Source organism: Benincasa hispida, chromosome 1, assembly GCF_009727055.1.
Source record: "Benincasa hispida cultivar B227 chromosome 1, ASM972705v1, whole genome shotgun sequence".
NCBI lineage: Eukaryota > Viridiplantae > Streptophyta > Magnoliopsida > Cucurbitales > Cucurbitaceae > Benincasa > Benincasa hispida.
This window is the reverse complement of record NC_052349.1, coordinates 43,626,062-43,728,961: the sequence shown is the minus strand read 5'-3', so window position 1 is coordinate 43,728,961 and position 102,900 is coordinate 43,626,062. Positions and strand designations below refer to the sequence as shown.

General features: G+C 35.6%; 3 protein-coding genes across 4 annotated transcripts; 1 reads left to right on the top strand and 2 right to left on the bottom strand.

Annotated features, from left to right (window-relative positions):
* The first annotated feature begins 6,943 nt into the window (after positions 1-6,943).
* Positions 6,944-8,915, top strand: LOC120070261. Its single transcript, XM_039022155.1, has one exon. The coding sequence runs from the start codon at positions 7,355-7,357 to the stop codon at positions 8,447-8,449; it is 1,095 nt and encodes a 364-aa protein (XP_038878083.1). The 5' UTR covers positions 6,944-7,354; the 3' UTR covers positions 8,450-8,915.
* A 2,573-nt stretch (positions 8,916-11,488) lies between these two features.
* LOC120084215 (protein SET DOMAIN GROUP 40) lies at positions 11,489-16,371 on the bottom strand. The gene is made up of 6 exons (XM_039040119.1): positions 16,135-16,371; positions 15,893-16,043; positions 15,011-15,142; positions 14,731-14,871; positions 12,981-13,256; positions 11,489-12,229 (listed from the first exon to the last, which is right to left on the bottom strand). Exons 1-6 carry the CDS (start codon positions 16,269-16,271, stop codon positions 11,606-11,608), a joined length of 1,461 nt encoding a protein of 486 aa, XP_038896047.1. The 5' UTR covers positions 16,272-16,371; the 3' UTR covers positions 11,489-11,605.
* A 4,805-nt stretch (positions 16,372-21,176) lies between these two features.
* LOC120086889 (TATA-binding protein-associated factor BTAF1) lies at positions 21,177-62,684 on the bottom strand. Of its 2 annotated transcripts, XR_005484368.1 has the most exons (30): positions 62,524-62,684; positions 62,099-62,251; positions 61,896-61,990; positions 61,538-61,737; positions 61,395-61,449; positions 60,362-60,443; positions 57,255-57,592; positions 49,862-49,970; positions 49,154-49,754; positions 48,857-48,989; positions 48,651-48,719; positions 41,796-42,007; positions 40,316-40,556; positions 39,993-40,163; positions 38,137-38,562; positions 37,609-38,052; positions 37,144-37,263; positions 36,573-37,055; positions 35,780-36,318; positions 34,872-35,364; positions 34,710-34,778; positions 26,550-26,654; positions 26,208-26,435; positions 25,874-26,137; positions 25,735-25,784; positions 25,269-25,378; positions 25,106-25,188; positions 21,820-22,032; positions 21,448-21,680; positions 21,177-21,360 (listed from the first exon to the last, which is right to left on the bottom strand). XR_005484368.1 is itself a non-coding variant. In XM_039043707.1 (29 exons), exons 2-29 carry the CDS (start codon positions 62,145-62,147, stop codon positions 21,504-21,506), a joined length of 6,159 nt encoding a protein of 2,052 aa, XP_038899635.1. In that variant the 5' UTR covers positions 62,148-62,251; positions 62,524-62,684; the 3' UTR covers positions 21,177-21,503. The 2 variants fall into 2 exon arrangements, 1 of the variants encoding a protein (XP_038899635.1); XM_039043707.1 differs by having other exon boundaries at positions 21,177-21,680.
* Positions 62,685-102,900: the final 40,216 nt, after the last annotated feature.

The following is a 102,900-nucleotide window of genomic DNA, read 5'->3' as shown; positions in this document are numbered from 1 at the left end:
ATCAACAAGCCCAAAAGTCGATTGTCCAAGAAGATCAACAAGCCCAAAAGTCGATCATCCAAGAAGATCAACAAGCCCAAAGGTCGATCATCCAAGGAGATCAACAAGCCCAAAGGCCGATCACCCAAGGAGATCAACAAGTCCAAAAGCTGATCGTTCACGAAGATCAACCACTTAAAGATTATAATTTATTTTGAAAGCACCAAAATACTATGTATTAGAGATTATACTCACTTTCCACAAGATTAATGCAAATACAAAATTCAAGTTCCATGAAATAAATTTCTCTTGAAATCTCATGCGAACAACTACGATGTTTGAGGAGATGCAAAGTTGCAATGCTACAAGCAACGTAGCCTTACCCTACGACAACAAAAAGCCAGCATCGCAACGTTGTATCACAATATTGCAATACTACCTTTCTATAAATAAAAAATCCTACATTTTAGGAAAGATTTTGGGTTCCAATTTTGCTTCCTCTATATAGTTTGTACGATTTTCAGCATTTGGGGACATTAAAAATCAATCACAAAGGACATCAAAGACCTAATTTCTAATCTAAAGAGAGAGTTTATGCTAAAAAGTTAGAGAATTTGAGGGATATTTTGAAGGTCGTTTGAGTTCCTGAGGTGACGATGAAAGTGAGTTTGGAGGACTCAAGCGATCAAAGAAGTCTTCGAGAGGATTCTTCTTCAATTCCTTTTTCTTTCTCTAAATCTTATGCTTGAATTGATGTATGAAAATATATTTGTGCAAGCTATGACTAAACTTATTCGTTTTAGGGTATTGATGAAGTTGTTATGAATTTAGATTGAATCTAGTTCTTTTCATGGACGTAGTTGAACTTTTTGCTTTTTAACGATATCGTATTTCATTCTTATTGATTGGCCATCGATGATTGCTAGGTTGAATGCTTAATTGAGAGATTAAATGTTTTACCTGATCTATATCATTAAATCATTATTAATCTTTCATAATCATAGTTAGGTTAATAGTGAAAGTTGTTGATGACAATTCTTTAATGTCATGTTTCTTAATACGATTTCATGAAATTTAGTTATCAATTAAGTTGCATGAGAATATGTTATTTTTTTTTATAGAAAGTAATCTTGAGTTAAGTTTTTAGACTTAGGCATAATGTTCCTACATGATTCCATGAATTGACTAGAGTAGATCTAATGAAGTGATTAACGGATTCAATACCCAAGAACACTCTTATTCTCATATTTTCAAAACACCTTAGTTGCTTTCTATTATTGCTTTATAAAACCACAAATTCAATCTCGATATTGATTTCTTAGCTAAAATTGACACAATTCTAAGATTGCTAAACAATAATTGTTAGTTTGATCCTAGAGAACGATACTCGACCTTACAAACCATTCTAATATTATAATTTGACCATGTACACTTTCGTGCAACACAAAATCACCACATCAAGTTTTTGACGTCATTGTCAGGATCAAAATAATGGTTTTTTATTTAATATTTTAAGAGGTGGAGATATTCTAGACTAAGGGTTATTTTTGTTACAACTTTGTTTGGTTTTCTCTTGTGCATGCCCCGTGATAAAGACACCCATCTTTTGCCTTTTGACCCCGAGATTGAACGTACCTTGAGGAGAAATCTTAGGAATAAGAAAGAAGTAGAAGAAGAGACGGCTGAGGAATAGGAGAAAGAAATTAGAAATTATTTCCAAACATCTCTCCCTAGTGCTCAACCCGAAATTGTGGAGGCACCAATTAATGCAAATAACTTTGAGCTAAAATCGGGGCTGATTCAAATGGTTATGGATATTGCGTTTAGAGGATGCTCCATTGAAGATCCTCATAAGCACTTGAGATCCTTTCTTGAAATTTGTCGAACATTTAAGATTAATGGAGTTACGAATGATGTAATTAGACTAAGACTGTTTCCTTTTTCATTACAGGATAGGGCTAAGGATTGACTAGAGACCCATTGGAAAGCATAACCACTTGGGAGGAGCTAGCTCAAATATTCTTGAGTAAATATTTTCCTCCTACCAAGTCTTCTAAATTGAGGTCTAAAATTGTTTCTTTTTCTCAACAAATGGATGAAAAATTATTTGAATGTTGGAAAAGGTACAAGGATCTCCTTAGGAAGTGCCCACAACATGGATACCCTAGTTGGTTGCAAATATAATTTTACTATGATGGGTTGAATGGCAACACCAAACCGACCAATGGATCAAAAGGAAAGAAGAAAAGAAAGAAGAAAATATAAAGATGTGAAAATCTTTCAAACGTCATCTTTTTTCTGTCATAAAAAGACAGTGTAATGCTCAGGCTAGCTACGTTGCCCCATTACATTGAAAGACAGTAGCTACCTTAATTGAAGCGTCACGATGTTAGGGCGTAGCATTGCAACACTACAACATTTGACAGGATGCAGAGTCGCAATGCTACAAGCAGTGTAGCCTTACACTACGATGGCAAAAACCCAGCGTCGCAATGCTGCATCACAATGTTGCAACTCTACCTTTCCATAAATAAAAAATCTTGCATCTTAGGAAAGATCTTGGACTCCAAGTTTGCTTCCTCTATATATTTTGGACGATTTTCAGCATTTGACTAGACTTAGGCATAATGTTCGTACATGATTCCATAAATTGACTAGAGTAGATCTAATGAAATGATTAATGTATTCAATACCCTAAAACGCTCTTATTCTCAAATTTTCAAAACACCTTTATTGCTTTCTTTTATTATTTTATAAAACCACAATTCAAACTCGATTTCGATTACTTAGCTAAAATTGACACAATTATGAGATAGCTAAACAATAACTGTTAATTTGATCCCAGAGAACGATACTCGACTTTACAAGATGTTTTAATACTATAACTTCACCACGTACATTTGCGTGCAACACAAAATCACCACATCATGGATAAATGCTATAGAAGAGGAAATAAAATCCATGAAAGAAAATGACGTTTGGGAACTTATCGAATAGCCATCAAGAGTGAACCCATAGGTTATAAATGGATATGTAAATCCAAAAGGATTCACATGGAAATATCGAAAGATATAAGACTCGTCTTGCTGCAAAGAGTTTTACTCAAAAGGAAGGCATCGATCACAAAGAGATTTTCTCTATGATTTCATCGAAAGACTCTTTTAGGGTAATCATGACACTGGTAGCTCACTTTGATTTAGAGCTACACCAGATGGATGTAAAAACTACGTTTCTCAATGGGAACGTTGATGAAATGGTTTATATGGTCCAACCAAAAACTTTGTGTTTGGTAGTTCAAAATCTATGGTGTGCAATTTGAAGAAATCCATCTATGGTCTCAAGCAAGTCTCTCATCAATGGTATCACAAATTCCATAAAGTAATAACCTCCTTTGGTTTTAAGGTGATATAGTAGAAGATTGTGTATATCAAAAGTTCAGTGGGAGTAAATCAATCTTCCTGGTATTATATATCAATGGCATACTCATAGCAAGTAATGATGTAGGTTTATTGTATGACACTAAGAGATTTCTCAAAAGGAATTTTGAGATGAAGGATCTTTGATGCTTCTTTTGTAGTAGGAATAGAAGTACTGCGATATCGTTCTCAAGGTATTTTGAGATTGCCACAAAAAAACTATATTGAAAAGATTTTGAGTAGATTTGGCATGAAAGATTGTGCACCAGGAGATACCCATGTCGCTAAAGGTGTCATTTAGGTCAATGCTCCAAGATTATACTCAAGACTAAGGAGATGCAGAAGGTCCCCTATGCATTGGTTGTTGGAAGTCTAACGTACGCTCAAGTATGTACGCATTCAGATATTGTGTTCATAGTTATATTGTTAGGCAAATATTTGAGCAACCCGGTAATGGATCATTGGAAAGTAGCCAAACGGGTTACGAGGTATTTATAGAGAACAAAAGATTATATGCTCACTTATCAGAAATCAGAAGTTTTGGAGATTTTTGCTATCTGATTCTGATTATGCTGGATGCCAAGATACTTTGCGATCCACTTCAGGCTATATCTTCATGTTGGTTGGAGGAGTTGTATCCTGAAAAAGTGTTAAACAAACACTGATGGCTTCTTCTACCATGGTTGTGAAATTTATACCATGTTATGAGGCATCCAGTCATGGAGTATGGTTGTGAAATTTTGTCATAAGGTTGGGATAGTAGTTGGTATAGAAAGACCACTAAAATTATTTTGTGAAAATAAGTCGGTCGTGATGTAACAACACAAAATCAATACAAAGTCAAAGCATATAGCCGTGAAGTTTATGGTTGTTAAAGAAAGAGTTCAGAATGGTCAAATTTCGATAGAACACATAGGAACAAACTCTATGGTGGCAGATCCATTGACTAAAAGTCTACCACCTAAAGTTTTTCATGAGCATGTTGCTCACATGAGTGTTAGTCACTTTTCTGATTCCATGGTTTAATGGGAGTTTTTTTTTTTTTATTATTATTATTATTATTAAGGATGTTCTTTGACCTTAACTTATTTTCTATTAGAATAAAGTTGATGGTTTATATTCTATTATCTGAACTTGTTTATCATGCATGCAGTTTAGCATAAAGTTTTTAAAAATGATCTCACTAAGGAATTTGGAGCAGTTGAAAATAGACATGATCTAGATCACTTTGCATGTAGTTTCCATACTATCCATCCATATTTGATCTATGTCATTGAATGTATTGGAATTGGTGATCAAGGATGGTTTAGTTACAAGGTAGTGACACAAGTCGTCTTGATTCCATGCAAATACAGAAGATGGACCAGATTGAACTAAAGGGGAATTCTATTATTGAAATAACTTGTTTATGCGTGCTTAAGTTTTATGTGATTTAATTATATTAGGTACAGTCATAGCCCAAGTAGGAGATTGTTAAACGTATTTAAATAATAATACATATAATTAAAGTATGAGTTATGTACATGGATTAATATTTTATCATATTGAGTTGTTTATTAGATTGGACCCTATTATGTGACCTAATTAATTAAGACCCTAGATTCCTAATTGAATATGGATTTAATGGGTAGAAACCCATTCCTAGTTAATTATGGTTTAATGGAAACCCTAATTGAGCTAGTATATAAAGAGACTTTAGGGCTTTGGTCCCCACTATACCAAAACAATAAGTACTCAGTCTTTCTTGAATTTGATAGAGAGATCCCATTAAGGTCATTCGGAGTTTTGATTGAGGAAGACTATAGTCATCTTAAAGTCATCATCATCTTGAAGTTGTCATCAATCTCTCAATGGAATCTGGTGTATTAATTATTCTTGGCAATTTGGCATGAAATATCCTAGAGTTAATCTATTTATTATAGATTTAAAGTAATTATGCTAATCGTTAATACTTATGGTCGATCATTTTTTTTTTTTGTTACACCTGTTACTTCTTTATATTAGTTTTATTTTTAAATGAAGTAATATATTCACATACATCTATAAATAGGAGTACACTTGAATACTTTAATAAGAATCATATCACCCATTTGGTAATCATCATCACTCTCTAGTAATGTTTAGGATAGTAGTTACGCAAAGACACCAAAAAGGAAAAGAAAAAAAAAAACAATATCCTTTTTCTATTGTCCATAACTCACCCATTCAACATCAGTTATTTATGAACTTTGGACCATATACTTAATTAAAACTAGTAAAACTTTGCTAAGGCCCTAGTTGTGATTATGAAAATCTAGCTAAGGGATAAATTTGAAAAGTAAAAAACAATAATATGTTCAATTGAAAGGTTAGTACTTAAATTTATAGACTTGTACTTAATAAAGATTCATGGCAAAATAAAAAATATATATATTCTTTTTGTCAGGAAGATGAAATAAAAAATAATAAATATATTCTTTAAACTCCTTATCTTGAGTGACTAAGTCGACATGTCTAATGATGTAATATTATAATTCATGTGGTGGTCTGTATAATTGTTTTGTTCTAAAAAAAAAAAAAGATAATAAATATGCAAAGATCGGATCAAATATATTTAGTACAATCATTGGTTATCAAAAAGGAAAAAAATTATCTAATAGATCTCGAATTCATTAAATACACATTAAAAGAAATCTATGGATTTATTGAAAAAAATTTCTAATATTCATAGATTATGTATGTACACCCTCACCGACACTATCGTGATAAGGACAGAACTTATTAGATATTGAAGATGTATATAGACTCCGTTTGGAATGCTGTGCTTTTAAAAAGATCAATAATGAAAAGAAGTAAAATATTGTTTGGTAAATTCCAGATCAAACTTGTAAGTTAGAGTGTTTGGTAAATAAATTTAAAAATATTTTCTATTTTAGATATAATAACTAAAATAGATTTATAATCATTTTTTTTTTTTGTAATTTAAAATTTTACATAATTATTTAGTAGGATAAATTTTGTTTGTTATAGTTTAACTTTTAAATATTAAGGAAAATAGTTTTATTTAGAAAAGAAATATGATATACTTTTTTTAAAACAAAAATGATGCATTTAACCTATGAAAAATAGAAAATTGGTTTGATTAGGTAAGAAATAGATAAATATATAAAATAAATCTTCTTTTAAATATAAAATTGAAAACCAAATATTGATTAAAAAATTTACTTGATTTAGAAGAATCTAAAAATTAGTAGGATAAAATTAACGGATTTTTAAAAGTGATTTTAACCTATTTAATTTTAAATTGTTTTACTAAAGGCAATGCCAAACGTAGACACTGTAAGATTTGTTTTTTAAAAACAAAAAACTTTGAATTCAACAACCTAGTTTTAAAACGAAAATCAGGATCTTTATGTAGCAAACTATAATTTATAGTTTGGCTAAATTTATAATTTAACCAAAGTAAGGGGGCTAAAGGGTAAAGTTGAAACAAAAACAAAACTTTGAATGGGGCAAAACAAAAAAGAATACCAAAAATGAAATAAATAAATAGCCAATTTAATGCAAGAAGTAACCCTCTTTTAACTTCCCTTCGTATTGAAGGTTAACATATTGAAATCCCCAACACCGGCGTTTCTAAGCTGCCACTAGCTTCTGGCGAGACCACCGGCCACCGACGAACATTCTCAATAAACCCCTCTTTGGATCAGAATTGACGGTACGTAATTTTTTGTTCTCCTAAATTGACAGGTTCCTTATTTTTCAAGCCAAAAACCCCCCCACCAACCTCTCTCAATCTCTCGACCTATTTTATGGATCTCCCTAACAAAGAAATCGAGGATTCTTAATGAACACAACAAACCCAGAAATATCCACATCCCGAAACTTCGTTTTTTCATCGAAATCATTCTCTGAAATCGGGTCATTTGGTTCTGTCGAGGGGATTTTTGTAGAGGGGAAGTTGGAAGTGGGGTTTTATTATGTTAGGCGGTGTTCAATTGGGTATTTTAGCTGCGTGTATTGTGTTGTTTGTGCCGATGGGAATGGCCGGATGGCATTTAAGCCGTAATAAAATGCTGTTCTTCAGCGGTGCCCTTTTTATTACACTCGCAATCGGTGTTCATCTCACGCCTTACATTCCTTCAGTTTCTGATTTCGTTACTACTGTTTCTTCTGTCGTTGTTTTCGATAGTCGAGCCTCGTGTGTTTCTCAGTTACATGAAATTGTTTGGGAGGTCAAACAGAGCGATGGATTTAACCCTTTGAGTAATAACACTGTTAATTATGAGAAATCGTGGAAATGGGGGAGATCTGCTCCTGTTATTGCCTGTGATTTTCAGAAATTGGCTCCTATGGATGTTGCTGATTTGCTTAATGGATCGTGGGTTGTTGTCGCCGGTGACTCTCAGGCGAGACTGATGGCTCTGTCACTGCTGGATTTGACGTTGAATTCACAAAGAATGGAATCCATTAGAGGTGATCTGTTCAAACGGCATAGTAATTACCAAATTCTGATTAGTGAAACTGGGATGAAATTGGATTTCATTTGGGCTCCTTATGCTTCTAATTTGACTGATTTAATGGGGGAATTCAAGCAAAATCGTAGCTACCCTGATGTTATAATCATGGGGTCTGGACTATGGCATATGCTTCATTTTACTAATGCATCAGACTTTGGATTTTCTTTGGAATCACTTAGAAGTTCTGTTGTTTCACTGATTCCATTGACTCCAGAACTTGGTTCTGAAGGGCCATTGACGGGCTCTGTATCCATTAGAACCCCACATTTGTTCTGGATTGGAATGCCGACGTTGATTAACTCCATGTTGAACACTGAGGAGAAGAGGAAGAAGATGACTGATACAATGAGGGCAGCTTATGATGATGCTCTTCACGGGAGCAAGCTTCTGCGCTCCTCTGGTGGCCCTCTCTTGTTGCTGGACATTGAAACTTTGAGTTGGAATTGTGGTGTTCGATGTACAGTGGATGGAATGCACTATGATGGTGTTGTATATGAAGCGGCCATTCATATTATGCTTAATGCTTTGCTTATTGAATCCCATCAGAAGCTGTGAAGGAGGTTGAGATTCCATTGATGCTTGTAGAAGTGTTCGTTTTTCAGGATTCTCTAACACTAAGTTCATAAGATGAGAGGGGAATTCAATCATAAGATGAGAGGTGAATTCTACCCTTTTTTTGCTTTTCTCGGTTTTCTTAGTTGATATGATGAGATTAGGAGTTCCATTATTCTTTGTTTTTTCCCCCTCCGGTTAATGTAATAACTCATAGAAACTCATTTCATAAATGACAGGCCACAACAATTATATTGTATAGCTTTGGAATTGGTTCATCATTCATAAATTCTTTAGGAATGTTTGATTGATAATCCCTTGAAAATATAGCCTGCCAAAGTCATGGTGGTTTCTATTTCTTAGAGAATTGTATATATCTGTACAAGATGTGACATTTTAGTGACATTTTTTTTTCTTCAATCAATAAACAACACTTCTTTGTATAGATTTCATGTTTTATGCTGATGAAGATGAAGACTGTTATCTATCTTATGGGGGCTCACGGGCTGCTCAATTATGGTGACTTAAGTTTAGTTGAGGGCCTTTTTCTAGGCTCATAGGCACATGGTAGGTGGTAGGTAGCCAAGCAAAGCCAACAGTGACAATAACCACATTAGTGTCAGCCCAAGACCATATTCATCGTGTACCTGGCGATCATCTCATGGGATAACAAATTGATTTCGTGATTAGATCAAATTTGAAACTCTTCGAAACTCTTTGAACCCTACGATGTATGTATTCATAGAGATTGAGAGGATATCCCTGCTGTTAGTGAACAAGAATGGAGGTGAATAGACTGTCATAGGAGTTGCCATTGAAAAAGGAGTCTAAGAAGGATTGAAACTGAGTTAATATCCTACGAGTTTCCTTGACACTCAAGTGTTGTATGGCTAGATAGGTTGTCCAGTGAGATTAGTCAAGTTGTATATAAGTGTCACCCAACACTCATAGAAAACTCAGAATATGAGATAGGACATGTGAGAGAGGATAGGAAATGAAGAACCATAACGAGATGTTAACAAGGTAATAATACGAATTGTGTCTGATATATATCATGTCTTTCCAATCTGTGTTTGTTTTTATTTACAGGAGTGTTTAAATCTTATTTTAATTTTTGTACTTCCATAGTAATTCTAGCTTAATCATCGTACTTCTAAATATTTTGTTGACTGCTAAACTTCACATAAAAATTCATTTTAGCTACCATATTTAGATTTTTCTATTGAATTAAGCAAAGTGCTTTTTGCTTGCCATAGCATGCCCTCATGAGTTTGTGTTCTAAGCTATGGTTTGTTATTGAATTAGGAAATAAATAGCTTAATGTTAAATACTATAAGAAAAATGGATGTGATATGGGCAAAAATAAATATTCATGAAAACTTCAGAGAGCAAAATAAAATGTTTGCCAGTGTTAAATAAATATGAATGCACAGGACTGAAAATTTAATTATTTATTATTATTATTATTATTATTATTATTATTATTATTATTATTATTTTGAAATAGAATGAAGAGGATTTACAACTACTTGAGTTTGAATGGCTTATGTTGAGGCCTAAGCTAAATCATACAATACAAATTTCTTTTAGTTATTGGCATTGGTTCTCTTTTCTTTCCTTGTTTGCGGTTTGCAAATTTTTAAGTTAACAATATCTTCTTTTTCTTTTCAATTTTAACTTAACTTTTAAGTTTAAGTGGTTGATTCGAATCTCAAACTTTTGGTCAAGAATATATATTTTATGTCAGTTGAATTATATTATACTTTGAAAAATTAAAAAAATATTTGTGAACATATTTTAAATGATTAATAACTTATGGATGTGTGTATTATATCACGAGAGAGCAAAGTAAGATCGGTTATAGGTATATTATGAATTGACCACTTATAAAATTTAGAGTTCGACATCACTACACCAATACCTTAATTTTAACATTCATCATGACATTGATCTCTCAACTAATGGAAGGGAGAAGAGAAAAAGGCAGCTATAGAAGCAACGAAGAGGAGAGCTTCTCAAGAATGAGAGAAAGATTAAAGTTGAACATGTACCTACTTCACTATTTCTTACCAAAAATAAGGTTAAAGTTGAGCATGTACCAACTTCACTATTTCTTACCAAAAGTTATGGTTGATGAGTTGTTTTACAACCCATAATTCATAAAGATTATCAATCAAATTAATATATGGGTATGGGTAGTGAATTAGTAGCCTAGACTATACCTTACCATATGCATCCTCTTCTTTAGACACTAAATAAATAAATAACAATTCATTTAAAAAAATTGGGAGGACATCTCTTAACATATTTAGATATCAATGTATTTTTTCAACTTTTCTCTTATGTCATATTTTATTTTGTTTTGCTTCCTTAAAGAATCATTCTCGTTTTAGGAAAATAAGCTCATCATTTCTCTTGAGAGATAAAGAGTTGTTAACTTTTCATTTTAAGAGAATATAATTGTTATACCTCGTTTGAATTCACAAAACTCCATATCTAGCACAGACGAATCATGTTAAAGACATTCTTGCGTATAGAGTTTGATAAGGTATTCTCACTGAGTTATAAATAGATGCTATCAACCAAAAAGCTTAAAACATACTATTATCACAAATACAACTTCTCCCAACACCATTCTTATCAGGATCAAAATATAGGTTAAAATAGCTAATGTGCTTTCACCATTTTCCTTTCACCTAAGGTCTCACATGAAGTACATATATAATAATTTGAGTGCATGTTTCAAAGTGATTTTGAAATTGTTAAATCACTTTTGTCAAGTTTAAAATCACTCCAAAACACACCTTTAATCATTCAAAATCAATTCACTATTTAATTTACGTGCAATAAAATTGATTTTGAAATATTATTACCACTTAAAATGATTTTGAAAATGACAAGTGATTTTAACCATTTTAAAATCACTTACAAACCTGCCATGAAGTGCCTACAACATAAACTCTAGCATCAAAGCCCATCTAGAAGATAATTCTCATAACATAATTTTATTGACAAATCAGGGGCATAAAGCAAGTGCAAACAGAAGAAGATGATTCGATGCTATCATATTCATACCATTCTATAATCTCATGATACCCATAAAATTCATTTAATAGGAAAAGTTTAAGTTAGAACCTGGTAATCACAACCTGAACCAGATTAAGAAGATAGAGAACAAATAGTTCTGGTGCAGTAACTTATGCAATCAACCAACGCCTTCTTGTACAAAAGCCTCCACTGGACTGCTAGTTTCCATCTCTCCAGAGAACGTTTTATTTTCCCAGATAAATGTAACTCGGCTTCATCTCTATTCACTACACCATTGGTCTCCAAGAAAGCAGAAAACTCGCCTCCATAAGTCAACAGCATCTTCCTGAGCTCCCTTGGTACTTGTAGATCCTGGATTTTGCAGATGTTGCACAGAAGCTGATTGTCTTCTTCAACTGATGTTGGCAAATTGTTTAAAACAGTAAGGCAGTTCTTTGATAACAACTGCATGACTAATATTTCATTCTTGACGGAGAGTTGTGACCCGGAATAAGCAAGATGCCCGACACCTCTACGCTTGTTCGGGTGGGTTGCCCATAATCGCAGAGCGGAAAGTAGAGAAAAAGATGGGTTTCCATTTTGATGAATATAAAGAGATTCCTTGGGCCAAGAACTGGAATTATAAATGTCATGTTCCAAAGGAATGAAAACTTTGTCATTTGGATTTTCCTGAAGAAGAAACCCATAATATTCAAGAAGCTCTAAGTTTGAGTATGTACCATAGCTTAAAAGAACCTGCAGCAAAGAATAAAAAGGTTTCAATTGTTATTCACACATTCTTTTTTGAGAGAGAAAGACTCGTGCAAAACAATTATTTTTTAGAGAAAGACCATTTTTTTTCTTTTCAAATTAAAAATGGACTTATTGATATTCATGTCTCAAATATTTTGTATTTAATTATTACAGACAATTTTTTTTCACCCACAATATTTATTTATTAATTTATAAAGTAAGGTTGTTTTGAAAATATTGCTACCCACCAAAACATCAAATCAAATCCTTTTAATTTGGAGTGAAGAGCCCACCTCTCAACAAGATCCCAAAGACGGGTAGAACTAAAGGTGAGGTATAGAGTCACGTTTGATGGAACTGTTAGTATCACAAAGAATTGGAAAGATGGATAAGACCCAAAAAGCAACTAACCTGGGAACTCTAACGAGAATAAAATACATTTGGGGCAAAAAAAATAACAGAAATAACAGTAAATAAAAAGATGAAAAAGGAAAATGTTAAACATCAGTGTAATAACAGTCTATGACATAAAGAAACAATCTCTAGTTTTATTATGGAAATCTCAAGGTGCAGATCAACAAGAATGCATCAGAGAGCAAATAAAAAAGTTAAATGTAAATTTCAACCTTCTTAATAGTAGGAAATCAAACTCAATCATTAAAATGTTAAAATTCCAATTGATGTACTTTGCATCAACTCCACTTTTCATACGAGTACAAAATATTAAATGACACCAAAAAAAAACATAAAATACCTGCTCTCCCTTCTTATAACTTTCCCGAGCATAGAAGCAGTAGGCAGAAACATCTTCCTCAAATCCACCATCTGTCAAAGCCCATTGAGTATCTCTTTGCTCTTCATGTAACTCATCAGTAGTTATGTCTCCATTCAAAGAAGCGTGTGGTGAAAAAAATGAAACATCCGTACCATCAATGGACTCCCCTTCAGGTGCAGCATAATTAAACAAGTCACCAACTGGACATAAACATCCGGCCTCATCCCATGGTACATACAATGCCCTAGATGATATCTCTCAAAGGGCAACATATAATTTTAGTTTTTAACTACTCAATGTAGAAAGAAGTTTAACAATCTGAGATAAAAATTGAAAAACAAATTCATCGGGCTAAACTATGCTCACATTTAGAGCGTCATCATACAATGCATAAGACAAATAAAGAAACACTTATTTTTCACAAGAAACAAATAATTGTATTAACATTAAAATATATGCGAGGACAATAATATATCCTCCAAAAGAAGGGCCAAGAAAAAATTACAATACAAGCTCTCAACCTCGAGTCTCGAAAATTCACATTCATAAAAAATAGGATGAATTCTATTCTATGGCAACAAAAAACTATGGGGAATATAAATGGTTGAGTACTAAATTCAATTGTACTTGAACAAACATCCTAGCATCCTTGTTTGGGCTGATCCAAAAGCTTTTGCGCAAGCAACTTCCACTTCACAAGTCAGAAGAAAAACAGTGAACTATCAGAGGCAGGGTGGCACAAAGGTTTCATGAGGACTGACCGGAGCAATTCTCACCTACATGGAATATAATGTGTCTTTTTGAGTTCAGCTTAATGATATCAACAAGAATCTCTTTCCTATAGGAGATCTGTTCAATGTAAACACATAATCCTCACCAGAGTTCTTAGGGGAAAAAAACTTAAGAGGGAAAGGAGCAGGCCTACATAGCAATTTTGGATCCACGAGAGCACCCCATTGACAAGAGATGGAGAAAACGATTTCCTTTCCAATCTAGATCACTTTGGCTTGCTTCATCTATAGACATCCACCATCAACTTCAATAATACAGGTTCCTTTTTATACCACCAAGGTTCATGACAGTAGTTACAGACCTTTACAGTTTGAAGGTAGACAAAAAATACCCAGGTTAAGGGGGGCCTTAAATGAGGGGGTCAGGACTATAGGAGAAGAGCAAGGTGGGATGGGAGAGAGCACATTAGATAGAATGGAAGTTTTAATTATGCTTACTGGCCGGTAATGGGTAATGTGTACAGGACTACAAGGTAATGGATAATGGAAGGATGATAATCAGCAAATGGGTGTCACTTGGTTGCTTTTTCTTCTATAAGAAAAGCATAATGGCAGTTACCTTGGACAGTTGTCTTGCATAAATTACCCACACGAGACCTCCAGCTAAACCTCCTTCAAATGATGCATAAATTTTTCACCAAATAAATAAATAAATTAATTATTAAAAAGATAGAAACCTAAACGCAGGTTTTTTGTAATAAGACAATGTCTATTGATACTCTTTTGTAATTATGAATTTGGCAGTTGTTAGATTGGAGTCCTTTTCGTAGTTAGTTGGGGATTCTCCCTTTTTTTGTAGGTTCTTTTTCTTATTCCCTCTTTCTCTCATGTTTTCTCAGTGAAAGTTTGCTATCTTACCCAAAAAATAATATTAATGATAATAGTAATAATAATAATAAATCCAGATCTAGTCTCTAGCATGAATCCAGTGTGCTCACAGTTGCAGAGGCCCAAAGCCATGCCTTGAATGTTTGGAGTTGGTTTTTAATATTGAATTCTTCCATTAGTCCTTTAACTCCTCTCCACTCCATGAGAGACTTCAAAGCAGCCTTCTCTGTTGCCCAGATACCATAATCAACCTGTTAATGACTTTAACTATTTTATTATAAAACAAATGTGAAAAACACATGTAAAAATCCACATTGAATATGGTTCACTGAATAGGAATATAATCCTAAGAAATAAATAAAAAGAAATGCCACAAATAGAAATTTGAACCTGCAGGGCTTGCTTTTCAAATTCTCCAAAAGTTGCCAGTATGTCGTAACTCTGGGGCAAATGCTTCAAGTAAGGCAACCACCAAGAACTAGTTCCTTTACCAATCTCATAGAGTAAACAAAAGGTCAACTTCTGCATTTGAGTGGGGAGAGGGATTGTGAAATTAATATTAGTACACCTTTAGAACTAACAAGGGAAAATGGGTAATGCCTTAGATAAACACACAAGAAATTTGTTAGATAATCAATCTTAAATATATAAAAGAATTAAAATCAGTTAAGTCTCAAAGATCTTTGCCGCAGTTGCACTGAGGACAATTAAACCTTGTTACCTTAACATAGAATGGAATATGAAACATCTTTAAGCATACCTATGGTCATTCATGTATAAAGATCCCTTCTCTTTTTCCATTCAAGTGACAGCATGCTTGTAATTCTTACAGCTTCTTCCTAGGTCTATCCTACTTTGAGATGTAATCACTTTTTGGACTGTAATCACTGTTCAAAACCTACCACATTAGGCACATGAAGGTGACTCATGTATCTGAGAGGTGTTTGGCCCACCAACTTCATAAGTTGGTATTAAATAACTTAACTTCAACAGTGTTTACCATTGAAGATTGAAATTTGCATATTTATCGAAAAACTCCATCTTCCACTCCTTCTCTATTTTTCAGATTTGTAGAAGAACTCTATCTTACACACTCTAAAACGCAGTCTTTCTAACTCAACACATATTAACTCCAAACTGCATTACTCAAAACACCCTCTCGTAGTTTTTCCCCCTAAAGACCAACTTACACCGCATACAAAAAAAACCAAATCTAGAGAGCATCCTTTTTCTCAGAAAAGTTCGCGCTAATTACGTTAGCAAAGGAAGAACCTGAGTAGAAGAAAGAGATGGGTATCTCTTCAGAGCCCTGGCGAGCTTCTCATCTTCCAACGACAAACTTTGGGTCGTGAACAAGACAGATTTTGGAACTCTCAGCACTAACTCTCCTTTGTTAAGCTGACGAACAGCCCCTAGACCTCTCCTGAAGCAAAATTTCCCCCAAATGAACAACTTACAAGCGGGGAAAGAAAGAAAAGAGTGATGTAACTAGAAAACAAGAAATCAGAGCATACCCGCCGGCATCAGGGAAGAAACAGACGCACAAAGAATCGCCCAAACAAGAATGTGAAGTCTGTTGATCGACAGAATCTGAAATTCCATGATCCGCCGCCCATCTCAGCAGACTTCCAAAACTTTCTTCAGTTCCCATCTTCACAAACCCTCCATCAAACCCTCCGCTCCTCCGCCATTTTTGTGAGCTCTCAATTTTGCGATAACATCATGGAACAAACCGAAAAAATACTTTTTGGTAGGATTTGGTAGGTAAGTTCTAGCTCACTTTTAGTAATTATTTTATTTTGTTTTTTTTTTAAATAAAAAATAAAATAAGTCTACATGTAAATTCAACCAAAAAGTATTTTCTCATTTTTCGTAGGTAGTTTTTAGGTTTCAAATTTACCATTTTAATTTGATTTAAGTTTCCGACCAATTTGGACAATAATCTTTATTAAATACTCACTTTTTGATTTTAGTGTTTATATTTATTAATTAATTTAAAATAATTGCAAAGTGAAATTTTAATTTTAGTGGGATGGATAATAATGAAACTTAATTAATTATAAATTTTTTAAATTAATAAATAGACATTAACATTAAGGGAGGAAAATGATTCTTTAATAAAAAATCAAAGTTAAGAATATCTCAAAATTTAGAGACTAAATTAAAATAAATAAATTTAAAAAAAAACTCAAATCTCAAGTATTATATTATAACCATTTTGAAATCTAAAAACTTAATTGAAATTAAATCTAAAATTTAAAAATTAAATGTGAAACATTTTGAAATTTAGTGGATCAAATGAAAATTAGATCCAAAATTTAAGGATAAAAAATAAATTAAAATTTTCAAAATATATATTTATTAAATTAATAAATAAATATTTTAACTTTGTTAATTAAGTTACAAGCTTTATTAATTATAATCAACTCAGAGATATGATATTGTATTGTGTTATATTCAATTGTTTTGAATCATATCATAGAAATGGAGATTTACACTTTAAGTCTATATTAAATCCATGATAAATAAAAATATTGACGAAAATATTGACATGTGACCTAAATTGGATACTCACCTCAAACATTAGAGGAATTTTGTAAAAAGAATATTCTAATGATTATTATTTTTCTAATCACAAAAAAGAAGAAAAATTACAATTTTAATACATAAATTTTTTATCTCTTTCAAGTATAATAATTGTGGGATAAGAGAATATATGCTTTGTTCATTGAATTCTGTTTGGATTAATTAGTCTCATAATTCTTAGACGTATATCTATTTGGTGTTTAAATTTTAAAATGTATCATCTATTTCTCACATAGTTGTTTCAGATAAAATTGCAAATCTGATCTCATACATTTTTTAAGTCCAACAATTGTGGGGGTTAAGAACTAAATCATTGACTTTTGAAATAATAATTTATGTTTTATTTAGGTATATTCAGATCGGCTAGTCCTAAAATTTTTAGAATTACAAATAATTATATCAACTAGATGCTATATGCTTTTTAGATATCAAATCATCTCTAGTAATCTAATAATATAGACAAAATTCTTATATCATTGGTCGTTCCATTTTAATATCTCATAAGTTATATATCTAGTTGATGTTTAAATTTTCAAGGTCATATTATTTAATCTATACACTTTACAAAAAATTCTAAATCGTTATGAAGTTTCAATTTTTGTTCAAGTAGTTATGAGATATATATGATTTGTTCTCTATTTTTCCTAATACCATATTTTCTATGATTAATTAACTTTGCTTTATATATTTATTTACATTAACCTGTTATTATTACCACTTTGGAATTTTAGATACTCAGTGGCTCAATATTTTAATACTTATTATCAAAGTAGAATAATTGATTACTGTGAAAGTATATGCGGCTGGTTTTGAGAATTTATTTGACTTTCATACATTTTCCAATTCGAAAGATTTATGAAAAATTTAGGGTCTCTCATTTTTCTAATTAGATAGTTGATGTAACCACTTGTTTCTTTTCCTTTTTTTTTTTTTTTTTTTTAGAAGTTTAAATTCTCTATTTCAATTATCTCTTTTATTTTCTATAAGAAGATATCAACTCTCTTTTTTTTTTTTTTGTCCCACGGTGCTTTTGAAGTTATTTATTAAAAAGAAAGGAAAAAAACCCTAATATGAGAGAATGAATAATTTGTTCACTAGAATTGATCATCTCACTACTCTAGTGTTGAAAGTCCCTTAATTATATAGTAAAAATATATTTTATTGGGATTCTAAACTCATTGAATACCTTCCTTTCTCTTTATATTTTACTTCATTACTTCCAAAACCTCCCCATTGTATATTTTATTTTTTTTAATCAATGAACAAAGCTAGTATTTATGATTCGACTCTACTTGCTATTATTACAACCTAAGCATAATTTTTTTTTCTTTTGAGAAAAAGTATCAAATTGTTTAGTCCTTGGATTCAACTCTCTTAAATTTTTAATCTTCCAAATGAATAATTTAGGGAGAAACGGGTCTTCTTAGTAGATGTAAACAGAGGACCACATAGCGGTCATCTTGCACTCATGGAAAAATGTCAACTTTGAGAATCGAATATCTCCATATTCCGAAAGAATGTAAATGAGTTTTGAGCCTCGCTATTAAAATTTACACTTACATATTTAAAGATTAAAAACAAGATAATATATAGGTTAAATTACAAATTTAATAGTTATCATTTGTATAAAGTTTTATTTTGGTCTCTATGATATAAAGATTTTCACTTTCTTCTCTTGTATGTGAATTTAGTTTCAATTGTCCTCATCTTTGGAGGTTTTTCGTTGATCGACTTTCTTGTTTAAAAAATGTTTTCAAAGTATAAAACATGTTAAGCATCTAGAAAGTCAATCCAAACATGCACTTAATCTCTATGCCTTTATAGCCTTTATAGATTTTAATTCTTTAGAAATTATCTGTTATAATATTGAAAAAAGAAGAAGCAAAAAAAGAGTCATAGTTAGTATTCATCGACCCTTTTTTGATTGTTTGAGCGAGATGCAATTTTATTAGTTAACTCAAGTCATGAAACTATTTTTAGTTGTTTTGAATTAGGCCAGTGGAATTAGTCGTTGATTTTAAGTTGTCAAATAAGTTATTTTTAGCATGTATAATTAGTATTTGTGAGAAGTGATTGAATAAAAATACACACTTCCTCAATTCTTTTCTTTCTCTTCCATAAGAATAGATTCACCAAGTTGTGACAAACAAAGTTGTGCATCTTTAACTGCAGTTCTGTCGATTCTGGAGTTGATCTTCTTAGGCTCTAATTGAAGGATCATACTTATCGGCTACTACATGTACAAGTTAGAGATATCCACCTTATCGCTATATCATTTCTCATCCCCATGAAATTTCCTAAGGGAAAAGGGAGAGAGCATGGATTCCCCACAAAGAATTTGCGAGGATCCCTCATGGGAAAGTTTTCTTCATTTGGTTCTAAAAAAGATCAATTAACTTAAATCATCAATAAGGCCAAGTTCTTGTTAAATATTCAAATTTCTTACTAACTTTTTCTATGATTAGTTCCACATGAACAATTTGAATTTAAAGAGAAATTACTCTAATTTTCTAGTTAAAAAAAATAATTACTAATAAAATTACATATATATAATTTAAATTTGATGGTTCAATTCAAACATATTCATTATCATTAAACAATAAAATTATATTTATATAATAATAATAATAATAATAACAACATAACATATTCACTATCCAAACAAGGTGGGGACAGGGATTCGAGGCGGGAGTAGGGATGCATTCCCCATCCCTGTCCCGATTTAGCTTATGGAATTTTTTTTCCTCACTCCCTCCCCATTTCCCATGGAGTGATTCCGGTGGGAAAATGGACATCTCTAACACCAGTAGAACATATATCTTGTGCAAAGAGCAAGAGCTTTGTTCTTAGATTTGCTATCGCCCTTGATGGTCGATCCAAAAAGGATAGGGTCAACCCAAAAGGCATAATGAAGTTGGATGATTGTCAAAGGATTTTGTGTTTGGACGAAGTAAAATATAAATGAAGCTTTCTCTAGGTAAAACACAATTAGATTTTACTCAAACCATTGAAACTGAAATTAAATCGAGGTTTCTATATCTAATGAAATCACATTAAAACTTCACCTAACCTATTAGGATCAGATATGTAATTTGAATCTAAAAAATTAGAAGTTCTCTCTTTTAATTAAGAGTTTGTATACAATTATAGATGTTTTATTTCTTTTAAGAAAGAAAACTACCAAAAATAAGAAATAGTTCTCAAATAAATTTTCAAACAACTAAAAGTGAGAAAAATAAATGAAATTAAGAAAATTGCAAAATTCGTCCTTCAACTATAAACATTGTTGCAATCAAATACTCAAACTTTCAATTTGATCAATCACTTCTTTCAAAGTTTAAGTATTTCAAAACGTATAAACCACCTTTGAGCTACAAGTGTTGCTTCATTTAAATCATTGAACTATATGATTGTAACAGTTAGATCTAAGTTCTATATATCAATTTTTTGTTTTCTTAAATAAATGGGTTTTTTTTCCTGAATGAATTTTAACAGTTAATGGTTAATAATATAGTTTTCAAACTTTATAGTTGACCAGGTTTAGATTAAATTGTAAAAGTTATATATTTCAAAGATTTGATCCTAACGTTGCAAAATGAATTGATCCTAATATTCCATTGAATTCATTTAGCAAAATTTAAGTAACAAATCGTAACATAGCAAGGTGATTGATCTAATTAAGGTGTACAAGTGTGATAATAACCACCTTAGAAGAGCGATTTTTTGCAATTTAAAAAATGAAATATCTATGCAAAATAAAAATAAAAACAAAACAAAACAACCAATTCTGGTTGCCAAAAGCCAATTCAAATGCCATCTTAGTTGTTACTGAAAGATATGGTGGGTGATAAGTAGCATTAGAAAATATCTTCATTGCATGTAAAAGGTAAATTAAGAAGATTGCTGTTGGCATCCAATATTGTAACCTTACAATTGCAGTCAAAAGCTTCACTATGTTCCATTGAAAATATGCTATATGGAAGAATGAATTTCATTTAAAAGATGAAATGAATTGTATATACAATATCCGCCATATACAAATTCTCTTTCCTTCCCATTCCTGAAAGTGCATAAATCTTGAGACCTTATGTTACACCTCTTGTCAATCGTTGTCCTATACTCTCCGACCATTCGTGTAAAAGCTGCACGAGCCCCTGGGGAAAAAGGGGGAGTAATTGGAATGGAAGAGTCTTAGAGAAGACTGAAACCTATTGGTTAAACTATCAAAATTTGGGCCTTACAATCATCTCCCACTTTATATACACTTTGTACATGACATGGTGTGTGCACAAGGACTTCAGCCATTAAGCTTTGCTAAGAACTGGTTAAGATTGTACTCTTCAGTGTATTGGGATTGGTCCCAAAGTTCCTCCAGTCCTCCAAGGATGGCTTTCAGACCCTTCTTTCCACCCATTGCTTTTACCTCCCCATCAAAGTTTCCATCTGACTGCTTAGATGACACTGACGCCGCTCCCTACATTTTATGAACCGAGTTAATCAACCATTATCGATACCAGAGAGAAAGATAGTGAGAAATTAGAACCATCCTATCTGCTTTCAATAGATTGAAATCCAATTGTTGCTAACATTAGCTACGAACAAATTAGTAATACCTTTTTGGAGGCTTCAGCAGATGTGAAAAGATCAAGCAATTGATCAGTATTCATTGTTTTCATACTGGCATTCTCGGAATTGATGACAGCATTAGCAATTGAAACTTTAAACTTTTGAAGGTTCATAACTTTTTCTTCTAATGTTCCACGCATTATAAGTCGATGGACATTTACAACCTTCCGCTGGCCTAACCTGTGGGCTCTGTCCATTGCCTGCAAAAATAATTACATCAATGAAGACAAATATTTTTAATACTTAGATTAGAATCCTGCAAAACAATTCAGTATATTGTTTAAATTCAGTTTATTTAATCTGCCTGTTCCCTGATTTTAAGAAGTTTCTAAAAACTGTAATGATGCTTCTAAAAAAATGTGATATGAGAACACAACTCATTTTGTAATTTTCTCCTATATATTACAAAATTTTGAAACTATAACCAAAAACGTTACCACAATCTTCATTAGGGGTAGATGGAGACTTAGCACTGTAATAAAAAAAAAAGGGGTCCCTACACCAAGACCTCCACGGAAAACATGGTATTGGGGGCATTAGCACTGCCCCTATCCACTAATTTGACATCTCTTTTCCATAAATTTCATTTTAACCTCTTCCAAGTTATCTCAAGTTTAACTTAAATAACAAAGCATTTCTAGCCAACCAGAACACTAACAAAAATAAAACTCCATCCTTTTTATCCATGTAAGAAAGAGATGTCCTGGAGCAGTTAGGGAGGTTAGAATGTGTAATTCACTCGGTACTGATAGTTGATTAAGATAGCTCATTGGCTGTATGCATCAGAAAGTGAGGGGGAGAGGAAAAGGATAGGCTACGCAAGTACAACTACAACGGAGAGCCCAAGTTTCACAAAGCTCGGAACAGAATAAAACACAAACTGATTCTCAAGTGGTTTTGTTAATTTTTGAGACAGAATTCCCAACACTCGAGTAACCAAGTTTGATGCAAACAATCTCAGGTGAAAAGTTAATTTGGAAGAAGCATTGGCACTGTAAGGGTGGATGGGATAAGCCCTGAGCAGGATTGTCCATTTGCATATTTGTTTCCAAAGTTAATTGTGTTGGATAGGGTTAAAGATATTTTGGATATCGTATTTGCATAAGTTCTTTAAGTGGGAAGGGGACTTTCAGAATGGTGTTCAGCCAATCAGCGCTAGATAGACGGCCAGTCAGAATTGGTCAATGCAGCTTTCAAATCTAATCTCTGTTCTTTTGCTTCACCATGTCCTAAAAATTCAAGCTTTTCTTCTTTTTTTGAAACTTTTCTTCTCTCTAACACTTGTTATATACTTCTTTATCTTGGTGTAAATTCACTCTTTTTTTTTTTTTGTGACTACAATCTAAATTAAATACCCTTACTTTCCAATGGAATTGCTTCCCATATCCTTCATGGCTAGTCCAACCCTTTTGTAATTTCATACTATCAATGAAATTCTAATGGACCATCTCATCAAAAGAAATGAAAACCCTGTCCTAAAAGATAAGATCAGGGTGAAATGGATGCCCTAGAAAGAGTATCAGTAGACTACAAATTTCTACACTATATATAAAGCATAACCGATCCTTAATATTGTAAGGTACATGACCCCTCCTTAGCTCAGGTATGGTGGTAAACAATGTCGTTACCGAATTTGACTTCCAACAAATAAAAGGGATCTTTTTTCTTGTTCTTTTCTTTTTCTTTTCTTTTTTGAAGCATGATGCTGGCCGACAATGTCTGGGGTTCAATTAGCTGCCGGGCCTACACCACATTCTTAAGCACCAAGCACAACGAGAAACTAGCCGCAAGATATTGCAGCCCCTTTCCTACAAGAGAGGGTGTTGTTACTTGTTGCCATGTACTCTCTCCTGAAATGGATAAGTAAGAACCACATAAAATCACCACGTGGTAGCAACCTCAGCAACTGCATCTAGCCGTGGATTCATGCATTGAACCTTTTGAAGTTTTTTTAAATTCTGGAAGCTATACTCCAATAGGTTTCTTTTCAACCTACTGTCGCTACTTTTTGAAGGTTCTTTTTTTAAGTCACTGACTAACCAAAAGTTTAAGCTGGGTGAAGGTAATTTTAATATTATATCAACACCTTGATAGTCACTCTCACTTGTGGGTTTGGAAATTTTTAGGAGATCCAACAAGTCATGAAAGAAAAATAGGTTACTTCCCTCCTATCCAAGAAAAAACCCCTAATAAAGTGTTCAGACTCGAAAGTTCCTTTGTGGCCTAAAACAATCCCCCAAAGTCTGGTTTTGAAAAATTTTCAAAAATTGTAAAAAGCAACGGATTCTCGTAATGTTCATCTAGTCACTCTTTTTATCAATATTAATTGAGGAAATAACATTGCAAGAGTTTGAACACAAAATCCTATAGACCTCCTGCTCAAATGCCATGTTAAATCACCATTTGACCCAAAAGCATAAGTTGGTGGATGAAGGTAAATTTAATATTTTATCAACAATTCAACAACTTTAACAATTTTAATCCCTTGGGAACGTCAAACGCTGTATGATAATACTTCTAGGATATTGTTTGTTGGCTATTCATAACTCATATCCAAGCTTTTACCTCGAAGACAATGTGAAAGAACGAGTAGAAAATGTTTGTTGGCTAAGACCCCTGTGCATCATTTCACCAGTCTTTTTCTTTTTTAATTCATGAGTGTTTGAACCAACTTGCAAACACTTCGACTAATCTCATGAGACAACCCGCTGGCGTTTGACCATATAATATTTGGATATCAAGGAAACTCATAGAATAGTAAATCTTAGGTAGGTAGCCAACAAAGATCAAACACATTTCCACTAAGTCCTTCATTAAACTCATGACCCTTATTGAGCACTAAGTTAACATAATATCATTTCACCTAAAATTGTTTACACCACTTTAATACTATTCATATTTTTCTACTTCCTAATTCTATCAACACCAAGCACCACGACACAAATTTTTTTTTTATGGGAACAAATATACGAGCATGACGACACAATCGAAAACTATGATTCCCTCCATTTGAGCCTACCAGCATTCGGAACAGTAATTTTAGCAGAAGACCAAAGAATGTCAAATATACCAAATCAAATTAAGGAGTGTTCATTTAGCAAACTAACTATAAAATAATGATCTGACAAATCGCAATCAGTAGCAATCAGTAATCATACTAATCACTAAGTAAATGTGATAAATCAAAATTAATCTTCTTGAAGCTACTACCGAAAGAAATACTTGATGTCAGCAACTGTAATATCTAAAATTCATGCTTTCCTTTCAGATTACCTGATGATCTCGCATTGGATTCCAATCATGCTCCATGAAAACAAGGGTGTCTGCAGATGTCAGATTCAAGCCGAGACCACCAACTGTAATTGTGATTTTGTTAGCATATAAAATCAGATAAACTAAGCTGTGAAAAGATAAAACGAGGAGAATAAGAACCAACCATGTGTTGTAAGGAGCAATGCATCGATTGTAGGATCAGAATTGAAGGCCTTGACAATGTCGAAACGTTTCTCCGGCTCAACAGATCCATCCAACCGCAAGTACGTAACACTGCTTTCAAAAGAGAAGTAAGAAGGAATTGAAGGTGAAAACTCCAAGAAAAATTGTTGGGATGCAAACGGAACTAGTCCGAGCTATAATAATACTATTTGAAGAGGTAATGGCCAAGAGACTGCCGAGTCAGAATTGCGAGAAAATATTAATTCTTAAGAGAAGACAACCGTGGGTTATGTTTCAGTGTGTTAGATGACCAAAGTAGGCACAGAGATGAATAAAATAGCTCAAACGAAACAAAATCCAGCTATTGTTATAATTTAATGCATCCGATTACTATAGAGAACACAAAACTTAACCACACAGTCGCATGCTAATTTCTTTGATGAATCCAAAAAAGATGATATACTAACTTCTTCATGTGAGCATGGAACAAATCTTTTTCAATAATGTCCAATAAGGCCTGCAGAAAAACCTCAGATATTAAATTATCGCCCAGTAAAAAACAGAGGCTCAAATTCATGAATAAATAATCAATATCGATCAATTTACTTTATGCTGTGCAAATATTAAGACTCTGTGCTGGCCAAAGCTGACAGCTCCATCAGAACCCAAAGTATCAACACCAATTCCACACTCCTCAAGAATTTCCCGGAGAGCAACTAATTTAGGAGAGTGGTGCAGTTTATGAAGTTCGGAAATAATATCAGAACTGTCAGGTAAGAGTTCCGTCAGGATGCACTTCATTGAATCTGACATTTTTTCTCCCGAGACAAGCAAAGGATGACTACAAAGTTTAAGCAAATACTGAAGTGCCTGAGACGGGAAAACAACATATGCATTAGGGATACAGTGTTGAAAACAAGAATAGAAATAGAAAGCATACCTGAAAAATATGTGAAGATGCCTTTGTTGAACCACTGCTTTCCTGCGGTACTTCTGATTCATTTGATTTGACTATACTTGATATTTCCTGTCTAACATGAGAACCAGAGAACCTTTCATATAATTTTAGCTGTACAGGGCTCAAGTCACAGTATCTATCTTGAATAATTTTTTCTGGCAGATCAGACAGAACTTCATCTTTAGTTCGCCGAAGAAGAAAAGGCATGACCTAGAGAAAAATATATAGAAATCAAAAGGCAATTATCTAACATGTGTGTAACACAAAAAAAAGAAACAGACATACTTAAAAAAACAATAATAATAAAAAAGGTAATAGACAAACCTGCTTGTGCAATGCTTCCATGGCGAGTGCCCCAGCTTCTGCATCCCTAGCAGAACATTTAGAATCTCTAGCTGCTAGTAGTGGTTTTCCATAAGTTGATTGGAACTGCATACGGAAACAAAATTACCAACTTTTACACAAATGGTAGCGGCAAAAATCAACTAGAATAAGAGTGCATTTGACATTTCAGTAAGTGAAAGGTCCTTTTTCTTTCTTGAAGGAGTGAGGTTACTTCACTCCCATCCAAGAAAAAACCCCTAATAAAGTGTTCAGACTCGAAAGTTCCTTTGTGGCCTAAAACAATCTCCCAAAGTCTGGTTTTGAAAAATTTTCAAAAATTGTAAAAAGCAACGGATTCTCGTAATGTTCATCTAGTCACTCTTTTTATCAAACATTCCTAAAGATAGCACTTATTACCTATGCGGATGACACGTTATTCCTACATGAGATGCCATGGAGAAGAAGAAACCTAAAGTTACATTTAGTCTTAGCTAAAGAGTTCGACATAAAAGATTTGGGCAACCTCAATATTTTCTAGAAATGGGAGCGGACAAGGTTTGTATCTCTCAAAGAAAATTGGGAAAAAATACTTTTTTAATTCCTAAGTTTTAAGGAATAGGTGCATTTAGTTCTTATGTTTTCAATTTGGTCATTTTAGTCCCACAGTTTTGAATAATAGGTATACAGCTCCATCTTCCCATTAATTAGATATTTTTTATTAGTTTAAATGAAACCAAATGTCTGTGCATTTTCAGTATTTCAATTTCACCGTTCTCTCTAATTTCACCTGCAAAATAAATGTCATTCATCGGCTGTTGGATGCGATGATCTCATCAAATATTGGAGCAACTGTTGTTGTGGGGAGGTGGTCGTGTCGATGACTTGACCTAATAGAGAAGGGGAGGAAGAAAAGGTGTCGACACTGCAGGATGGGGGCTGAGTGTGGAAAAGGAAGGAAAAATGTTTTTTTTATTAATTATTATTTTAAATCATTGTTACTTCATTTGAAATAATTAAAATATATATATATTAATGGAAAGAGGGACCTTCTAAAAAGGCATTTTTCCCAAGAAGATATTTCATCCAATTCCTTAAAACTCAGGACTAAGAAAATATTTCATCGACCTTCTAAAGGAAACAAGTATGCTTGGATGTTTTTTTTTTTTAAACAGAGACAAGACTTTTCATTGAAATAATGAAATGAGTATAATGCTCAAAGTACAAAAGGATACAACAAATGAAAATACAAATACAAAGTCATAGATAGACCAATGATACAGTAAATAAAACAAACATAGCTAAGAGGAAATAAATGCACTCCAATCTAAACTAATATCTTGAATAGAATATTCAGCAAATAATTTAGAAAGAAAACACCATGAAGAAGCTTTGATTCGAGCAATCTCATAATGGTCAAACCAAGGGAGGGATTTGTCTTGAAAAATATGTTGGTTCCTTTCAAACCAGATTTCTGAGAGAATCGTTTTAACTCCGTTCACCCATAAGAGTTGTGGGATACTTTTTACCGGAAGCCCCACTAAAAGTTGAATAACATTGGCCTTGAAGTCAATGCTCCACACCCATTGTAGATTAAACATAGCAAACAATTTCCTCCAAAAAAAATTTGAGATGCTACAATAAAAATAAAAATTTTAAAAATAAAAATAAAAAAATAAAAATAAAAAAGTGCTGGCAGTCTTCAATATTTTCAATACACTGGGAAAACTGAGGGCATTAGCGAATGGCTTGGGAACTTTCTCTGAAGACATTTAGAGCAATTAAGAGCTCCATAAATCATTACCCAAATTATGATGTTAACTCTTCGAGGGCAGTTTGACTTCCACAAAGTTTTGTATAATTTTGAATCCATGGGAGAAGACGCAGCCAGGTTTAATAGAAAACTGATCTGAAGCTTCCAACTTCCAACTTCTAGTATCTTGCCTTTCAACCACTTTTTTACTTTCTAATGTAGCAAATAAATCCTGGAATTCCAGCAACTCTTCATCCTTCAAGAACCTTCTAAAAGTGATAGGACAGGAAAGAGTATTCGAGTCCCAATGGTCAGAAACTGATCCTTTGGGAAATGAGGCAATACGGGCTAAATTTGGGTACAAGGAACTCAGTGAAGATCTCAGCCATAAGTCCTACCAAAAAGAGATTCTTGAACCACTACCAAGTTTGAAGGAAGCAAGATTTTTAACTTGCACCCATGCTCAAGGAATATTTATCCAAGGCTTCTAAGGCTTCTACCAACTTTACCTAACGTGTGCCAATTATGAGAACCACTTCCATGAATGCTTTTCACCACTTTGCACCAAATCGCCTCTGATTCGAGCATATATCTCCAACCCCACATTGCTAACAAAGATAAATTCTGGTTCTTAAATTGCCAAAGCTAAGCCCCCCATGTTGTAAGCGCCTCGAAACCAAATCCCACTTAACAGAGTGATTAACTTTGCTGCCATTTACTCTTCCCAAAAGAAATTTCTCATAATCTTCTCAATTTCCTCAATTACCTTCATAGGCATAGCAAAGGACATATATATATTGGGAGGTTAGACAACACCGCCTTATTCAAAGTTAGCCTTCCTCCTCGAGACAAATTAAATCTCTTCTACCTGTCCAATTTCTTTTGATTTTTATCAATTGGCTGCCAAAAGGACATCTTTCTTGGATATCCTCCAAGAGGGAGACCAAGATACAAAAATGGTAAAGATTCGACCTTGCAATTCATTGATCCTAATTAACACTCGAGCAAAGAAAAAGATTGGTTAATAAGGAACAATATCAAAGACTAGGTAGAAAATTGATTTACCTAACTCACACTAAACCTGATATCTATTTTGCAGTGAGTTTTGTAAATCAATTTATGAACAACTCTAACAAGGAAAATATACAAACAATTTACAAGATACTAAAATTCTTAAAAGGAAATCTGGAGGGGGTTGCACTTCAATAAATCCAGGAAAGCAACGTTGAAGTCTTCACAAATGCTGATGGGCAAGCTAAAAAATTGACAAAAAAAATCAACGGCTGAATATTGTACCTTTGTCTAGATTGTACCTTTGTCTAGAAAACTTAGTCACTTGACAAAAGGAAAAAGCAATCGGTTGTGTCTAGCAATAGCACTGAAGAAGAATTGAGAGTCCTTGTTCAAAGAATACATGAAGAAATAAGTTCGAAAGCATCCTATCGGAACTGAGAATCACTTCAAAAGAACCAATAGAGATCCACTTTGACAACCAAGCTACTATAAGCATTGCCAAAAACCCGATCAATCATGACCACATATAGCATGCATAAATTGGTCCTCACTTTATCAAAGAGAAAATTGAAAACAAAAGCATCTCACTTGACTAGATACCTATCAAGATGTAGATCACAGACGTTCTCATAGAGACCTTATTCAAGAATGCTCTTGACGTCGTAAAGGCCAACTGAACTTGATCAACATAAATAGTCCAACCAGCTCGAAGGGGAGTGTTGGGAATAGAAAAGTTCTCAACTTTTTATCTCCGTGGAATTTACTCTTTTCAACATTTTTTTCCTTTACATCCTTTTTTTCCTTTTTTTTATAACAACTTTCTTTGAGAAAATTTGAAAGAATACAAGGGGATACAAAAAACAAACCCGCAAAACATCCCTTCTACAGAAAATAATTCTAACTAAGTAAGATGTTTCTTTTTTTGAAACAGAAACAAAGCTTTTCAAGAAATGAAAAGAGGCTAATGCTTGAAACCGAAGCCCACAAGGAAACATATAAGTAAGATGTTTCCTAGAGAATAATTATAAAAAAGCTTCGAAACTGAAGCTCACAAAGAAACATGAAACCTCATAAGGACCAAACTTCACTAGGGCCCCTATCCATGCCTCTGAACATTCTATTGTTCCTTTCCCCCCAAATATCCCACAACACAACACACATCCCAGCTCACCACAAAAAACGACTTCCCTCTGAAAGGCAGATGGAGGAGAAACTCTTTGATCATCGTACTAATGTCCCTCTGTCAAGCTATCCGAACATCAAACTCCTATAGGGAGAGACTCCACACAGACCTCACATACTGACAACTCCAAAGAAGGTGATCCAGGTTTTCCTCTGCCTTCCGACAAAGAATACAGCAGAAAAAGGACTCTTTCTTTTCCTTCTCTTTGTTACCATTGGTGTGGTCCATTATTTGGAAAATTCTCCCCCTTTAAATTTAAGGTTCGTTTTGTCATATAATTGACAAAATTCAATTTCAAGGTCTGTTTGGAGGTTTTTCTGTGGGCAAAGAGAACATTCATGTTTCCATATCATTCACTTTAGCTAACGACTACTTACTAGTTGGCAACTTTGATGATGTAATGCTTGACAATTTAATCCATCCCCACAATGTCAAAATTAAAGATGAACCCCAAATAGCATGTTGTTGTACTCCGTGCTTGGGTGTAGTTAGAAGGCACCTCGCACCATTGAACATGCAAGGTACTAAGAGATAATAATATATGAGACGATGAAAAATCAGACCAAAAAAAGTAGGTGGAGATTCTTTTTCTTCCTTTTTTTTTCTTTTTTTTATAAGAAATGAGCTTGGATTAAAAAGAGAGAGAAAAAAAGCCTAGGGCTACCGAATAGAAAGAACCTCCCCTCCAAAAGAACTATACACTTCAAAAAAGGGGGAAAATAGGACTTATCTTTGAAGTCTCTCTTATGGTTGGTTCTGTGTGGAGTCAAAAATAATACTACACCCTTCACCTAGAAAAGAAGTCACGTGCCCAAGTTTTCAACGAAAATAATCCTTTTGAATTTTAGGCCCATGTGACTTACAAGGCCCATTTGTCTTGTTTGGGTTACGGCATGATATATGCCAGTGTTTAGTTCGTGGGTGCCTAGCTGACTGTAGCCACAAAATTGAAGATTGCAAAGTTTTTCTTTGTTTTCGTGTACATATAGCCAACGGGAAAAAGTAGTTTGGTAGGTGGCCGTGAGTGATTTGTGAAATACTACAGTGAGGGTTCTCTTGGGGAGTTGGTTGTTTCTCTTTGTTGTTATCTATTAATCCTAAGCTACCAGGTTATGGTACTAGCAAGTCAATAGTACGAGTAAGCCTATTTGAGAGAAATATTTAGAGCAAGTTTGAGGGTTCTTTTGCAATCTCTATCATAGTAAAACCTATAGTTGCAATCTTGGGACTGTACATAGTCCCAAGATTGAGAAACACCACTATAAACTTTTGGTGTAATCTCTATCGTTGTTTCTCTTTTTTGTTATTTGTTAATTCTAAGCTACTAGGTTATGATACTGAAAGCCAATAGTACAAGGAAGCCTATTTGAGAGAAATTTGTAGCACAAGTTTGAGGGTTCTTTTGTAATCTCTGTCATAGTAGAACATGTAGTTGCAAAAGATTGTACGTAATCCCAAGATTGGGAACACTAGTATAAACTTTCTATATCATTCTCTCTTTATCCCTTATCTTTGCGCATTTTTTTTCTTTTTAAAAAGGAAACAACACTTTACGTTGATGAAATGAAAAGAGATTAATGCTCAAAGTACTTAAATCCCAAAGGAAGAAAAGAAAAGAAAATCAATAGAACATCGATATAATGAAAAAAAAAAAAAAAAAACCCAAATATTACATAAAACATGAATGAAGGAGCCTGCAAAAATGAAAAAGGGCGCAATAGGATGAGGCTTCGAGACGAGCTGACTTCAGAGAGCAAAACACGTGAGATCATGAGAAAAGTTCCAGGCAACCAAAAACAAGGCCTGTGAAACCAAATTACCATGAACAAGACCTACAACTCATAATCCCAAGAGAAAATGTCATTCGCCCAACAACTTTGCAACAAGACCAAAAAAACAACTTTTCTAACTGCGGTAAATGCTATACTGCTACATGAATGAAAGCAACTTTGAGACCATAAGGATTGGATCAGTTATTTGCCTCCCCTCAATAAAAGTACTTTGAAAAGAAGAGGTGATACTTGGCATGACTTTTTCAATAAAAGTTACTATTGGTGATACATGCATATCTATTGGGAGTAACACAAAGAATAGTAGCCACCTATCTTAATGGAGAATTGATAGGATAGTTTCGATACACATAGCTTCATATAGAAGTTTGTTCACATCACTCACAACAAGACATCATGGTCCATTAAGGAGGGAGAACGGAAGAGTCTTGAAGACCATTGAAATTGAGAATATTAATTTGAAGACGAAGAGTGGAAGAAAGTTAGTGCTACACAGTGTATGGTCAGTGCCTAAGATGAAGATGGATCTCATCTCTACTGACAAGTTCGATGAAGAGAGTTGCAGTTGTGAGTTTGGTAGTTGCCAGTGTGAACTCAAATTAGGATCCCAAGTAGTAGCAATTGACCACAAAAATTCCATTAGATACAGATGTCAATTTAATGTTACCAAAGGATCAAAGAGACAATCGATGTCAGTTTAAGCTACAGATGGCAGGCGTAGAGGTACAATTGAGCTAGCAACATTGATTGGTCAATTTCAATTAGTTAGATCAAGATTCATCCATTCGTAATAATTGGAAAGTTTGATGGAGAAAGTTGATGGCTATCATGAACTCCAAATTGTCAGACATTTAATGATTGATGAAGTCGCGTACATGAGTAAGGTCATCAAATTGAAAGGCCAAGGCAGTTGTTAAGGTTAAAGATAGAATCTCCAGTTTGATAGCAGGCTTGAAGGAAGGCAATGTACTTGCAAAATGTACCTTCTTCAGAAACGTTCAAAATTGAAGATGTCAGTTGTAACCACATAATTGAAGTGAGAGTATGTAACTATCTTTTATGTTTGAGGGACAACTACGATCATACCTCGAGGCAAGCACAAATATGCTAAATTTATTTTCTAATAGTTGCCTATTTGACAGTTTGTTGTTTTACAAATTTTTTTGTTGAGCCTTGTAGTTTGCCAGAAAGATAAAAAATAACAGTTGGAGTGGAAGTAATATTCTTGAAGTTTGAAAAGATCATTAGTTTTGGCACAATGGGAGGCAAGATCGTTATTTTAACTCCACGTGGGAGATTGTTAGGTATGTGTGGAGCCCAAAATAACACTGCACCCTTCACCCTAAAAAAGAGTGTGCCTCATGTTTCTAAGAATTTTGGGCCCATATGAGTTACAAGGGCCATTCTTTTGAATTTTGAGAGCCATTCTTTTCAATTTTGGGCCCATTTGCCTTGCTTGGGATAGGGCGTGGGCATATATACATATAGGTATGCTAAGTGTTCAGTTCGTGGGTGCCTAAGTGGGTGCCTAAGTGACTGCAGAAAATAATTTTGTGGGTAACTCAATGATTCTTTATTTACATGTAGCTGAAGCTAACTGAAAATTGAAGATTATTAAGCAAACAAAAATTTTCTTTATTTACATGTAGCTGAAGCTAACTGAAGAAAATAATTTTGTGGGTAACTCAATGATTCTAAGAGAATAGTGTGAGCATTCTCTTGGAGTTGGGTGTTTCTCTTTGTTGTTCATCTATGGTACCGTGAAGTCAAAAGTTCGAATTCAACTATTTGGGAGAGATTTGTAGCATGAGTTTGAGGGCTCTTTTTAATAGAAGATGTAGTTGTAGAAGATTAGACGTAGTCCCAAGATTGGAGCGAACCAATATAAACTTTCGGTGTCGTTCTCTCTCTTTTTTTCCTTTTTTTTTTTTTTTTTTTTTTTTTTTTTTTTTTGTGATTATTAACTTATTTGGATCTGACTTGTAAAATGGGAGTTTAAGATATAATTTAGTTTATTCCTCATTTATTTATATCTCGTATAAATTCCCAGCAATTATAAGTTGGTCACATAAGAGATCCTCAAGTGGAAGATCAAACATGGGGTTGAAGAAATATATTTCATTTCGCTATAGTTTTTTTCTCTGGTGTGGTGTTTGTACTTCTAGAACATTAGTCTCTTTTTATCTTCTTATGAAAACTTTCTTCTTGTTAAAAAAGAGAGAAATATATTTCATTCTTGGATTTTTTTGGGGTAAGTTTGGAATTTTGTTCTTTATTTGGGTGCATGGTTCTATTTTCAAAGCCAGTTTGTATTCTCCATTGACATGAGAAGTGAACATCTAAAACCAGCATTTAAATGGTAATAATAACAAAAGTAAACAAAACTTAATTGATCAGAAAACATATATATATGAAGCCATTACCTGTCTCTCTGTTCCAAGAAAACCGGGCATTAGAAAATCAAAAAGTGACCACAAATCCATGACATTATTCTGCAACAAAAGGTTGAGAATTTTATCAGACAAAGAACAACAAACCACTATTTCAATTATTGTAAACTAATAATTCTGATAGGACAAACTAACCTGAATGGGGGTTCCACTTAGTACCAGACGATTTTGGGATCTCAACTGCTTTACAGCAAGGGTTATTTTGGATTTTGCATTCCTAATAATATGTCCTTCATCTAAGATGCAATAATTCCAGTGAAATTGTGAAAGATACTCAACATCCTTACGCACTACATCATATGATGTTATGATGACATTATATTTGTTGAAACACTCTCGAAGAGATATCCGCTCCTGTACTGAACCAACATATTGGAGAGTTGAAAGAATGGAAACATCAACATACTTCTCTATTTCGAAGGCCCAGTGTCCAACTAGTGTTGATGGACAAATTATTAAAGATGGTGGAATATCTCCTCTCTTATTTAAGGTGAGGCGTTCAACTACGTCACATGCCACAATTGCTGATGCTTGAAGTGTTTTACCAAGACCCATATCATCACACAAGATTCCATGAAGTTTGAAACGTTTTAAGAATGCCAACCAATTTATCCCTTCTTGCTGATACCTAAAAAGGAGCCATAAGGTGAGGAGAAATAAAAAACAGAAAGTATATCCACAGTCCTAACTTCATAAATTGACAACATTAATCACCTTGAAAAGGATTAAAAAGTGAAAGTCAGAAAAAACTATTAGAAACCCATCACAGAACAAACTGTAGTAAACTACTGTAAGAAATCTACATCATTGTAATGAGGGGAAAGTTGACAGTTTATCAACTAATCAATTTGTGAAAATGTTACAATCAAACATTTAGATCCAGAAAAGTTGACGGTGGACTTTAATGTCGATTGCTGAGGGTAGTATAATAACAGAAGGGTTAGAAGTCAAACACATTAGGGTGTATGAGTAATTTTGCTCAGTGAAACATTGCAAAATGCAATAGTTACTTTGCTTTTGGAAATAAGAAATTTTAATGTTACCTTCTCAATGTCATCTTAAGTTCAGTACAGAGCTTGTAATCTTCAATGTGGGAGTTATCAAGTAGTTGTTCCAGAAATTGCGCATCTTCCTTATTTTTATCAAAAACTTCACCGAGTCCAGCAGGTGGTGGAAGACCACGTGCTAATGGAAGAAGAGGCACAAGAGCTGCAAAACTGTGAGTCACAGACCGTCTAACAGACTGATCACAATCACTCATACACCTTAAAAGTGGAACCACCAATAAAGGAGCATAAGGCACCAGCTCTACACCCATTCCCTGAACAAGCAAGCTAATAAGCATGCCAGCACCTTGTCTAGAATTTACGGAACTCATATCTTCTAACATAGGAATGGCGTTTACAATCACAGCTCCCATGACATCTGTGGTCAATGACTTGGCCATGGAAGTGATGCATCTACAAGCGGCTAATCTAACAGCAACATGAGAGTGTCGAATACATCTAAAAATGCAGGGAAGCAGGGTAAGTAGTCTTGGTTTCAACATCTCATTGAGCATTGGAGCAATAGATCGTACCACCTGCAAATCCAAAATAATATGCTCACTGAGATAATTCAGAAACGGTGGTATGAGCAATTCTTAACCTTAGCATCCTTCAGAAAAAACAGAAGTTATCTCCTGCCTTAACACACTCAGACAATGTAAACAATTACTGTAAGTTGTAAGAAAATGGTTAAATAATGAGAATACCTAGACAAGTACAACAATATTCATTCTAAGGCAAAGTAGACTTTCCTCAATCATTAGGGAATCAGTTAAGTTTTAAGAGTAACCTGGATATTATTTATCAAGGTCTGAGGATCCTTCACAGATTCAATGATGTGCATTATTTTCTGTTCGTCTTCAGCAGTGACATTTTCAACAGTAGTAGGCAACAATATTTCTGTAAGATAATCCCAAAGCTTAGGAAGCTTCTCAAATAATGCATCCCTAAGCTTCTCACAGAGACGCCTTAAAACAAATTCAGAACCACGTCTGCTAATGAAGCCCTCAATTCTTGATCGATCATCAGTACCAGACGGCGTATGAACCTTTGTTCTTGATTTTCTCGTACTAGTCCCAGAAGAAAGAAGATCTTGTTCATCGATTACCTCCATGGAGCAAATAACTGCAGCTTGAGGTGTTTCAGAAACGTCCATGCAGGTCAAAGTACAAATATTTTTTATCAACTTATCATTTGGCCCAGGTTTACGTAGAACACACTGACAAATTAGCTCTGCTAGTGCATCTGCTGCTTTCTGTTGTAGTATTTCCTCCTTCAAATAATTCCAAATGTTATATTATGATTACCATATCATAATACATGTCTCTGAGTGCTATGTTCATACATGAGGAAATATTTACCTGCTCTCTTTTTATAGAAGCCATCAAAGGCAAAATGATTGGATTGAGCCTGGCTGGAAGTTCAGACATCCAAACAACTGCAGCAGCAACCATTGCAGAGACCGAGATATGCAAATTACTCTGGGAATTTTCCAAGACAGGAAAATGGAATGTTGAGAAAGATTAAAATACAATAATCTATCAAGCCATAATCTTGAAGTGGCATGATGAACACCAATAGCTAAAGATCATAGAACAGTTAGGAAAACCCCTCCAATAATGATGGAAACGATTTAATTCAAACACAAAAATTCAATGTGGTGCACTTGTTCATACAATATCATATTTTGATTACCCATGTTTATGATGGAAAATTCACCTACAATCATTGCATAAAATGTGTAATGTGTAAAATGGAGGGAAAAGCAACATCATGCAACTTCCAAGATCAGTGGAAGGAAATACAGCTATAAAATCTCTAAATACCTGAACACACTTCAAATACCCTGAAGTTGTCAAAAGGCGTTGTTTCAATGACTCTATATCATCAATAGCCTGCCTTCCCTCCAACCCATTTTCATCAATATCTCCAATGGGTGTTGGAAGTTTTGACGCAAAATTAATTGCATCATCAGCAGTCAAGTTCTCAAAGTCAATCTGGGTACCTGAAAAGAAATCCTTCAGCATCCCAGATGCCTCAATAGCCTGTACTAGTTGTGTAGCCTCGCCACGCATCTTAGAATATGTTCTTGAAAGTTCAGTGTAAGGAAGTGGTGAATCCTTTGTAGGAAATGCAGGATCAGAGCACGTTAACAGATCCAACAACCATTCTCTTAAATAATTGGGCAGGCAAGAAATAACTCCATGATCTATAGAGTTCTCTTTGTTCCTTATCTCCTTGAACCAAGAAATAAGGACAATGGAGGCTACCTAATGGGATGTGAGCAATCAGATAATTTTTTTGTGCGGAAGGCAGAAACAGCAAGAAAGAACTGAGATAAAACTCTAAAGTACCTGCCGCCGGACTCCAGATGAGGATTTAAAAGCATTCCATAATGGACCGATTACATCTTGTAAAGATCCTTCATTCAGCTTGGAAGCAAAAATTCCCAAGGCTGTTGCAGTGACAACTCGGGTATGAGTCACTGAGATATCCGCATCAGCACCAACAATGATCTTAGAAAAACTGGACGAAGAATCTCCATTTCTTTCATGTGAAATAGTTACCTTTGCCAACTCCATGCCAACTCTGCTGGAAGACTCATTTTCAAGTTTTACAGCTCTCATTTTAGCAGCAGCCCTAAAATGACTTTTTCTAGGAAGCGCTACAGGCCAAAAGAATTTTGAACTGTCGAATGGGGAACCATATGAAGTTGTTGCAAGCTCCATCCAGGATGAAGCATATGATCTTGCCACAAGTTCCAATTCCTTCACTTGAGACTAATACCAGAAAAATGAAAATATTTTCAGCAGTTCTAATCTAACTTTTGTACAATCAAGGATCAAAAACACATATACACAGGAGGAACAAGCAAGAGACAAAAAGGATGAGAAATTGCCTTCATACAAATAAGAAAGGAAAAATAATGGAAAGCTACAAAAGATCTATCATCTATACAAGGAAGCCAAGGTAATACCAAAATCTATGAACTAAAACATTTTTAGACCCACAAAAAGGTATGAAAAAGAAGATACACGAGTAACTAAGGGCCACAGCAAATTACAAATGCACCCTCCAATTAACCATATACACAAAGAGAGCAAAAAATAACCAAAATTCAGTCTAAAACACTCCGATGGAGGACAGAATCCCAATAATTTCACAAGACTGAAATAAATTCCTGTAACAGTTGTTCTTGGGAGCAACATTGATAATATCGGCGAAACCCACTAAAGAACTGTTTCTAGGGAACTAGATGTGTGTGTGTGTGTGTTCCTTTTCTTTTTTTTTTTCTTTTTTTTTTCTTTTTTTTTTTTTTTTTTTTGTTGGGGGGTGGGGGCAAAGGTAGATGGTGTTTGTTTGATTGGAGGAAGTATACGCCAAGAATTAAGAAAGGATAACATTTCATTAGCTTGCTTTAGGGTTATATACCAACAATTACAACTGGCTTTACTTTTTTGTAGACTTGATAAACACACATACAAAAAAGTTCTGCATAGACACACAAACAAAAGCAAAAATCACGAAACCATACAAAATATAGAGCCATTTCCATTAATTAGGGATGTGAAGATCAATTGGATACAAATGCAAAGATAAAACGTAAGACATGATTACTAAGGTACAACCCAGTCCAGCCAGCAATTAAACCACGATGATGTTTATTACATTCATAAAACTTAAATAATTTTTCCACTGAAGAGACTATGCTATCCTTCATTTGCATTATAGACTACATAAGGATATAGAAAACAAGAAATATGCAGTAAATTATTATGTAATTAGTAATTTAGGTTACCGTAACCATTTCGTTTTTTGTTTTTGGTTTTTGAAAATTAAGCCTATTTCTTCCCCATTTCTTACCATGATTTGCATCTTTCTTAAATACAATGGTTGAATTCTTAGCCAAATTCCAAAAACAAAGGCAAGTTTCTAAAAGCTACATTTTTTAGTTTCCAAAATTTGACTTAGTTTTTTAAACCATTGGTAAAAGCTAGATAACAAATGAAGAAATTTGGAGGTGAAAGTAGTGTCTATAGGCTTAATTTTCAAAAACAAAAACAAAAACCAAATAGTTACCAAACGGGGCCTTAATAATTCATGATTAGAGTGAAATTATAATTAAATCATTATAAAACGAAAAACCAGGGAGGAAGAAAAGAACAATAAACAATAATCAATAAACATGAGCTAAAGCAAAAACAAAAACCTGGAGGAGGAGCCTCCAAACCCGCTCTGAACACTCCAAAATATCATCATTTGATTCTAGAAGCAAATTCTGAAACACAATCCTCAGAGTGTCACCCAAAATAGTAGTCGGCCAAATGGCAGTAGAAGGCACAGAAATATTTTGTTTCAATCCTGCTTGTAGCAACCGTTCCTGTAAAAGTGAATAATTATTGATGAGAGAAATGAAATAATCATTATAAAATATAAATTTAGCACGGAACGTGTAAAAGAATCAATGTTGTAACAAACTGTTAACAATTCTTCCATGGAAAATAATTAGAGTAAACATAGGAGATATTCTACCAAAGTACGGATGGCTGAATAACGAACTGATGTGATACTGTGCCTCATAAATGGCCATAACCTCGGGGCCAATGATGTTAATGCATATGGATTTTCCTGCGAACGTATGCCCTCTGGGGTATCATGCACCTGAATAGCTTCATTTAGATCATATTCTTGGGTCTCTCTTAAGGTTAACGCCTCAAACATCTTTGGAATCATCTCTTTCTGGGAATAGATTTCCGCCAATAGATTCATTACACTGCATAATAAATGGAAAGCCATAAGAGAATTAGTGATGAGAATGACAAGGATAAATTAGGACATATAAGTTTATAAACGGATCTTCAAGAAGAGATTGAGTTGAGTCATATCAGAACTAATCATTTCAATTTGACATTTTTAACTTGCAGCGTCAACCACTATTATAATAACCCCAGCCAACAACCAAATTAACGATAGTGACAGTCTCTTTCTAAGAAACAAAACATGAAAATGATTTGTGCAGGTTCTTCAAGAAGAAGGGGTATATGCAACTCAAAGCAATGAATATCGAATGTAGCAAGTACGGCACATGATGAGAAAGCAAAGACCAAGAAGTTAAAACTTAAAAGTTGGAGGGGTCATGATTCTATTGTAATGTGTCGTGAAACTTGGAAATAATTCATTAAAAGGATTAGAAAGAGGATTGCTCAAGAAGCTGACTCATTTCCACAATGAAAAAGAATCTTCATAACATGGCTTCAAAAGTTATCTTATGTTCTTCATCCACAATATAGCCGGTATGCCATGCACCCGCAAAGATCCTTAGCTTATTCTAAATAATCCAATCCATAACCAACAAGTAACATCATCGTGTATCCAGTGACCCAAACTTTCAAGTCTTTTCCCTTGTATCTCACTGTTACGACCCTGTGACACTCACCATAGTGACCTAAACTCTCAATTTTGAAACAAGATGAACAATTATCAAACAACTAAAGAAACTATTCGCGAATGGACTTTTTTGAAACAAGATGAACGAGTAATACAATACAAAAGGAAAACCAGTAATTTCTTTTTTTCAAATAAAATCATATTAATCAAGAAGTACAAAAGCTGGCAGAGAGGATGAGATAACCCCCCCCCCACCCCCAAAAAAAAACGCTCAAATGCAGGAAAGTGAAGAAGTAAACTTCTAATTGCACTATTGGTCAACAAATTTTTTTCACCCTATATTTTGCCTCTTGGACAAAATCAAGACATGGAGAATTTATTAATGAGACTAACAATTGGGGAAACGTGCCTATTTATAGGAAAACCACAAAACTTGCAACTTAGAAATAAACTATAGCCATTACATGAGAACTTAAAATAAATCCTCACTAAAGACATAAACCCAAAGACAGTAAACAAACAGAAAAACATTCTAGTAATTCCTAAATAATCCCTACATCAAATATCTTCTTTTTACTCGCATGAAGTCCACCAAGACAGACATGGGGTTTATATCAAATGTTACCTGCTGGTGGATGGACTTAGATCATCCAAGTCAAGCAGGATATCCCAGAGCAGCATCACAATTGAATGCAACGTCGGACCCTTCAAAGAAACAATAGAAGCAGCGGCCGGTATTAAAGCATCAGCTGCAACAGCCTGGACATCATCATCTGGGTCCTCGAGCCCTGCTTTACACGCAGGGAAAATCCGTGAAAGCAAATCATGAAGAAGTTCCTGGAACAAACAGAAAAGCGGTAAGATGATAGATATTTGAAGCATAAAAAACAATACTATAGCTCAAAGTATTGCAATGAAACATCCTTCATTAATAAAAAGAAAAGATAGAAAAGGACAAAAAAAAGTCCTCATAAAGCCATCAAGATTACAAGAGATTCATTTTTTGTCACCCAATCCTTCAAAAGGGTTTTCTTGTCATTCTTTCTTTCTCTATTTCGGCAACTACCATACAACTAAAGATCCTATTCTCCTTCATGCTGAAGGTAAATATTCCCAAGATCACATGGCAGATCCAAAACTATAGACTGTATTTGAAGGCTCTCATCATTCTTGTCGGGGCTGCACTAGTGCTTTCTTTGCAAGGAAGCATATGAGGATTTTAGTCATAGCCTTTTGGGGATGCAAGGTTGCTCTCTCGATTTGGAATGTCTTTCTAAGATGCATGGACACAAACATGCGACACAACACGACATGGCGACACGTCGATTCCTAGAAATGTAGGACGGGACACGTTGAGGACACATTATTTTTTATTTTTTTAAAAAAATAATATATGTGAGAAAATTTCTAAATGAATTAATCATATATATTGAACATAACAATACTTCTTTAATACATAAATAACTAGTACATAGTTGTCTAAGTTCAATAAAAAGTTACAATACCAATACAAAATCCTAAATAGAGATTACATCTTTCATGTAAAACAAAAACTAGAAGCTTAAAACACTATCTCTCAACTTGATAATTGTCAACCCCATTGTCACTACCATCATCAATGAAAACTACTGCCTCTAAATCTAGTTCATCTAATGATAAATTAGCTAATTCAAGCATCCCAACTTCTTCAAAAGAATTAAAAGAATCCCCAACAATATCCCATGTAGCTTTAGTGGGCTATAATAATCTTTCAATATTCGCTTTTTCCCTTTGAAGAAGAGTTGTTCTCAACAAATTAAATCTAGGATACTTCCTGACAATAAATTATTTGCAGCATAAGTGAATGCATCTATAAATTATTTGCAGTATAAGTGAACTCACACCATATAAGTGAATGCACTATATAGTGTGAATTTCTTGCTAAATGAAAAGGCAATCCTAAAGAATAAAACATTCGTGCCATGTTAAATGATCTTTCTATTGCACTTGGAGCACTTTTCCTTTTCTTTTGCTCAAAAGTAGAAGGAGAGGAAGAATTGCTCACATTAGTTCCACCAATAGATACGAATGAAGGTGGTAAAGGAATGTTTAGGACCCTTTTAATCATACGATCTTTCGCCTCATCTTCTAATCGTTGCATGTCGGCCTTATCTTGAGGGTAACTTTAGGACGCACTCCAATTCCATAACCACCTAATCCTAATAAAAGAGCTCTAACCCTTATATAAGAATTCTTTTTTAAGCAATGACAAAAATTACATTGCCAAGAAATGTTTCCACCTCCTTCAATCAATCTTTGATTCTTGGTCACATATTGCCAAAGTGGTTTTGACTCATCTTCAACACTAGAAGGATGAGAATGTAGTAGTTATTGCAAGAACCATTGATGATTGACCACTATTGCTAGATGTAGATGGAAGATGTCATTTAATATAGAAAATTGAATGGATGGGTTAAAAAAATATAACTAAAACTAGTTATTTTTCATTCTTACCGAGCGTATCCTGCATGTGTCCTAGTGTGTTGGATTTTAAGAAAAGAAAAGACACGCAAAATCGTGTGTCTGACACATGTCATGCACGTGTTGGAGCGTGACAGTGTTGGAAACATGTCCACTTCATCCAAAATGAAGTGTATGTGCTTCCTAGATGTCTTCAGACAAAGTGTGTGTGGCTTGAAACAGAAATTGTCATCATATTTTTTATTCCATCCACCCTTTCAAGATAAGAAACATATTCTCTGACATGCTAATTTTTCGTTTTTTTAAAGGAAATAAATGAGAGAATTTGTACCACTAGAGAAGTCAAGTTAAAAGGCCCAGGCTCCTGCCATGTTTAATGCATTCCTTTGTGCATCTATTTCTAAGGATTTTTTTAATGAAAACAGCAACTTTCATAAAAGTAAAATGGAAAAAAAAAAATATATGAGGGCATACAAAAAAAAAAGAAAAAAAAAAAAAAGACAAGCCCACAAAAAAAGGAAGCCCATCTAAAGGAAGGGACTCTAGCTGTACAAGATAGTGTCTATAGAATAATATCAACAAGTCCTCAAAATCAAAGCTCAAAGAAACATGAAATCTAACAAGGAACCAAACATCACTAGGATCCCTCTCCAACCCGCTAAACAATCTATTATTCCCCTCACCCAAAGACTCTATAATATAGCACACACCCTGACAAGCCTTTAGAAAACCACCCTTCCTCTCTAAGTGAGAGAGAGCGAGGATTTTTTTAATGAACAACCAAACTTTTATTAAGGAAAAAATTAAGAATACTAGAGGATACAAAAAAGAGAAAAAAGAGCACAAAAGGACAAGGCAAACTAAAAAGAAAGATCTCAATCAAGCAAAAAATGGGTAACTATAAAACAGCTTAGCCAGCGAGCCCAAAAAGAGACATTGAGACACTGAATCTAATAAGAGCTCAATGTCATTCAAAGACCTCTCGATTCCTCTAAAGACTTTGTTATTTCTCTTCCCCAAAAATTCAACAAAATAGCACACACCCCGACTTACTACAAAAATCTTACCCTCTCAAAAAAAAGGAGTGGAGAAAGAACTCCTTGATCATCTTTGTAACCCCTATGTTCAGCCAAACTCCAAGAAGGAAACAAGTCCAAAAAATATGTGCCAAGTCACAGCTACATAGGATATGATCAAGTACTTCAGTCATCTACTAACAAAATGGTTAGGAACACACGATTTTGGATTCTCGAAAGCTTGAAGGTGTTCACAAGCAAGTCACATCCACTCTACTCCATGGAAGTTCTCCTTACCTTAATCAAACCATCCAAAATGATTTGGGAAAAAAAAATATCCAAAGAAAGTCAAGTTTTTCATAAGGTCCTAAGCACATGGAAATTTAACACCTCGGATAGGGCTCAAAGAAGTCCATTCATGACGCGCATTTATAATTCTTTCTCCAAACATTTGTCTCCTTTGTCGCAAAGACTCTACATCTGCAATCATCTTTTCATTCACTATGAGTTCGCCTACAATGGATGTTCCTTCGCTAGCTTGATGCACTCCAAAAAATGTGCAAGACAGTTTGTTGGAGTTATTGTCACGTGGGTAGTTTAAAAGGAAAGAAAATGCTTTATGGAAGAAATAGTGCTAGCAGAGCAGTAAAGCACTTCTCTAGTCTAGCAGTAAAGCACTTCTCTAGTAAATTTGGAAAGGAACAACGGACTATTCTTCGATAAGACTTCTTTAACCGAAGACAACTTTCCATTGCTAGATAAAAAGATACAAAATGAACAAGGAAGCAACCCCACAAAGGGGGAAAACAAAAAGCAACATCCATCCAAAAATAAAAATAGGCCAACCCAAAATAAGAATGCAAAATAATAGCCTACGGAAAGAAAAACCAGTATTTTTTAATAGTAACTCTTGTTGCACTGGTTCCTCTATAGGAACTTCTACTTCTTCACTGCTCACTCTTACAATTGATTCCTCATCATCATTGAAAAAAGATAAAACTTCATTTGGGAGAAGGGGGATTGGATACCCCTTTAATAAACTGAACATCTGATCCAAGAAAAGAGATCATAGATTGTTTAAAGAACTTGTCAGGATCTAAAGACTAACAGGTTTTTTCTAGAACATAGCACAGGGCACAAAAGAAAAGGCATTTTTCTAAGGCGCACTATATATAAGCATATTTTTTAGTTATAAAAGAAGAAAAAACCTTAAACACGTGAGTTTTTGCATTTAGGGATAGTAACTATTATTATTTTTTAAATAATAGGAAATAACCTAAACACAAGGTTTTTGCATTTAGGATTAGTAATTTTTTAAAATTAATGAAGAAGGCCCAAGGCGCAAGCCAATGCCTTTGGGACCCACAGGAAAGGGTGTGTGTACATGCGCCTCATCTCAGTTCAAGGCGAGGCGCAGACTTGCCTATGCGTGCACCTCAAGGCACCTTTTAAAACATGGAGGAAAACAACTTAAAAACCCAACAAAACAGCCAACAAAACTTCTTTTGATATCTTTGTGAAAAATGTGCCACTTACAGCATCATCTTGAAGTGATTTACCCACTACTTTTGGTAACACTCGACACATGCACATCCATTTTGATTGGAGGCCCTTAATTTTAAACCCTCCAAATTAGTCTTAGGGACCTCTCGTCCCTAAGGTCATTAGGTCGTGTGTTCTTCTTTTGTTGACAATGTTCTTGTCCCTTGTCCCAAAAAAAAACGAAGAAGAAGAAGAGGAGACACAGCAGCCCATCCAAGGATTTTTTTGGAAGTGCTAGCAGAGCACTCTCTGGTTGATTTTGAAGGAAAGGAACAGCAGATTATTTTTAGATAAGGTTCTTCTCTTGATCTTTTTTGTGAAATTGCACCGTTCACAGCCCCATTTTGGGGTGCTTTACACACTTCCTTTTGAAATGTTTGATGCATGCTCGTGCATTTAGATTGGAGGCCCTTTATTTTAGACCCTCCAATTAGGCTTTAGGGACCTCTCATCCCTAAAGTCATTAGGTTGTGTGTTCTTTCGTTGATAATGAAGTTCTTGTCTCTTTTCTAATTCTCCACCCATTCTTGTGTTTTTATATTGGAACCTTTGTCTGATTTTCTTAGGTCTTTGGTTGTTTCTTTGGTTACTTTTTCTTTTCTTTTCTTTTTAAAAGGAAACAAGATCTTGCATTAATATAATGACAAGAGCCTACTACTCAAAAATACAGGAAACATATATAAAAGAAAAATACACCAAAGGATAAAACATGATTAAATAGAGAAAATAAAGGTACTCCAATTCAAACTAATATCCTGAATAGAATAATGAGAAAAAATCTTAGAGAGAAAACACCAAGAAGAGGCAAGAAGACGAGTTGAATCCAGGCAAGCAATCTAAGGGAGAGATTTATCATGAAAAACTCACTAATTACGCTCAAACCAAATCTTGGGTCCTTTGGTTACTCGTTCTGGGTAGTGGCCTTAGTAAGCTCCTTCCCATTTTATAACTTTGCTCATTTTCCTTAACAAGCTTTCGAACGTGTCTAGTTCTTATGTTGATTTTATTTTGTCCCTATGTATTTGTGTCAAGTCTCATTTTCTTTGTATTGCATTGTATTCAGCATGATTATTGCGTTGTAGCTCTTGCCTTACTTTTTATGATATGATGAGAGTGTTAAGGAGGTGTCAACTTAGTTGAGATGTCCGGGTGCACTTGCTGATCCTTGTGTCTTGTTTTAGTATCTTCACAAATATCTTGTATCGTCTTTCATTATCTTAATGAAAAGGCTCGTTTCCTTTTTCAAAAAAACTTTGCTCAGCAAAAGCTTGGTTTCTATAATATTAATAATTTAATCAAATAAATAAATAATTAAAAGAAACTGCTATAAAGATTCTTGATATCCCTTGAAGAGCACTATGGCATATCGACGGTTCAAAACAAAAAATGTCACCATTTAACAGTGGCTTCACAACGGAGGAAAAGGTCACCATTTCCAGCTTTCATTTTTGTAAAATACACTAATTGGGGGATATGTAGATGTTAGGATAGGCTCCTTGTACCTTGTCGTTGCTGTTGATTCCCATCCACCAAATGGACCGATGAACAAATTTTATGCGGAACTTTTACTACTCAAGACCTCTTTGCAAAGCTTTGTGGGAAAATCCCTGCTCATTTTGACCAAAGATTTTATTGCTGATCTGCTAAAGAATAACCCTGAGTTTTCCAGCTTCAAAGACCAATCTAAGAAGAAGACAGAAAGCTCCCGCAAGAGAGGTACAATATAAACCTTTGTGTTATGATTGGGGATGCATTAAATACAAAGGACCAAAGATCATCCAGCAAGAGCTGGTCTTGGGAGATGACTCCAATTATTCAAAGAAAGAACAAAGACAACAAGCTCCAATAACTGGGCATGGGAGGGTGCAAATTGTGAACTTAATCTCAACAGATTAGACGTGGAAAAATATCTAGATCAGATAATGAATGTATACGACCCGTTTGATTACATGGGACCGCATAAAAGAAAGAAAGTTGGCCGTTTTAAAGCCCAAAAGTGTGTAAGCCACACCTCATAGACATGGGACCATAAAGGAATGAAAAATAAGTTGGCAGTTTTGAAGCTTAAAAGTGTAGACATCAACTTGGTGAGACCAACTACAATCCAAACAAGGAGATTTGTCATTGGAACTCCTACAAAGGAAGCATTCTTATTATTATGAGCTGCTCATGATGCAATTGGAAATAATACTAGTCCCATACTGTCTCTCCCTACAAGTTCACCAAATCTACATTAATGATTTTCTTAGTTGTCTTTCCAATACTTAAGTCCCTCTTAACTATTTTTAGCCTTTAGGTCTAACGTCACACCAAATATGAAATAACTAACCTTTATCTGACCTTTACCCTTGAGGCCCTCCTCGTGAAGGGATTCCATTTAGATACAATGATCGATGCTAAATCATGAAATCCAACATAATACAAAAAAGCTACTAGACGTACAAGTAGCAACAGAAATATACCTTCCTTACGGCAACCAAATACTTTATGCCTAAAAGACTCCCATGACGAATTTCCCATTCCTGTCTGAACTGAAGGGAGGAATAAAAAAGTAACGTTAAAAACAACAGACAGATGCTTTAGAGTTGGATTGCTTTACAAAATCGAGCATACTCCTGAACAACAATACTATATTTACCAATTGAAGATTTACTTACTTGAAACTTACCTGCATTTGCAGCAAGATATTTAGTGTTTCATTAACTAGTGAAGGATGCATGTACTTGAACACTGCACCCAATGCTTGTGCGCAGGTTTCACGCACTGGGGCAACAACCTGATCGGATACATAATCTCCAAACCTGCAAGAAATATGGGAGAGAGAGAGAGAGAGAGGAGACAAAACAGCATCCCTCAGCAAATGGAAAATACTTTTGACTCTAATCTCCAAAAATGCAAAGGACCCACAAGAAAGTGATAAGATAAACCTAGAAAATTACAGTCTAAGTAAGCAATAAAATTATACCTATCTAGAAGTAAAATACACAACAGGCGAATCGCACAATCTTGAAGAAATTCAAAATTTTTCAGCCAAGAATGCCTAGCCAATTTAACCAAATTCCTCAACTCGCGGTTTTCAGAGAAGTTTGTCAGCATAGTGCTATCCTCAGAAGGTAATTTACTATCAGGGCACACCTCGGCTGCTGCCGCAGATGTATCTATATGTGAATAACATGAACCATTGGGATGATCCTCCACCTTTACAGAGCAATTTTTAAATTGAACTCCAGATTGATCATCAGGCAAAAGCCTATCATCATTTTCAACTTTCAGATTGACCCCCAATTTAATGTCCTCGTGTGCACTGACCAACATATTGACATGGGGACATGAGGCATCTTCAAACTTTGGTCTTTTCAGTTTAAACTCAAATTCATCCTCCATCAACTGTGTATTTAAATCAATATCCCTTTCTCGCTTTAGCTTATTTGGCACACTTTCATCTTCTAACGTGGAAAATGGAGCACTGTCTACGCTAAAGTCAGGCAACAGTACTCCAGCACAACCTCCTTGATGAGTTAAAATTTCTCTCAGGGCCATGACACTACCATGACGGACTTCCCAATCTGATATTTTGTAAGTAAAAGGTCAAAAATAAATATGGTAACTCAGGAAAAAAGAAATTACTATGTCAGTATATCCAACATTTAAAGAGTAATATGAAAATTCTTACTAGAATCAAACATATCAAGAAGAAGTTGTTCAACAAAATTATGGAAAGGCCATTGTCCGTCACCATCATGATCACCAGAATCATCATCATTATTTACACTCATGGCTGCCTGCAGATGGATCACCAACATTTACTTCACTTTCAATTTGTGTATAAGTTAAAATATAATAGGCAGAGGAATGGAAAAGTTGATGAACAAAAAGAGAACTCCAGGTAAGAAAGTATATTAAACAATTACAACTCCAGGTAAGAAAGTAGAAATTAATTAATTCAGCAGAACAACCAAGAATCCATCATATATTAAGAATTTTATAGCCCTTTTTTTTTATAGAATCAATGACTTTCATTAAGAAAAAAATGAAAGAATACAATGGCATACATAAAAACAAGCCCACAAAAGCACCCCCTCTAAAGAAAGAGTATCCTAATCCAACTGAGTAAGATCTTACCTAGGGAACAATTATAAAAAAGTTCTAAAACCGAAGCCCTGAGCGAAACATGAATCCTCACTAGTGTCCTTTTCCAATCCTCTAAACACCCAATTGTTCCTTTCACCCCAAACATCCCACTGTAAAGCACACATCCAACAAACTACAAAATATGACCTTTCTCACCGAAAGATGGATGGAGGAACTCCCCAATTGTCGCACGAACGTCCCTCGGCCAGCTATCTGAATGTCAAACTCCTACAAGAAACAAATCTACATAGACCTCACAAATTGACAACCCTAAAGAAGGTGATCCAGGTCTTCCTCCACCTTCCGACAAAGAATAGAGCAAAAAGGACCCATTAACGAGGTCATCTTTCTAGCAATCCTATCCAAAATGTTCATTCGACTTGCCATGTAAAGAACTTGATTTTCTTTGGCTTAATCCTCCAAACCACATCAAAGACCAACTCATTAACAAGAGTGGGATCCAACAGCAACCTAAAGAACTTACAAGAAAATCCATCAATAGGATTAGGACTCCAAACCCAAACATCCCTTCTCCCCTCCTAAAATTGCACTCTTCCAACAAAAAAAGGAGAAAGGCATCCTCTGTCGTCTCCCTATTGGATAAATGACAATGGAACCTAAAAGAAAAGGACACAAAGCTCCCGACCAAACCAAAAAATCTGAGACCAGACAATTTTTAGAGGAAGACACGTGATAAAGATGAGGAAACGCGAAACATGAGGGACTATCCCCCACCCACCTATCTTCCCAAAAGTAAGTATCCTTACCATCCCCCGCAATGCAACAGACCAAAAGAGAAAAAGAGGGAAGCTCAAAAGAAATATCTTTCCAAGGATTTCGGAGTGTGCTTTTGATCTCCTTCACCACCCCTTTCCTTCATCCACCCCATTCCAATGAAAGCTTTTCATGTACTTCTCAAGGCTTTTGCAAATTGAACTGGGAACCTGAAACAGGGAAAAGTAGTAAACAAGAATGCGACTCAGCACTGATCTGACTAGAGATAGTCTACCAGCCTTGGGAAAAAAGCCTTTCTTCCAATAACATATCTTTTATGTCATACAAGCCAGATGTCTCTTTTATTTTCACTCAGATAGCTTCTATACAGAAGGGGAACAAAATAGAAGAAAATGGAGAGTGATAAACAAAAGAAAATATGACACGATTACGCAAAATCATGTCTCTAAGTATTTTTACATCACGTATTTTCACTCAGATAGCTTCTACACAGAAGGGAAACAAAATAGAAGAAAATGGAGAGTGATAAACAAAAGAAAATATGACACGATTACGCAAAATCATGTCTCTAAGTATTTTTACATCACGTCCCATTTTTCATAGAAAATGCTCAAGCTCATTTACAATCATTACGTTGAGCATTTTCTACCCTTATTCCATCCATAAAAAGACTTTGAGGTTTTCCCAAAAAGTGCTTCAACTTTAAAAGCTTGCTCTCATCCCACAAAACTAAACAAAGCCTTCTAAATTAACAAAAAAATCAACAATCAACAATAGACCATCCACCCTCCTTTGAAAGCCAAATAGTTTTGATGAGAAAATAAACCACATCCTCTGTCTTTGATTCTTGGGTAAAGACAACTAGAAGATGTTGATTTTAGAGACAGCTTTTTAGAGCAATCTGTCTTGATCTATCACCAGGTCTCTAATAATCCAATCGATACTTTTCATCACTTCTCAAAGCAAAACAGTCAACATTGCTACTTAGAATTATGAGTGGCTTTTCCAAACTTCAAACCACAATCCTTAATTAAGGATGAGAATTTAGAAAGAATTAGAGATGGGTCAATCAGAGACAACTAGCATGATTGAGACTTAATAGACTTTTTCCCATACGAGTTTTGATATAGCCTAGCAATATCTTCTTCATTGAAATCATCCACCTCTTCTGGAACAGAGTTCAAAGCCAAGATATCAGGTTCTTAACTGCATATACTTACTGAAGAATCATCATCCAATTCGTCTTTAAGCAAATGGTGCTCTGAATTTGAGTGCCTAGGCACCTCCTTGATGAACTTGTGCTTTAAATTAGGCAATGAAATAACAGAGGCATTGAGAGCTTGAGGTGGTCGAAGTCTTGAAGAATTTTTCTTAGATTTTTCCAAAAGCAAAATCGAAATCTGTGCAAAAACACGACATTCTTCTATAAGGGCTATAAAGATTCATTCACATCAACCATCCCCTAAAATATCCCATTTTCATGAAAACATTTCATTGATGTATGAAATTCATAAAGGAAGGGCAAGCCCAAACCAAAGTGGTTACAAAAGATTTCTCTAGTAGTTCAAAAGTGTAGAGATACAGACTATAACGGCTATAAAAAGATGTGCATTTAAACTAAGACATCAGGAATATAATTTGATCAAAATAACTATCAATAGAACTTTCTTTTTCTTTAAAGAGGCAGCTGTTACGTTTTTTCCAGTTGTCTACCAAAAAAGTCCGAATAAGATCCATCAAAAGATCCTTCTTCCCAGCAGAAAACAGATGTCCATTGAGAACGTAAATAAGAAGGCTACTGTGGCCATTAGGTAAAGTTGTGAACCACTGAACACAGTAGTTATCTCCATCCAAAATCTGACTGCATATACAGGTGATGAACAAACGACTCTTGGTCTCATTGGTTGTTTTAAAAATTGTGGCAATGAGGAGAAAATGCCATGTAAGGTAAGCAGCACTGAATTTTGTCAAAAGTATTGACAGTGTTGTGGCTAAGCTTCCAAAGAAAAATGATGAACTTTTCTTGGGTTAAAACCTGTCCATATCGCTTCTTGATATGGGTGCAGAGTTGCTGATACATTATCGTCAAGATCAAGCAGCAGTGACTTTGTAGAGAAAGAAACTTTTGTGTGCCCAGTTTCCACGCCCATTGGTGCCTGGAATGTGTTAATTGAACATTATGAAATTATTAATCTTCATGAGCCAATCCCATTCGTCTATTCCATCATCCGTGAGGATTTTTCTCAATCCAAGATTCCACCCTCCATGTTGTTCATTCCATGTGCCCTATATGGAGATGTGCACAGACAAAAAAGAAAAGGAAAAAAAAAGGCTAAGGTCTCTTCTTTCAACCAAGGATCCATGCCAAAATGATGTATTAGCCCCAGTTCTCCAAAGCCCCCTCGTATAAGCGGGAAATCTGTCATTTGGCCACAAATTCCATAGGGTTTTCCATACCTTGCATCAATCACTTGACGCCATAGGGCACTATCTTCCTAATAGTATCACTATACCCACTTAACTAATAGAGGTTTGTTCTTTTCAACCAAGCCCTGTAACCCGAAGCCTCCATGAGTGATAGATTAGTTGATCTTATCCCATCGCACAAGGTGTGCTCTGGTTTAGTTAGAATCGTCCCCAAAGGAACTTTTGATATAATCTTTCAACACTCAATGCAACCTTCAAAGGGATCTTGAGGAGGTAACAAAAACATGTGAGAAGGTTCGATAATGTGGCTTGTAAAAAGTAAGGCCATGATCTTTGATATGTGTGAGTGTATCTATGGGTGGAGCCTTCTTTCAATTTTCCCAACAATTGGAGTCTAAAAGGATGTAGATCTAGGTTTATCGTATAGTGCAAGACCAAGGTAGATGCAAGGGCATTGCCCTTGTATACAATCAAGCTTTTTGGATACCAAGTCAACAACCTCCATTTGATCTATGTTTATCCCAATGATTTCTGATTTATGGTGATTTATATTCCAAATGGAGGCCCTCCCAATTCAAAAAGGCCGAAAGGGTTTTCAAGTACCAAAAAATCCATGGATGAAAAAAGAATGGTGTCATCAACCAATTGAACGTGGTGAATCCATAATGAATCCTTTCCAATCTCAATGCCTCTATTAATATTATTCAAACTTGCTTTAATCATCATTCTACAAAAAACCATGACAACGACAAACAAGAAGGTTTAGATGGGATCACCTTCTCGATGGCCCCTCGAGGCATGTATCTTTCCTCTAAGACAACCATGGATAATGATGAAAAAGTTCAGTAAGACCAGTTTTTTGAGTTTATTGTAGGTGATGGGAAAGCGATCAGATTTTGGGTGGACAGTTGGTGTGATCCTCAACCCCTTGTGCAAAAATTCCCCAATATCTTTACTTTATCCTTAAAAAAAGATGTTGTTGATTGCGGACTGCTGGTGTGCTTCCCGTCAATCTTGGAATCTAGGCCTTAGAAGAAATGTGTTTGATAGAGAATTGGGTGATATGGTGGCTGTTTTGGAAGTTTTAAACTCCTGGCACCTCAAGGTGTTCGTGATTGCCTCAAGTGGAAGCTTGACTCCTCGGGGAAGTTTACTACCACATCTACCTCTGTGAACATCACCAAAAGAACCTCCTCCCCCATCTTCCCTTTGGTGAATCTTGTTTGGAAGCTTAAATGCCTTCCCCCCCCCCCAAAAAAAAAAGTCAAATTCTTCCTTTGGTCCCTTGCTTATAGAGGCTTAAATACTCATGATAAGCTTCAAAGGAAATTTAACATGGGCCCTTCTATCTGCTGCCTTTGTTTGAAAGACGAGGAATCTCTTGATCACTTATTTCTCCTTTGTGATTTTGCTACTAAGGGGTGGACTCTTTTGTTTAGAACTTTTGGCTTGGAGTGCTGCCTCCCAAACAAAGTTGATGGGCTTGACTGTGCTGCCTTCATGGGTAAAGGGAAAGTTCTTTGGAGATGTGCTTCTCGGTCACTTTTGTGGTGTCTCTGAAAGGAAAGAAATCGTAGAGTTTTTGAAGATAAGTATGCTTCTTTTGATTCTTTTTGGACTGTTATTCAACACATGGCCTCTTGGTGGTGCACTAACCATACCAAATTCTTTTATAATTATAGCCTCTCGATGATTCATAATAATTAGAAGGCTCTTCTTAACTAGTGCTTTGGGGAGGGGTCTTCTCAACCCCTTACCCTTAAGTTGTTCTCTTTTGCTCCCAAAAAAAAAAAAAAAAATCCCTTCCTCCATGTTGTTCCAAAACCCTCCACAATAAAGATTAAATGAAGAAATTTCCAATCTAACTTTGTCAAATATCTTCTCCATGTCAAGCGTTACCAAAATGCCCTTCTTCTTGTTGGCACATTCCTCCACCACCTCAATAGCTATCAACAATGCATCAAGAATTTGTCTACCCACTACACAAAGGCAGATTGATACTTGGTTTCCATTAAAATACTATGAACAACCTACCTTTTCCTATCTGAAATACATTTTTTTTTTCATTACAATAGGGAAGGAACGTGAATCCTTAATAAAGACCTAGAAGTTCATTGAAAAGAGACAAATAACAGGAGATCAGAAAACTAGTTTTCGGCTTTTATGGAATAAAACCCCAGCCTCGAATGGTTTTGTTGTAGCTTTCTTCCGAGTTAATTGAGAGTGAGACTCATAAAAGAAGAAGAAGATGATCAGAAAAGAGGCTAATGCTCAAAGTACATGGAAACAAAAAGAATAACCATTATTACCAAAACGTATACAAAGAAAAGAAAATGAGAAAATGACTAAGCAGGAGAAATAAAATCAATCCAGATTCAACGTGAACATGTTTGAACATATTCTGAAACAAAACGAGCAACCTAATGAAGAGGCTTATGTTGTAGAGACTATTGAACTCTATCAAACCAAAGCTTTAACAGAAAAATTTGAACGCCAACTAAGTTTGAGAAAAAACACACAAAAAGATAGGCTGCAAGACTATGCAGACAACCAAACAAAGAGGGCAGGACACTGGAAGAAGAAAAACCAAACAGATGCATCAATGACCATCCTTAAAAGGATATAATCCTAAAGAGAGTAGCTTCAACGCAAAGGACTACAACTGAAACAAAGTGCAAAGGAGCAATTTGAACCCTAAAATTCACTTCTTATTCCATTAGGATCTGAACCTACTCAAGGCCAGATAATTTTGCACAACAAAGAGGTGGTTATAGTCTTCCAAGGAGCTTTCACCAACAAGAGTACAAACCAAGATAATGCAAGGTTAAGGAATTTTTTTACACTTTATGTGTGTCCAACCGCTCTTTGGAAAATATCTACAAGAGATTCACTTATTTAAGAATATTATTGCAAGTAAAAGATCCACCACAATAAGAGATGTTCAACCCAACCTGTCTCTTATACACATCTAGATGTGTATAAGAGACAGCTCTAAGCCACCAATGATTCAATCCATGGTGGCCACCTACCTAAGAATTAATTTCCGAGTTTCCTTGAAACCCAAATGTTGTAGGGTTAGACGGGTTGTCCCGTGAAATTGGTCAAGGTGCACATAAGTTAGCTCAGACACTCACGAATATATGTTTAAATAGATCATTTCCAATACAATTTACATTTAAAGAATATAAAACTCCTAATAAAACAATAATATTTCATGTACAAAAATATAATTAATGTTCAATGCCCATAATTTCTAAAACTTAAATTTTAAATATACAACATAGTTTTCAACACAAATATCACAAAAAAATTTAAGTAAAAAAAGTCTATCAACTTAAATATTAAAACATCCGGTCTTAAAAGCACAAAAGTACTTTGTTATGGGGATGGGGGATCAAGGTGGTGTCAGGGTCGAGGATGGGTCCCCATCCCTGTTTAGCCAACGGGGAGAAATCTCTTCTTGCTCCCTCCCCCATTCACCATGTAATCGAGGATTACCCTCCTCGTTTGGGGCGGTTCCCAACGAGTTAAATTGACATCTCTAACTACAGTCCAACATCCTCTTGTAATAGTAATGACTCCAACAAATTACATAACCACATCCAGACACCAGAATAAGCATAGAGATCAAAGAATACCGATACATGCATTTGACACAAAGAAAAAATACCAAGAAAAATACGAGAAGCCTCATAGAACCAAAAAAGACAAAAGTATTTGTCCACCAGATTAGGTAGCCATTCAAAGAGATGATAGAACTAGAAGGATAGTACCTTTTGTGAACTAAATAAGTCTGGACCTGAGCCCCTGGGTGTTTCCACTAGTTGAGTGCCTGCTACATCTGTCTCTCCTTCCTCAGACCAGTGTTTTGTTTGGTCCTTGGAGTTTATTTTCGCTTTTCGTTTCAGAAGGTTCATTTCCCGAGCACTAGGCCTTTTGGATACAATATACGGGACCATATTAGCAACAAACTGTTGGATATTGTGTATTGATTTCGATGGAAACATCTGCTTGTCTCCACCATTACCATGCATGTTAACTTTGTCCAAAATAAGGTCCTCATCTCTTATCATGTCATTGACATCCATGAACTGCTCATACACATCCAAACCTGTGCAAAAGGGACAGAGATGATTTGCCAAGAAAACATAATAAATGATTTGTACCTAGAAAAACAAATGCTGATATGGAAACAAAATACAAGTGGTGGAAGAAGATGTGAAGGTACAAAATTCAAAAATGTTTAAAGCATGTAACAATTCATCTTTGTGGATCATTGATTCTAGAGCCACTTATCACATAACCAATTCATCTCATCTATTTAATCCGTATTCTATCTTTATGAAAATAAAGAAAATGTTATTAAAAAATTAAAAGTAGAAATGCGAATAGTAGTTTCTCCTCTATGACAGGAAAATGAACTATTAAATTGACTAACACACCTTTCTTTTGCAATCTATTCTTGATATTCCTAAATTAGCCTGAAACCTCATATCCACCTGTAAACTTTGTCGGGATTCTATTCGTCATGTCACCTTTGAATCTCTGTATATCCTTCACCATCAGAGCTTAGGAAAGAAATTGGGAGTACTAGGATGCTTGATGGTAACTATTACTTAGATGAAGGTTCTTTTACTAATAAAATAACATAGGGTCTCAGTAGTATCATTTCTCTTTCCAATTTGTGAACAAATCAGGCTTTGGCATCTACATCTAGGACATCCCAGTTTTCATTATTTTAAACATTTGCTTACAAATTTGTTCAAAAATGCTGATTGATCTTCGTTACACTGAAAGTTGCATTTTTTAACAAGAGACATCTATCAAAACCTTACAAAGCCTCCAAAATCCAAACCATTTTATTTAATCTTGCTCCTTGGCTTCCCCACTTATAATGATAAAGAAATTGTATTTGAGGGCAGGCCCTACCGGCAATTTAGTAAAATCCCATTTCTATAAATATTATGGAAGGGGTAATCTCATACATCATCACTTTTGAAAAATCCCCATGGATTACTATTTCTCCAAGCTTCTGCCACTTATGTATGAACAATCAAGAGATTCAGATTCAATTGTTCAGCCAATGTACCTTTGCCATAACATTCTGGGCTTTCTTACAAGCTGCCTTTGCTTGGTGTTTTACAAGACCTGGTGAAATATTCACCCTCCTCGACATGTCCCTCATCTGTTTAAGAAGGAGAACAAGATCCTATGGCGAAACTTCAGCAGTGTTTTTTTGGGATCTATGGCTGAGAAAAATGTTTCTACATTTACAGACATGCAACAAAGAATTTGAACTTTTATTCATTCTATATCTTTTCTTGCTTTAACTTGGAGTAAACTATCCCCTCCCTTTTGTTATTATAGCCTATCAACCCTTTTGACACATTGAATTTTTATAACTACAAAACTATCTCCTCTATTTTGTAATTATTGATGTCAATAAGGATGTGTTATACCTAGCAACTTGATAAGTCTCATTTTGGGGCTTATCAAGCTACTAAACCTAAGTTATTAATGAATTTTCACATGCTTTTGCCTTTAATTATTAGCAAATTTTAGTTAAGTTAAGCAAATATCATTTGAGCATGTTAGAATGTCCTTAATTGTAGAAATTGGTGTTAATCCTTGTGCTTTTATGGTTTTATGTAGAAATAGGCAGAAATCAGCATAATTGCAATGAAATTGTAATCTTGTCCAGCAGTGCAAAAATTCTACAATGTGCGTGGATCTGCTTATTTTTAGAAAGATTGCCACTATGTCAGCCTAAATGAACGACGGTTTGCTGACCCATTGAGTCATGAAGAAATCCTAGCCCTTAGAGGCTGTAAAAAGGGAAGCCAACACTGAGAGAATTAAATTAAAACTTGGTTCTCATAAAAGCAACCTAGGAAAAGAGCTTAGAAATAGGACTTGGTTTTTACCCTAGACATAAAGATAAAACCTTTTGAATCATTAAATTGTGTTTTAATTAGCCAAGTTCACACTGGCCATGGAAATATAAGTTTAAAAGTTTAGGCTCCTAAAGATACTTCATAGAAGGTCAAATAAGTGTTGAATCTGATTCACCTTCGATTTGTGTCAAAGTTACAATTGCATGATAGGCTACATCTCATTTCTAACGAGCATAATTATATTTGAACCCCTCTTCATTGTCATTATTTTTTCATCCAAAACACAAACACCCTTACAAAATTATTTTCATGCCAGTTACTAAATTGCTTTCTTAAGGAAAATCTTTGCTTTACTAGAGAATTTTGTTATATTCGTTCCTTTTGGACACGATACTCAGAACATTATTCAATTACTACCTGTTGACAGTGTACACTTAAACTAGACTATGGACTTTTTATTTTAAAGGTTTTCATTTTTTGGGCAACATTATTTCACTCCATCACAATCTCTCAAAGCCTCCTCCAAGATCTCTCAACCTCCCTAAAAATTCAGTTATCTCTCTCAAGTCAAATCTCCCACGACATTGCAGGGGAAAAAGACTACCAAAAACTCTTCCTTTATCCCGAAATTAGGGATTCAAGAGCACCTCCTCAACCACGGTGCCACACTTTCTACAACAAGCCGGACATATTGCACACAATGCTTACTTTTTTCCTTTTTCTCTTTTTAGTTCGATAAATGTGGGATGGGAGACTAAACATGTCCCTTAAGGAAAATAATAAGCTTCTTATCTACAACAAAATAGGCTCAAACTAACCCCAATTCTTTCTGAGGACAAGTAGTCAGACCAAAAACTAACTGCAATTGTCAGAAATATAGTAAATAAATGAGACAAATCTATAAATATATTATAATACAGATTGCATACAATGCTTACTTCAATATCTTATATCATTTTCAAATACATGCATGTGTGTATGCTAACCTAAACGACGACGAAGATTTTGTTTTTGACGAGCCAAACGCTCCTTTGGGCTCTTGATGTTTTCACTGGTGACATCAAACTCCTGCAAGGTTATACTTTAAAATTAATCGATAGACCCATCAAAATCGTGAGTCATTCCTGCTTCATTAAAACACATTATTTAGAAATTTAAATTTGCAAAACTTTCAACTTTTAATTTATTTGCACAATTAGGTTTTTATTGATAAAATATATACAGAAAATATTTTAGGTATCTTCTTCTTGCACTCAGAAAAATCCAACAGAAATACGAAAATGAGAGAAAACGATCCATGTTGCAATATCTTTTCAAAATGAAAAATTTACCAAGTCCTTACAGGCCAAACAACGTTAAGATAACAATTAAAGAAAATACGAAAAACAAAGATAACTTCCACTCATTCAAAAGGTTAAGGGGAATCTCAAACCAGCCTCACCACCCATTTCTACACTCCATTTTCTCCTTCACAAATACCCTACATAAACCCCTTCCAGACTCCACACAACCATACCACAACTTTTTATGCTCCATTAAACTAAGCTACTAACCAACTGGCGACGATGAATTCACATTTTTTCCTTTCCTTTCGCACATATGTATAATGGGAGGTCTCACATAATACTTTACAACTTATAGGATGATCAGGCTAATCAATGAAAAATCTCTATCTTCAAGTATTTATTTTTATATATTGTGGGGAAAATGAATAAAAAATGAAATAACCATATCCTAGTACAGCTCCAAGGATCAACAGAAATAGCAACTCATATAAAGATATATAAGATAGTAACTGGGATGCTGAAACCAACAAGTTATAAATAGAAATAGACAGAGCAGAAATAAATAAGCAGAAGATTTAAGGGGTAGTTTAGATCATGTTAAAGTTAAGAGTCGGGAGCTTGTTTAACAAAGAAAGGATATTGGTGGGGATACTCTTTTGTAACTCTCTAGCTTCTAAAAGAAAAATAGAAATATATATTTGCACAAAATAAGCTACTAACATAGATGGATTACCTGTCCTCCAGATGCCACCAAGGCGCCAAATTCAAGCACATTATTCATATCAAAACTGTTGTGGAGAAAATGCAGCATTCAGCAACTAAACTACTGACATGATGCATCTGCATAAATTAGAAACTCTGAAAATAAAGAAAAACCTTCTAAACGCAGACTGAACATCAGGCATTGCCAGGACATCCTCGATACTACCAGACAAGCCAGCCTCAGAAATCTTTAATCCAACGCAGTCGATGAGCTCAGACACAGATGTGTGCTTAACATTCTGTGCAATAGCCCCAATAGCATGTGCAGCCGCAACCCGTGTATCCCAATTCTTACTACGTAAATACTGAGATACCTGTTAACATAAAGTTACGGTTAAAGATGGATTCAACGTAATAAACAAATTCCATTGCCCCCGATTCTTCAAACGGAAATAAAAAGTAAGCAACCCAAATAAAAAACAATAATAACGTAAATATACAAAAGTGAAATGAAACCTCCAAAATTTATGACCTTTTTCAAAAGAGATGTCAAGTCCTGAGGATGGGATTTTGCAATTTCCCCCAACTGACGAGCTGCAGTAAATCTCGTTGCTTGTGTTGAACCAGCTATTAGGATTCCGTTAAGAAAAAACCCAACTCAAATGTGAAGTTTAATGGAGATATAACAATTAGCATACAGTTCCATTACAAGAATATCAGAAAAAAGAAGGATACTATCCAAGAGAGTTAGAAGACGATGAAGTCGGGACGACTGCTGTGCCATGATAAAACATTCCTAGCACGCCGCTGGACTTCTCCTAAGAACAATTAATAATATTTGTGTCGCAACCGCACGACACCATCAAGTCCCGTTCACTCCGCTAACGCCTACACTCCATGAAAAGAACAAAAAGCTAAACATCCATGAGAGAATTGAGACTTCAAAAAACCAATCAGATAGGAAACACTTCAATTATAAGCGAGCAATCAAATGTCTGAGGACGAATTGCTTCTGGGCTAATGACATTTCGTCAAGAAATTGGAGATTTCGATTACCCTTTAACGAATTCGAGTTCTAAGCCCCTAAGATCTACGAAATGTTGGAAATATTGAAGGATTTGAGATGGTAGAGCGAAGGAGTTAAGGGTGATTAGGGTTACCTTGAAAGAGATGAAGAGATATGAAATGGGATTGAACAAAATGTCCTTGAATGTTTCTTCGTTCTCCAACTTGGTGAATGGTGCTCAGTCGATAACCGACGACGAAAACCCTTCTTCCCTCGCTCGTTCTTGCATGAGTTGCATTTTATATATTTTGAACATTTTCTCGTGATATCTGTTTTTTTTTTTTAACAACATTTTGAGGTGAGAATAAAAAATCCATAATACGAATTTAGGTTAGTTGAGTTACATTAATGTTAGCGTAACGATATATTTCATATTTTCTTATAATCTCTTCGTTGTTTTTTCATTTTATTTTTCTTGTTCATCTTTTTAGTTCATCAAACTTTGATAACCAAAACAAGTATAGTTCATTGAGTGTGTTAGATACCAAGAGGTATGTGTTTTGAATCTCCACCCTCTATTATATTATAAAAAAAAAAAAAAAACTTGAGGTACATGGGTTAAAATGTTAGGCATTTGAATCAACAATGTATGCATTTGATAGTTAATCTATATTCATGTTAGCGTGGCAGTCTTCTATTGGATTGTGAAGGTGCTTAGATTACAATAGTGAGTATAGTTTTTATAAATTTGATATTATTTTTTGAATTTAACTATAAATTCAAATGTTTCTTTTATGAAACATGAAAATCGAGTAAATAATTATGTGAAAACAAACACAGATTTAGAAAACAAACAAATCGAATGGTTATCATACATGACATAAATTTGCTAACTTAAGTATAGGACTTAAAAGGTGATGCGTTATAACGGTGAGTGTGCGCGTGTCGAATGGTTTTAAAAGCTAAATGTACGTTGTAGACTCGTAGTTTAGTGTTTGAGTGTGTTTTCAATTTGATCGTTGATCTTTTAAGGGTGTTTGACCCATCAACTTCGCAAGTGGGTGTTATATAACTCGACTTCAATAGTTTACTATTGAAGCTTGTACTCTATCGAGAAAGTTCATCTTTCCTTAATTCTATATTTTGCACACTTTTCAAGAAATTTCACCTTACAACTATGCACCTCAAACTAGCTTCCTAACTCCAATATATTAACTTCATACTTCGTAACTCAATTTAACGCCCAAAGTGCCCCATTAAAAAATTTTAATAGTAGGTTCACATTTTACAATGGTTATAACATGTACATGTGTAAAACTTTCAAATCTAGAATACATGCAGACAATTATTATTTTGAATTTTTCATTTTTAATAGATGGCTGCAATTGTAACACTTCTTGATGGTTTTACTTTTTTTTATTTCCAAAACTTGCTTAACCTTTCAAATATCAAAATTTTTTATTAAAACTTTTAATAATAGGTTCACATTTTACAATAGTTATAATATAAACATGTTTGTGTAGAACTTTCAAACCTAGACATTATTTTGAAGTTTTCATTTTTGAATAGAGGATTGCAATTGCAACACTTTTCAGTGTTTCTACATTTTAAATCCAAAACTTATTTAACCTAAGTTGATTGTATGTATTTTTTTTTTTTTTGTATGTATTTTTTTCTTTCTTGAAAAATAATATCATATAAAACAACTTATCAAAGTTCACAAAACACTCATCGCCCATAGCAGAGGAGAACCAATCAAGCAGACCAACAAAACCCTCATTCTTTTCTTCAGAGAAAGAAGAAGAATAATATACCAAAGTAGTCCCAAAATTACCATAATTTAGAACCTCATGAGTCAGACGATGGGCAGCCCCATTCGCCAATCTAGGACACCAAGCAAAAGAAACAACCTGAATCGCCTCAACCAAGGGAACAATCTCCCCTACCAGATCACCCAACCCAGACAAATCAGAGCCCTCAAGATTGAGGGCATAAACAAAATCCACACAGTCTAACTCCACGAAAAGAGGAAGAGACGCACCATCGCGAAATTGAAGCATCGTCTTATACAGGCCCCTAATCACAACAAAAGCCTCTTGATTTTTTATAGCCCGACCCAAATTGACTTTCTCACACCCAACATAGACTAAAGATTCATTAGAGTTATGCATGATCCAATTGATCCCCATCGCCCCCTCACGATCACACCAAGACGCATTAGAATTCAGCTTCCAAAATCCATCCAAGGGCAGGGTCCACGAAGCTTGACTCAACAGGCTCTCCAGTCTACACTAAGAAGCTACCTCCGTTGTCTCGGTAACGAACTCTTTAGCATGTACACAAATCTTGTGGATGAAAAAACCAGCATTAGAAATGAAACCACTCAATTTAATAAGATTGCGGCAATTCTGCACGTCCTAGTGGAAAATAGCCACTGCTTCCCTATTTGAGCCTTGAAGATAATCCCGTATACAGTCCCAACAATTGACCATGTTTTAAGAACCTCTGAAAGAAACCTATAAATCGCTTAGAAAAGGGAAGAGAGGAAGTTAAATACATTTACTAAACTTACACCTGGGTAGCCATCTCCACAAACTTCCTGCAAAAAAGACACATAGGGTTAGCCGGAATCTGTTTATTGACAATTAGAGATGTTCATTTAACCCGCGGGGACCCCTGAATACATGGGGAATGGGGAATTTTTTCCCCATTTACTTTTTGGGGTCGGGGACGGGAAATATATTCCCCGGCCCCGCCCCGATTATATATATATGTATGTATGTATGTATATATTATAAAACCCTAACCGAAAATGAATTCCCTTTCCCTCTGCTCAGTGCGCCTCTGCCTCACATCACTCCGTAGTCTAGTCCCTCACGCCTCACTTCAATCGCCTTCACCTCACCTTTTCACATTCACAAGACTCACGACTGGACTGAAGAATACTCACCACTCTGGCACTCCCTCACGTCGCCGAGTCCCTCTCTCTCCCTCTCGCGAGTCCCTCTCCTCACAGTCACCGCCTCACGTGACCTCTACCCTCACTTACAGTCACCGCCAATGCCGACTCGAGTTCCTCTCCCTCACAGTTACTAATCACCACCGCCTTACGTCAAGGGCCCATGACACTGACTCGGTCACTCGAGTTATCACTTCTCATCTCACCTTCACGGCCTCACCCCATAACCGTGTCCTTCTGTCAGATCTGCTAACATTTTTCGTTCCAAGGTATGTCCGAAATCTGAATTGAATATCCACTCTCTAATCTGATTTGTATAGAAGATAAAATGAGTTGTAGTTATTTGTTTGATTTTTGGTATGTATGAATCATTAGAAATCTGAAAGTATGTACGATTTTTGGTATGTTTGATCTCTGATATGATCTGTTAGAAATCCGAATTTGATTTTTTTGTATGTCTGAAATTGACTAGTTGTTCGATTTTGTGATTGTTTTGTTACTATTTAACTATTTGTAGGTGAAATTTGAAAATGACTCTATGGAATAATAATGAGTTAGAACAAAGTGGTTCAACTCCAACATCTATGAACACGAGCAAATCAACCCCAACAAGGTGTTTCTAGTGGTAATGATCAATTTACGCCTATTACATTAGATACCGATGATAATGAGGATGTACTAAAAAGTAATAGGTTGACGTCAATAGTATGGAATCATTATAAAAGACAAAAAATAAATGACACCATGAAAGCAATATGTAATTATTGTGGAAAAAAGTTATGAGGGGAATCTAAAAATGGGATAAAGCATTTACATGACCATTTCAAAATTTGTCCCTTATGGAGACAGAGAGATATTAGGCAATCATGTTTGAGACCCACTAAATCCAATGAAGGAAAAGTAGTCTTAAATCCGACCCTCTTTGATTATAAAGCTTCTAGAAGAGATCTTGTTTGTGCTATAATTTTACATGAATATCCAATAAACATGGTTGAACACAAAGGATTTAGAAAGTTTTTTAGTGGTGTTCAACCATTGTTTAAGATGATTTCAAGAACCATGACAGGGAGAGATATAATAAAAGTTTATGAAGAAAAGATAATTAAAACAGTGAATGTTTTGGAAAACAATAAAAGTAGGGTTGCTCTTACTACGGACATATGGACTGTGTCTAGTTAGAAGAAGGGATACATGACGATCACTACACATTTTATTGATGATTCTTCGGTCCTGCAAAGCAGACTTTTAAGGTAATTTAAATATTTTATGTTGTTATGTATTTTTTTGTTCATTTGGTAGTTTTCATTTTAACATATTATTATGTAATACTACTATACTAGGTTTGTACATGTGCCACATCCACATATTGGACAGTTACTTTCTAAAGCATTAATAGAGTGTATTTTTTATTGGAAAATAGATCACAAATTATCCATTTTAACAGTAAATAATTGTTCAACAAATGATGCAATGGTTGAAATTTTATTAAGAAAATTAGATTTAAGGACACTGTGGTTGCATGGAAGTTTGTTCCACATTCGTTGTTGTGCACATATTTTGAATTTGATAGTAAAAGATAGTTTGGCTGTAATTTCTGATGGTATAGAGAAGATTAAAGGTACTGTTCATTTATGGACTCTTTCTCCAAAAAGGAAGGAAAAATTTAAAGAAGGAGTTCGTTAATTACAAATTTCATGCATTAAAAAACTAAGTCTTGATTGTGTTACAAGATGGAATTCAACCTCTGTGATGCTTAAAACTGCTTTGGAATACAAAGATGTTTTTCCCCGTCTAAAACAATGTGAATCACTATACACTTGTCTTCCTTCAGATACTTATTAGAATTTTGAAAAATAGATATGTGATAGATTAGAACCATTTTACTTGATGACTGAGTTGTTTTATGGGTCAAGTTCTCCAACCTCCAATGTCTTTTTTGAAGAAGTTTGTGAAATTAGATTGGAACTTTCTAAGTGGCTTAACTCTCATGTTGAGGAGGTACAAGTAATGGCATCAAGAATGATTGCTAAGTTTAAAAAATATTGGAGTGTGATTCATAGTGTATTGGCAATAGCTACAATATTAGATCCTAGATTTAAGATGAGATTGATCCAGTTTTATTTTCCTTAAATCTATGGATCTCATCATAATGTTGTAATTAAACGCGTAGAGACTTGTGTTGTGATTTGATAAGTTTTATGGTTCAAATTCAAGAACAATAGAAGAACCTCAACGTTCTACATCTACAGTTAGTACTTCTTCAACTTCAAGGCGAGATGGAAGTAATAGTTCAACTGCTCTTATTAATAGGAAAGATTGACATCTCAAGTTTGAGAGTTTGTTAATAATGTTAAAAATGATGTTGATAATATCAAATCAGAGTTGGATCATTATTTGGATGAGTCTCTTCTACCGCGGTCAGATGACTAACATTTTGCAATGGCGGAAATTGAATGGAGTGAAGTATCCTGTTTTGTATCAAATTACAAAAGATATTCTAGTCGTTTCCGTCACTACTGTTGCTTCTGAATCTGCATTTAGTATTGGTGGTAGACATGTAGGTCCACATCGTTCTCAAATTCATGAAAATTTATTGGAAGCTTTGATGTGTACTCAAGATTGGTTATGAGCGGAAGGTATGAATTAGTATTATTATTTAATTTATTTAATAAACTTTTATTATTTACAATTTGAGATCTAATTTTCCTTTTACATGCCTTAAATAGATAAGCATACTCCTATAGATGCTAAAGTTTTAAAAAATGTTCTTGAGGATCGAAATCCAAATGATGTAAGTTATAAGTTCGTGTATTATTATTATTATTAATTTAATATTGATTTATACTAATATGTGCAATATTTGTGTTTTTTTTCAGGAATCATCCCTTACAAAGTTGGATGAAATTCGTTGATAGCGGCTTGGTTTGGCTATGTTATTGTCATGTTGTGTCTTAAACAAATATGTTGTTGTTGTCATGTTGTAACTTTTCTTAAAATAATTATGGATGGATGTTTTTATTATTTAAATTTAAGTTGAATTTTAATGAGAATAATTGATGGATTATGAATGGATATTTTTTATTATTTAAGTTTAAGTTGAATTTTAATGAGAATTATTGATGGATTATGAATTGATGTTTTTATTATTTAAGTTTATCTTGAATTTTAATGAGAATAATCGATGACTTTATGAATGGATGTTTTTTTTTTTTTTTTAAAAAAAAAAAATAGAAAAATATATAATATTCTATTGAAGTCTGCACTAAGAAATGTTTTTGTTTCAATTAAAATTGCATTGGAAAAGTCTATATAATTTTTTTTTTAAAAAAAACAAAGGCGGGGAATTTAATCCCCGCGGGAAAATTTGTAGGGACGAGGAATGGTATAGGGGGCAGGGACAGGGACGAGGATGGCTTCCCCGTCCCCACCCCGCCCCATGGACATCTCTATTGACAATATTACAAAGAGTAGGGAGGGTATCATAAAGAACCTTCCACAGGTTAAGTTTCATACACGTAACCACATTAAGCTTCCAAACCCTCTTCCATTTTGATATGGACTTGAATATGTTGAAACATAAAGCTTTTGAAGCCAAATCGATATTAGAAGCAAGCTTGTAAGCATGCTTGACAAGCACCTTATTGGTTCCAAGTCCCAGATAATTCCATCCTTCTCATTGCATCCCCTCAGTGGAATCTTGAGAATCACCTTCTCATTGTTGGGGTTGATGCCCTAAATCTCGATGGTCCTATAGTTTGTAAACACGTGTGTGAACAAACATTATGTGATGTAATAATATGAGATATTTTTTCACTACAGTCTTTGATATATGAGATATTTTGTTGCATTAACCACAAACCAACAAACTAAGATCCCTAATTATCGTTGTAACTCGAGCATGTATGTTATGACATATAAGTAGATCGTGCTTTAAGTGATAACCTAAATGGTATGTAGTATATGGATAATGGAGGGAAACTTTATCTTGTTTACACTACAAGTGTGGCTCGCTTTGTAGATGTTACAAGTGTTATAAAGTGCTATAAATGATCTGATCCTGACCATTCATGTATTAAACATGTGAGCGGGGATGCTCTATATAAAAGAGTTTGTATAAGACCAGACCACGGAATGTTTAGTCTCATTATATAACATCGTTCATGACAGAGACTTTTATTTCACTAGGATGATCATAGGTAACAGACCTTAATCCTGAGTGAGTTGGGAACTCCTGCCTATGAGGGCGCTCATTTGATTTGTATGAATGCGAGTGGCCAGATTGCATACTTAAACCTACCACTTAGGGGATTCATCTGATTGGGGAGTTGGGAATTTAGCTACACAAGATGGAATTCACTCCTTCCCCGATTCAGGGGTAAGTAGATAAACTACTCCCTTAAAGGCTGATTACGGGACTTGAACAATGTGGCACCACACCTTCTCTTGGCCCGAAAATGGTTTACTCATAGTAGGACTATGATGTATTTTTCATTAGAGGAATCACAGATGTAATTATAAGGACAAAACAGTAAATTGGTCTGGCTGTACTTACGAGCGATTTGTGAAGGGTCTTCATACTATTGATTGGTTATATCCAATGGACACGAAAATATATCTATAGTGCGAATAGTGCAGCTATCGGTCTTTAGTGGAATGCTCAGTAGTTAACGGATGGTGGATATTGTGATTAAAGAGTTTAGTTAGTTATTCACGTACCGTTGGAGCTTCAAACTACATGTCCATAAGGTCCCCTTGGTAGCTCAATATATTCATGTTAAGAATCAATTTTGGGTTAGTTTGAAGTATTCAAATTAACAAGAGGAAATTTGATAATATATGATATACTTTAATTGCATCAATTATATGAGATATAATTAACTTAATGTATTAGATACATTAATTAGAGGAATTGTTATTAAATACTATAAAGGAGAAAAAGAACTATAGTTTATATATTGCATGAGATGTGATATTAAAACTATAGGTTATGGATATTTTATATATTTTTAATTAAATCAACTATAGGATAATTGATTCTGTTTTTTTCTCCCAATAACCAACTTAGTGGAAAGTTGTGATCGGTTATGATAACTGATGAATAAAATGAAAATTGTTTTCATTTTTTCAAAAGGTGATCATTAAGTTTTTGAGAATCGTGCAATCAAAAGAGTTAGCTATACGATAGCGTGAGAGCATAAACGATTGTGTAAGAGTTTTCTATACGATAGTAACTTATTTTCTAAACGATCGAGTACTCTGTCTATACGATAGACTAAAGTCATCTCCCACTTACTCGATCGTCTACACGATCTGTAAAATTGTTCCTTCCCTCTACAAAATCCTACAAAGCCCATAACTCCTAGATTCTCACACTGAGAATACCAAGGTAGCCTTCTGGTGGTGTCTACTTCTTGTTCGAGGAACAAGTGTTATTTGTGCTTGTTTGTGGAGATAGCTGAGGCATGATGTTCGTGTTGGTAACTGATCGTGCAGTAAGATCGAGGGAACGAGAAAAATAGTTCTTCAAGGGTGAGTTTTCTTGATCCTTAATACTTCCCTTTTGCAACATGCTATAATTTAGAGTTTTGCATAACTTTATTGTTTGATTGTAAATGTATATGTTCTATTACAATGGGGTTTGGAACGATCTCGTTTCCGCTCACAGGTCTCTTTGATAAGAGTTCCTTCACTCATCACCTGCCAAAAAATTATCTATAGTCAACCCAATATTCCACTTCTCATCAACATTAATGATGTCCCAGACTCTCTTAAATTCAAAGCTTATGTTTAAACACATTGGGAATTTAAGCCATCACTATTAAGCCCATGGTCCTTGTGGATGTAGATGCTTCTTCCATCCTCCACTTTCCACCTAAACCCCTTTGAGAAGAGATCCCTCCTCCATAAGATGCTTCTCCACGTGAGTGAAGGGTTATTCCCAAAAAGATCATTAAGGAAACACCTACCTTTAAAATACTTCTCTTTGAAAACATTGATCAGGAGACTGTCAGGGTATTTCAAGATCCTCTAGCTTTTTTTGGCCAACATGACCTGGCTAAACAACTGAATGTCATAGAAGCTAAGCCCATCTACATCTTTACTAACACACATATCCTTCAACTCATCCACTGAGCTTTATGTTTATCACCACAAGACTCCCACCAGAATAAAGCACGAGCCCGATTAATATCAACACAAAGCCCCATCGGGAGCTTAAAGCAGCTCATTGTGTAGTTTGAGATTGCCTACACAACAAATTTAATAAACGCATCTTTCCCGCACAAAGAGAAGAGACCTTCTATTCCAACCTTGCAAAGCCTTCCAAACTCTATCCCTCAACCTATTAAACATCTTAGATTTATTCCTACAAACTTTTGATGCATCCCCATGTAGACTCGAAGAAAACTTGTCTTTTAAAACCCCATAATTTTGTATATCTCATTGGCCTGAGAAAGCCTGATATTTTTACTAACCATGCATTCCGACTTGTTGGGATTTACCTTTTGCCTTGACGCTTCCTCGTAATATTTAAGAATTGAGCGGATAGTCCTAAAATCAACAACATAATCTTTGAAAAAGATTAAACTATCATCAACAAAAAAATAAATGACAGATAGCAGGACAATAAGAGTTAATATGAAGATCATGAATGAGAAAAAGAGATTATTCCCTTATGAGCAGAGTAGACAAGCCTTCAGTGTATATGATAAACAAATAGAGGGAGAGAGAATCACCTTGTTAAAGACCTCGCTTAGAACCGAACTCTTGGTGGGGCTTTTCGTTAATAAGCACAAAAAAATTGACAGATTCAACATAATTCATAATACTCTTGACCCAACAATCTCCAAAACCCATAGCGGTAAGCATAGCACGAAGAAATGGCCATTGAATCCTGTCATAGGCCTTACTCGTGTCCAGCTTAAGCCCTACCCATCCCTCCTTGCCTTTTTTTCTTACTGTTGATCGCATGAATACACTCAAATGTTGGGGTTGATGTCCTAAATCTCGTAGGGTCCTGTAGTTTGTAAACACTTGTATGAACAAACACTTTGTGATTTATAATAATGATATTTTATTCACTTCAGTTTATGAAATATGAGATATTTTAATTGCATTAACCATAAAATAATAAACTAAGATCTATGGTTATCGTTGTAACTTAAGCATGTATGTGTAGACATACAAGTGGATCGTGTTTTAAGTGATAACCTAAATGGTTTGTAGTATATAGATAAAAGAGGGATATCTTATCCCGATGACACTACAAGTGTGACCCACTTTGTAGGTGTTACAAATGTTCATAAAGTTTTACAAATGATCTGATCCCGATCATTTGTGTATTAGACATGTGAGCATGGATGCTATATACAAAGGAGTTTGTATAAGACCGGACCACAAAATGTTTAGTCTTGTTATATAACGCCGTTCATAATTGAGACTTTCATTTCACTAAGATGACCATAGGTAACATGACCTTAATCCTGAGTGAGTTGTGAACTCCTGCCTATGAAGGCGGTCCTTTGATTTGCATTGGTGAGAGTGGCCAGATTGCCGACTCAAACCTACCACTTTGGGGATTCGTCTGATTGGAAGATGGGAACTCAACTACACAAGATGGAATTCACTCCTTCCTCGAAGCACGGGTAAGTAGATAAATTACTCCCTTAAGGGTTGATTCCGCAGCTTGAACAATGTGGCACCATACCTTCTCTTGGCCCTAGAAGGATTTAGTCATAGTGGGACTATGATCTATTGTTCATTAGAGGAATTAGTGGTACTTAAGGAGTTAGATGTAATTACATGGGCAAAATGGTAAATTGGCCCATCTGTATGAGCGATTTGTGAAGGGTCATCGTACTGTTGATTGGTTATATCCAATGGACACATAAATATATCTGTAGTGTGAAGAGTGCAACTGTCGGTCTTAAGTGGAGTGCCTGGCAGTTAATGAATGGTGGATATCGTGATAAAGAGTTTAGTCAGTTATTCACATACCATTAGAGCTTCAAGCTACAGGTCCATAAGATTCTCTTGGTAGCTCAATGGATTCAAGTTGAGAATCAGTTTGTTGCTTAGTTTGAAATATTCAAATTAACAAGAGGGGATTTGATTAATTAAATTGTATATGATATAATTGATTTGATGTATTTGATACATTATTTGATTGGAGAAATTAATATAAATACGATTTATATTAAATGCCATAAAAAGAAAAAGAACTATGGTTTATATGATACATATGATGCAATATGAAAACTATAAGTTATAAATATAATATGATAAGTTAGATAATTAACAAGAAATCGAGTCTGTATTCAAGTTGTTGTTTTGTTTGAGTCGTTCGTAATGAAGCTTCTGACGCATGGAGATGTTGTTCGCTTTGAGAGAGAAGACGAATCGTTGGTCGCATTGTGTAGCCCAAGTTAAACGATCGTTTAGATTTGGCTATGCGATCGTGTAGAAAAGTTCTACTCGATCGTGTAGTATTTGCTAAACCATCAAAACGATCGTTGAGTTTATAATACTCGATGCATGGCATGCACGCACGCTAAACGATCATGTAGGTGATGGCGGGAAATTAGAAGTCAATTTTACTCGACAACTAAAATCCCGTGGATGCGGTATGTGATGCATGTTCCTAAGATATCCGTTGATAGTCATACGTCGATGGTCATGTGTTGGAATGATAATACGTTAACGAATGTATGCGATGACCATGCGTCTTGCCACAACTTTTCTTACACTGGAACCAAGTATAATTCCAACGCAAGTTTCTCGGGTAATTCGAGGTCGAACACAGGGACTTGTAGCTATATGTTTGCGATGATGTGCATGCGGCGGTTTAAATAAAAGAATGGAGGGGATGTTGCTAAGTTATTCCTATTCCTACTCCTATCTAACAGACAACACAAAGAGAATATGCATGAAAGGTAGAGAGACGACAAACCTTGACATGAAATAAATGTATGGGAAAATAGATAAAATGTGGAGTTGTTTTCATTGCAACCCTTAAAAGTGACTACGAAGGCAACCCTAGTCAACGCAAGCTAATGCGATCATGCTACACTCATGCACAATAAATCATTTTCCAATGCAAATGCGTGCTCCTAAGTCTAGGTCGCATGTGTTAAATGCAAAAGTGTCCATAGAGCTTATTCTTAAGTCTCTACTCTTTTCCTATGCGATGATGCAAAATGCACACAACGCTGCGGTGACTGCACTCAATCGTATCCTATCTCTAGGATGCATGTGATGGGTTAATAGCAAATAGTGTTTATCTTTAAGTCCCTATCTCTTGTTTATGCAGTTCTAATCTTGCTCTCTCGAGTCCAGATTCTAACCTAGCTCTCTCGAGACATTAGGTTCTTTCTTTAGACTCTCTCTTGAGTAGCTCTAAAGGGGTGTTGGGCACAACATAAAACAAGACAAGTGCATGGACTTGGTTGACGCAAGATTACTCCTATTTCTAGTGAAAAATGCATGCCTTGCTTAATGCGTCCAATCACTTACCCTCACGAGCAGTTGATTGTTGCTGACTTTACTCATAGACAAGCAATGTGTTAGCCTATAGACATGCTTTACAGCAGCTTCACACTAAGCAAATAAGATTACTCACACACTCGCGCAACGCACACCACTCGGTGGGTTGCTACATGCTTCATATTCCTAATCCACATGACTAAGTATGCAATACCCAAGCATTCCCACTAAGTGTTACAATGAAAGTAAAGATGGTAAACAAAGAAGATGGAGATGGAGTCGAAGGAATAGAGAAATGCATTGAAAAATAGATAGTATTAATTCCTTAATTTCAAAATGTCATGCAATACAATATGAGAAAAGAACGGAAAAGGAAATGACCGGCTGGAAGCAAAGATTTGCACCCAGCAGATGTGCGTTAAGGCTGCCGGTGATGCCATGGATGGGCGGAGGAGCTGACTCTCTCGATATCTAGCTCTGGTCGTCACTTGGAATGGAGGAAGGAGATGAAGAACTCTCAGCCATCTTCTCATGCAGTTGTCTGGATCGCAAGGATCCGCCCTAAGCGAACCTCAGGCGAAAACCTTGGATTCAACCTTAGGCGAAAACCCTAGATAACTTGAATTTCTTCTCATCTACTTCTATTTATAGAGCCTGGGTCACCGACAACATTAATTGGACTGCTCTAAGTCTGATGTTTGGCGCGTTAGTCCTTTTCTGAACCTCTGCCACCAACGGCGTGGTAGATAAAATGTCAACATCATCTTTTGGTTTTTCTCGAGGTAGATGCGTTGATGTGTTCATTCTACCAACCTTGCATTGATCCCATTAGAATGTGTTGTTGCGTAGCCGCAATCATTCAATGGCCAAATTCACTTAATACCGCAACGAACAACCTGTTATAATAGGAAAGCCTTATATCTTGAAATTAATTCATCAAGTTGATGATAAAATACACGGACGTTCCAGTGGGCATTATGCACTTGTTCTACATGATAACCGCAATCGCTTGACGAGCGCAACTTCGATGCAATGAACGCATACGACTGATTACCGCAACATTCATGCATTGATCGATGCGTTTGCCTTTGCGATGGAGTGTTTCTCCATATGCGGTCGTTCGATTTCCGCATTTGCGTTCATTTCCTGCATTAGCTACAAAAATAGAACATTAAACGCATAATTAACGCAAAATAACGGGTTAGCTGAGATTCGACATGTTGATCGACGCAAACTCTTTTTCTTGTGAATTCCTAATATGATTGCCACATATTCTGCCTAACAACCTTCATAATTCTAAGTAAAAGACCTAAGATGACATGCATTTTTGCATGTCATCACACCCCCAAACTTAAAATCATGGAGTCCATGATCACTGCACGCGAGTAATGCCTAACAACCTTCACTTGATCGTGTAGTAACTCCTTCAGATCGTCGAGTAATGCCTATCGAGTATAAACGATCGTGTAGCATGGATCGCGTGCCTTTGTACTATGCGATGAGCATGAAGGCCACACGATCATGTAACGCACATCAAGTAATGCATGTCATGCGATCATTCAGAAAACAACTATGCGATGAGCATGATTGTCTAAATGATCGAGGAGCAAGCGTCGAGTATCGTATATCGAGTGATTGTGTAGCCAGTGACTATGCGACGAGCATGTTGGCCTACATGATCGTTTAACGTGCATGCATGCCATACGTCGAATATCATAAACTCAACAATCGTTTCGATGGTTTAGCAAATGCATGTCATCTAAGTTTTGGCCAAGTAGCATGAGCCCATAATCACTGCACGCGAGATCATGGAGTCCTTGAGGGGAATGTTTGGACAACTGTCTGCACAGCTCAGGCACGATGCTCTTAAGTTCATCTTTAACTCCAAGAAGAAGAATGGTAGTAAGGGGAAGGGGAAGGGGCTTACTAACCCACAACCTACCGCTCCATGGGGTAGGCGACCAACGTTAGTTGACAAGGGAAAATGTTTCCACTACAACCAGGATGAGCACTAAAAGCGGAACTGCCGACGTTATTTGGCTTAGAAGAAGAATGCCAAACAAAGTAAATATGATTTACTGGTTTTGGAGACTTGTTTAGTGGAGAATAATGATTCTGCCTGGATTATAGACTTTGGGGCCTAACCATGTTTGTTCTTCATTTCAGGGAATTAGTTCCTGGCGACGGCTTGAGACTAGTGAGATGACGATGTGAGTTGGAACCGGGTACGTCGTCTCAACTGTGGCAGTGGGAGGTCTCCGGTTGACTTTACAGAATAGGTTTATCATTCTGAATGATGTATATATAGTTCCTGAGTTAAAGAGGAATTTAATTTCTGTAAAGTCTTTGCTTGAATGTAAATACACCTTGAATTTTTTAGTAAATAAAGTGTTTGTTTTGAAAGATGGTGTTGATATATGTTTTGCTCAACTGGAAAACAATTTGTATATGTTAAGGCCGTTAGCAACAAATTCCCTCAATGACATAGAGATGTTTAAGACTGTCGTAACTCAAAACAAACGACTTAAAGTTTCTCCTAAAGAAAATGTCCAACTTTGGCACCTATGTTCAAGGCACATTAATGTCAATAGGATTGAGAGATTGGTGAAGAAAGGACTTCTAAACGAGTTAGAAGAAAATTCTTTACCTGTGTGCGAGGCCTTGAAGGCAAATGACTAAAAGACCTTTTACTGGAAAAGATTATAGGGCCAAATATTGTCTAGAGTTAGTGCATTCAGACCTTTGTGGTCCGATGAATGTGCGGGCTAGGGGAGGCTATGAATACTTCATCACTTTTACAGATGATTATTCGAGGTATGGGTGCGTTTATTTAATGCAACATAAGTCCAAGTCATTTGAAAAGTTCAAAGAGTTCAAGGCTGAAGTTGAAAACGCATTAAGTAAAATGATTAAAACACTTCAATCTAATCGAGGTGAAGAGTTTTTGGATTACGAGTTCCAGAACTATTTGATAGAACATGGAATCGTTTCCCAACTCTCAGCACCTGGTACACCTCAGCAAAATGGTATATCGGAGAGGAGAAATCGAACCCTGTTGGAGATGGTTTTGTCAATGATGAGTTATGTTTCCTTACCAGACTCGTTTTGGGGTTTTGCAGTAGAGACTACAGCTTACATTTTGAACTGTGTTCCTTCCATGAGTGTTGCCAGAACATCTTTAGAGTTTTGGAATGAGCATAAAGCTAGTTTACATCATTTTCGCATTTGAGGTTGCCCGACACATGTGCTTGAGGCTAATCCTAAGAAACTGGAACCACGTTCAAGGATGTGCCTATTTGTAGGCTACCCTAAAGGGACATGAGGAGGTTATTTTTATGATCTTAAGGAAAACAAAGTGTTTGTATCGACAAATGCTACTTTTCTTGAGGATGATCATATAAGGGAGCAGAATTCTAGAAGCAAAATCGTGTTGAATGAGCTTTCCAAAGAAACTATTGAAACTTCAATAAGAGTTGTTGATGTGAGTGTTGGGGTTGATGCCTTAAACTTTCGATGGGTCCTGTAGTTTGTAAGCACTTGTATTGAACAAAAGATTGTGATGTAATAATATGAGATATTTTCTTCATTGTTGCCTATGAAACATGAGATGTTTTATTTGCGTTTACTACAAACCAATAAATTAAGATCCCTGGTTTTCGTTGTAACTTAAGCATGTATGTGAAGACATGTAAGTGGATCATGCCTTAAGTGATAACCTAGATGGTCTGTAATATATGGATATAGGAGGGAAACCTTATCCCGGTGACACTACGGATGTGGCCCGCTTTGTAGATAGTTTCAAGTGTTGTGACATGTTACATATGGTCTGATCCTGATCATTTATGTGGAGACGTGCGAGCAAGGGTGTCCTATACAAAGGAGTTTGTATAAGACCGGACCACAAAGTGTATAGTCTTGTTATATAACGTCGTTCATGACAGAAACTTCACTTCACTATGATGACCAGAGGTAACATGACCTTAATCCTAAGTGAGTTGAGAACTCTTGCCTTTGAGGGCAGTCTTTTGATTTTCATGGGTGCGAGTGGCCAGATTGCCGACTCAAACCTACCACTTTAGGGATTCGTTTGATTAGGGAGTTGGGAACTCAGCTACACAAGATGGAATTCACTCCTTCCCTGAAGCAGGGTAAGTAGATAGATTGCTCCCTTAAGGGCTAATTTTGGGGCTTGAGCGATGTGGCGCCACACACTTTCTCATGGCTTGAGAGGTGCCCACTCATAGTAGGACTATGATGTATTGTTCATTAGAGGGATCAGTGGTACTTAAGGAGTTAGATGTATCTACAGGGGCAAAACGATAAATTGGCCAAACTGTACGTACGAGCATTTGTGAAGGGTTATCGTACTGTTGACTGGTTACATCCGATAGAGACAAAAATATATATGTGGTGAGAAGAGTGCAACTGTTGGTCTTTAGTGAAGTGCCCAACAGTTAACGAATGGTGGATCTCGTGACTAAAGAGTTTAGTTAGCTATTCATGTACCGTTGGAGCTTCAAACTACAAGTTCATAAGGTCCCCTTGGTAACTCAATAGATTCAAGTTGAGAATCAGTTTTTGGGTCAGTTTGAAGTGTTCAAATTGACAAGAGGGAGTTTAATTATATATGATATGATTAAACTTGTTCAATTATATATGTTATAGTTGACATGATGTATGAGATACATTAATTGGAGGAAAATGATATAAATATGATTTATATCATGTAAATGAGAAAAGGACTATGGTTTAAATGTTACATAGGATGTGATATTAAAACTATAGATTATAAATATAATATGATAAGTTAGTTATTATATTTATTTATAATTAAAACAATTATGAGATAATTGTGGGTGGTTTCTCCTTTAACCGTGTGTGAAAGCTAGAGGTTTTATTCAATTTTCATAACTGAAGGATAAAATGAAAAATGTTTTCATTTTGTAAAGGATCGATTCATTAAGTACACTGCTTATCGTTTAGCTCACGAGAGACTACACGACAACTTTAAGTATTTGTCTAAACGATTGTGTACACACGCCATTCTCTAAACGATCGGGTAGCTTTTTACTAAACGATCGCATGGTAAGCGAGTTTCACTAAATGGTCGTGTAAACAATCACATCTGATTTCCTAAACGATCATGTACTTGTTGAAATTTTACTAAACGATCAAGCACAAAGTTTATACGATAGACACTATACTCTCCCACTTGCTTGGTCATTGATTCGATTGTTGTTTCCTCCAAACTTCTACCAAATCCAATAGAGCCCACACTTCTTAGATTCTCACTCCGAGAATACCAAGGTTACTGAGTGGTGGTGTTCGAAAGGCTACTTGTACGTGGAAAAGATTGTTTGTGATTGACCAGATGATTGGGTAGAAGATCGTAGAGACAGCGAGAGGTTGCTATTCCAGACTCCACGAGAGCGAAAGAAAGTCAAAAGAAATTTTTTTCAAAGGTAAGTCTCTCGTTCCCTTTGTATTTATTTATGAAAGAATGTTGTAATTTGTTAGTAGATGCATAACTAGTTTGTATGTTTGTGAATGCCATTAATTCTGTCACAATGAATTTGGATCGATCTTGCTTCCGCTCATAGATTCTCTTTGATAAGAGTTCCTTCAGTGAGTTCATAGTAGGTCAAATCCACCTCAAGTGTTGAGGGAACCTCGATGTAGTGGGAGGGTTGTGAACCCATCTATTCGCTATATGGGTTTAACTGAAATCCTAGCTATGATAGATGATGGCGAGGTTGAGGATCCGCCGTCTTATAAGAAGGCAATGGAGGATGTTGATAGAGATGAATGGGTCAAAGCCATGGATCTCGAGATGGAGTCTATATACTTCAACTCAGTTTGGGATCTTGTAGATCAACTTGATGGAGTTACAACTATAGGTTGTAAATGGATCTACAAGAGAAAACGGGGTACTGATGGGAAGGAGCAAACCTTCAAGGCTAGACTTGTGGCAAAGGTTATATCCAGGTAGAGGATGTTGACTATGAGGAAACTTTCTCGCTTGTTGCCATACTGAAGTCTATCCGCATCCTTCGATCCATTGCCTCATATTATGACTATGAAATATGGCAAATTGATGTCAAGACTACTTTTCTGAATGACAATCTTGAGGAGACCATTTATATGGTGCAACTCGAGGGATTCATAGCCCAAGGTCAAGAGCAAAAGGTTTGCAAGCTGAATTGGACCATTTATGGATTGAAACAGGCATCTCGATTTTGGAACATAAGGTTTTATACTGCGATCAAATCTTATGGCTTTGACCAAAAGGTTGATGAGCCTTGTGTCTACAAGAAAATCAATAACAATTCAATAGTTTTCTAGTGTTGTATATAGACGATATCCTACTTATTGGGAATGATGTAAGTTTACTGACTTCAATTAAGAACTGGCTAGCAACCCAATTCCAAATGAAAGATTTAGGAGAGGCTCAATTTGTCCTTGGAATTCAGATCTTTCGGGATTGAAAGAACAAAATGTTAACACTATCTCAGGCATCGTACATTGATAAGATGTTGATCAAGTACTCAATGCAGGACTTCAAGAGGGGCCTAATGCCTTTTCGGCACAGAGTTACTTTGTCTAAGGAACAGTGTCCTAAGACACTTCAAGAGGTTGAGGAAATGAGACGAGTCCCCTATGCATCTGTCGTGGGTAGTTTGATGTACACGATGTTATGTAATAGACCTGATTTCTGCTATACAGTGGAGATAGTCAGTAGATATCAGTCTAATCTAGGACAGGGTCACTGGACAACCGTCAAGGACATCCTCAAGTATCTTCGGAGAACGAGGGACTACATGCTTGTGTATGGTTCTAAGGATTTGATCCTTACAAGATACACGAACTTTAATTTTTCAGACTGATAAGGGTTCTTAGAAATCCACTTTAGAATCAGTGTTCACTCTTAATGGAGGGGTTGTAGTATGGCAAAGCACCAAGTAGGGGTGTATCACTGAGTCCACCATGGAGGCTGAGTATGTAGCGATTTGTGAAGCTGCTAAAGAGGCTGTTTGGCTCAAGAAGTTCCTGACTGATCTGGACGTTGTTCTAGACATGTCTAGGCCCATCACCCTCTATTGTGATAATAGTAGTGCTGTGGTGAATTCCAGTGAGCCTCGAAGTCATAAGTGCGACAAACACATAGAGGAAATACCATATCATCTGAGAGATTGTGCATTAAGGGGACGTGATTGTCACGAAGATAGCTTTGGAACACAACGTTGTTGATCCGTTTACGAAGGCTCTCACAGCTACAATGTTTGAGGTCCTACAGAGTATAGGTATGTGGGACAGACCACGACTGAACTAGGGCAAGTGGAAGATGTTGTACTAGGCAGTTATGCCTTAGTTTGTTGTTTTGTGTACTTGTAATATGATTATCTTGTATACCCCACTAGCTTTAGGACAGATGGGAGATTGTTGGGGTTGGTGTCTTAAATCTCATAGGGTCCCGTAGTTTGTAAACACTTGTATGAACAAACACTTTGTGATTTATAATATAAGATATTTTATTCACTCTAGTCTATGAAATATGGGATATTTTAGTTGCATTAACCACAAACCAATAAACTAAGATCCATGGTTATCGTTGTAACTTGAGCTTGTATGTGGAGACATACAAGTAGATCGTGCTTTAAGTGATAACCTAAATGGTCTGTAGTATATGGATGAATGAGGGATACCTTATCATGGTGACACTATGAGTGTGGCCCGCTTTGTAGGTTTTACAAATGTTGTAAAGTGCTACAAATGTTCTGATCCTAATCATTTGTGTGTTAGACATGCGAGCGGGGATGCTCTATACAAAGGAGTTTGTATAAGACTAGACCACGAAATGTTTAGTCACATTATATAACGCTGTTCATAATTGAGACTTTCATTTCACTAGGATGACATAGGTAACATGATCTTAATCCTGAGTGAGTTGTGAACTCCTGCCTATGAGGGCGGTCCTTTGATTTGCATGGGTGAGAGTGGCCAGATTGCCAACTCAAACTTACCACTTTGGGGATTCGTGTGATAGGGGAGCTGGGAACTCAGCTACATAAGATGGAATTCACTCCTTTCCTGAAGCAGGGGTTAATAGATAATTTGCTCCCTTAAGGTTTGATTTCGAGGCTTGAACAATGTGGCGCCACATCTTCTCTTGGTCTAAGAAGGGTTTAGTCATAGTGGGATTATGATCTATTGTTCATTACAGGAATCATTGGTACTTAAGGAGTTAAATGTAACTACAGGGGCAAAATGGTAAATTGGCCCAATTGTATAGACGAGCAGTTTATGAAAGGTCATCGTACTGTTGATTCGTTATATCAAATGGACACATAAATCTATCTGTAGTGCAAAGAGTGCAGCTGTTGGTCTTTAGTGGAGTGCCCGACAGTCAATAGATTGTGGATATCGTGATTAAAAAGTTTAGTCAGTTATTCACGTATTGTTGGAGCTTCAAGCTACAAGTTCATAAGGTCCTCTTGGTAGCTCAATGGATTCAAGTTGACAATCAGTTTTTAGGTTAGTTCTAATTGTTCAAATTAACAAGAGAGAATTTGATTATATATGATATAATTCAATTAATTCAATTACATATGATATAATGGATCTTAAGCTTCTAAACCTTTTGCTTTTGATCCTGTTCAATAAACCCTTATGGTTGAGACATGTAAATACTTTCATCAAGATGACAATTTAAAAAGGATGTCTTGACATCCATTTTCTAGATTTCATAATTATAGTAAGCAACAATAGATAAAAGTATTCTAATCAATTTAATCATGGCATCAGGAGAGAAGGTGTCCTCATAGTCTACCTTTTTTATTTAGGTAAAACCTTTTACCACGAGTCTGGCTTTATAGATATACACCTTACCAGTTTGGTCTCGTTTTCACTTGTATATCCATTTACAACCAATAGGTTTTACTGCATCCGGTTGATTTACAAGTTCTCAGATAGAATTGAAGTACATTGACTCCATTTCTAGGTCCATGGTGTAACACCCCAAAATTTTGTTCTTAATGTAATTTTACTATCTTCCAATATTTGAGGACATTTTTGAAATTTTGGAAATTCAATTTTTTAAATATTGAAATTTTATTTGGTAGAATTGGTTTAATTTGAAATTTGGTATTGAAGAGGAAGAGGAAAGGATTCAAATTATATATATGTGTGTGTGTGTGTGTGTGTATTGAAGGAAAGGATAAAATATAATATAATATAATATAATGGAATAAAATAAAATAAAGTTTTATTATATTTTATTTCTTTTGTTAAAATAATCTTTTTCTTTTTCTTTTAAAAATTAAATCCCTATCTCTCTCTTTCCCTCTCTTTCTCGCACGACCAGACCCCCCCCTCCGGTCTTCACTTTTTTTTTCATACCCTTGTTGGGGTTGATGCCCTAAACCTCGTAGGGTCGAGTAGTTTGTAAACACCTGTATGAACAAACTTTTAGTGATGTAATAATATAAGATATTTGATTCACTACTGTCTATGAAATATGATATATTTTAGTTACATTAACCACAAACCAATAAAACAAGATCTCTGGTTATCGTTGTAATTTGAGCATGTATGTGATGACATACAAGTGGATCTTGCTTTTAGTGATAACCTAAATGATCTATAGTATATGGAAAGAGGAGGGAAACTTTATCATATTGACGCTACAAGTGTGACCCGCTTTGTGGATGTTACAAGTATTGTGAAGTGCTACAAATGGTTTGATCCTGACCATTCATGTATTAGACATGCGATCGGGGATGTTCTATAGAAAAGAGTTTGTATAAGACCAGACCACGAAATGTTAAGTCTCATTATATAACGCCGTTCATGACAGAGACTTTCATTTCACTAGGATGACCATAAGTAACATGACCTTAATCTCAAGTGAGTTAGGAACTCCTGCCTATGAGGGCGGTTCTTTGATTTGTATGGGTGCAAGTGGCAAAATCGCCGACTCAAACCTACACTTTGGGGATTTATCTAATTAGGGAGTTGGGAACTCAACTATACAAGACGAAATTCACTCCTTCCCCGATTCGGGACTTGAATAATGTGGCGCCACACCTTCTATTTGCCTAAGAAGAATTTACTCATAATAGGACTATGACGTATTGTTCATTAGAGGAATCAGTGGTACTTAAGGAGTTGTATGTAACTATAGGGTCAAAACGATAAACTGGCCCAACGATTTGTGAAAGGTCATCGTACTGTTGATTGGTTATATCCAATAGACATAGAAATATATTTGTAGCGCGAAGAGTGCAGCTATCAGTCTTTAGTGGAATGTCCGACAGTTAACGGATGGTGGATATCGTGATTAAAGAGTTTAGTTAGTTATTCAAGTACCGTTGGAGCTTCAAGCTACAGGTCCATAAGGTCTCTTTGGTAGCTCAATTGATTTATTTTGAGAATAAGGTTTTGGGTTTGTTTGAAGTGTTCAAATTAACAAGAGGAAATTGATTATATATGATATAATTAAATTGCATCAATTAGATGAGATATAATTGACATAATGTATTAGATACATTATTTGGAAAAATTATTATTAAATATAATAAAGGAGAAAAAGAACGATGGTTTATATATTGCATGAGATGTGATATTAAAAATATAGGTTATAAATATATTATTTATTTGTAATTAAATCAATTATGAGCTAATTGGTTTTAGCTTTTTCTCCCAATAACCAACTTCGTAGGAAGTTGTGATCAGTTATGGTACCTGATGGATAAAATGAAAACCATTTTCATTTTTTCAAGATGCGATCATTAAACGATTATTAATCGGATGATCACAAGATATAGCTATACGATAGTTTGAGAGCATAAATGATCATGCATCAAGTTTGCTATACGATAGACACTTGTTTTCTAAACGATCAAGTACATAGTGTATACGATAGACTTTAGTCATCTCCCATTTACTCGATCGTCTATACGATCTGTCAATTCCTTCTTCCCTCTATCAAATCCTACAGAGCCCACAACTTATGGATTCTCACACCGAGAATACCATGGTAGCCTTCTGGTGGTGTCTGCTTTCTGTTCGAGGGTCGAGTGTTATTTTTCCTTGTTCAAGGAGATTGCTGATGCGTGATGTTCGTGCTTATGAAAGATCGTGTTGTTAGATCGAGCGAACGAGAAGAAAAGTTCTTCAAGGGTAAGTTATCTTGATCCTTAGTATTTTCCTTTTGAAGCATGTTGTAATTTAGAGTTTGTGCATAACTATTACTGTTTGATTGTAAATGTGTATGTTCTGTCACAATGGGGTTTGGAACAATTTCGCTTTTGCTCACTGATCTCTTTGATAAAAGTTCCTTTAGCCCTAGCAACTGTCGACCGTCTCCTTTCCAACCAACATCACGCGCGTCCGATCGAGCTGCCACCAGTTTGCCGATTGTTGCTTGTGGGCCGTTGTTTGCGCGCAGATCGACTCAGTCTTGTCTGCTAGCCGAGAACCACTTAGTTGTCCCTTCTCTCAAACCGCATGCCGCCCTTGCCGAGACTCTCTCCCGAGCCCAATCGATGGCCGCTTTAAATCGCAATTCCCCAATGTCGCTCACCATATCTCTTCCACACCCCCATACGCACAAAGTCGCGCCTTGCCAAAGCCCCAGCGGTCCGCATGCCTTTCTGAACACGCAGCCGCTTCACTGGTCGAAGCCCTTCAGCCTTTACTGTCGCTTCTTCGCCCGGCCAACCACGCCGATCCATCACCGGTCAGCCCCTGCCACTGTTGATTGCTGTTGGTTCTGTGGTTGGGTAAGTTTTTTGGCATATGGGTTAATTTTTGGGTTATTCACTTGATTTTGGTTTAGATTTTTAATTTACCCATTATGGTTGGGTGCTAGATTTGGAGTTTTGGAGGAAAATTTGTGCGCTGTCGAGCAGGTGTTGAAGTGTCTTCTTCGTGACGTTTTGGTAAGTTTCAAGGCTTTGTAACCCCATTATGGATTGGTTTGGTGTTTAGCCTCTATGTGTTAGTGAGATGGTCGTTGAATTCAAAGAACATATTTGGGCTAAGATTATTTGAAGTTATTTGAGATTGTTGGAATTTAAGGCCCTAACCATTATTATTGAATTTGTTAAGATTGGAACTTTTGTTTGGGAGTTTTGGAACTATTTTTTAACCAAGCCACGTGACGACAACACTTCGTGATTAGGTCTTATACAAACTCTTTGTATAGGATGCCCTTGCTCGCATGTCCCTTACAAAAATGATCAGGATCAGACCATCTGTGACAAGTCACAACACTTATGACCATTGCACAAAGCGGGTTGCATCTTTAGCATTATCAGGGTAAGGTTTCCCTCGTATATCCATATACTACAAACCATTTTGGTTTTCACTCAAGACATGATCCACTTGTATGTCACCACATACATGCTTAAGTTACATATAGATAACCAGGGATATTAAGTTTTTTGGTTAGTGGTAAAATCTAAATGTGCAAATTCAAGTAGTAAAGTAAATATCATTTATATTATACATCACAAATGTTCATACGAAGTTGTTTACAAACTACTGAACACGAGACTTTAGGGCTCAAACCCCAACAATCTCCCACTTGTCCTAAAGCAAAGTGGGGAGTACAAGTAGATAGGCACAAAACAATAAACTAGGGCATAAAAACCCAGTGGAACAAAATCTCCCACTTGCCCTAGTCCAGCCGCGGGCGGTCCCATACACCCATGCTCTGAAGGTGACCCTAAAACACTATAGCTGTGAGAGCCTTCGTAAACGAATCAGCAACGTTTTTCTCCAAGGCGATCTTCGTGATGATCAAGTCACTTCGATGCACTATCATGCGGATCGACTTTAACATGCCAAAAGGTGAGAAAGTTTCCTCATAGACGACTCCCTTCACTTGGGTATAACCCTTTGCCACAAGCCTAGCCTTGAAGGTTTGTACCTTCTCATCAGCACCCTGTTTGCGCTTGTATATCCATTTACAACCTATAGGTCTTACCCCATCAGGCTGATCTACAAGATTCCATACCGAGTTGAAGTACCTCGACTCCATCTCGAGATTCATGGCTTTGACCCATTCATTCCAGTCAACATCCTCCATTGTCTTTTTATAGGATAATGGATCCTCAACGTCGCCATCTGTCACCATAGCTAGGATTTTTGTGAAACCCAGATAGCGATCAGGCGGGTTCGTAACCCTTCCACTATGTAAAGGTTCCCTTAACTCTTGAGGTGGAATCGACCTACTAAATGAACTATCATCAATAATTCTAGTTGATGAAGCATGTCCTTTAACAACTCTTGTTGAAGCTTCAGTAGTTTCTTTGGAAAGCTCACTTAACCCGACTTTACTACATGGATTGTGCTCCCCGATATGATCCGTCTCCAAGCAAGTGGCGTTTATGGAAACAAACACTTTATTTTCGGACGAATCATAAAAGTAACCTTCTCGAGTACCTTTGGGGTAACCTATAAAGAGGCACAACATTGATCGTGATTCCAAATTCTTGGGATTTGCCTTAAGCACATGTGCTGGGCAACCCCATCTGCGGAAGGTGACGTAAATCTAGCTTTACGCCTGTTCTCACAACTCCAGATTTACTTGCAACACTGTTAGAAGGAACATTGAGAATGTATACGCAGTCTCCACTCGAAACCCCAAAACGAGTCTGGTAAGGAAGCGTAAACTCATCATCGAACGACACATGTCTAACAAGGTTCTGGAGAATTCATTGGCATTTAGATTAAGTTATGACAGATTTAAACATCTTTATTTTATAGGGGAACTTACGACTAAAGGTCTTAGCACATACAAGTATTTCTAGTTTAGCTGTACAAAATTTCAACCCCGTCCTTACGAAATAAACGCTTTATTCAATTTAAAAGAAATAGTGTAATTGTATTGTAACATACACATTACAGAAATAAGGTTCCTTTATAGCTTAGGAATACAAAGACATCTTTTAATATAAGAAACCTATTTGGTAAAGTAAACTGGATGTCTCCCACTGCCACAGCTGAGATGACGTGCCCGGTACCTACTCGCAATGTCATCTCACCTGCCTCAACCTGTCACCAGGATCTAATCCTCTTTTTCTGCCTTGGCAGCCTTCTTTTTCCTCCAGATAACGAGGAAAATTCTTCTTCCAATGTCCGTGCTTGTTACAGTGGAAACATTTTCCTTTTCCAACCGACGGTGGACGCTTTTTCTGGGCGACAGGTGGCGGGTTAGCAGGCACATTCCCTTTCCCTTTACCACTCTTCTTCTTCTTCCCCTTTTCAGAGTTTGAAGTTGAAGGTGCAAAATTTGTTCCTGAGGTTGAACCTCGATAGAACTTTGTAGAGGACGAGAAATATTTGCCTCACCTCCCTTTTTCTTCTTACTTTTCAGCAAGGATTGGTAAAGTTGTAACTTTTTGAAGAGAGTGGTAAGGGAGTAGTCCACTTTGTTAAGAATCGTATTGCTAACAAAATGGAGGAAGCTCTCTGGCAATGAATGTAGGATAATGCTAACCTGACTGCCCTCATCGATTTTAAACCCATTCATCTCCGCCACGTTAAAGTGGATCATTATTTTCAACATGTGTTCGTAAATAAAGGTGCCTTCCTCCATTCTGGAGCTGAAGATGCGTTTCAAAGCCTCATGCTTGAGCTGTCCAGACGACTGTCTGAACATTCCCTACAGGGACTCCATGATGTCACGTGCTGAGACCATGGACTCGAATTTCTTGGCCAACATGTCACTAAGATTGGCCAGAATATAGGCTCGGGCCTTCTCGTTTGCCCGTGTCCAACGTTCATATGCCACCCGAACATTTTGAGTAGCATTCTGAGGTGGAATAGGAGGACATTCCTCCGTAAGGACAAACTAGAGATCCTTGATGATGAGTATTGTTGTGAGCATATGATTCTAACTTAAATAGTTTAGGTCATTCAGTTTTTCGACGCTTAGTAAATTGATAGTGGCTGAAGCCATTAAAAACATTGCTGAAAAAAAATGAATAACCTTTTGTAATACTTTGCAAAAACCACATTTAATTAACTAATTAATTTTTAGTAAAACAGATTCCAAGTACCCAAAGTGAAAAGACTTTTATTTTGCAATGATGCCCCAATGAGGTAGGACAAACGTCACCAGTGGGGTGATCGGATGGCCCTTCACTGGGATGATACATTCTCAACCATTAGGCAGAACCAACTCTTGGAACTAAACCTAAGAGCCACCATTTTTTCGATCCAGAATAGTTAACCCTTAACAATCCTGCATAAGTGCAACACCTCATTTTCAGCCCCAGAGTCCTACCCTAATGCATTCACCATAGGGAAAAAGAAAAATTAGGACAAGAGATAAGTAAACTTATCCTCTTACAGGAGATCAAATAAAGAAACGCACAAAACAACCATCCTATAGGGGGATACATCCAGGGTGCCACGAGGCGATGCACATAAACTTCATTCAATCCAATTAGGGAGATCGAGGGATATGCTATCGCACTTCCCGCTCTCATTTACTATGAATACTCTCTCCATCCACCTTGATATTGACCCACCCAAACACCATCCGTTGGGGGGACACGCCAAAGGTGCCTCGAGGTCGAGAGTAGATCTCACGGTGTGGACTATGAGGGAGAAACACGAAAGGTGAAAATGAGGCATCAAATGCCGTAAGAACCTCCCACTGAATGTTTTACCTAGGGGTTTATTAACCTAGACAATCCGGCTACTGATTATGATCTAAATCATTTATAAAGTTTGCTAAAAAATAACTTTTGTCTTTGAAATAATAAAAAAAAAACAAAACAAAACAAATCCAAGTAGTCACATTAAACTCTTTAATGGACTGGCCTTAGTTTGCATGCATGCATCAAATCTATCTAAATTACCTTTCCAGGTAGGGATGTTCCGTTGCCGTCATCTTAAATACCCCAGCCTAAACAGAACCCGCCTTCGACAACTATAGATAGACTTGCTACATATTAATCTTTTACTAATTATTTTAGTTCTAATTTCATTTTATAACCATTTATAAAATAAACAACTAAAACACTCATCCCACATAACGAAGTATTTATATTGTTTATAAATAAAACGTTAAAAAAAAATAAAGCATACATAAATATAACCCTTATATTATATGAAGCATGAGCATGTATTTATATAAATTAAAACATGATTCTCTAAATTATAACACTTATAACATAGAGAATATGCATGCCCTAAGGTGGGATTTATCTATATGTGCATACCATATGACATATTAAAAAACATACATTGCATGTAATAAATAAAGGATTAATGGGACGGGATGAGCCTTTACAAAACCGGAATGAAATAACCCTATCTCTTACATTTTTCATCGAGCAAACCAGTTCACAGGAGAACCGGGTCTTGAACCGGCAGGAGGACTCCATCGTATAGTAAATGCTGTAGGTAGACGATCGTCCAGAGCGAACTAGACGATAGAAGCAAAACTAAATGATTGCGTAGACGACAATGAGGCAACGATGCCTGATCGACTATGCGATCGCTCAATGTGGTGACAGGTAAACGATTTACCTTGTGTTACTAAGCGATCATTTAGTTAATTACTAAGTGATGAAGCTTGGTGACTAAAACGATCGTCTATGCGATCACTTAACGCGGTGTCAGGTAAACGATTTACCTTGCATTACTAAGCAATCGTTTAATCAATTATTAAGCGATGAAGCTTGCTGACCAAAAACGATCGTCTATGCCGATCACTTAACAGCGGTGTCAGGACGATTTACCTTGCATTACTAAGCAATCGTTTAATCAATTATTAAGCGATGAAGCTTGCTGACCAAAACGATCGTCTATGCGATCACTTAACGCGACGAAAAGTCAACAATTTACCTTGCATTACTAAGCGATCGTTTAGTCAGTTACTAAGCGATAAAGCTTGTTGACCAAAACGATCGTCTATGTGATCACTTAACGTGCGTCAGGTAAATGATTTACCTTACATTACTAAGCGATCGTTTAGTCAGTTACTAAGCGATGAAGCTGGCTGCCCTAAACGATCATCCAGTGCGGATGCGTGTTAAGGGATACGCGAGCATCACATCGTCTACACGACCTGATACTCAATGATCATGTAACCGATCTTCAACACAATCCGATCAATTGATTGCTTACCCGATCATGGACACAATGTGATCATTAGCGATCACGTACCCCATCAGCTGCACGATGCGATCAACACTTGATCGCATACCCCATTGTTTAACCAATGCGAACAACAGCGATCGCGCACCCCATCGTCTGCACGATGTGATCAACCTTTGCTTGCATACCTGATCATCCACACAATGCGATCAGCAGCGATTGCGTACCTCATCGTCTGCACAATGCGATCAACAGCGATCGCGTTCTCCATCGACTGCACGATGCGATCAACACTTGATTGTCTCCTTCCTTGAAGAACCGTAATGCTTGCTCCAATCTTCTTCATGAACGACTTAAGACTCAAACAGACTTTGAATACAGACTCGATAACGATTATTAATGCCCAAAAAACGTAGAGGCCTTTACAAACATCCGCAAATGTAAAAGATTAGATCAAACCAAGGTTAACATCCATGAAAACATCCATAATTTCACACATCCATAGCACTTTAACGATTAAACAGTGTAGAAAGGCACCCACCAAGAACACATTTGCAATTCTTATGCAACAACGAATTTGAATATCAGAAAACCGAGTGCTCTGATACCAATTGAAGGAACTCTATTCAAGAGTACCTACGAGCGGAAGCAGATCTTTCCAATTCATTGTGATAGAATTACCGCATATGCATTCAAACATACTTTCATAATGCTAAAGGGATCAAGAAATCATACCAGATGAAGATTTCTTCTTCACAACGAGTTTGAAGCCCAACCGTCTACCTCGAACAATCACCACTCGAACAGAAGGAAACAGAGAAGATAACACCACTCAGAGCTCTCAATATTCTTGGAGTGAGAATCCAAAGTGTAGGCTTTGTTCGGATTTGGTAGAGGGAAGGAGAAAGAGAGACCGTACACAACGATCAAACAAGTGGGAGATGCGGTCGTCTATCACATAGACAATATGCTGGATCGTTTAGGTGAAGTATACGATCGTGTACTAAAAGTAAGCGATTGTCTAAATTATCGTGTAGAAAAAGGTAAATGATCGTCTAAACAATCGTGTAGGATAAGGGTAAGCGACCGTCCAAACAATCGCGTAGAAAAAACTAAGCGATCGTCTATACGATCATTTAGTAAATATCGGGAGCTAAATGATCGTTTAAGAAAAAGGTAAACGATCGTTTAGATAATAGCGCACGACGATGTAATCCGTATGCGATTGCTTAGTAATATCGTGTATGTAAATGATCGTGCAGTCACTATCGTATAGGCACTGATTTTCTAAACGATGACACTATCTTTTTCACAATATCCGCGCATACCGAAATCAACACACCGTCTGCTATTTATAATGCACTCATCTGTTATTTAGAACGAAGAGGTGCCTTCCCATTTCATTTATAACCCTCAAATGAGTGTGATCTTATCACATTAATAACTTATAAATTAATATCAAATATTAATTATAATATTTTTCCTCTACTAGATATAAATCATATTTATATCCAGTTTCCTCCAAATTAATGTATCTCATACATAAAATTAATTATATCATATTTACTTAACTCGTTCAATTATATCATATATAATCAAACTTCCTCTTATCAATTTGAACATATCAAATTGACCCAAAAACTGACTCTCAACTTATATCCAAGCTACCAAGGGGACCTTAAGAACCTATGACTCGAAGCTTCAATGTACGTGAATAGCTGACTAAACTCTTTAGTCACGATATCCACCATCCGTTAACTACCAGGCATTCCACTAAAGACCGAAAGTTGAACTCTTCTTGCCATAGATATATTTCTATGTCCATTGGATATAACCAATCATCAGTACGATGACCCTTCACAGATGCTCGTAATTACAATAGGCCAATTTACTGTTTTGCCCATATAATTACATCTTCCTTCTTAAGTACCACTGATCCCTCTAATGAATAATACAACATAATCCCGCTATGTGTGAACACTTCTTGAGCCATGAGAAGGTGCGTAGCGCCACATCGTTCAAGCCCTGGAATCAGCCCTTAAAGGAGCTATCTATCTACTTACCCCTGCCTCGGGGAAGGAGTGAATTCCATCTTGTGTAGCTGAGTTCCTAGCTCCCAAATCAGACGAATCCTCAAAATGGTAGATTTAGTCGGCATTCTGGCCACTCGCACCCATGCAAATCAAAGGTTGAGAGCTTAACTACAGGGATTTACTAGAACTTAACAGAGGTTGTGTTTCCTTCGGGATCCACTAGTGATGGTGTCTCCTTCAGGGGGTTCACCAAAGGTTATGAGTCATACGGGATTTACTAGAGGTAGTAGGTATACTTAACTACAGTGGGATGAAATTCAGTTGTTCATGTATGTATGTGTCCTATAAGGACTAGGAGAATGCTTACGTTCCACCAGAGGTAGGCATCTAAAGAACATAGATGCCTAGCCTGACCCCAATAGTGGGGTTACTTACTGAGTATTTTATACTCACCTTATCTCATGTTTATGTTTTAGGTAAGGGCAGGGATGCACCGGAAAATAGGAATCCACGAATGAGCCTCTGGGGCCCAGTTTTATGCTTCCGCTCATGATATTTAGATTTCTTTTCATGTTTTTCAACTTTCAACTTTTATGTTTGAAACTTCCTATTAAGATTTGTTTTTAGACCTATTTAGTATCATTTATGATTTATAGGTACCCTATCATTTGTTTTTAATATTTTGATTTAATGGAAGTCTTTTGAATTTACCTTATTCATTTAGCATTTATTTCAATATAAAAGGGTGCTGTTTTCAGTTCCATGCATGCATATGTTTAGTAACGGCCTAGCTTGAGTCCTAGAGGGGCCGGGTTGTTACATATGGCTTCAATCCATCGATCTCTATCTACATCTTCTATTGCCTATTTAAAGGTTAATGGATCCTCTAAGCCATCATCAAGTATAGTGACATGAGTTTCTGCTAAACCCATATAGTGGTCAGGCTGTTGAACAACCCTCCCACTCTTTCGATGCATTATCATCTCATGAGAAGAATGTGATGGAGCAACAACTCTTGTCAAGGAACTAGCTTGATCACAACTCTTGTTGATTTATTTGTAGTTTCTTTGTGCATCTCATCTAATACTAGTTTACTGTGAGGTTGATGATTTCTTATGTGATCCTCTTCTAAGAATGTAACATTATTCGATACAAATACCTTATCTTCTTGAGGATCATAAAATAGCCCACATTTTATTTCTTTAAGGTATCCTACAAATAGACATATTTTTTGACATTGTTTCAACTTCTTAAGGTTTTGTACTAACACGTGTGTTGGGCATCCCCAAATTATGAAGTGACGTAAACTACCATTTTGTCCTCTCCATAGCTCATGCGATGTTTCTGAAACACTTTTTGAGGGAACCATGTTCAATATATGTACAACAATTTGTACGGCATACCCCCAAAAGGATTGAGGTAACTGGACATAAATCATCACTGAACGAAGCATGTCTAACAATGTTTGATTTCTCCTTTCTACTACGTCATTCTGTTGTGATGTATCAGGTGCTGTGAGTGAATTTGATGTTCTACTAAATAGTTCTGGAATTGTAAATCCATATACTCACCACCCCGATCTGATCGAAGTATTTTTATCCTTTTACCTAATAGGTTCTCAACCTCAGTCTTATATTCTTTGAACTTTTCAAGAGTTTTAGACTTATGATGTATTAGGTAAACGTAGCCATATCTAGAATAATCATCAATAAAATTGATATAATATTTAGATCCTCCTCGAGCTTTAACATTCATCAGACCACAAATGTCTGAATGTATAAGTTTTAGAGGTTCTTTGGCTCTAAGACTTTTTTCTGAAAAGATCTTTTAGTCATTTTTCTCTCAAGACATAATTCACATGGAGGTAAATATCTGTCTTTTAACTGGTTTAGATGATCATTCTTTACCAATCTCTAAATCTTATTGAGATTTATGTGGCCAAGTCTTAAGTGCCAAAGATAGGCGTTAGAAGAAATCTTTCTTTTCTTATTTTGAGTTTCTGCCATTTTAAACATCTCTATATTTAAAATGGCTTTTGCCTAAGTTGGTTTTGACACATACAAGTTATTTTCAAGTTTAGTTGTATACATTTGAATACTTTTGGAACTAATCATTTCATTTATATGAAAAGTGACTTTATACATATGTTCCAGCAAACAAGATACAAAGATTAAGTTCTTTTTCATTCCAGGTACATAATATACATTTTCAAGTAAATTGTAAGCATCTTCAAAAAATAACTTGATATCTCCCACTGCTTCTGCTGAAATGACTTCACCTGTTCCCACTTTGAAAGTCACATTTTCTGATAGCTACTTTTAGGAATTAGTTTCTTGTAAGAAAGTGCAAATATGATCAGCGACGAATCCAATATTAAGGTTAAGTGAGAACTTTCCACTAAACATGTTTCTATGACAAGTAAATCACATTTACCTTGATTTTCCTTCTTAGCTTTCTTCTCCACAAGATACTTAGGGCAATTGAGTTTCCAATATCCATCATCGTTGCAATGGAAATATTTTCCTTTTGTAACTTTCTTCTTGCTTTTAGTGGTAGGAGACTGTTTCTTCCCTTTTCCCTTTTTCTTCATTTGGATACTCTTATCCTTTGAATATCCATACTTCTTTTTAGAGGGTATTGTACTAGATGAAGCACTCTTATGAAATTTTCTTTGGGAAACAACATTTGCTTCCCTTTCTTTAGTTTTCATTAAAGACTGGTAAGTCTGGAGTTCATTAAGAAGAGTCATCGAGTTGTAATCAATCTTATTCATTATAGCATTCGTAAAAAAAGTTAAAAAACTATTTGGAAGAGATTCCATTATCATACTAACTTGGCTCTTCTCATTCATGGCAGCCCTGTTTGCCTCCGCTTTATTGAAGTGGACCATCATATGTAGGACATGTTCTCTAACAGAGGTCCTCTCCTTCATACGCGAATTATAAACGTATTTAATAGCATCATGTTGTGCTAATGAGGACGACTGTCCAAACATCCCTTCCAACAACTCCATGTTCTCTCTTGCAATGACCATGGTTTCATGTTTTTTGGTAAGCACATCAGATATGCTTGCCAAAATATAGGCTCTAGCCTTTTCATTTACCTGGACCCATCTGTCATAGATATCCCGGACATTTTGGGTTCATTAGGATTGGGAAGAGGAGGGTGTTTCTACATTAAAACAAATCTCAAATCATCAACTACTAGTATTGTGTTTATGTTTTACTTCCAATTTGAATAACCCTCTCCATTGAATTGATCAGAGGCTAAACGTTGTATAATCGAGTTTGACATGCTAAAACATAAATAAATTTTATAAGTAAATTGCATCTGAATCCAATTTTAGCAAAAGTAATAAAGTACCCCTGTATTTCTTTATTTATTTGCAACGATACTTTAGTGAGTTAGAAAAGATGCTACCGATGGGCAATCAAATACTCCTTCACTAAAGCAAGACAATCTTGACCAAATACTATATCCAGAATAACTCTTATTCCTATAGTCATTTAGTTATCGTTTTCGGTCAAAGACTTATTAACACTTAGTAATTCTTGTAAGTGTGACCCTCCATTTTCAAATTTCATAAAACGGTATGAATATTCCCCCGAATAGGAAGACAATGTTCAAGTCGAAACTAAGAAACCCTATTCATTTTTTAATTTTGGGTTGTTCTGAATCCTATGTTACAACCCTCCGAGGGGATCACCGTAAAAATGACAGCAGCCACAACATAGGAATCTCATAGTTCAAACTAATGGAAAAGACCGTAGGATATGTTGACACATTTCCTGCCCCCACTTACTATGAACTACTTTCCCTATTCACCTTGAAATTTACTCATGCAAACACTTTCTGAATGGAGCAGTCAGGTACACGAAGTCGAGCATGGATCTCACGTGTGAACTCTTAGGGACGAAAGAGCTAAAAATGATACGTCGTATATATTATTAATCTCCCACTGAAGTGTTCTAACTATTTGGATATATCTCATACTTAGGTATATTTCGGCTAAAAAAACCATCCTTAGTCTTTGTGGTTTATCCTAGTATAACATTTATATTTGGATTTAACCTACGATGTCTAAGTGATAAAACCATTTTATTACCTCACACCGCTCACGCATGCTTATAAAACCGGTTAACAATGCTCAATAATTCAACTAGAATCCCTAGATAGAAGATGTTACGTAAACTGTCAACTTAAGTGCCTCCAGCCTTAGACAGGATTGTAAACCGATTGAGTTCGTAGCCGTTTTTAAGATAATGACCTATCTTAACTATTAAAACAAGTTGATATTAAACCTAAGTGAGCATGCATCTTATCTTTGTTATTGATTTTAAACGTCTAATCCATTTTATAAGTCTTATAAAATTATTAACATGCTATAACATTTACATAAGCATTTCGTACATTAATATAACAATCATATTAAACTTTGAAACCCTAATCAAGCATACTATATATTATAACTAATTTATAACATATATCAAAGCATGAAACATGTTTTTCCTATGGTGGGATTTTAAATCTACATGGCATACAATATGCACATGCATGTTTAATTTAAATATAACATACATCACATGTATAAAATATTTAAACAACACTGATATGTAACAACTTTGGCATCCTAAGCAAGCAATAAACTATTTTATAACAAAAAAAAAAAAAATTTAAAAAACAGCTCAAAGTTGCCTTTAGGCCGCATTAGACCACCCAAACCAACTCTCCACAGCTCCAAAAGAGGCTGAACCAATCCAAATAAGGATTAATCGAACCCCATGCCACCGAACAGGTCGAGCCAGCCGCTCTCGCGAACCAATTCACGGACGTGTGCATTTCTAGGCTGGGATGAGCAACCTCACAACACTCCATCCCAACATTGCGGTGTCTCGGGTTCAATCAATCCGTTATACGTTTATACGTTTATTCATTAAACTATGTGTATCTTTATAAAACAATGAGACTCCGGGAGAATTAGGACACCAATCCCAACAAAATCATGCATTGATACCAATTGACAAGATAAACATGCATAAAAAGGAAACTAATATAATCATTAAGCACTCTAATTACACTTAATTTGAGTTTAAAGCATGCTAAAAAACAGTTTTACAGAAAGAGGGTTTCATTTGTGTATACTTTTGCTGATTCTCTTCAATTCCTTGCTAAACACAAATTGAATCTCCAAGACCTTAGTAGACCACCAATAGGAGTTTCTCTACTATTCTCATACTTGGATTGAGTGGTGGAAACTCAAAATTGAGGAGAATTGATGTGGGTTTAGAGAGGTATTTGAGTGAGCTTTTTGAATTTTCAGAAAATCAATTACATGAACTTGAATCTAAGAGTGTTAAAAAAACCCGATGACCTGAAAAAAATTGATCAATCATACGCAAACCGTGTGATTTGGGTTGGGTTATAAACTCATTTGGGTTGGGTTGGGTTCAAATAAATGAAAATTTTATGGGTTGGGTTGGTTCATGGCCCAACTTGAACCATGAACCAACCCGAATTTATTATTAACTTTAAAATATTTTTTATTACTTATAATAATAACTATTTATACATATATTGATTTTAATTCCAATATTTTTTTGAATAATTTATTCTTCAAACAACTTTTAAAAAATAATTTTTTTGCACTTTAGAAAGAAAATTTTCACTATATAAATTGAAATTGAGTTGTTAATCTTAATTCAATATATGAAAATAATTAAATTAGATTTTTACATATTTACGTTTTGCTTCTTTTTAGATTTTTTTTAAAAAAAATAAATGACCCAATTAACCCGAACCAACCCAACCCACACAAATATTTCATGTTTAGGTTTGGATTCATTTTTTAATAAGTCATTTTTTAATAAGGGTTATTTGGGTTGAAAAAATTTACAACGAACAATTGGATTGGGTTCTAAAAAGTCTTTCAAACCCACCAAACCCAGCCCATGAACACCCCTACCTTGAATCTTCTAAATTTGGAGTATTTAACAAGTTTAAGCATGCAAGCACTTAGATTTTCAGCCAATCGATATTTTAATTAGCACTAAATGAGTGGAACAAGATGTTGATTTGTGGGAAAAAATCCACTAAAAACCCAAAATTGGAATACATGCTAAGAAATTTCATTTTCAAAGTTTAAATTAATTCAATTTAAGAATAATTTAAAAACTTAAATTAAGTTTCCATAAATTGAATTTAAAAAAATGAAATTTTTTTTAATTTTTAATTAATTAGTTAAACAAAATTAATTATTAATGTAAGTTAAACAAATTTAATTAATTAATTAGTTAAAAAATTTAATTAATTAAATAATTAATTAATAATTTAATATCAAATATTAAATTAATAAAACACCTAATTTAAACATGAATCCCTATTCATGTAATCAATATTTAAATATTTCAAACTCTCAGATTACATTTAATTTTGATAAATTTAAACGAAATTCAAATCCTAATCCCAAAGTTTAACACTTCAAATTTGCTCAATTTTCTAATCCAAGGTGTAATGTTTTAGGAGCTAGTAGAGGGAACTTATGGACCTGCAGATCTTGAGCTCCAACGATAAGAGATAATTGGCTAACTCTAAATTAAATCGAATTAATCAATATTCATTAACTATCGAGATATACCACTATAGCTCGATGGTTGCACTCTCGTCACTGTAGATATATTTCATTCCACTTGATTTACCCATAATTAGTAAGTCGATCATTCACAAGTCGTTCGAATTTACTGCTAGGTCAAAATTATCGTTTTACCCCTATAAATACATTTTGCTCCTTAAGCTACCACTGATCCTCTATTGAACATTTAGTTTATAGTCCAACTAATAAACCATGTCCCTCTCGGCCATGAGAGGGCGGGACTCCTTTGTTTAAGACCAGGAATCAGTACTTAAGGGAGCAACCTATCTGTTAACCCTAAAACGAGTAGGAGTGAGTTCCATCTTGTAGGACTATGTCCCAACTATCTATCCGGTCTTATCCCCAAAATCGGAGGCTTGTTGAGCATTGCTATTGAACTACTCTCACCTATGCAAATCAAAGGATAATCCCGAATAAATAGGAGTTCATAGTTAGCTTAGGATTAAGATCGAGTTACCCTAGGTCATCGATTTGAAATATTCAGTTTTAATAGTAAATAGTCGTTATAAAGAAAAAGTGACTATTTTGTGATATGGTCTTATGCAAAATGCATCGGATGCCCCTACTCACATGTATCCACATGAACGATATCGGGATCACGTCGTTTATATCATTATATAAAGTAGGTCGCATATATAGTGTCCCCAGAACGAGGTACCCAATCTCATTCATATACTTTGTAGACCTTTTTGGCTATATACTATAATTTGATCCTTTTTTATGTCTCTACATAAAATTATAGTATTCTAGGTTAATAACAAGGTGAATAAGGAAAGTGTTCATAGTAAGTGAGAGAGGGACACGTGTCAATGTATCCTACAGTCTCCTCCATTACGTTGCACCTTGAGATTCCTATGGTCTACCTATGTGTCGTCCTAGAGCGACCATCCCCTTGAAAGGCCTGATAATAGGAGTCATAACAATGCAAACTTCAGCAATGGATAGGGTTTCTTAGGTTAATCTTCAACAGTTGTCTTTCCGTTCGATAGCCTATTGAAGCATACCTCTGGAATCCGAAAAGGAAACGGTCACAGTTACAGCATGAATTAAGCTAGTTAATTAATCCTTAATTTAAACAACGATAGCTAAAAACTATAGGAATAAGAGTTATTCGGATATTAGTGATTGGCTAAGATTATCTCAATTCAGGGGAGAAGGAGTTGATCACCCTTTGGTGGCTGTTGTTCTAAACCTCTAAAGTATCATTGCAAAAACTAAAATCAATAGTTTAATTAGAGTTCTATGATTACATGTGTTTTAGTGGTTGGCTAAGATTGTCTCAATTCAGGGGAGGAGTAGTTTATCATCTTTTGGTGACTGTTGCTCTAAACCTCTAAAGTATCATTGCAAAAACTAAAATCAATAGTTTAATTCGGGTTCTATGATTACATGTATTTTTGCTAAATTGATTGGATAATTATGTAATGGGTTGAGAAAATTATAACTAATACGATCAATTGATTGTTATTTGTTTCAGCATGTCTTCCAGCCATTTCTTTGCTTAAAAACAAAATTAACCGATGAAAGTATGCAACATGAAAATCTAACCTGATTACGATTCTAGTTATTGATGATATTCGATTCGTCTTGACAAAGGAATATCCTTCAGTCCCCGCTTGCAATGCATCCCAAGTGCTGAAGGATGCATATGACTATTGGACGAAGGCCAATGACACGACTCAAGTTTATATCTTGGCAAGTCTGTCTGACGTTCTTATCAAGAAGCATAAGGTTATGATGTATGTACTCAAATCATGGAGTCCCTCATAAGATGTTTGGACAACCATCCATTCAAATTTAGCATGAGGCCCTCAAGTACATTTATAATGTGCGCATGCCAATCAGTGCGAAAACATGTTCTTAACCTGATGGTCCAGTTCAATGTTGCCGAAATAAATGGAGCAGTCATCGACGAGCAGAGTCGGGTGTCCTTTATTTTACAATCTCTTCCGAAAAGTTTTATTCAATTCCGCAACAATGTAGTTATGAATAAAATACAGTGAACTCTGACTACTCTTCTTAATGAGTTACGAAATTATAAGTCCCTTATGAAAGGTAAGAGACCAGTAGAAGGAGAGATAAATGTTACCCATTCCAAAAAGTTCCACAAGGGTACATCCTTAGGAACTAAGTTTGTTCTTTCATCCTCTAATTCTAAGAATATCCAGAAATGGAAATGAGGGAAAGGGAAGGCTTCCGTTGTTGGGAAGAGTAAAGACAAGACTAAGGTTGACATGCGAAAATGCTCCCCCTACAATATAGATGGTCACTGGAAATGCAATTGCCTCAAGTATC

What these genes read in the sequence shown, in the direction of transcription:
- LOC120070261 (XM_039022155.1), top strand. Translation starts at nt 7,355, where the DNA reads ATGTTAGGCGGTGTTCAATTGGGTATTTTAGCTGCGTGTATTGTGTTG.
- LOC120086889 (XM_039043707.1), bottom strand. Translation starts at nt 62,147, where the DNA reads ATGGCACAGCAGTCGTCCCGACTTCATCGTCTTCTAACTCTCTTGGAT. An exon ending in GGTATTTGAAGTGTGTTCAG is followed by an intron (nt 37,264 to 37,608) that starts GTATTTAGAGAT and finishes GAAAATTCCCAG; the next exon opens with AGTAATTTGCATATCTCGGT. An exon ending in CTGCTGAAGCCTCCAAAAAG is followed by an intron (nt 21,681 to 21,819) that starts GTATTACTAATT and finishes CATAAAATGTAG; the next exon opens with GGAGCGGCGTCAGTGTCATC.
- LOC120084215 (XM_039040119.1), bottom strand. Translation starts at nt 16,271, where the DNA reads ATGGGAACTGAAGAAAGTTTTGGAAGTCTGCTGAGATGGGCGGCGGAT. An exon ending in CATCTCTTTCTTCTACTCAG is followed by an intron (nt 15,143 to 15,892) that starts GTTCTTCCTTTG and finishes ACTCAAATGCAG; the next exon opens with AAGTTGACCTTTTGTTTACT. An exon ending in TTGAAAAGCAAGCCCTGCAG is followed by an intron (nt 14,872 to 15,010) that starts GTTCAAATTTCT and finishes AGTCATTAACAG; the next exon opens with GTTGATTATGGTATCTGGGC.